Below are 144,179 nucleotides of genomic sequence, written 5' to 3' on the forward strand. Positions count from 1 at the left end.
TGGTGAGACTTGCTAAAATATACATGGGGCTTCCATTGGATTACCTAAGATGTCAGAGTTTACTAGCAGATTTTTTCCACATGGTGTGAACTTCCCCTACATATGCACTTAAAGGGCATCTATAATCAATCTGCTGGTGGGCCGACCGCTACCAGTTACTATGGCAGCAACTCTTGGGATGCTTCACTAGAGCATTGAAAACCAAACACATATCCACATTTATAGGCCTAATCCTGCTTCTGGGGCAACTAAGCTTAGAAATGTATTGCAAGGCACCTGCCGCTCCCCCGAGAGTGTGCTGGATCCAGGACCTGACTAAATGGATCACTACAGAAATTAACGTTATGACACATACACAGGCAAATGGGATGCCAACCACTGAGTAGGATACATTCCTACTGACACTCCAAGCCAAATCAGACAAACTACAACTGGTCTCCAACACAAGGAAATGTCATAGGAAAACAGAGATGGTCATATAGAATCCCATGTACTGGACCCAAATTCACCTTTGAGACCCGCTGGCGTTAGAGAGGGTTGCAACAGCAGCAACTGGCTCGATATGGGACCAACGATCCCCCAGCTGCTCACACACACATGCTGATATGTGAGAAGGGTATTACTAGGGAACAAGATAAAAGATGTTTATTACTGACTAGGAAAGACACACAGCAAATACACAAAATAACTTTACCATGAGATAAAGGTTATTGTTGAAAATTCACAAACACTATGGGCCTGAATTTGAGTTCAGTGGACGGTTAACACCGACCTCTGAACTTCAGATGGGGAGGTTGCCGCCATACTGGCTACCTCCCCACCGGGCCCAATAAGCTTAGTTTTCGCCTACTGGCCAATCAAGAAACAGCCTACAGCATGGTCTCTGGCTTGTAATCAAGCCAGCGGCAATGCTGTAGGCTGCTGGGTACACCAGCTCCTTTGTAATGTTCACTGTTTGCCCTGCACCCGTTCTCAGACAGCTTTTTAATGGCGGTGCTGCTACCATTAAATGGCTGGCGGAGAACAAGGTCATAATCCCCAGGGCAGCGCTGCCCTGGTGGATTAGGACCACCTCTTACTGCCAGGATCTCTGATCGTGGCAGAGCTGGCAGTCCCCCCACAGCCCAACCGCCAGGGTGGAAATATGGCACTCGGACCACCGCATTAGCAGCAGTCCGACCGCCATTCGCAAGTCTGGCAGTCTAGTGACTGCCAGACTAGTAATGAGGGACTATATGTACAGATACCTAATTTACACATGACATGAAAGTCCATTGTGTGTATAAAACCTGGAAATGCCAATATAACCTGTTAATACCATGACAAAATCCAATGAAGAGCAATTTAAAAAAAACAGCTAATAGATCTTTAGATACCATGAAAGGTTTTATATGATGCAAGTAATGAGTCCAGAAATGTCTGAATTTTGTAACATGTCCTGAGCTAAAAAAAGCATGACATCAAACCAAACACATATATATATATATATATATATATATATACACACACACACACACACAACACCTCTCTCTTGGGGACTATCTGAACAATATACAGAGAAATGTTTTCTACATTGTTCTTTGTAGAGAACAATTCAGGGCAGGCCAAATGAAAGAGGATTAAGAGTCTTTCTGGAAAGGCAACTTCAACTATGACAGCTGTCTTCCAGGTTAAGGGCCTGATTTAGATCTTGACGGTAACTGTCCTGCCGTCCAATTTTCAATGTAAAACCCATCCGCCTACTAGGCTGTCCGGCCCGCTTGAATTAGGTGTTGGCGGTCCCATAGCTGAAAACCCGCCCGAGTCCCACCGAGTCTGCCAGATCTTCCCAACTGCTTTGACAGCACCATAGGCGATAGTGGCTGATAGCGGGACTCTAGCCAGCCTTTTAGACAAGCAGATTTGAATCTAACTTACAACCAAGCCAACTGTGTTGGTGCTACCTCCACACCTGAGTTTGTGGACTGGAGAGGAAATTAGGTAAAAACCTACCTACCTCCCCCCCTCTTGTCAGACTCAAAGTTAGAAATTCCACATTGCCAGGCTACGTTGTCCGGTCACTGCACATGAACTCGGGCCACTGGGGTCATATACATGTAACAGTAATTTCTTAAAATGACTGTGACACTGATGTCAGTAACACAATTGTGATGGACATGGATGGGGACACACTGGTACAAGGCACATTTTGCACATACACAGATGTAATTTGGTGTTAGTATTCATTGACAAATTAATACTGGCACAACAATGACCTAACATTCACACTTGTCAACTATGTCCATGTGTGCACATGGCAAGGGTACCTGTAATGTTTGGCTTTTTGTTGTATATGTGAGTCAATATGTGTACGTTTGTGTGCAAAAGGATTGGCTGGTTGAGGTGGAGAGAGCTGGAGTTGGTGTTGTGGTTGTGTCAGACTGTGTGCCACTTGCATATGGGTCTGATGTTGTGTATGTTTGGTTGTGTTACTGTGTGTAACATTCAGGTGAGTGTCGTTGTGTGACGGTCGTTATCAAGTTGTGTGTAGTGGTACGTTTGTGTAGAGGAGTGTGTAGTTGTGTTGGTTGTCATGGTTGTGTCGTGTGGGTGTAGTGTCAGTGTGTGTATGTTATGTCATGGATGTATGTTTTCGGCACGTGGTGTGGTGGAATGACACTGGACAATAGTGTGTATGTGAAGTGTAGTGTGCAGTGTAGGGGGGACCTATATGGCTAAGGTACAGTGTGTGTGTGTGTGTGTGTGTGTGTGTGTGTGTGTGTGTGTGTGTGTATGAGCGAGAGAGAGAGAGAGAGAGAGAGAGAGAGAGAGAGAGAGAGAGAGAGAGAGAGAGAGAGAGAGAGAGACTGACTCTTACCTCTCTTACATAGCCACTGCCATTATACGATGTCCATTGGGTCCCGTAATGGCCTTCCTCCATCACCAATCTGCCACCAGTATATCATCTGCAGGACTGTAACACCTAAAAACAATTAGCGGGAACCCACCAGCCTGACGGCTTGGAAGAGCACTCTGTCATGACGGTGACCAGCTCAGTTGCAATACATCTAAATACGGAGGTCGTAACACTGTCTACTTGAAGTCATACTCTGGTCCGCTGCCATGGCAGATTGGAAGTAACAGCGTCAAGATTTAAATCAGGCGCTAAGAATTTATGTTACATGAGGGCGTAGCCTGAAATGGTAAGGGAATAAGCCAGTAAAAGACATATTTAAGGATTAATTTTAGGCATTATAAACTAAAGACACTGTGGAGGGATTGGGGCCTAAGAGGGCCAGGCATCTGCTTAGGCTTCCCAACCTTTCGTTTATGTCTTTTTGCAGTAAAAAAGGCTCCATTCTCCTAGCCTTCTGGTGAGAAGTAAAATGAGTCTACACGAAAGAAGGCTGGGATATGGGAGTATTTTTGATCAGTGATTGTAGGAGGCTGGACTGGCTTGTAGTGAGTACCAAGGGGTACTTGCACCTTGCACCAGGCCCAGTTATCCCTTATTAGTGCATAGGGTGTCTAGCAGCTTAGGCTGATAGATAATGGTAGCTTAGCAGAGCAGCTTAGGCTGAACTAGGAGACGTGTGAAGCTACTACAGTACCACTTAGTGTCATATGCACAATATCATAAGAAAACACAATACACAGTTATACTAAAAATAAAGGTACTTTATTTTTATGACAATATGCCAAAGTATCTTAGAGTGTACCCTCAGTGAGAGGATAGGAAATATACACAAGATATATATACACAATAGCAAAAATATGCAGTATAGTCTTAGAAAACAGTGCAAACAATGTATAGTTACAATAGGATGCAATGGGGAAACATAGGGATAGGGGCAACACAAACCATATACTCCAGAAGTGGAATGCGAACCACGAATGGACCCCAAACCTATGTGACCTTGTAGAGGGTCGCTGGGACTATTAGAAAATAGTGAGAGTTAGAAAAATAACCCTCCCCAAGACCCTGAAAAGTGAGTGCAAAGTGCACCAAAGTTCCCCTAAGGACAAAAGAGTCGTGTTAGAGGAATAATGCAGGAAATACACAAACCAGCAATGCAACAACTGTGGATTTCCAATCTAGGGTACCTGTGGAACAAGGGGACCAAGTCCAAAAGTCACAAGCAAGTCGGAGATGGGCAGATGCCCAGGAAATGCCAGCTGCGGGTGCAAAGAAGCTTCGACTGGACAGAAGAAGCTGAGGTTTCTGCAGGAACGAAAAGGGCTAGAGACTTCCCCTTTGGTGGACGGATCCCTCTCGCCTGGGAGAGTCGTGCAGAAGTGTTTTCCCACCGGAAGGACGCCAACAAGCCTTGCTACACGCAAATCGTGCGTTTGGCGTTTTTGGACGCTGCTGGGGCCCAGGAGGGAGCAGGAGGTCGCAAATTGGACCTGCAGAGAGAGGGGACGTCGAGCAAGACCAAGAGCCCTCACTGAAGCAGGTAGCACCCGGAGAAGTGCCAGAAACAGGCACTACGAGGATGCGTGAAATGGTGCTCGCCGAAGTTGCACAAAGGAGTCCCACGTCGCCGGAGACCAACTTAGAAAGTCGTGCAATGCAGGTTAGAGTGCCGTGGACCCAGGCTTGGCTGTGCACAAAGGATTTCCACCGGAAGTGCACAGGGGCCGGAGTAGCTGCAAAGTCGCGGTTCCCAGCAATGCAGCCCAGCGAGGAGAGGCAAGGACTTACCTCCACCAAACTTGGGCTGAAGAGTCACTGGACTGTGGGGGTCACTTGGACAGCGTCGCTGGATTCGAGGGACCTCGCTCGTCGTGCTGAGAGGAGACCCAAGGGACCAGTAATGCAGCTTTTTGGTGCCTGCGGTTGCAGGGGGAAGATTCCGTCGACCCACGGGAGATTTCTTCGGAGCTTCTGGTGCAGAGAGGAGGCAGACTACCCCCACAGCATGCACAAGCAGGAAAACAGTCGAGAAGGCGGCAGGATCAGCGTTACAGAGTTGCAGTAGTCGTCTTTGCTACTATGTTGCAGGTTTGCAGGCTTCCAGCGCGGTCAGCGGTCGATTCCTTATCAGAAGGTGAAGAGGGAGATGCAGAGGAACTCGGCTGAGCTCATGCATTCGTTATCTAAAGTTTCCCCAGAGACAGAGACCCTAAATAGCCAGAAAAGAGGGTTTGGCTACCTAGGAGAGAGGAAAGGCTACTAACACCTGAAGGAGCCTATCACAAGGAGTCTCTGACGTCACCTGGTGGCACTGGCCACTCAGAGCAGTCCAGTGTGCCAGCAGCACCTCTGTTTCCAAGATGGCAGAGGTCTGGAGCACACTGGAGGAGCTCTGGACACCTCCCAGGGGAGGTGCAGGTCAGGGGAGTGGTCACTCCCCTTTCCTTTGTCCAGTTTCGCGCCAGAGCAGGGGCTAACGGGTCCCTGAACCGGTGTAGACTGGCTTATGCAGAATTGGGCACATCTGTGCCCAACAAAGCATTTCCAGAGGCTGGGGGAGGCTACTCCTCCCCTGCCTTCACACCATTTTCCAAAGGGAGAGGGTGTCACACCCTCTCTCAGAGGAAGTTCTTTGTTCTGCCATCCTGGGCCAGGCCTGGCTGGACCCCAGGAGGGCAGCTGCCTGTCTGAGGGGTTGGCAGCAGCAGCAGCTGCAGTGAAACCCCAGGAAGGGTAGTCTGGCAGTACCAGGGTCTGTGCTACAGACCACTGGTATCATGGAATTGTACCAACAATGCCAGGATGGCATAGAGGGGGCAATTCCATGATCATAGACATGTTACATGGCCATATTCGGAGTTACCATGGTGAAGCTACATATAGGTAGTGACCTATATGTAGTGCACGCGTGTAATGGTGTCCCCGCACTCACAAAGTTCAGTGAATTGGCTCTGAACAATGTGGGGGCACCTTGGCTAGTGCCAGGGTGCCCTCACACTAAGTAACTTTGCACCTAACCTTTACCAGGTAAAGGTTAGACATATAGGTGACTTATAAGTTACTTAAGTGCAGTGTAAAATGGCTGTGAAATAACGTGGACGTTATTTCACTCAGGCTGCAGTGGCAGGCCTGTGTAAGAATTGTCAGAGCTCCCTATGGGTGGCAAAAGAAATGCTGCAGCCCATAGGGATCTCCTGGAACCCCAATACCCTGGGTACCTCAGTACCATATACTAGGGAATTATAAGGGTGTTCCAGTAAGCCAATGTAAATTGGAAAAAATGGTCACTAGCCTGTCAGTGACAATTTTGGAAAGAAATGAGAGAGCATAACCACTGAGGTTCTGATTAGCAGAGCCTCAGTGAGACAGTTAGTCACTACACAGGTAACACATTCAGGCACACTTATGAGCACTGGGGCCCTGGGTTACCAGGGTCCCAGTGACACATACAACTAAAACAACATATATACAGTGAAAAATGGGGGTAACATGCCAGGGAAGATGGTACTTTCCTACACAACCCCCCCCCCCAAACGAAGGACAATAAGACTAGCCATTACCTGATGAGTCTTCATTGTCTAAGTGGAAATATCTGGAGAGTCCATCTGCATTGGAGTGGCTACTCCCAGGTCTATGTTCCACTGTATAGTCCATTCCCTGTAGGGATATGGACGACCTCAACAATTTAGGATTTTCACCTTTCATTTGTTTTAGCCAAAGTAGAGGTTTGTGGTCTGTCTGAACAATGAAGTGAGTGCCAAACAGGTATGGCCTCAACTTCTTCAGAGCCCAGACCACAGCAAAGGCCTCCCTCTCAATGGCAGACCAACTCTTTTCTCTAGGGGTCAACCTTCTACTAATAAAAGCAACAGGTTGATCCTGGCCCTCAGAATTAAGTTGTGATAGGACTGCCCCTACTCCTAATTCAGATGCATCAGTTTGGACATAGAATTTTTTAGAGTAACAAGGGCTTTTCAGGACAGGTGCAGAGCACATGGCCTGCTTTAGCTCCTCAAAAGCTTTCTGACAGTTTGCTGTCCATAATACCTTTTTAGGCATTTTTTTGGAAGTGAGGTCATTAAGAGGGGCTGCAATGGAGCCATAGTTCTTAATGAACCTCCTGTAATACCCAGTGAGGCCTAGGAAGGCTCTCACCTGAGTCTGAGTGGTAGGGGGAACCCAATCAATAATTGTTTGGATTTTCCCCTGAAGTGGTGCAATCTGTTCCCCACCAACAAGGTGTCCCAGATAAACCACCTTACCCTGCCCTATCTGGCACTTTGAAGCCTTGATAGTGAGGCCTGCCTTTTGCAGGGCCTCCAAAACTTTCCATAGGTGGACCAGGTGATCATCCCAGCTGGAGCTAAAGACAGCTATATCGTCCAAATATGCTGCACTGAAAGCTTCCAGCCCTTGCAGGACTGTGTTCACCAACCTCTGAAAAGTGGCAGGTGCATTTTTCAAACCAAAAGGCATTACAGTAAACTGGTAATGTCCTCCAATGGTAGAAAATGCAGTCTTAGGTTTAGCATCTTCTGACAATTTGATCTGCCAATACCCTGCAGTCAAATCAAAAGTGCTTAGATACTTGGCAGATGCCAGTGTATCTATGAGCTCATCTGCCCTGGGTATAGGGTGAGCATCAGTTTTGGTTACCAAGTTGAGACCTCTATAGTCTACACAAAACCGCATTTCTTTCTTTCCATCTTTAGAATTGGGTTTTGGTACCAGTACCACAGGAGAAGCCCATGGACTGTCAGAGTGCTCAACCACTCCTAGTTCCAACATTTTCTGAACTTCTTGCTTTATGCAGTCCCTGACATGGTCAGGCTGCCTATAGATCTTACTTTTGACAGGTAAACTGTCTCCAGTATCTATAGTGTGCTCACACCAAGAAGTGGTGCCTGGCACAGTAGAGAAGAGTTCTGAAAATTGTCCTAGGAGATTTATGCAATTATCTTTCTGCTCAGCAGTAAGACAATCAGCCAAAACTACACCTTCCACAAGAGCATCTTGTTCTGTGGAAGAGAAGAGATCAGGTAGAGGATCACTGTCTTCTTCATGTCCCTCATCTGTTGCCATGAGCAGGGTGAGATCAGCCCTGTCATAGTAGGGTTTCAGGCGGTTGACATGGAGCACCCTAAGGGGACTCCTGGCAGTGCCTAAGTCAACCAAGTAGGTGACTTCACCCTTCTTTTCAACAATTGTGTGGGGTCCACTCCATTTATCTTGGAGTGCTCTTGGGGCCACAGGCTCCAAGACCCACACTTTCTGCCCTGGTTGGTACTGAACCAAAACAGCCTTCTGATCATGCCATTGCTTCTGGAGCTCTTGGCTGGCCTGAAGGTTTTTACTGGCCTTTTTCATGTACTCAGCCATCCTTGATCTGAGGCCAAGTACATAATCCACAATATCCTGCTTAGGAGCTTTTAAAGGTTGTTCCCAACCCTCCTTTACAAGTGTGAGTGGACCCCTAACAGGGTGTCCAAAAAGAAGTTCAAAGGGGCTAAAGCCCACTCCTTTCTGGGGTACCTCCCTGTAGGCAAAAAGGAGGCATGGTAGAAGGATATCCCATCTCCTGCGGAGTTTTTCAGGGAGTCCCATAATCATGCCTTTGAGAGTTTTATTAAATCTCTCCACCAGTCCATTTGTTTGTGGATGATAGGGTGTTGTGAACTTGTAAGTTACACCACACTCCTTCCACATGGCCTTTAAGTATGCAGACATGAAATTGCTTCCTCTGTCTGATACTACTTCCTTTGGGAAGCCCACCCTGGAAAATATTCCCAGGAGGGCCTTTGCCACTGCAGGAGCTGTAGTGGTCCTTAAAGGAATAGCTTCAGGATATCTTGTGGCATGGTCCACTACCACTAAGATAAACCTATTGCCTGAAGCAGTAGGAGGGTCAAGGGGGCCAACTATGTCAACCCCTACCCTTTCAAAGGGAACCCCAACCACAGGCAGTGGGATAAGGGGTGCCTTTGGAGTGCCACCTGTCTTGCCACTGGCTTGACAGGTTTCACAGGACTTACAAAATTCCTTTGTGTCCTCAGACATCCTAGGCCAATGAAACAATGGTACCAATCTGTCCCAAGTTTTCATTTGACCCAGGTGCCCAGCTAAGGGAATGTCATGTGCCAGTGTTAGGAGGAACTTTCTGTACTCCTGAGGAATCACTAATCTCCTGGCAGCTCCAGGTTTAGGATCCCTATGCTCAGTGTACAAGAGGTTGTCCTCCCAGTAAACTCTGTGAGAGTCACTGACATCCCCATTAGCCTGTTTGACAGCTTGCTGTCTGAGACCCTCTAATGTGGGACAGGTTTGCTGTGCCACACTCAGCTCCTCCCTGGCAGGCCCCCCTTCACCCAAAAGCTCAGCAGTGTCTGCTTCCAGCTCCTCTGGTGTAGGTTCTGCACAGGGAGGGAATTCTTCTTCCTCAGAATTAGAATCCACTGTAGAGGGAGGGATAGTAGGAAGTGGTTTGCTTCTACTAGCCCTAGCTTTAGGGAGCACTTGGTCCATTGTTCCAGGATCCAAGCTTCCCTGTCCTTTTTGCTTTTTGGCCTGAGCCCTTGTCAAAGCAAAAATATGCCCTGGGATGCCCAGCATTGCTGCATGGGCCTCCAACTCCACATCTGACCAAGCTGATGTCTCCAAATCATTCCCTAATAGACAGTCTACAGGTAAATCTGAAGCTACCACAACTTTCTTTGGACCAGTTACCCCCCCCCAGTTGAGATTTACAACAGCCATGGGGTGGCTTTGTGTTATGTTGTGAGCATCGGTTACTTGGTACTGGTGTCCAAGTATGTGCTGTTCAGGGTGCACCAGTTTCTCAATCACCATTGTGACACTGGCACCTGTGTCCCTGTAGGCCTGGACCTCAACACCATTTATTAGGGTTAGTTGCTTGTACTTCTCCAAGTTATGGGGGCAAGCAACCAAAGTGGCTAAATCAATAGCCCCTTCAGAGACTAAAGTAGCCTCTGTGGTCTCCCTAATCAGACCAACCCCAACTAAATTACCAAAAGTGAGCCCAGCTACTCCCTTGGATTGGCTATTAGTAGGTTTGCTCCCACCACCACTGCTATTAGTAGGGACACTAGGTGTAGTAGTAGGGGTTGTAGTGGTAGGAGCTGTGGTGCCCTTCTTTGGACAACTGGGATCTGTTGTCCAATGGCCTTTTATTTTACATAAATAGCACCATGGTTTCTTTTCCTTGTTCTGATTAAAGGAGGATTTGGACCCACCCCCCCCCACCAGAGTGTTTTTGTGGGCCTGATGAAGACTCATTTTTAGATTTGTCCCCACCCTTGTCAGAAGACTTACCATCCTTCTTTTTGTTGCCATCTTTGTCACCCCCTGTATGAACTTTTCTGTTCACTCTTGTTCTGACCCATTTGTCTGCCTTCTTTCCCAATTCTTGGGGAGAGGTCAGATCAGAGTCCACCAAGTACTGGTGCAACAAATCAGACACACAATTATTAAGAATATGCTCTCTCAGGATTAAGTTATACAGGCTGTCATAATCAGTAACTTTACTGCCATGTAACCACCCCTCCAAGGCCTTCACTGCCTGGTCAATGAAATCAACCCAGTCTTGTGAAGACTCCTTTTTGGTCTCTCTGAACTTTATCCTGTACTGTTCAGTGGTTAAGCCATAACCATCCAGGAGTGCATTCTTAAGAACTTGGAAATTATTGGCATCATTTTCTTTCACTGTAAGGAGCCTATCCCTACCTTTTCCACTAAATGATAGCCATAGGATAGCAGCCCACTGCTTTTGAGGGACATCCTGTACAGCACAGGCCCTCTCAAGTGCAGCAAACCACTTGTTAATGTCATCCCCCTCCTTATAAGGGGGAACTATCTTGTGCAGATTCCTGGAATCATGCTCTTTTGCAGGATGACTATGGGGAATACTGCTGCTGCCACCATGGGTATCTAAACCCAACTTCTGTCTTTCCCTCTCTATTTCTAAAGACTATCTATCCAAATCCAGCTGTTGCTTCTTGAGCTTCAGTCTGGTTTGTTCCACTCTCAATCTATTGAGCTCCCTTTCTAACAATCTGTCATCAGGGTGGGTGGGAGGGACATTTCTAGATACAGAGGTATGATGGGAATGAACAGAAGGAGACCTGTCCCTTACAGAGGGCACCCTAACAGCTTGGCTACCAGCATAATGTGAGAGCACACCATCAGTATGGTGTGATTCAACCTCTGTACCAACTATGCTAGACTGTCTAGTAATGGGCAGGCTGAGAAGTTTCTTTCCTGAACCTTTTCCTGGGGGAGTCCCTGGATCAGATTGAGAACCATTAGCTACTTTTTCTACAGATTGGGCACTTATGGCCTTATCCTGTACTCTAAGCATATTAATTAACAGTTCTAAGGAAGGATTCTTTCCTACACTCAAACCTCTCTCTATGCAGAGACTCCTTGCTCCTTTCCAGCTAAGGTGATCATATGCAAGTTTGGACAGTTCAACATTTTTGCCTGTGCCAGACATTTTTTAGAGAGAGTTAAAGTGATAGAAAAAAAAGAAAAAAAGTTTTTAGAACTTTTTGGAAAGACAGAAAAAACTTTTTAAACTTTTAAGAACTTTTTGAAAGTTTAGGAGTACTTTTCAGCACTTAGAAAAGAGTGAAAAGAGGAAATGCAAAACTTTTTGGCTATGTGTATATACACTGACCTTGTTTTGTATATTTTTCTCTTATGAAAAGTACAATGACAAGAGTGGTAAGTAGTCTCAAGCACTTATCCCACCACTGCACAACCAATGTAGGAGGCTGGACTGGCTTGTAGTGAGTACCAAGGGGTACTTGCACCTTGCACCAGGCCCAGTTATCCCTTATTAGTGTATAGGGTGTCTAGCAGCTTAGGCTGATAGATAATGGTAGCTTAGCAGAGCAGCTTAGGCTGAACTAGGAGACGTGTGAAGCTACTACAGTACCACTTAGTGTCATATGCACAATATCATAAAAAAACACAATACACAGTTATACTAAAAATAAAGGTACTTTATTTTTATGACAATATGCCAAAGTATCTTAGAGTGTACCCTCAGTGAGAGGATAGGAAATATACACAAGATATATATACACAATAGCAAAAATATGCAGTATAGTCTTAGAAAACAGTGCAAACAATGTATAGTTACAATAGGATGCAATGGGGAAACATAGGGATAGGGGCAACACAAACCATATACTCCAGAAGTGGAATGCGAACCACGAATGGACCCCAAACCTATGTGACCTTGTAGAGGGTCGCTGGGACTATTAGAAAATAGTGAGAGTTAGAAAAATAACCCTCCCCAAGACCCTGAAAAGTGAGTGCAAAGTGCACCAAAGTTCCCCTAAGGACAAAAGAGTCGTGTTAGAGGAATAATGCAGGAAATACACAAACCAGCAATGCAACAACTGTGGATTTCCAATCTAGGGTACCTGTGGAACAAGGGGACCAAGTCCAAAAGTCACAAGCAAGTCGGAGATGGGCAGATGCCCAGGAAATGCCAGCTGCGGATGCAAAGAAGCTTCGACTGGACAGAAGAAGCTGAGGTTTCTGCAGGAACGAAAAGGGCTAGAGACTTCCCCTTTGGTGGACGGATCCCTCTCGCCTGGGAGAGTCGTGCAGAAGTGTTTTCCCGCCGGAAGGACGCCAACAAGCCTTGCTACACGCAAATCGTGCGTTTGGCGTTTTTGGACGCTGCTGGGGCCCAGGAGGGACCAGGAGGTCGCAAATTGGACCTGCAGAGAGAGGGGACGTCGAGCAAGACAAAGAGCCCTCACTGAAGCAGGTAGCACCCGGAGAAGTGCCAGAAACAGGCACTACGAGGATGCGTGAAACGGTGCTCGCCGAAGTTGCACAAAGGAGTCCCACGTCGCCGGAGACCAACTTAGAAAGTCGTGCAATGCAGGTTAGAGTGCCGTGGACCCAGGCTTGGCTGTGCACAAAGGATTTCCACCGGAAGTGCACAGGGGCCGGAGTAGCTGCAAAGTCGCGGTTCCCAGCAATGCAGCCCAGCGAGGAGAGGCAAGGACTTACCTCCACCAAACTTGGGCTGAAGAGTCACTGGACTGTGGGGGTCACTTGGACAGCGTCGCTGGATTCGAGGGACCTCGCTCGTCGTGCTGAGAGGAGACCCAAGGGACCAGTAATGCAGCTTTTTGGTGCCTGCGGTTGCAGGGGGAAGATTCCGTCGACCCACGGGAGATTTCTTCGGAGCTTCTGGTGCAGAGAGGAGGCAGACTACCCCCACAGCATGCACAAGCAGGAAAACAGTCGAGAAGGCGGCAGGATCAGCGTTACAGAGTTGCAGTAGTCGTCTTTGCTACTATGTTGCAGGTTTGCAGGCTTCCAGCGCGGTCAGCGGTCGATTCCTTATCAGAAGGTGAAGAGGGAGATGCAGAGGAACTCGGCTGAGCTCATGCATTCGTTATCTAAAGTTTCCCCAGAGACAGAGACCCTAAATAGCCAGAAAAGAGGGTTTGGCTACCTAGGAGAGAGGAAAGGCTACTAACACCTGAAGGAGCCTATCACAAGGAGTCTCTGACGTCACCTGGTGGCACTGGCCACTCAGAGCAGTCCAGTGTGCTAGCAGCACCTCTGTTTCCAAGATGGCAGAGGTCTGGAGCACACTGGAGGAGCTCTGGACACCTCCCAGGGGAGGTGCAGGTCAGGGGAGTGGTCACTCCCCTTTCCTTTGTCCAGTTTCGCGCCAGAGCAGGGGCTAAGGGGTCCCTGAACCGGTGTAGACTGGCTTATGCAGAATTGGGCACATCTGTGCCCAACAAAGCATTTCCAGAGGCTGGGGGAGGCTACTCCTCCCCTGCCTTCACACCATTTTCCAAAGGGAGAGGGTGTCACACCCTCTCTCAGAGGAAGTTCTTTGTTCTGCCATCCTGGGCCAGGCCTGGCTGGACCCCAGGAGGGCAGCTGCCTGTCTGAGGGGTTGGCAGCAGCAGCAGCTGCAGTGAAACCCCAGGAAGGGTAGTCTGGCAGTACCAGGGTCTGTGCTACAGACCACTGGTATCATGGAATTGTACCAACAATGCCAGGATGGCATAGAGGGGGCAATTCCATGATCATAGACATGTTACATGGCCATATTCGGAGTTACCATGGTGAAGCTACATATAGGTAGTGACCTATATGTAGTGCACGCGTGTAATGGTGTCCCCGCACTCACAAAGTTCAGTGAATTGGCTCTGAACAATGTGGGGGCACCTTGGCTAGTGCCAGGGTGCCCTCACACTAAGTAACTTTGCACCTAACCTTTACCAGGTAAAGGTTAGACATATAGGTGACTTATAAGTTACTTAAGTGCAGTGTAAAATGGCTGTGAAATAACGTGGACGTTATTTCACTCAGGCTGCAGGGGCAGGCCTGTGTAAGAATTGTCAGAGCTCCCTATGGGTGGCAAAAGAAATGCTGCTGCCCATAGGGATCTCCTGGAACCCCAATACCCTGTGTACCTCAGTACCATATACTAGGGAATTAGAAGGGTGTTCCAGTAAGCCAATGTAAATTGGAAAAAATGGTCACTAGCCTGTCAGTGACAATTTTGGAAAGAAATGAGAGAGCATAACCACTGAGGTTCTGATTAGCAGAGCCTCAGTGAGACAGTTAGTCACTACACAGGTAACACATTCAGGCACACTTATGAGCACTGGGGACCTGGGTTACCAGGGTCCCAGTGACACATACAACTAAAACAACATATATACAGTGAAAAATGGGGGTAACATGCCAGGCAAGATGGTACTTTCCTACAGTGATCCTTTCAATAGAGGATCAAGTGATGACAACACTGAAAGTGCCACATGAGAACAAATTCACAAACATTTGTGTCTACAAATAATAATGTAAAAATTAACGAAACATGTATGTCCGAGGTTTTTTTCATGCATTACTGTAATGTCTTAGGGCAGGAAACGACTTGTGCATGATTTTATTTTCAAGTCCATGAGAAACAAGTTTATACAAATCAGTCAAGTAGAAATCTCAAATTATCCTACAGAGGATTTGCTGGCAAAAGGCTGCAGGGTCTAAATTATAGGACCGTGGATCTATTTTTTTTTTCAGCTTGATTTTTGTAAGAAACATTACAGTTTAATTACTACAAAATGTTTCATACAAGGATTTTCATAAAACAATTCCAATTTTATCATTTCATGTTTTTCATTTCAAAATTCTGGTAAAAGTAATACCTTCTGTTTACATAAATTCTTGTGTGATGACAATTGTTACATGCATAATAATACAGAGCATTTAAAGGAAGACAAACGCAAATCCTGTTGCAATGAAATTGTAATGTAATGGGGAAAAGGACCTTAATATCACGCTTGCTAAAGATGGGCAAGTTGGCCTACTTCAGCCTACAATATCAAATCTGACGAATAATGACTTGTGCTCACTGTCTAATAATAATAGATACAAAATTCTAAGAAAAATTTTAGGAGAAAACACAAGCATTTAACAGTGGGCATATAACATGACGAATATGTTTGAGCACAGATAATTACATGAAAGAAACTTGTGTCTATACGTAGCAAAGAGAAAGAACTCTGAAATGCAAACAGTAAGTAATTTATCGGACCCTCACAATTACGGATACACATCACAGTCAACTAAAAGCAAAACTGCCATGTTCAATATTTTCCTACTCAAAACAATCATCTTGAAATGCTACATGGACTAGGACATCAAATATTTTTTTTAACTCTGGTCGTCAGCTGTTCACCAGGTCACAAGTTGTGAAACACTGCCACATTTATTAATACATTTAAAATGAGCTTGTCAATTTTAAATAATAGATTTACACACATGCATCTACATAGACATGCATGAGCATGTATAATACTCAAAAAAAGGCACACACAGTGCACCTTTTCAGTCTTCGTTTTTGTAAAACGAACAGTGTAAGTGAACTGGCTTCCGTTGGTAAATGTATAACACCTGCTGGCTAAAGTAAAGATACAATGTAGGTTTTATTATGGCAGAAGCACAACAAACTAAACTGCAGTTGATCTGAATGGCTTCATGTAAAGAAATTAAAAGGTATAACTACAACCCTTCTGGATATTTGAAATTGACCATCATAATATCTGCTAATCGTTAATTATAAAGCTCCTTATCGACAAAATGACACTCAGTATAAATGTAAACTAAGAGTCAGTCTAAATTATTGCATTGAATGCAATGACTGCAAGTTTCTCTAAAACATGAGGAAGAGACAATATACTGTACGAAAAATACGCATTTCTGAGAAAAGCCATACAAGAAAGCTTATTCTAATATAAATGTATCCATACTTATTGAAAAAACACTACTATCAAAATATATCAACCTAATAAAATCCAAAATCCAATGACTGGCCAACATCTTCACATATTTCACCCTAATTGCGTATTCCCTTCCGAAAAAGATACAAGATACTTTACATAACTATTTTTAAAATAAAAAAGTGCATACAAAATGGTGCATCTACTCAATCTCTAGTAGAAAAATGCTTGAACGCTATTCAAAATTGGTATTACACTAGGAAAGTGAACACGAGATTGTGGTTAAACCTTGATTTCAGAAGGTTACTATTGCAGAGGTATCTAAAAGCTCAGTTCCTGCACCTCCAGCAACACTTTTACAGAAGAGAGTGTCTACCATGAAATGCATGTGAATTTCTTTTAATCTCTTCTTTCCTGATATTACTATTTGTACGCGCAAAAGCAGAACATTGCACAACTGTTCAGTGCAAAAGAATCTGTGTGCAATTAGGCCAAGCATCACTATGCTTTTAATAATAAAATACAAAGCAGAGGTATGTGCTAAAGCCCCGTAGATATCTTTCTTTAACGCACATTGCGAATGCACTCAACAAAATAAGTTTATGCTCAACGAATTCTAATTATTATATTCAGCACTCTTGCTAACTTAATATAGATGGCAGACGATCACACAATTCACTGACTATTGAAGCCAAGAGAGGCAAAGGTCACGTGAAACTCCCAACACAAAGCAGTAAATAAATGTTATCAGAATCATTCCTCAGTTTTCATATGCGTGCACAAACCAAGACACCGGATTACTGTGAGAATTATCTTTTCTTTAAACAAATGAGACGGTACCTTCAATTTCAAACCGACGAATAAAACCTATGCAATGTTTGTATGGATCACATAAAATAGATGCAGATCTGTTTAATGCGGGGAACCATTATCCCCCTCTACCCCCCCCCCACGAGCCAAGTCTGTTACAATTCTGTGCCATTCCAGCTGATACAACTGATTACCATACAGTCATGACATCACAACTGTTATTCGTGTTTGTGTATGATAGAGAAAGAATGTCTGGTTCTACACAGGATAAGCTACATGGATCCTACCAAACTGAATGCATTACCTCAGGTCCCACTAAAGTCAAAAGACTGATTCACAAGGTTGTCTGCAGAAAGAGCTTTAAGTACAAATGTGAAATCATGTCCCTGATTCACAAAAACCAGGAATTACAGGATTTCACCCACATAAATATATTTACTGGATAAGATTTTATGTGACAATACATATGTCTCAGAGGCACTGTAGGCATTCCAAGGCAGGAACACCAAAAAATCATGAGGTCAAGACCCAAGGATGTGCACTGTTGGGGCTATTCACAAATATCTGTGGTTAGTTTCCCACTCTGGAACCAGAGGGAGATCTACACTTCTTGAAGGTAGAGCAGTCCAACAAGCAGAACAAAAAAATCACCTCAGCAAAATAAACAGTGAAAATGTACTTTTGTATTACAAAATTGTTGGATTTACGTATGTGAAAAGGATTATAAACAATAGTACTCCTCAATTGAGCTTCATCCAAATACTCCATTATTTTGTGAATTCCAAGAAAGCTGCAAATCTAGGTGTAGTCATGTAGCAGAAAATGACTAACCTACATACCACTCAAATTATAAACCTGCCCTTAGTCTGCCTTCATATTCTCTATAATATCAACAGACTCCTTTGTAGATTTATGAACACTGACAATGAACAGTTTTCATTATTTTAACCTGTAGATAATGCAACTAAGTTTTGGTGACATGAAAATAAATCACCACGCTAAAAGCAGAGCTGTATGCATGCGTAATAAAAACAAACAGACTGCATTATTAGACCATAATACAGAGGATATACTCCATGGCGAACTTTGGTCAAAAATAAGTTCCGAATTTCCAACTGGTTGTAACTGTAATTCACTGGAATGAAGTTTCAAGAATTACATAAAAGGGATCACTGGAATTACACCACCCGCAACCATTACACATTATGACACCACTGTTGTTTGATCCTTAACAGTACCAAAAGATTTGTTAAACACAGACAGAAAAACCTGTGCACAAAGAAGTTTCTTTAAAAAAAAAAGAAAAAAGGCGAAGAAGACCTTTCGGTTTTGCAGGACTTTTGATGATACTTCTTTTAAGAAAACCTTTACATAAACGTCTGCAAGCAACATTAGCTTTTTATGAAATTAATAATAAACAGTGTAGATATTCCTAACACAAAACTGTGCTAAATAAATATTTTTAGGCTGCTTGATTAATTCCACAAATTCCTTAAAACGTGTTTTCTCACGTTAGATGATTGTTTGCTTATGATGAACAATTGTGTACGGTTCTGAAACCAGAATAACATTAGAAATAATATTAGAAGTTTTAGTCACAATCAATTTATTATCTACTTTCCAAAATTACTAAAAATGCAAATATGGGGTGTTTAGGCACTGTACTTTTGGAAGTTTTCTGTCCAAATGTTGGTTGCCGATAAAGAAAAATACACAATCTCTTTCAAAAGGGATGCAACAAATTTAGTTGTCAAATAAAAATACACTGCAGCTTTTAATGATTACTCAATATGGAATACCATGCCTGCATCTGTCAGTTATGTTGAGCACAGTAAATCTACGAAAAAGAACAATTTTGAGCACAGTAAATCTACAAAAAAAAACATAACTTTCTAAGTTAATCATTTTATGCTAATCGACAGCCAGTACACTTTTTCTTATGATAAATTAATTGTAAACCTGGTTCAGCAGTATAAAAGAATGCAAGCAAAGTGTTCACAGACATAATGGTTGTTATTTCCAAAAAGCATTGTGAAGAAATGTGAAGGGGATAGTAGTACATCCTGCTGTGCGTGAATGTTTTCCGAGTAAAATAGGTGCAAGTTAACTATTAAAAATAGACCGCTTTACCGCGCTTCACTGTAAAAATATTATGCAATATCTTAAGCATTTCTTAACATTTTAATGATGGCTAATGACTGAGCGGATAATGGCATGATTTGGTCGCTAAATTTAACTGATGTGCTATTTATTTCAAAAGTTACATGATGTACCTTTCAAAAATATTTAATAATAAATTACTTTACTGCTTACTATGTCTAGTAGCGTGCCTCACAACCATTATGTCCCCCATAACTAGGACATAATCTGGAAGTCAGGTTCACACGGGTACTCGTCAGCAGGCTGGCCGCTAAGTTGCATGTTGCAGCACAGGGGGTGGGGGTCGGCGGAAGGACTGGTGGAGGTTGTCAAATGACGATATGGGATTATGATGCACTTAACAGACGAACATTATTCTCAAATTAAAGCCAAGCTAATCATATTTAAAGTAAATACCAGGCAGTGAGGCCACGGTCAGCTTCTTGTCAAAGCTCGTCACAAGAACAAATTAATGGTTGACTGCCTTGATGTTTACAGTAGACCTTTATGCACTCTATAGACAGAGATTCTTATTTTTCTGTGATATAATATTCATTTCTCTTCATTAGTAAACATGTATTTCACAATTACAACATAGGTGATCATATAAATGGCCTTCGCTGTTGCCCTCTCTCACTATTTGTAAGTGTGAATATTTTAAAGTTATGAATAAATGATAGCAGTGCACTGCATTACTTTTTGCGGCACATCATTTTCAAAAGGTTACTTGTTCCAACATCTTATGAAAACACTCAATTTGATTGTCATTAAACACACTACTACAATGTAGTGGCCATGATTACATTAACGGGAACACAAGTTTGTGTGGCAGCTATATACAAATCCAACAGCACGTTTTCTTGCTTGAGGTAATACTTACCCAACATCTTTCACTAAAAAACGTTTTCTAGAATTAAATAACTAAGCTCACTATACATCAAATTGAGAAAAAATATTATACAGAAATACAAACCAATACCACTAAGTAAATACAGATATATCCATTGTGGTGTGGCTATGGGGAAGACAATTCCCACCAAAATGCTAAAATGTATTTGCTTAAGTACCACAGTATTAAAGTAATCACAATTAAAGATAATTATACGATATGTTTTGATATTATCAGTCTGTACAAAGAAATACAATATAGTGCTATAAGAACAAGCAACATTGTGTATGACACCCACAATGTATTGTCCATCCACACCACATAACAAAAATGTAAAAGTATGGATCAAATACTCCATATCCACGCCTCTAATAAATAGATGTCCACAGTTTCTCTTCTTGAAAAAACTCCTGGTTGCTCCAATTTACATACTCCAATCTTCCCTAAACTAGGTACACATTGAAATGTGTACTGAAATCATGACTGTACAACATAATTGCTTAGTTCCTTTTGTAGCTGACGTCCACTTCTTGGAAAGTAGATTAATTTAAGTGCATTATAAAGAGTTTGTGCATATTTAATTCAGAATTCATCCATATTTGATGAAACATTGGGGGTTGCTGGATTGGAATCTGGAGAAATAGCTGCAACTGTGACAATTCTTGGAGATCCAAGCACCTCAGTAACTGCTGGGTCCAGCTCTCCTGAGGTAACAATAGCGAGAGCTGTTCCACCACCTTTCTTGTTTTGATGTGTTTTTACATGTTTGGAGAGATGGTCACTTCTCATAAACCGCTTGGAACATTCTGGGCATTCAAATCTTTTTTCACCTATATAGGGTGAAACAAAAATATCTATTGATTTTGACATGTATATGCTTCATCAAGAAATAACACACATATCCATACATTTACATGATAATAGTTTGAAAATATGTTGTAATTGTTTTTGATATATTTTCAGATAACGAAATAACTATAAGTTGTTACTGAGTCCAACAATCATGGAAAAGCTATACAGAGGAGACATGAATGAGGAAAAAAATGTGATTCAAAACACTTTCAAATACACTGCAGAGTTAAGATAAAAAAGACAGATAAAGTGAGAGAAAATTAGGAGAATGAAGCAGGTGACTAAGCATACAATTCCATGAAGCTATAACAAACTTTGAAAATATTGTTTTTTTGTGGTGTAACTTCTCGGTCACTTTTTCCATAGATGTTGGTATGGTCATAATATTCGTCCAACTTTGTATGCACATTTTAGGGTGTAATACCAGTTTCTCATACTAATGCACTTGGAAAAGGTGAAATGCCGGTTTGTTGATAATGATTTGAGAGAGATTGTTGAGATCTGATTCGTAGGAGAAAGCAACATTTGTCTTTTACTTTTAACTCACACTTTTCAATTATGTAACACTGGAAATACATATTGGATGACCTGCATCACAACGACTACATTTCCAATAGAAGTTATCACAAAAATTGCAATTATAAAGCTAGTGTTGAGTAGAATCTTGGGAATCTTTTTTGAAGAACTAAAACAGTCAGAAAGTGGTTATTAATCTGGCGTTGGAGGGGATCCTTACCAACTTAAACACAGTGTTCTTTGAAAGTCTCCTTAACCCCTAAAGCTATGTCAATGTTAGTTATCAGTTTGTGGCTGGCAGCGATGGAGCAGAGTTAACATAAACCAAGAGGGATCCACCAGTCAATGTTTTTGCTTTGGGGCATCGTATCTCAAAACCTTGCAATGAGGCAAAATCAAAAGCCAAAGCTGGCAAAGATCTATTGATGTCAGTTACATGATTGTCAAACTCCTGCTAAAGTGGTTAGTTTTGATGCTAAAAGTTTAGAGTGAGACAAAGCTGGATTTCGTAGATTCCAAGGGAGCTTTGCTTGTGGGATAGATGTGCCAACCGCTCCAGTAAAAGGATTTACCTTTGGACTTTTCACTTCCTTGGTTCTCAAAGTCCACTGGAGGGGCAAAGTTGGAAGCTGTATCTGGACAAGTCTCCAAGAGGCCGAAAACCATTAACATCAGCTAACACTGAAGAAGTTTTCAGTGTGACAAAGTGGTCGAAGCAAGGCAAACTTGTTTTATTGCCCTCCGAAGGTGCAGTGTCCCTGGGGAAGCCTCAGCATCTTCTCCTGGTCCTGGTTCTCTCGAATTGGAGAAAAAACAACAAAATCCTACTCTTCTTCAAATGCTGAGACAGTTCCTCCTGTCATTCATGTAGTCATCAGGTTCGAAGGGCAGGCTTCTAGAGTCCAGTTCCATCTCACGTTAGGGCTCAAAGGGAGTCAAGACCTCAGTGGTCAGCTAAATGCTCTTGGAGTCAGGAGTTCAGTTTTTTTTGTGTCCCTGGAGCAGGCAAACAGGAGGCTGCCGCTTGACCCACAGGGAGCAGTCCAGTAACATGTTTTCCTACCAGATACAGGAATATTCTGAAGAAGCGGTGTTGTGTTGCCACTGTTATCCTGTGTGCTACCCAGTGAATGGAGAATACCTTTCAGCCAAACCATTTTCCACCTCCGCTTTCACCATTTCCTCACTAAGTTTACTGCAAGTTCTGAAACAAAACAAGATTTCTCCCATCAGCCCTCTACCTGGAGGACCTCTCGCCCTTCCCCAAGTAACACCCATATTTAAATGAGGTACCCTCTTCATTGTCAAACCCAAAACATATTCTTCCTCCGGCAACAGTTCCTGTGAGGAATTGTCACCTCCAAATAAAAAGAAGAGTTGTAAAGGCTGTCTTTTGTTCTGTAAACTGTTCCTGTTCCCCACTGAGATGGACAACGCCTGCAAACCGACCACTTATTTACAAAACTCTACCAAAAAACGTACTAGATGCCAGGGAATTTTAAAAAATAAAACATAGTAGGGTGGTGGCTATGAACCAGTATGGGCATGGTTATGCCCTCACCCAAACTGAAGGGGGTAACAGTCTTTTGGCTCCCCCCAACATACTAAAACATCGTATCCCAACAGCAAGCAAGAAGACATTTGATTATTTTGGGTTTTGATTTCACATTTGGGCCATGAGAGCTTGGCTAACACTCAAAATCGTCCCACGTGGAATGGTGAGGGTTGCACTTTTTAGACTCTGGGACGCTGCCATCTAGAAAAATCTACGAGACCTAGATAAATCTAAAAACGAAACATCTGGGTGAGTCCAGGGTGGTGCGCGTCACATGCACACCGCTGCATTTACTTACCCACAATGCCCTGCAAACATCCAACTTTGCTTGAACTCACACATTATCCCAACATTTTTGTGATGGAACTTTCTGGAATCTGCAGGAATCCACAAAATTCATACCAACCAGCATTGTCGCATCTATATTGATAGAAAATATGCCCCACTTGTCAGGCTAAAAAATATTTTTTTTCCAAACTGCCCTCCCCCCCAACAAATCAAGGTTGTTTTGTAATGAATAATTTTGATGTATCCACATAGTGTTATGGGGCATTTCCTGTCGCAGGCACTAGGCCTACCACACATGTGAGGTACCAATTTTATTGGGAGATGTGGGGAAATGCTGGTTAGAAGGACGTGTGTGGCTCCCCTCTGATTACAAAACTTTGCAGCACTGAAATGTGAAGAAAAAGTGTATTTTTTGCCACATTTTGAGATTTTGGGTAACAGAACCTGGTGAGAGCGCCACAAGTTACCCCATCCTGGGTTTCCATAGGTGTCTAGTTTTCAGAAATGTCCAGGTTTGCTAGGCTTTCCTAGGTGCCGGATGAGCTAGAGGCCAAAATCCACAGCTAAAGTCTTTCATAAGAAAAATTTGATGTGTCCATGTTGTGTTTTGGGGCATACCCTGTCACGGGCACTAGGCCTACCAACACAGAACAAGTATTACTGCCCCTTGTCTTTCTCTACAGTTTTCCTTCCAAATGTAAGACAGTGTGTAAAAAAAGAAGTCTATTTGAGAAATGTCCTGTAATTCACATGCTAGTATGGGGACCCGATAATTCATAGATGTGCAAATAACCAGTGCTTCTCAACACCTTATCTTGTGCCCATTTTGGAAATACAAAGGTTTACTTGATACCTATTTTTCAGTCTTGATATTTCACTAAATGAATTGCTGTATACTCAGTGTACAATGAAAACCCATTGCATGGTGCAGCTCATTTATTGGCTCTGGGAACCTAGGGATTTTGATGAACCTACAAGCCTTATATATCCCCAAAACCAGAAGAGTCCAGCAGAAGTAACGATATAGTGCTTTGAAAAAATTGCCATAGCTGGAAAAAGTTAGAATAAAAATGTGGACAGAAATTGCTCTTTTTTTACCTCAATTTCAATATTTTGTTTAGTTTAGCGGTTACTTTCTGTAGGAAAACCTTGAAGGAGCTACACAAATGACCCGGTGCTGAATTCAGAATTTTGTCTAATTTTCAGAAATGTTTAGCAGTCCGGGATCCAGCATTGGTTTTACACCCATTTCTGTCACTAATTGGAAGGAGGCTGAAAGCACAAAAAATATAAAAAATGGGCTATGCCCCAGTAAAATTCCAAAATTGTGTTGAAAAGTGTGGTTTTGTGATTCAAGCCTGCCTGTTCCTGAAAGGTAGGAAGATGGTAATTTCTGCACAACAAACCCTTTGTTGATTGCATTTTCAGGGGAAAAACCACATGCTTAATTCTGCAGCCCTTTTTTCCAATTTTTCTAAAAAAAAAAAAAAAAAAAAAAAAAAAAAAAAAAAAGTGAGCTATATTTTGGCTGATTTCTTGGTCTCCTCTAGGGAAGGCCACAGACTCTGGGTACCTTTAGAATCCCTAGGATGTTGGACAAAAAGGACACAAATTTGGCATGGATAGCTTATGTGGACAAAAAGTTATGGGGGCCTAAGCGCAAACTGCCCCAAATAGCCAAAAAAAGGCTAGGCACAGGAGGGGAAAAGGCCTTGCAGAGAAGGGGTTAAGCACCCAAATCTGAAAGCTTACAAGGAACACTTTAAGGGTGTTTTACCAAACATAAGAAAACGGGGTTTCCTATGCGGCAAAAGGCAGACTTTCTAGCCATGCAATTGCAGCCCAGCCATAGCACAAGGTACCCGAAGTCATACATTTTTGTCATCTATTTGGCTGGTTTAAATATGTACTGCAGCAGAAGTACATGATATTTAATTTCCATGCTACTGGTGCAATTTCTGTGCCAGCTTTCAATGGCCTTACTGGAGAATGAAATACACCAAGGGGGTGAAACCAATTTTACAGTATCATTTTATGCGGTGAGCATGCTCACTGTGGAACTGCATGCCAGTGTCTCAGCACACAAAGTCCTAATACCTGCAAAAACAAGGTCCAGAAAATGACTTTCAAAAATCTGGGGTCATCTTGCAGAAAATGCAACTGTGCTGCTTAAATGGTAACTAGTTACTCTAATTTAGAGGTAATCTGTATCACATGTTCATGCTAGAATAAACAGCTGATAATTATCCAAATAAAAGCCACAGTGGTTGATAGTGGACTGAAAATCTTTAATAACCAATATTGCGTTTTGTCAGCTACATCTTGTTTGAACGCATTTTATGCAAACGTTCATCAACAATGCTTTGTTTCCCAAATATAAAGTTCTTTGCTGTATTTATCAAACTAAACCAGATGTTGTTGCACCTAAGGCAGCCTATCACTCAGGACCTTGTCAGACTAGAAGTAGGCCCAAGATCTGATGGGCAAAACGTGCTTACTATTTTGATCATTGCTACAACAGGCTGTTCCTGAAACATTTCTTAGGTGTCTGAAAACATGGAAATTAGATAGAAACTTAGGCAGGAAACACGTATGTGTTCTCATCAATACTCTGTTTTCATGAAACACCGAATATGGTTCCTTGCAACAGAGGGCTTGGATCTTAAAAACCCTACAGGTGAAAGTTCTGGCTACTAGAAAAGCAGTTTCCAGTAAAGTATACTGAAGAGAAGTCTTATGAATAAGCACAAAAGGCGGACACATTATGTTAGATAAAAATATACTAAGTTCACAGGGAGGGGGAGATCTCCTTAAAAGGAGGCCAAACCTTCCTCAGACTTTATAAAATCTTTAACAACAGTGATTTGAAAAAAAATAGGTTTTTGACAGACTTTTCGTGTAAGCGATAATGGCTGTTAAATGTACCTATATAATAAAAGAAACAACAGCCCTGACTTTGCCAAATCAAGAAGGCATCTCCTCTTTTTGAAATAAGTTAGGATTCAAGTTCTTCTGTTGGCACCAGAAGTAAAAGGATATCTGACTTCTCTTAAGATCTTCATGCAATCTTCTAGAAGATCTCAATTACCACCCTGCGAAAGTTTAGAACTAGAGCTGTCAGGTTGAGTAATGGAAGGTTGGGGTTCAAGATGTGGCACCAGAATAGGAGATCTGGTCTGCTTGTGAGACTCTTGTGTGGTTGTTCGGATAGGGGTAGAAGGTCAGTGTACCACCACTGCCGTGGCCACTCTGGAGTGATCAGTATCATCCTCGCTTTGTCTTTCTTCAGGTTGATGATCACCGATAGAAACAGTGCGATCCGAAGAAATGTGCGAAATGCATTTGACCAGATGATCAAAAGTGAATTACCCTTCACTCTTGGTTGGTGAAACATGGGTGCATGATTTGGGCAATTATTGTTGTAGCATTTGTGGTTAAGTCATCATCTGGAAAGCTGCATTCACAAAAGATGTCAGAACTTTCTTTTTTAGCACCCAGTCATGTTTCTCATATATTGACCTGCTGAGAGTCTGTTTCTGCGTCTTGGATGCCCTGCAGGTGAAACGCTATCATGTGCAGGTCCAGCAAATTTAGCTGCTTCCAGATTGTTTGGGATTATAGAGACAGAGCTCTGGAACCTGTGACACCTTACTGGTTCATGCAATGCATTGTTGTATTGTCTGTTTGAACAAGCATGGATGAAGCTCTGAAATCATTAGAAAAGACATGTTTAGGTGCAGATGACTTATATGGCAAGGCTTATTTTTCTCTGACGACAGACACTGTACTTGCACAGGACAATGGTGTGAGATGGTTCTTGGGTTTGAAGGAGACACCCTTAGTGCATTTTGCAGACTGGCACCACCAAGGGTATCAGATGTTTATTTTTTTTTAATGTCCACACTTTAGACAAATAAAACACCGTCACTCATCAAAAAGAAACATTTTTGCTGATTAAGAGTCTATGAAGGCTCCCAGGTAATGGATAGACTGCGCTGTAGTTGCTGTCAACTTGGAGTGCTTAGCTCTTAAGTCATTAGAAACTTAAATTCCTGCAATGTTTAAATAGTTGTGACACTGGCCTTCTTGGGGTGATGCTGACTTTATGAGGGAGTCATCGAGGTAGGGATAGACAATTATTTTATTTTTTCCGAGATTGGCTGTTACCACCACAGTGCACTTAAAAAAACTGTGGCGCTGCCGTGAGTTTAAAAGCTACAAATTTGTATGAGTAACAGACATTTCCCACCAGAAATCTAAGAAATGTGCTATGTTTTTTGTGATGGGAATGTGACAGTAAGCATCTTGCATATGGCTCTCATCCAATCTCCTTGATGGAGCAGCAGTAAATCTGGTGCAGACTTCCACACAAAGCAAATATTTATTGTACTGAGATGCCATTTTTAATTTTTTCTTTCGAAATATAAGTTAATAGATGTAAACTTTCTTTCCTTTCTGGAATGGAGAGACTAGTTCTACTGCTTCACTGAGTTGAAAGGATGGAGTTTCTGAAAGTGTTGGGAAATATCAATGGATTAAAAAAGTAGATTGTGGGAATGCACTGCCGATTTAGGTACTCTTGCTGATCTAAAACAACAAGTCAATCTAGAATGATGAGATATAGAAAAATAATAAGTGATGGATGACGTAGATGGTGCTAGTGAGTCCTGCAACAAAGACTCCTAGAACGTGTTCTGGTAGTTCTGATTTTATCTCTTGAATAACTTGGATTTCTAACCTGTGCCAATGGAACATAAATATACTGATCAGATTCAGCTGGTGGAGGCAGTATAAATTGATGCACCATGTGTGGTGCAAGCGTGGTAGTAAGAGGAACTACCAGTTTTGCAGAAGCCGCAGCAGATGGAGGAGGCATTATTGAAACTCCATGGTCAGGTGATTCAGCCAAAGTGGAAGTGAAAAGTCATGGCTGGAGATACTTCCCCGATAGGATAATATGTCCCGGAATATTCACAGTAAGTTGACTGAAAACCCATTCTCACTCAACATTGATACAGTTTTTGATGTTGACTCCCTTGTCCTTGATGTTGAACTGCCTCATCTTGGTGGCAATCAAGTAGTGATAGACTATCTTCGACTTATGATCCTTGAATTTGATCAGGTGCCTCTTTTGTTATTCTGTGATCTTTCCCTGCATCTCCCCTGCAGGGGTCCTTAAAAACAGAAGGTAGAACATGTTGCTTAGTTTTTCCAGACACCTCAAGTCTGCGTTGGTCCTCCTAAAGGCTATGCGGTCTAATCTTCTCCATGCCCTTTAAAGTTCTCTTCAACATATTCTTACAAAATTGGCAGAAGACAGGTCGATGTGATTCACGAAGGCAGACAATACAGACTGCACAAGTTTCTATTTGGACTTTTGCTCCAACATGGGGGACACTTTTCAAAAACATTCCTCTTTATGAAAGAAAAAAATATTTATTTCTGTCAGAAAACAATGTGCAGGCAAAGGATACATTGTCCCCTTTGTTGAAAAAGGTTTGTGAAAAAGTTTTAAAGTCATTAGGTTATTTTAACGGCTTTAACTATTTTTTAAAATTATTTCTTTTTTAAGGTACAAAGCCTTAAAACTGGTCAATCTTTCATGGGGTCTTGGTCATCTAAAGCATTTGGTTTACAGATGATTGTTTTTAAAACAAGGACATATGTACTCGAGAGGTGCTTTGTAAATTCCTTTCTTGGCAGGGGCAAATTAGTACTCAAGACTAATACTGAAGATCCTCTGGAAGAGAGTTTTATTATCCACATTGATAGGTGCTAGAGATAGACAGAAAAGGCATAGATTCTTGTCCGAACTGGTCTACATGACTATCATGATCACAGCTCTTCTTGTTGAGGAGGGCAGATGGATGTCTATAAGTGCTCCATTATATACTGACCGGAACCATGGGACAAAAAGGTTAGCTAATTCATTGAGTCTTTCACTGACAAAATTAATTTTTTGCTTCCAGACTTCCAAACTAGCTTTGCCAAGGTATGAGGCAATAGTACTCCCTAGCCGTATCTGCTAGCCCTCAGATATTTACCTAAGAATAAAGATGTCTCGTCAAAGCAGGCCAGGATCTCTGAATTCAAATTCTTTCCGTCTTATTGTTAGAAATGTGGTCTCTAGTTGGCAGAAGTATACTTCTTTGTCCAAGTAGGGACCACAATCCTAGTCAGGGTAAGTCACATAATTCAAATTATCCTGTGCCCACCTTCTGGTAGCTTAGCACTGAGCAGTCAGGCTTAATTTAGATGGCAATGTGTGAAGTATTTGTACAATAAATCATGCAGTAACACAGTGAAAACACCACAAAAAGACAATACCGAATTAGAAAAATAGACAGCATTTGTCTGAATAAAATACTGTTGAAACAATGAAAATCCAATGTACACAAGCAAGTTATGAATTTTTAAAGATTAAGTCCACCTACAGCACCTAGAAAACACAGTAGCTCCAACTGGGGCTATCACGGCGTTGTTGATGGAGTCGTTCCTAACAATCCGACAGCACCGGTGCCGGTCACAGAGTAACACGGACCCCCAGGTACAGTACCTTTTGAAACAAAGAACAAGGACGTCTCATGGAGTTGGAAAGAGGCGTAGGTGGAGTCAGTGCGGCATCAGTCCCTTACAGCATCTGAGGAAAGATGCGTCGGTTCTGCGCTGCGTGGCAGGTGGAGGTGCAGCATCGTCTCCGTATGGATGCAGGGGGGAGATGATGCGGCATTGTCTGTGATGCCCCGATTCCTTGTGACCCGGTGGGGTCGCTGGTTCGTGTCCGTCAGGACCTGAGGTGTCGATTTTGCAGTGTCATGATGATCCTGAGTGATGTCAGCAGAGTTGTGGCGACGTCAGACTTGCGTTGGAGGCCGAAGTCTTTCGTGCAGCGAGGTCCACAGAGCAGGAGCACGCTGCAACGTCGCTGAAGTCGTTCCGAAGTCGCTGAAGTCAGTGTACTAGCAAAAAGCTAGCAGTGGTCTTTGTAGTCCCTGAGACCCACAACAGGAGGCAATCTCAATCCAAGCCCTTGGAGAGCACATTAGGGGGAAGACAGAGTCCTTCCTGCACAGTCAGAAGCAAGCAGCGCAGCAGTCCTTTGCAGCAAAGCAGTCCAGAGAGTCCTTTGGGCAGCCAGGCAGGTCTACTGACAGAGTTCAGGTGCAGGTCCAGAAGTGTCTGAGTTAGTGGGGTCAGAGACTCAGTTTATATACCCAAAAATGTCTCTGAAGTGGGGGAGACTTCAAAGAGTGGTTTTGAAGTGCACAAGGTCCCCTTTCAGTGCAGTCCTGTCTGCCAGGGTTCCAGTTGGAGGTTTGGCAGTCCATTGTGTGAGAGCAGGCCACTAGCCTTTGAAATGTAAGTGCCAGGCCCTTCACCCTTCCAGCCCAGGAAGACCCATTCAATATGCAAATGAGTGCAGGTGTTACTGAGTGTCCTGTGTTTGTGGTTGTGGATGTCTGGGTAAAATGCACAAGCGAGCTGTCAACCATAAATATTCTATATTTTTCTAAACCTGAGTGGAGTAGTTTTGTGGTGCTTATACTGTGTTATTGCATGGTTTATTGCACAAATACTTTACACATTGCCTTCTAAGTTAAGCCTGTCTGCTCAGTGCGAAACTACCATAGGGTGGGCACATGATAATTTGGATTATGTGTGATTTACCCTGACTATAGTGAGGGTCATTGCTTGGACAGGGGGTAATCTGACTGCCAAACAGAGACCCCATTTCTAATAGGCACATTATGGCCAACATGTCTAAGTCGAGTGTAGTAGTACAAGGCGATTGTTCATCTTTCAATAATTCCATTAGCCAATCTCCTCCACCATCCCAACACAACCTACATTACCAAGTCAATCTTGCCTGTACTCATGTCAGCAAAGGTCATGATGACCTCAATCAATCAATCTCTGTCTGGACCATTTAACCCCTTCCGTACAGAGGATGGCTTGTAGCAGTCCTCCGCCATGGCGGATGTGTGCTGAGGACAGCTCCAAGCTGTCCTTACATCCACCCACGTTCGGGACGCTGACCCTTCCCCCCACAGGTCCCCTGCAACATGTCCCCACAAGGGATGGCAGTGGAATGACGGCAGAGTGCATGCTGCACACCAACGTTATCAAAACACACCGGGGACATGCTTGAAGCCATTTGCTTCCACTGCGTCCAAGGAGGAAAGTACGTCCTCCCCAAGGGGGTCAGAAACCCACTAGACACTGAGGATTAATTTATGTACATGTTGGGGAGCAGCCCCTTGGGCAAGGGTCAATCCCCATTAACCAGAGCCATACTTTGGCCATTTTCTGCCCTCCAGCGATAGGTTGCCGATATATTTAGGCCTATCTGCCACGTGGGCAAGGTACTCTCCCCATTACTGGGGCAATATTTTGACCATTTTTTTCTCTCCTAGGGGAAGGATGGACATATTTTTAGGCCTATCTGCCCCAAGAAGGCGGGGGACCACTAGACACCAGGGAATACGTTTCTGTGTGCATGTGAACTGGAGATTAGCTGACATTCTGCGTGTGCAGGCATTTTGCTGGCGGTGTGTGTGGACTGCCGTTTGGGTGATGGTGTTTGAACTGGATATTTTGCTGGTGGTATATGTGTAGACAGGCACCCGCTGGCAATGAGTGTGGATGGCGTTTGGATGGTGGTGTGTGTGAAGTGGTGTTTGGCTAGGGTAAGGGTCACTTCAAGTCAAGTCAATTTCTTGTCTTTGCATTGTGCTTCCTTGGGGGCAGATCCAGCATTTGTAATGCTGATCTGCCCCCCAGGTCAGACTTCATAGTGTTTTATGTTAACTGCTTCATTTCTTTGTCATCATTTACATATGTGATAAAAATATTTTATTTAGCTTTTTTACTCTAGTGCAAAGCTTTTGATTATCTTTGTGGAGGCTCCTGCTTTCAGTTTCAGCACTGGTATATCTGGAGTTTGAGTAGTTGCATGTGTTTGGTAATAAAACTTTTTTTGTACTATTTACTTCAAATAAGTATCACTGCCCTGCATGAATGTGTTTTTTAATGATGTAATAACTGCAGCATATTTAGCTTCTGTTTTGTTGTGTGTCAAATGTTCTTTTAATTTGTGCAAGGTATGTATTGTGTTGCATGTGCAAGGTATGTATTGTGGTTCCTTATGTGTAATTTTCTTTTGTCTTTCCTTTTTAGTGCTTGCTGGGTCTGTGCATTGTAGGTGCAGGTGTTTCTCAGTCTTGCGGTCTCTGGCAAATAAATTGTTAGAAATTGGGTCTCTGGTTGGCAGTCAGTTTGCAGTCTGACCAAGCAGGGACCCTCAATTTAGTCAGGTACGGGAGTTACAATCCTAAGACAACCCCCTGCTCACCCCCTTGGTAGCTTAACACATGCAGTCATGCTTATCTCAAAAGCAATGTGTAAATTACTTGTACCAACACACACAGTAATACAGTGAAAAGGCTACAAAATGGACACCACACCAGTTTAGCAAAATGGGTAATATTTATCTAAATTAAACAAGACCAAAACAACAAAAATGCAACATACAAAAGTTAATTTTCAAAAGAATAAGAGTCTAAGGGCCAGATGTTGCAAAGGGTTTTTCCCATTCTGTGTTAATGGGAAAATGTGTTCGTACATATGGCCCTTACTCCCTAGAAAAACAATGGAAACAAAATTGTTGTTACACAAAATACCTGGTTTTCGTCAAAAATAAAGCTGCACAGGTTAGCATTCGTTGGAAAAGTCAGCAATTCCTTACTCGCAAGTGAGGATGTGCGTTGTTTCTTCTCCGGTCAGGTAGGTAAAGAGTCGCTTTACTCCCCGCAAGAGAGCGATGCTTTGATTTTCCAGACAGGGCACCTCGAAACGCGCAGGTTCAAAACGACTTTGATGCCCAACGATGTTGCGTGAGAAATCCGGCTGCACAGTGGTGGAAAACTGTGCTGTGTGGGGTTTGCATTGTTAGCAGCTGCAAGAGGGTGTTGCGTTATTTCTCCAGCCGTGATGCAGGTAATGCATTGACTTCCCAGCTGCGATGTAGGTGGTGTATCAATTTCAGCCGCGAAGCGTGCAGCATGTCATTTTTAAAGCTGCGTTGCAGGTGGTGCTTCAAACTTTTCCCTGCACGGCTTCCTGTACATGGATTTCAGTCCTTGTTTTACCAGCTTTACTTTTCAAGGGCCCAGGGACTGGACAGGGCACCACTTGGCAGGGTAGGAGTCTCAGCAGAGAGCCCAAGTGCTGGCAAAAGAGGTCTTTGATGGCCCTGAGACTTCAAAACAGGAGCCAAGCTCAGTTTAAGCCCTTGGAGATTCTTCACAAGCAGGAATATACCACAAAGTCCAGTCTTTGTCCTCTCTCAGGGAGAAGCAGCAACTGCAGGCCAACCTAGCAAAGCACAGTCACAGGCAAAGGGGCAGTACTCCTCCTCCAGCTCTTCAACTCTTCTCCTTGGCAGAGGTTGCTCTTGGTTCCAGAAGTAATCTAAAAATCTGGGGTTTTGAGTCCACTACTTTCTGCCTTTGAAGTAGGCAAAGTTCAAAGAAAAGTATCTGTTGTTCACAAGATCCTGCCTTGCCCAGGCCTGGCCCCAGACACACACCAGGGGGTTGGAGACTGCATGGTGTGAGGGCAGGTATAGCCCATTCAGGTGTGAGTGACCACTCCTCCCTCCACTGTAGCCCAGATGGCTCATCGGGATACGCAGGATACACTCCAACTCCCTTTGTGTCACTGTCTAGAGGAGATTCACAAACAGCCCAACTGTTGGTCTGACTCAGACAGGGAATACACAAGCAGGCAGAGTCACAGAATGGTTTAAGCAAGACAATGCCTACTTTCTAAAAGTGGCATTTTCAAACTGACAATTTAAAAACCAACTTTACCAAAAGATGTATTTTCAAATTGTGAGTTCAGAGACCCCAAACTCCAAATCTCTATCTGCTCTCAAAGGGAAACTACAGTTAAACGTTATTTAAAGGCAACACAATGTTAACCTATGAGAGAGATGGGCCTTGCAACAGTGAACCCCGAATTTTCAGTATTTCACTGTTAGAACATGTAAAATACATCAGTACATGTCCCACCTTTAACATACATTGTACTCTGCCCATGGGGCTACCTAGGGCCTAACGTAGGTATGCCTTACATGTATAAATAGGGAAGGTTTGGGCCTGGCAAGTGGGTGCACTTGCCAGGCTGAATTGGCAGTTTAAAACTGCACACACAGACACTGTAGTTGCAGGTCTGCGCCACGTTTACAGGGCTACTAATGTGGGTGGCACACACAACAAGTGCTGCAGGCCCACTAGAAGCATTTGATTTACAGGCCCTAGGCACCTCTAGTGCACTTCACGAGGGACTTACTAGTACATCAAATATGCCAATCACGGAAAAGCCAATCACACACACAATTTACACAGGGAGCACTTGCACTTTAGCACTGGTCAGTAGTGGTAAAGTGCCCTGATTTCCTGAAACAGTTAAAACAGAGTCCAGTATACAGTCAAAACATGGGAAGCCGAAGCAAAACAAAACAGGGGAGACCACGCCAAGGATGCCGAGTATAAAGCTCTTATGTGCTTTGTATTAATTTACTTTTCCTTCCTGCTGACTATATGCCAATAGTTTTACTTTCTGTTTGATAAAGCCACACTTTGTTTATTACTTATTTTACAGTGTTGGTTACTGTTGACTTATTTGTTGTGTTACTTTTGTTACTAAGGAGTATGACTAGCTGCAGGATTACCACTCAGAAGGTTGTTGGTTGGCTTTTTTAATCTTCCTCTGACCATGAATCTGAGAATGACTCTACATCTGAGGCAGAGGAGGAAGTCCAAGATTCAGACAGTGAATTTTCTGTCCGTATAGAATCATCCGATGATGAAGCCACTCTCACTGTGGAGGAAGTGCCTATTTTATGGTTCAACTTTGTTTTATTGAAAATTTCAGGAAAGTACAGTTAGACCCACTTACAGCCAGTGTGGAGCAATGAGAGAGGCAAATGCAAGTTCAAGGAGTCAAAAAAAAGTAACCCCTCAACTGCCACCCCTCTCCCTCGATCCCCCCTTCCCGGGGTACTAAACATGCATGTAGTCCTAGGAAAACCACCTAGGTACCATATATGCCTGGTGCAAGATTTGGGGTGTGTCAGAATTTTACGAAGATGTGTCTGTGAGTCGGAGTAATCTTAAGTATTTACGGCATGTGAGTTCTCTGAATTTCTTCAACAACAGAGCGATGAATAGTTTCCACAGTTCCCTATATGAGGTGCCCTTACCCGTAAGCACCAGGGTCAGCTTGTCCATCCCTAGGACATGACATAGTTGATGGAGCCAGGCCAGGTGCAAAGGTATTGTATCAGTCGCTCTGTGTTGAGAATTGTTTACGTGCAGCCCCTATGCTATGCCTATTCTCCCAGCCCTTGCATGATTTAAATGGGTAAGTGAGAGAGTTTGGGAGGCCTAAAATCGTATAAGCTGGAAGAGAAGGTAGTGTCGTACTCAGGCTCTTGTTTATGTTAGATAGGACTTGTCCAACTAGGGCAGTCCCAAAGTATTTGGAGCAAAGTCCCAGGCATGCCAGAGATGCCAGCAATTTGGGTTGCATGTGGGGTTGCCCTTATGAAGGCGCAGGGGTATGAGGTACCACTGTCGTATGATTTTAGTAGCTGTCTCAGTGCTGGCCATGTTGCCTGTAGTGTGTCTGGCTCTGTAGTGTTTTTCGGTCCACTTCTTTGGGGAAAGAACTTCTTTAGAGGTCCCAGTGCATTTGGCCAGAGCTTTGCCAAGGGGGGAGGTGTTCAAGAGTAAACAATACAGTTCTGTAATCAAACTTCTGTCATTAGTTTCAGCCACTAGCTATTTCTCAAGTGATGTCAGGGGTCCGAATGCCCTGGAGCGTATGGAGTGGTTAGTGAGCCAGTGTCGGATCTGCAGGTATCGCAAACGTTCTGCCTCCGGGAGCATGTGAGACTGTCTCAGTTGCCTGAAAAGGGATAGGACTTGCCTTGTCGAAGAGCTGGGCAATCGAGCGGCAAGCTGCATCGTGCCACAGTCGGCATGCTGCGTGGTCAAGGCCAAGGCTGAAGTCCGTGTTGCCCATAATAGGTGTCAAGGGGGAAGGGAACGTCGTAAAGTCCTTGCAAGTAACAATGGAGTCTCATACCTTCATCGTCGATCTCGTGATCGGGGAGGAAAAGAGGTCCCAGGCACGCTGCGGTCATCTCAGAAAAGGGACCCTTCAAAGCAGCGTGCCCATGATAGCATGATCCATGAAGAGACAGTGTTTCTCTGACTCCCCATGGGATCTCTCGGCCAGCTGCTTGATAGTAGCTACTAAGTTGTGGGATTCAAAACCCTCCTTCAGTTGGTGGGCGGAAGCTCCAGTCTTTGCTCAAGCAGGGACGGGCGTTGGCCCACATAAAATGAAGAAGGACTTGCTGCAAAGAGTGGAGCATCCCATTGGGGAGGCTAAACTGGGAGGGTCTGAAACAAAAAAAACAACAAAAAAAAAAAGAATTTGCTGAAGAGCCATCATTTTACTAGCTGCTGCTCTGCCCAGCCACTAGAGGCGGTCCAGTCGCCATTGAGCCAGGTCCTTCGTGACATGTTGTTGAAGTGACCTGTAACAGATGGACGCGGTATTCGCAACCGACGGGGTGAGCTAGATTCCTAAGTATGTAATGGACTCTTTTGTCCATTGTATAGGGGTTCGACGGGAGAGCTCTCCTTCCATGTGGGATGGGACCATAAGGATGAGTGCCTGGAATTTATGTATGTTTATACGAAATCCTGCTGCTACCCCAAATGAGTCCACTTCCCTCAGGAATGAGGGTAAGGCACCTAGAGGGTTGTCCAAGGCTACTATAACATAGTCTGCATATAGGCTGATAATATACTTCCCCCCTCCCAAGCAGACCCCTCTGATAGCATGGTCATTGTGCATCCTTTGTGCAAAGGTCCTCATGTAGAGCGCAAAAGGTAAAGGTAGTAAAGGGCAGCCTTGTCTCGTTCCTCAGCTGATGGGGAATGGGACGGATGTTTGTCTGTTAATTTGGACTGTCGCCCTTGGCTGGCTGTAACTGCTCAGGATCCAAGAGCGGAAGCGCTCCTCAAATCCAAAATGCTCCAGTGTCGTCACGAGATATGGCCAGTGAATGCGACCAAACACCTTTTTGGTGTATATAGATAACAGCATGATATGCCACTTGGAGTGGTGACCTTTAGCAATAAGTTGGAGAAGTCTCTTAGTGTTATCACTGCATTGCCGATGGCGGACGAAACCTGCCTGGTAAGGGGCCACTAAGCCCTGCATGTGTGGGTTCAAAAAGGCTGCCAGTTTACTAGTGAAGACCTTAGCATCCATGTTAGGAAGGGTGATAGGTCTATAGGAGCCACACTGCTTGTAGTCTTTCCCTGGTTTAGGAATGACAATAATAGAGGCTTTCGCCATTAAGGACAGCATTGAAGCAGGTTCCGTAAATGAGTTGAAGAGTCTAGTTAAAATCATGGGCAATATCCTGCAGGTCTTATAAAATAGGACTGGGAACCCATCTGGGCCTGGGATCTATAACCTCGTCAATACACATGGGTGTATCAAGCTCGCTCACCTGATCTCCAGTGAGTCAGGTTGTATGTGTACCCCCGAAGGAAGCGCCCTGAATCTTCAGGAGAAAGAGGTTGGGCAGCGTACAAGTCAGCGTAGAATTGTCTAAACCTGTCTGCAATGTGGTCATCCATGACAATCTCCACTCTGTCCTCCCCCTCCAGGGACTGTACCCTCACAACCTGTCTCTGGGCTTGCAATCTGCTAGCCAAGAGCCTGCTGCATTTGTTGCTTCCTATATAAACCAAATGTTTAAATCGCAGCAACGAGTATTCAGCCCTATCCATGTCTAGACATGTAAGCTGCTTCCTAGCGGCTTCTAACTGCTCCATAACTGCGGGGCACCAGGGCAATGATAGATGCGCTGTAGTTCTCTCACTTGCCCTGTCATTTCTTTATCTAGTCTATATGTGCTTTTTTGTCTGCTGACGTGATTGCAATGAATTTACCCCTGATCACAGCTTTCATAGTGTCCCACAACAAGACCATGGGAGTGTCCGTTGTGTCGTTGGTGTTTAGGTAATTGCGTTAGGCAGTTACGATCTGCTGGATCATTTCAGGTTTATGCAGGCATGTTGTGCTCAGCCGCCAGGGATGAAATGTGGGTCTTGTCAGGGGGGGAGAGCTATGTCTACTGACTCTGCAGCGTCATCCAAAAGAGACAACGGCTCAATCTCCATTTATTTAGTTAGTTAGTTAGATCTTGTACCTCCTTAGTCCCCAAAATATGATACAAGGCATGCATAGGTCCCTCCACAAGTCCCTCAGTCCAAGCTCATGCAGCCATTGTCTATACTCTGTGGTCAGTTCTCCCGAACCTCCCTGACCTTGAGCTGAGCAGTCTGAGGAGTTACCGAAGACTATATTAAGGTCTCCCCCCCAATATTACCAGTCTTTCCTTTGTACTCATCACTTCTGTAACAGATATCCGGACGAAGAATTCCTGATTGCCATTAGGGGCATTAAAAGTGCCGAGCAGGAAGGTAGAGTCTCGAACTTGTACTTGGTAGGCAAGCAGATGGCCTCCAATATCTGTTACCTTTGTGCCCACTCTCCCTTTAACCGAATGAGATAGGAGTACAGATAACCCCGCTGTTCTGGAAGCCATGGAAGAGAAGTATTGTTGTGGGAAACCTCTAGATACAAGTTGATGCTAATTGCTTGACATCAAGTGTGTCTCCTGAAGAAGACACACATCAGCCCCCGACTAATCTAAGTATGAAAATACTGCTCAGCTCTTAACTGGGTTATTCAATCCCTTGACGTTTTGGGAAAGAATTTACAGCATATCAGTAGATGTACCCATGTCTCAACCTGAGGATGTAAAGCTCTGCGTCCTGTGGAGTCCAGTTGTTGCTACTATTTGCCCCATTATGCTGAGATGTGCGAGATGGGATCTCCCCAAGGGGATGTAGCTCTTCAATATGTGAGTACCCCATGTAACTACCCAACAAAACAACAATAAACTGGTGTCTTTGGCAGGTCTTGAGCTCGTGGTAGAACTGCAGGTGTTCCAGTGGTGGCAAGGGGCTCGATTTCCTAGGTCAAGACCGTTCGGCAATCCAAGGCGCCCTTCGATCCAGTCCTTCCTCAACCCCCTAAGCTCTATTACACGTCAATCTATGATTTCAGTAGCAATCCAGTGTCCATGGACAATGTCTCTAGGACTGCTCATCTTTCTTGTGTTATAGTACCTGGGTCGGGCCGCAGATCTTAAGAAGCACTGGGGTTGCTCTGCTCTTTTTGTAGGTCTCCGAGTCCTTGGGCTGGATAGGGCTGTCCTTTTTTAGTCCTTCTCATTACCCAGGAGTTTACAGGCCACTGTGAGGTATTGGAGCTGGTCGAGGGTCTCCTCCCAATGGAAAATGAGGCGTAACAGATGTCCCCATAAGTAGGAGATGCCATGCTCCCAGAGACAGGAGGTCACGAGACGGAAGACTATGTACAGAGCTGACAGAGCCTGATAAAGGCTCAGGGTATGTCCTCTTAACTTTAGGGGATGCTGTTTTCTTGCTTTCCGTATGACGTGCTCCTTCAAGGGAGTAGTTTGTGGACTAATATGTCTGCTGGGCAGGCATTCTCAAGTCGCTGTCTTCATATGGGTCTACTAGTCCATTAGTGGATACTGCTACATTACCTACAATCATGAGTTATCAGTATTTGCTTCTTGCGTCAGATGCTGCATTTTGTTGGTAATATTTCAGCATTGCCAGGGGATCACCATGATTATGACTGTCTCTTCAGGATTCAGCCTCTCCTTAATCACTTTGTAGATTGCTTTTCAGAGATCTATGTTCCAGGGACAGAAATAGCTGTGTAGAAGTCTTTCGTCCTGTTCAAGGGCGGTTTGGTTTTCAGGCAGTAAATAATGAACAAGAGGGCATTTATGGAATAAAGATGTATATGCTGTATGAGAGTAGAACTGGATAGGTCTATAATTTCAGGGTGTACACTGGTAGGGATTGTTCTTTTTAACCCACCCCCACCTGGCTGTCCATCCACTTTTGAAAACTGTGTGGGAACTTGGTAGAGGACCTTTTAACAAAGGTCACCATTTATACTTAGATAACTTCTAGACTGGTGTGCGATTGTTCAGGGAATGGTTCAAAGTGGACCTTGTTGCTTGTGGCACAATCCACCCTAACTAAAGGTTTCTTAAAAATTGTGTATGTGTAAAGCTTCAAAGGGGATAGTGCACTGCCTTGCGTACTGATGAACCTCTAGCTGTGGCATTTTCAGATAAGAGAGATGTCCACATGTTGACAACCATCCATAATGAAAGTACTTCACCTGTGACTGTTTGGGGTCAAGTTGTTGAAGTGTGCAAACCTGTGTGCATTTTAGACTACAATAAGCACATGGGTGGTTTTGACAGAATAGATCAGAGGTTACAACCTTATGCTGCTGTTCGTAAGTCATACATTTAGTATAAGAAATTTGCTGTCCATTAGCTTCATTTAGCAACCTTCACTGCTATGGTGGTATTCAAGGATTGTTCTCCAGATTCCAAGATGACTTTTGTTCAGTTCAGCAGTCTGTGATAGGCAGGCAGCCTTGTTGTAGTGGAGCAGGCAAGTGTTCCTAGAGTTGCAGTGGTAGAAGATGTGGATAGATTGAAAGACTGCCACTGTCTCAATAACATTCCTTTAACTCCCCGCAAATAAAAAAAAACAAAAAAAAAACAACTTTCCCTGTAGATGTAGAATCTGTTTCTGGAGAGACGTGCGGAAGGAGAGTCGTGTGTCCCGAGTGTCCTTCTAATCCTGGACTATATGTGCCTGCAAGAATCCAATTGCACCACACACAACTGAAGCATTGTGAGCTGTGAGCATATAAGTGAAGTGATTGGTCTGTATCTTTTTTTTTTTTCAGTTCCACGGTTGGCAGTATTTTGACGTATTTAGTTAGACCTATTGTGTTTGTAGTCAGTTTTTCATCTCTTTCAAACTTTTTTTTTGTTGGTAAAATAAATGAATTGAAATGTGTGGGTGTGAGCTGGCATTTGACTGGCGGAGTGTGTGTAGTGATTTGCTGCTGGCCATTACACACATTGCCAGCCAAATGGCAGTCCACACACTCTGTCCGCTGCCAGGTGGTATGATTGTGTGTCAGTCCTGTGGGAGTATGAAAGTGATGGGTCCTTGAACAGAGCTGTATGTTGATGTGAGTGTTGTAATGTGCTGGGTCCGTGGCTGGCGGTGTTAGAGGTTTTGTGTATGTTATGCATGAAAGGTATGCGAATGGCCTGAAAGTGGTTGGTGCCTTGTCGTGGCTTTACAGGTCATGAGCTGGTTCAGATATTTTTTACTTTACCAGAGTATTTCATTATTTGTGAAATCTCTTGTTGATAAAATGTAAGTTTTGAACCTTTCACTCACCCTGTGCCAAATCCAACCAGTATGTGTGTGTACTTGATGAATAGATGGTTGTGCAGTAATATTTCCCTTTTTCTCTGCCAGGGTGTACGCTGTCTCTAGGGACAATCTTTCAAATATATTTGCAAACTAGACACCAGGGGGACTCCAGGGTGGCTCCTTTGGATCCCTCAAAGTGCTGGAATATGCTGGAAGCCCCAAACTTCCTTCCATCTAGCATTCCTCTAAGTTTTCTGATACAAACTGTACCTCACCTGTGTGGGTGGACTTAGTGCATGCAAAAGTGTGGGTCCAAGATTAAATGTGGCAACATCAACAAAACAGATAGCTGCAGTTTTGGGATTGGGTTCAGTGGCTGCCCAAGGAACACCTACCAAACCTAGGCATTTCTGAAAACATGACACCCAATGGGTTACAGGGTGGTGTTCCTCTTGTGGATTCCATACAATGTTTTAAGTAACAATGCCCTGCAAACCTCAAAACCTGAATAAAATCACACATTTACCTTGCATTCTGTGACATATTATCCCAGAATCAGAAGGAATCTATAAAGTTTGTACCACCCAGCATTTTCCAATGTGTCCCAATAAAAATGCTGCACCACTTGTGTGGTTAGGCCTAGTGCCCGCAACAGGAACAAATCAAACTAACATCAGTGGGAGCCCTTGAAAAGGGACCCTCCCTGACCTTGGTTAGATTTGTTCTGTTGTGGGCATGAGGCCCAGCCACACAAGTGAGGTACCTTTTTATCGTAAAACAGGAATGCTGGGTGAAAGGAACTTTGTAGCTCCTTCAAATTCCAGAACTTTCCATCACAGAAATGCGAGGAAAAGGTGTTTTTAAGTCAAGGTTTTTAGGTTTGCAGGAGGTTCCGAGTAACATTTTCTGGTGAAAGCCACGGAGGTCACCCCTCCCTAGATTCCCCTAGGTATCCAGGTTTCACAAATGTACAGGTTAACTAGGTTTCCCCAGGACCCACAGCCAGGCACATTGCAACAAAAAAAAAAGTGTCAGATTTCAGTGGAAAAATGTGATCTGTCCAAGTTGCGTTTTGAGCCTGTTCATGTCGTGGGTACCAGGCATACTCACACAAGTGAGGTACCACTTTTATCAGAACACTTAGGGGAATGCTGGGTGGAACTTTGTGGCTCCCCACAGATTCCAGATCTTTCGATCACAGAAATGTGAGAAAAATGTGTTATTTTTTAACAAAAGTTTGAGGTCTGCAAGGGATTCGGAGAAAGACAACCTAGTTAGAGTCATACACTGCACCCCATCCTGGATTCCCCTAAGTGTCTGGGTTTCAATAATGTACAGGTTTGCTAGGTTTACGTAGGTGCCGGCTAAGCTAGGACCCGAAATCCGCAGCGGAGAACAATGAAAAAAAGGGGTACATTTTCAGTGGAAAAAATGTGATGTGTCCATGCTGCATTTTGGGCCCTTTCTTATCGCGGGCAGTATGGCTACCCACACAAGTGTGGCACTATTTTTATCAGGAGACTAAGTGGAACAATGAATAGCAGAACAAGTGTTATTACCAACTGTATTTCCCTGCATTTGTGCCTTCCAAATGTAAGATAGTGTGTAAGAAAGAAGACATTTTGAGAAATGACCTCTTATTCATATGCTAGTATGGGTACCCACAAATTCACCAATGTGCTAATAACCAATGTTTCTAAACTCCATATCTTGTGCCCTTTTTGTAAATACATCGGCTACCTATTGTTCACGGTTTATATTTTACCATATGAATTGGTCTATATCCAATACATAATTAAAAACGATTGCAAGGTGTAGCTCAGTATTTAGCTCTGGGTACCTCGAGTGTTTGGAAAACCCACAAACCCTATATAGCCCCGCATTCAGAAGGGTCTAGCAGATGTAATGGTGCATGCTTTTGTAAATCAGCCATCGTAATGAGAAGTTACAAATGAAAACATTGTCACAAATGGCCGTTTTTCCCTACTAATTTTCAAAATTTGTTTATTTCAACATTTAGGGGGTCATTACGAGTTTGGCAGGCCTTCCCGCAGGCCCCATTAAAAGTTACCTGCTGGGTTAGCGGCAGAAATGGTAATTGAGCCTGTTGCAATGTTCCGGTGCATAGGGTGCAACAGCACCAGTCAAGCTTTCACTGTCTGCAATGCCAAGTGCATGGGAAGTGCAAGGGGTCCCATGTGGCCCCCCACCACCCAGTCTCTGCCAGCTTTTACATAGCGGTGCAACCGCCATGTAAAAGCTGGCGGAGAGGGGGGTCGTAATTCCCAGGGCGGCACTTCATGCAGCACTGCCCTGGCTGATTAGGACTGCCAGCAATGTCAGTTCCTCCAGTGGAGAGAAACTCGCAGTGCTGGCGGTCCGATAATGGCCCAACCACCACGGTCAGAATGTGGCAGTCTGACTGCAGCCAAAGCAGTCGCACCACCACTTTGGCAACTGTCAGACTGCCAGCACAGCTCTGGTGGCCTGAAGACTGCCAGTCTCTTTGGGAAAACTTTGAACGATCTGCACAAATTACCCTTTGCTGAATTCAGAATTTTGTGTAGCTTCAGGAATGTATAGCTTTCTGGGATCCAACATGGGTTTCACACCGGTTTCCGCCACAAACTGGAAGGAGGATGAAAGTACAAAAACATATGAAAAATGGCTATCTTAAAGTAAAATGCCAAATCTGAATAAAAAAAAACCTTGGTTTTCTGAATCAAGTCTGCCTGTTCCTGAAACCTGGGAAGATGGTGATTTTAGCACCACAAACCTTTTGTTGATGTTGTTTGTAGGTAAAAATCAGACACTTTCTTCTGCAGTAGTTTTTCCAAAAAACAAAACATAGCTATATTTTGGCTAATTTCTCAGTCTCCGCCAGGGAAATCCACAAACCCTGGGTACATTTAGAATCCACAGGATGCTGGTAAAAAGAAGGCAAATTTTGAGTGAATAGCTTATGTGGTGAAAAAGCTATGGAGGCCTAAGCGCAAGCTACCCCAAATAGACAATAAAAAAGACTTAGCACTGGGTGGAGGGGAAAGCCTTGCAGAAAAAGGATTAAGCTGGTTCAGCACTGGCTTCTGCTCTGCTGACACTATGTCAACTCATGGTTTGTTGTGCTGCTTCGCAGACGGCACTCTTCTCCATCTGTAGAGTTGCAAAACACAACCCAAGGCCACTGTATGTTCCTCTGTTATTTGTGCTTTTTATGGTTGAGGATCCTCTATCCAGAGGATCTGACATGTCTCTTTCAAGGTTTTCAGCTGTTAAAAGGTGCCTTACCACATGAAAATTATTCCAAAGCGGAGGGGGGGCATCTGTAATTAATATCTTTGCTTTTGAGGAACCTAGAGCCTAGAGATTGGGAGGGAAGTCACATTGCTTCTAGAGGTATGCTCAATAGATCTGGATACAATGCCAGCCTGTGCCCTTCAAATTCAATCTGGCCTATGCTACTGGCTGCCTCCAACGGTACTGATGAAGGCAAGTCAGGATATATGGAGTCTGGTTACTTTACTTAAACCTAGAGTTCAAGTGGTGTGTGATCTCATTTAATATTTCTTTCATCCAGGATAGGGAGTATCTGTTTGAAAAGTCTTTTAATAGAGCCTTCAATGTCATTCCCCTTTTGCGAGTCTCATGACCCACTTAATGCAGATATTTACCCTCAGGACGCAGTGTCATTGTCTTCCACATGCGCCTGAAGGTCTTCTATATGGTCTTTCAATATAAGGAACGCCTGTCCCGATGCTCCATCTCCTCCTTGATTGCTTTGCTCATTTCATCCAGTGCCAAGACTCTGTCCTCAAACTAATTTCAAATGTGTTTGAGAGACAGAATGTCGGCTTTTACCTTCTACCAAAGGGCTGAGAACTCCTCCCTGACACTCTTGAATAGTTTGTCCATGAATGAGCAGGGGATTGGAGGCTCTTCTTGTGCTGATGCCAGGTTTGTAGAGGTTTCTCCGTTTGGAGCTAATTGTGCTAGTAAATTGTGTTAATGAGATTTAGACAGTATATCCTTGATGCAGGTTTCTTTCTTCCCCGTCTGTCACTATTTTCCTTGATGGGTCTCCTTGCAATGTACTTGTGATACTGGTTGGGTTGTCACTCTAGGGATGACTGTGCCCCTTGAAGGTTTGTGTCATATTGTCTTGCCAAGCCTCCAGCTTTAGATCTGAGTTCCTGGCCAAGAGGCTCACACACTCATCGCTGCACTGTTATATGCAGAGAGCTGTAGGGTTCGTGTTGCTCCAGTGCTCCTGGTGACAAGAGGAATACAGGTCCCTCTCCACACTATTACGAGCAGGATTACCACTTTCCATTTTATGGCTGAGGGGCCCTTCAGTCCTCCAGGTCTCGCCATTTGCAAAGCTGCCCTCTGCCACACCCCTTGCTTTGTGGCAGTCCAGGATACACTCAGCCCCGCTTTCCCCATAGGGCCCATGCATACCTTTCGGCCGAATGAGTTATAGAATGCTGGTATTGTCATGTTGGACCCCACGTGGTGCCCTTCAGGCTCGGGTATGCATGGCCGAGTTATGTTAGCTGTCTCTCCTCAAGTATCCAGGAAGGCAACCCTTGTGGTGCTTCGCTACCAACGGTTTTGTTTTCCAATCCCAACAGGCCTTGGGGTACATCAAAGTGCAGTCAACTGCAGGCTTTGGAGTTGTGGTGGGACCCCATGCAAACTATGTGCGGGTCAGTCACATGCATTTATTTTCCGACATTCCCCACGCGGTTTAAACTCTGTACATTTCCTTGCATAATGTAGATATTTTTTAGGAAAAATAAACTGAACAGTACTAGCTCGAAAGAGACGAGGAGTAGCTCTGGATCCGCATCTGTTTGCATGGAAAGCAGACAACGGGTGAATAAATCGCGCCCAGTGCGTAACTTCTAGAGCAGAACGACCAGTTGGAGCCACATGGAGCCTCCTGCCACAGTGCAGGGGTACTGCTTAAGATTTTCAGAATCTAGTCTTATGCCTGAGGAATTAGTCAAAAGGTGAGGAACCTGTGGCTCTGCAAAAACAAATGTAGAAGACTTGTGTGACGTCTGTCATTTAGGATTATGAAAGCACACAAAACTATAGAGCCTGGAAGAGGAAATACTTATAACTGTTAATGAGGGAACTGTCTTTATGAGATGGCACTTGTTTAGTATAAATGACTGACCTCAGGACTAAACTCGCTGTGATCTTTGTCTCTAAAAATCCCATTAAATACTGAATGATAAACAATTGTAATGATCGACTGGACGCTGATCTGTACCCTCAAATTTTAAAACAGATGGAAAGCTATCTCAAGACCTTTCAGTACATTCTGATTTGAGTCAGCCTTGGGAAACCAGTTACCCAGTTAAGGACCAACAGTAAGAACTCTAGAGCTAAGGCTGCTACCTCCTCCATTAATTTGGAGAATGACAGGGGGGCTGTTAATAGACTGAAAAGAAGGATGTTGTATTGTAGTTTTCCCCAATTTTGAATCTTAGAAATCTTTTGTGCCTTTCACAATCATGGATATCAAGTGCATCCAAACCTGCTACCTCAAGCCAAGAGAACGTTGTTTGCCCCATCCAGACCACATTTTTCTCATGAGAAAGGGGCTACTATGACCTTCCTGAGTAATATATTTGTCGCTGACATTTGCAAGTCGGCTACATGGTCCACTCCACACACGTTTAGTAAACACTACTATGTGGATGTCCTAGCTCGCCACCAAGCTAGATTTTGACAGACAGTCCTAAAGAGTTTGTTTAAAGCATCTGCACCATCCACTGGCTGACCACAGTTTAAAGGAGTATTGCTTTACTGTCTGTGCAGAGCATGTGTATCTACAGCCACTCATGCTACCAGCGAACAATAATACCCCGTAAACATCTGCCCTTAGCATACACCACTGTAGATTCAAATGCACCCATGTCCCGCAAGTCAGTAATTGCTACAGATTTCTTCCCTTTCATTATACACTTTCACACATTGATATCAAGATGTCCTACATACTACCCCTTCAGTTAGCTCACCTGTTGTGCAAAAAAATAACCTAATAATAGAGCAGATTCCCATGGGCATTACAAACTAAGGGTGCAGTCACTGTACCTTATGACTCAAAAGACTACGATTAAAACAAGTTGAAAATGTCCAATCCCAACAATGGATGGAAGGAACGTGTGTATTTACAACCACATGTGCTACAAACATACATTTTCTTGAACTCTTAAAGAGGCAGTGTACATACAACCTTTTATTATCCAGTGAAAGTCCCTAAGATTTTACTTTCTGTTTTTCAATTTCCTAAGATGTTTAGATAGTTGTGTTTTGAATGAAATGTATGTCAGGACTAATTTGTCTTGGTATCATTAATCTTTAAAATAAAAAAAATAAAATACATTTTTTTGTCTCCTTTAGGCAGATTTCTATGCCCAGGCCATATTGTTTGAGGTCAATGACAACAAGGTTTTAGGTTTATTTTGGCCTTGTGACAAGTATGCCCAACCCTCCGCTGCACAAATGCTTGGGCTGCCAATTTGCAGTACCACATTATGGAGCAGGGAAAGGAACTGAATGCAGTTGAGGTAATATTTGTATCCATATGTTAATGCTGTTCAAAGTTGTATTCATGGTTCATTGATACAAAGCCTTTATTATTAGGGTGAGCGCTCTAAATAAATTATGTAATCTCAGACTGCACTACTGAGTGGTTCCAGTAAACAAATATGCACCCACATTTGCAAAGTTTAACAATATGAGGCTACATATAATGCACCCAGAATGCTTTCTGACTAGATGCAAATACATGCAGAAGTGTGAAACAAAATTGATGATTCTTTGCTTTCAAAATAAAATATTCACAAAAAAATGCAGCTAGGAAAAAAACGTTTTGCTAAACTGCTGTGAAATGTTAGGAACCATTTCTTTGAAGCATCATTTAGTAAAATGTATTGATTCATGCTAAAATTTCAAAAAAATATTCATAATGCAAAGTCAGTATAACAAGTTTCAACAAAATTAATGGAAAGATAAATATATAAGCGAGCATTGGCATAACTGATAGGTCCGTCATTGGTAGTCAGTATTTTAGTTTTAGCAATGAGGTCTTGTTTTCACATGGCTTTGTAAACTTTTATTGGTGAGGGAGCTGCTGGGCACTCACCATTGTAATAAACATTAGCAAAAAGCAAAAATATTTTTTGGTTTCAAAAAGCATACATTGCCAAAGTAGTTCCTGGCACTGAAGAAAACTACTTTGTGTGCTGATACTCATTGCGAAAAAGCAGATAGCATACTTCACAGTGAAGCCAGCCGACAGATGGACAGAGAGAACATTTTAATAAAAACAAAAGGTCTTGGTTAACGCTAGACCTAATTAGGGGCTCAATTCTTAAAGAAAGTCACTAAAGGCCACCCTTGATACACGTCTTTGCATTTGTGCAGATTTATATATTTCACAAACTAACAAGAATTTATAGAAGTAGACCAGGAGATCATACTCCTAGAAAATATTTGTAAACTGTATTTTAGCACAAGCAAATATGCATGTGGCGATTTGCTCGAGCAAAAATCTGTTGAATGTTCAGTTTCCTTTTAACCACTTTTTTCCCCAACCCTGGAAGAAGTTTTACTTCTGGCCCTTGTCAGGAGTAAATTTCCAACCTTTATCAGTATGGGAAATGATTAGACAAGAGCTGGTAAAAACCCTTAAGGCATGCACGTTAGCAGCTTTGCAGAGACTCAGATGGGCATTCCAACCCTGAAAGTAATGCTTACCGCTACCTCCAGACCAAGTACGTAGATCGGCAGAGAAGGTGGCAAAACAAGGAAATTGTTAGTATTGAAGCCTCACTTTAATATTAGCCCTGGCATAAGCAGAGACGCTATTATAAGAGCTCTTATATAATGAGACTGCTGCCACAATTTGTCGCAGGCACTGGCGCCAAAGGGACAAGTAAAAATTTTTTTTTTTACAGGAGAAGTTGATTCATGAAGCAACCTGTCCCATCAACAAGTAGATATTTTATTCAACTCCACACCCACTGGACATGCTTTATTGTTTATAGATACAAGAGAGAATTCCATGATAGCCAAGAAGTGTGACAGCATCCGTACTATCCTGCAGCTAGGTGATTACTACTTCATCATACAGTGGTGGCAAATTTCTGCAAATGTCTCCCCTGGCATTTAGTAGTAGGATAGTAGAAAATATTGGCTCTGTTAATGCTGGTTTGCTTTGTGCAATATTATTTTAATAATCCCAATGAGAAAACAAAATTAACACTTATCCTTTACCACATAATTTACACAGTGGATCGAATGCCTACATTACTGAAAAAACAGTAACTCATTTTGTCTGTGTTCCAATTTGAATATTCCACATGGTAGAATATGTACCTATAGTACTGCAACAAAGAAAGTCAAGGACATTAGGTTTCTCTCTGTTACACGTGTTATACATGTGGTCTCAGTTATTAATGACAGTTTAGGGCCTCCTTCCGTACAACGATACAAAGAATATGTACAGCTACTTAACAGGCATCTCACCATGGAGGAATGTAGCCATGAGGTCAGTAGATAAGAGACTAAGGGGGTTATTCCAACTTTGGAGGAGGTGTTAATCCGTCCCAAAAGTGACGGAAAAGTGACGGATTTACCACCAGCCGTATTACGAGTCCATTATATCCTATGGAACTCGTAATACGGCTGGTGGTATATCCGTCACTTTACCGTCACTTTTGGGACGGATTAACACTCCTCCAAAGTTAGAATAACCCCCTAAATGTGGTTCTCTTTGCCCTCTATCAGTAATTCTTAAAATCAAGATCTCAAGATAGCAAATTTATGTAAACTGTAAGCTCAAAAGCAATACACTTAAATTAAGACTCAGGCATGCCCACCTGTGTGAGTTCTTCTATGTCTCTGAAGTTCATCACTCCGTGTAAATCTTTTGCCACAATAAATCCAGTTGCAAACAAACGGCCTTTCTCCTGTGTGCCAACGTAGGTGTGCTCGTAAATGAGATGTCTTGCCATAAACCTTCCCACAGCCCTCAATGTGGCATATGTGTTGCTTCTTTTTTCCTGGTTCATTAGTGCTTCTAACAAAATGAAAAGTTTAAACCTAGGTTAGCCTTAATTCATTTTAAGTTCATAATAAAACAATATGATAAACAATGATAATAACCATTTCTAAAGCAATGCATTCAGATCCAAATCAAATACATGAAATGCTTAAACAATTGTTTAGGCAAAATAAAGATAGAGAGACATAAAAGTCGACAAATGAGTAGATGTGTACCTTCCTTCACCTTCCCGGCAGTTCGGACATGAGCATGCAACTCTTCTTAGCCTTTTGCCAGGTGTTACTTCCTGGTCTGAAGATTGCTGGGACTGCTGCAATTGCACTTGGGCGATCTGGTCCGGACTAAGAGCACTAATTGTGGCATTACTAATACCCCCAACTGAAACAGTCACTGGAGTTAAGGTGGCTTGCTGTAGTTTCAATCCTCCTTCCTGTCCCTGCTGTTGACCTGTAAAATATTAATTACCAAAACTGATACAATAGAATGTCGAACTTATTACAAAATCTATGAAACGTTAGTCACTTGGTGTTATTCCAATTTGTGCAAGGTCTCCATTCTCTGTCTAGAACATGACCTGAACTTTAGATGTTTAAAAAAATATGACACCAGTACATTCAGTGTCTTACTAAGCATCCCTGGCCTAGCCTTCACCATTCCTTGCATGCCACGATTAATAGTTCTGAATTTCAAACAGTTCTCAAAGGGACTGTGAAGGACACTCGTGATCTGTGCATGGTAGGGTAGTGTTAGTTAAGGAGAACTGCTAACATATTATTTAATTTTAAAACATTTTTAATTACAACTGAAGTACTTGTACATACTCTAAATTTGGATCTCTTTTTTAAAAAAACACAACTTACTAGAAGATGCAGACAGAATAAGGACAGTTTAGGTCAATAATCATTTCAAAGTATTTCTCAGACTGTGTGATCCCAAGCACCTACTGTCAGCCTTGCCTTCAAATAGAAATAGGATAGCAATTTCTTTGATACCCAGGAAGGATGGATGTATTTCTGGATGTTCACAGAAGAAGCCTCTTTTCTGCTCTAGATGGCTATATCACCTTTCTGGGTAGTATCCCTTTTTAAGTCATAACCATAAGAGAGATGTGTGATGCTATCCAACGCTAAAGAAAACAGGTTATATAAATCTCTAGTGACTATCACATTACTCTCACACAGCTCAAACAACGTGGGCAATAAAGAAAGTCCATGTTAGTTATCTTTGGCCAAAGAGTAAAGTCAGTCAAACGACAAACTCACAATTCTGTCCAGAACAAAGCTTTGAATCTAAGCAAGGAATGGGAAAACTTATTTCCAAGCCTATTGTAGAGGTATGGAGAAACGGGGTGCATTAAATGGTGGTAAAGCCACCTCACCATGTAATACACTTGCCAACCCATTTAGGACCCTTAGGTGTCATCTGTTGAACCATTAGCTAAATCATGGGTAGCTGTGGCACTGATCAGCAAGGCTTACACAGAGGAACAAGTGTTAAGACTTTAAATAGCACCAAAACAACTGAAGAAATCGACAACACTCAAGAAGTCCGACACCAATTCATAAAAACAGACTGTATTTTTATAACAATTTGGACACTAGAATGAAAAAGTTCCACAGGAGGGTTCAGGGCATTTAGATTTTACAAGTAAAAATAAATCAATGCAATTTCACTCAAGTGCAAACAAGTCCTGGCAAATTCAACGAATTGGACACTTAGAAACTGTTTAAAAGAAAACTTAGGTAAGAGTCAATGTGGTCGGTCATAAGCACTTGGCACAACCAACTCTGGCGCAGAGCTAGTCAGGGGGACCAGCAAGGTCCACAGGCACAGTTACTTTTACAGGAGAAGTAGTTCTTCAACAGTTCCAGGCACTTTATCCACGTTGCAATGGATTCCTGTGGAGTGGTTCTGGGCCAAAGGATGAAGGATGCTGGAGATGCTATAAGGATGCTGGGGATGTGACACAGATAATGGGAGCCTTCCCGCAAGGATTCGTGGGTCCATGAAGTTGGTGAGGGGTCCTGGCTGCAGGGTGGACATACCATGAAGCCTTATCTGGTCTGGCCAAAGTCCAGTGGAAAATGGATTAAGAGTCGCTCGTTGACACGATCAGAGGTCAACCCTTCCTGGGTCAATAACTTTCCTTCTGAGGGTCCTAGCAAATCTCTGACAGCTGTCCTGGGCTCAAACAGTTGCAATTCTGTGTATCAGGTCTCGTCCTCGGTGGTGTACAGCAGAGGTGATAGCGGCCCTAGGTCTTTGGGCTACCAACTTGCCTTAGCAGGCTTTTTCAGCTGGTGTGTCTCTGTGAACAGGAGGCAGTCAGCTGGCCTGTGGCGTTCTCTTGACTTCACCAGGCTCTGGAGATGGTGTCTCCTTGAGCAGGACACAAAAGGCAAAGTGACTCTCGGCACTATCCACCAGGTTCAGTCCTCGTCGGTACAGCCTCACTCTGATGGTCCCTCGGTGCAGCAGGGCAGTCCTTCATCTGCCCCTGTCGAGATCCGAGGTCTTGGTGCCAAGGGTGCCCCACTTATGCTTGGAAAGTGGCTTCAGGGCAGGATGCCGTTGGTCGCCAATGGGCTACTCCCACCTGGTAACCACTTCCTGTGGGCCATCTTAGGATGCACCATACTGCCCACTTTGAAGATGGCAAGACCCCTTTCTTAGTGTTCATACCTCCCTAGCCCACTCCTGGGGTGTGGCTACCTCAGGACTACACGTCCCTGGGGAAACTGGTTTGGCAACTCGTTTCTCCTCTCTTCTCACTGTTCCAGCCTGTCTACCTCAACAATGGGCAGCCCTCCCCTCTGGTGTCCCACATCTGCTCTTTAAAAGCAGCTTCACCTTTGAAGCCTGTCTTTTTGAGCTAACACCTAAGTGGCCTCCAGCAGGTGGGAGGTGATACCTCACTAGACTGCAATGCCTCTTTGTACTCCTTCTTGGGAGTTGTTGGCACGTCCTTCCAGGAGGGCACAAAGCTGTCTTGTGGAGCAGGCTCCATGTGTGCCTGGGAGATTTAAAGGCAACAGAGTGGCAGCTTTGCTAAAGCTGCACACAGCAACAAATTACATTAATTTTGACTTGAGATACAAGTCAAGCTTAATGTAACGAGTTGTTTGACTCCTTAGCATGCCTACTTTGGTTGCACTGTTCAGGAGCACAGCTGAGGGGTCAGCATATAACCCTGTACTCTCCAATTGGGCGACCAAATGTATTCAAGGTAAAACAATGTCTTTCAATGGCAAAGTAGGGCTAGCAGTGCAGGAATGCTATACCGGTCTGCAGTGGTGGACTGCGAGATTAGTTCTGCTTCGGGGACCTCCAGGGTGGCAAAACCAGTGCTATAAGCCCTGGAGTACACCCCTAAACGTACATGTCCTGGGTACCAGGGTATTACTTACTAGGTATCTAAAGCTAGGTAAGCCATCTCCAGTTGGGTATAGCCAATGTGACATACACTTTAGGGCCATGGCACTGGCTCTAAGGCCTGTTTAGAAGGCCTAGTGCACTCTCAGAGTTGAAAAACCAGCAGCATCAGTCGAAAAACTTGGGGATGACCATACATAAAGGACCATTTTCTTACAAGGTTGCGTAGTCAGTGGCTTCTTGGCATTGGGATGTGTGAGAACCGCAGTTTACTATTGGTGTTCCAGGGCTGCAAAACAAATGTATTTGAAGAGGATAACCAAGTTACTGTTTTTAGGTAACTGATTATCTAAGGGTCACAAAGACAACCTGTTAAGGAATACTCGAGGTGTAGGAAGACTTTAAAATTCATATTTAGTATGATGAGGTAAATATCACTCAAAAATATAAAAGTCTAATCACTGCTTATCGTTAGAAAATACATAATATTTAACAGGTAAGTAAATAACTCAGTTTTGAAAAAATACAATTAGAAAAAAAAAAGGTGCTAGCATATTCTGGGGTTAAGATATAATATAAATGTTATAGAAGTTCCTTAACACTAGCTATTAGGGGCCTGATATCTTGTCTTCTTTTTTACAAGTGCATTTTGTCATACGGCACATGTAATAAGGCAGACAGGATATCAGTCAGACTGTAATGGAGTAAGCCGTCTGGTAAATGCTAAATCAGGCCCTAAAGTTCTTCAGTTAACACTGGCTACAGGGCAAGGCTTGCTTTGGGGCACCTCTAAGAAATGTATTGACAAGCTTTTGCCTTTAGTTCTCAGCAGGAGCAAATCTATCACTAAAGGGTCTAAAAGAAGAGATGCAAAAGCAAAAAGCAATTACTTAACCCAAAAAAGTAAATCCCAAAACAAAACACCAAAATAACCTTGGACCCCAAAAAGCAAGGCGTCTCTGGTACTTATGATCACTTGATTCAAAGTCAATGGGTCCAGATAGGCTCACTCTCCAAAGGTCTTAAACTACATTTTAATTTGTAGTCCTAACTTTGGAAAGGACCAGAGGTTGTCTACTTCCAATGCGCCTGGCGCCACTCAACAATCAAAGAATTTAACTCATCAAGGAATATGGTGAGCAGAGTCCTTTTTGAACTCATACCCCACACTGCTCATGTGGCCCTTTAATGCCCAGAGTGTCCAGAGAAAGGGGCACCAACTAAGAACTTTCCCTGACACGCAGATGTACTGTTTAAACAAGTGATTTATTTACTGCCAATAATGGTGCAGGCATTTAAAGATGTACACACTGTCAACAGCAAGAGAACACTACCAATAATTTGCGCAAGAATATTGTGAGAGTGACACAAATGATGGAACTTTACTAACTTTGATTATTACTGTGAGACTTGTGGCGCCTGCACCATGATTAATTATGTATTCAGCAGTAATTGCAAATACATATCCCATCATTTCTTGTGTGCCTATAAAATGGGCTGGAAAACAGTAATGTGCTAACAGATTGATACCACCTGAGGAAGGCAGAATGTTGAAATGTGTGGTGGTACCCGGCTCTGCAGCCTGCCTTTGAGATTAAAATCTGCGTATCTTGTTTCCAGTAGTGCAGCGTTTCTTTGGCTTTTGTGAAAAAAATAAAAATAAAATAATAATAATAATATTAATATATCTCGGTTAAGGGGTAGGCTTAACCACAGAACAAGTAGCACCCACAGAACTAGGAGCAAAAATGGAAGTGATAGTTCCAACCAGGACTAAATCAGACATGGGGCCAGCTGTACAAAGCTATTTAGTGGTCGCAAACGGACACATTTGCCTTTTGCGTCTGCTAAATTGCCCTGTACCATGTACCAATCCTATTTTGCGACTCAGTAACCTATTACTGACTCGCAAAATAGGGTTTGCGGCTCGCTATCAGGAAGGGGCTTGCCAAGAGCGTCCCTTCCTAATAGCAAGTCGCAGGGGGATATAGGATTGTTTTGCAACCGGGAATGCGGTCACAAACCATTTGCAGTTACAACCAATTTCAAAGTGTGGTAACCCATTCGGAAACGGAAAGGGGTTCCCAAGGGATCCCTTCCCCTTTGTTAATGGGGGATGCAACATTTTTTCAGAGCAGGCAGTGGTACCACGGACCACTGCCTACTCTGAAAAAAAAGAAACTGAAACTGTTCATGTACTTTTTCTAATGCATTCCATTTTCCTTTAAGGAAAATGGGCTGCATTTAAAAACAAAATGCTTTATTTAAAAAGCAGACACATACCTGGTGGTCTGCTGACCCCAGCAGGCCATAATTCCTGTGAGTGCTGACCATTCCCAAAAGGGCTGCAAATTGCAGCCTGCCTCTTGAATATTAATGAGGCAGGTCCCTTAAGACCATTTACAAATTGTAAACAATATGTGAGACACTGTTGTACATCCGCTTTTGCGAGTCGTTAAAAATCGCAATTTGCTGCAGCTTCATGACCTAGATGATGCCATCTGAGTCAGCTGCACTGCACCCCCTGAATGAGCTCAGTCCACCTAGGATGATTCAGCCCAGCTGATGACTTTGAAGCAAGGTAGACTCTGTCTCTTCACACGTCATGACAGCAAGGATTCTCTGTTAATTCCCAAACTTAAGTTGAGTTTGCAAAGAGGGTAGCACAGATTCTTCCTCTGGTCCAATATCTTCTCACCTACACTGGGGCCTAGGTCTCCAAGAAATCCTGAGGACAAAGACCAAACCTTATTTTGTCAGAAAAGACCATTACATACACTACTCTGATGGGCAAAGCAAGAGACTAGAGCTAGCCATCGAGTTTTCATCACCTAAATGTTTGCATACTCCTCCAGTCCTTCCAGTGCTGCTAGCCAGTGTTTTCAGGCTTATAAGACCATAAGCCCCCATTCGGAAAGCCCAGGTTTGCTGTTCTAGGTGTTGCATGCATTGATTAAACCACAGGAAACAAGAGAAGGGTGAATTCCAGCCAAGACAGGAACAATTGCTCCAGGTAAAGGGAATGAGCTGCAGACTTCCTCAACCCACACATACACATAACTCTGGGTAGGAAGGACAATTACAGTGTAAATGCAGGCTGGGCTGAAATCACTAGGTTGACATAAAAGTGACCATCATTTTGTGCAGCACATAGACACGATATACCTGTTTCATGTATGCCCTAGACATGATGAACGTAAAAGAATCCAGAGCTCCTTCTTCAGATACATGCTTAATTTTGTGTCCCTGTGACATCAGATTCCAACCTTCAATGGTAAAAAAAAAATACAAAAATGACATAGCACCTTTAGTAGGCTTACATTATTGTCAAACTCAGTGGGTCTACAATCCCAAGTATGTGAGTAACAAATACTTATGGCAGGCTGGCACAGCTTTACCAAACCGTGCAGAGAACTTTCATCTCAACACGCAGCAAGCCATCAATGTATTCCTTAAGGTTCTTTGTAACTGCAGGACAGTTGCTTCTTTTGAATGGCCTAATAGCCTTATTAATAAGCAGGCAATGCTAACCAATTTAATGCAGTGGACGAACCATTCACAGACACCACCATACCTCTGTAGTGTGGTGGATATGAATGGTTCATCCAATGCAAGGTGCAAGAGCCAGAAACATTTTCTTTGTAAAAAAAACATAATGGCAGGACGGAAGGAAAGCACTTCTCTCACATCCAGAGATTTATTATTTATTTTTTAACAGTATGATGTGCAGCCCCTGACATCACAATAACAATGTGAAACTAGTCGGCACCATTAGCACATACTCGTTTCACTTTGATTACTGCTTGGGAGACATATTTCAGTTCGCCTAACACTGATCTAAGTCTATAAATAAATAAATAAGACCTTGTGGGAAAGCCCACTCAAACGCCTAATCATGCCCACCCTCATAGTGGACCCAGCAGGCACTCCTTGCCCCTTCTTTATAGGAGGGGAAGATTGAATAAGTTTACCCCCAATTTGCCCACCTCCTGTGTGGGCCAGGAAGCCCACTAGACAACTGAGGGGAGCATGGGTAGGGTGACCCGCCCAAGCTTTGCTCCTTACCTCCACACCACTTAAGGGCCCTGAAGTCTATCTCTCCCCAGGGAGGCAGAAAGTCCACTAGACCCCCGGTATTGTTATTTTTTTAAGTATAGGGTGGAGGCGGACTGCCCAGGCATCAGCAAGCTAGTACACCCAAACTGGGCCATGCGTCCATCCCAAAAATGCTATCAGCCTTTCTACCCTCCTCACCAATATCCACCACCTCCATGACAAAAATTGTTTGATTTACTGTGAATCTGCACCCAGGGGAGCAGAAAGCCCACTGTGTCTATGGACAGTTAAAAAACGTTGTAGAAGCCAGTCCATCCGGACATCAGGTTATACTCACAATCCTTAAACTTCTGCACACGTTGGACTAGAGCACTCCTATCACAGAGAGCAAGAGGACATTTGGATTCCTTTGTGAAAAGTTTTGAAATGTATACTGACAAAGAAGAAAAAGCTCAATTTTCTATACTTTGCCACAGGGAATGGCTATACAGCCATTTGAACTCTGGATCAGCTGGCAATGAGGGAACCCTACGAACACTGGCCATATCTGATACCTAGGGCCGTGTGGCTTGTATGGAACCCAGAATGTTTACTTATTTAGAATGCTATCTAAATGTCAAACTTTGGATAAAATCACACATTATTCTCACATTTTTGTGAAGGAAAGTTCCAGAATCTGCAGTGATCCACAAACTTCCTACCACCTAATAATTTCTCACTACTCCCAATAAAAATGGTATCCCCCCCTAATGTGTCGGAGCCGACTACGTAAGAGACAAATGGACGACACCGAGGACCACGTGAATAACACAATGACATCATATGGTCACCGTTTTCATCTGTTCCTGTTGCCAGTGATAGGCCCACCCACCATAGTGGGGTTCCATTTTAACTGGGAGAAGAGTGAGGACATAGATTAGTATAACATGCGAATTTCTCTCCATTTTGGCTTCCAATTTTAATTCAGTTTGCAAGAAGAAAAAACATTTTACATAGTGCCATGGTAATCACGTGATAGTATGAGGAAGCTAAATTAGAGTTGTGCATATAACCACTATACCTAAACTCAGTATCTAGGGCATGTTTAAAAAATACATAGGATTCCTTCATATTCCTTTTTCATTCATTACATTTTACTTTATAAATAGAGGCATATTTGATACAGAATGAACTATTATAAACTGCACCTCAGTTGCTGGCTCTGATATCCCTTGCTTTTGGATAACAAGTATGCACTATATATTTCTGCAACCAGAAGCATCTGATGGGCATTCAGGTATATTACTTTTGTAAATTGGACATCAGGACAAAAAAATAAAAAATCACAGATGAAAATGCTTTGACTTGTTGCTATTTTTTCCTACTTAGTTTTATTATTTTTCGATTGAATGATTAATTTCTGTAGGAAAACCATGAGCGATCTACATTAATGACCCCCTTGATCAATTTAGGAATTTTGTCTACCTTTCAGCTTTCAGGGTCCAGTCCCGAGTTTCAAAGCTGATTTGATTGCACACCTGCACATAGGTAAAAACCATAAAACATGAGCAATCAGCTACCACTTAAAAAAATTGAAAAACTGTGGGAATTAAAGAAAAAGAATTCTTAACAACTTTGCTTGCAGCTGAAACCTAGAAAGATGATGATCTTAGCAGAGCACATTGATACCAATTTTAGGAAAACAAAAACAAACCAGGGGAAACCACAAAACCTGGTTTCCCTTAAAATCCCTAACAAATCAGAAACAAGCACTGGCTTTGCCAATGTGTTTAAGCCATGTTTATCAACAGCGTGGCTGCTGTTCAGCATAGCTAAAAGTTAGTGACATAGAGGAAAGTGCCGTGTAGTGTCAGAATAGGATAGCAAAGAGTGGAGTAGAGTGCTGTAGAGTGAAGCGGCAGAGATTGTCGTGTATTGGAATGGTATAGTGTTGAGTCGCTTAGAGTGGCATACACTGGAGTTACAGAGTACAGTGGACTAGTACAGAGTGTATTGGCGTAGAGTGTTGCAGAGTATAGTGGCTTAGAGTGCAATGGCATTGAATTCAGCAACGTACAATGCGGCATCATAGAATGCAGTGGTGTAGATCACAGAGGTGCATATCAAAGTGCAGTGGTGCAGAGTGAAGTGGTGCAGATTACAGTGGTGTAGAGTGCAGTGGCGTAGTGACAGAGTGGTGCAGAGTGGAGTCACAGTTGAGTGATGCAGAGAGCAGTGGTGTAGAGTCGAGTAGTATAGAGTGCAGAGTTCAGTTGAGTGGCACAGAGTGGTGCAGAAAAAATAGCATAGAGTGGTGCAGAGTGGAGTATAGTGCCATGGAGCGCAGTGGAATAGTGTTGAGGCACAGAGAGAAGTAATGCAGAGTAAAGTTGGGTAATGTTCAGAAGCAGAAAGCGCAGTGTTGCAGAGTATAGTGTAGTGGTGGAGAGCGCAGTGACAGTGCAGTTGTGGAGTGGAATAGAGTGGCATAGCGTACCGAGATGCAGAGAAGAGTGCAGTGGCAAACAGTGCAGTGACGGTGTAGTGGCATAGAGTGCAGTTGTTAAAAGTAGAGTGGCGTAGAGTGCAGTGGCAGAGTCGAGTGGAGCTGAGTAGAGAGCAGTGGCATAGAGTAGATCATTTCAGAATGGCGTAGAATGGTGCAGGGTGGAGTGCAGTTGCGTACAGTGGCACAGAGTGTAACGTGTAGAGTAAATCAGTGTTGAGTGCACTGGCATTGAGTGCAGAGGTGCAGAGTAGATTAGAGTGACATACAGTGGATTGGCATAGAGTGCATGCACATAGAGTTGTGTTACAGAGTACAGTGCATTGGTGTAGAGTGTACTGGCATAGAGTGCAGTGGCAAGGAGTACAGTGGCGTAAAGTGGGGTTGTGCATAGAAGACTGGTGTGGCCTAGACTGGAGTGGTGTAGAGTGCAGTGGTGTAGAGTGACGAAGAGTGCACTGGCACAGAGTAGAGTGGTACAGGGTACAGTAGAGAGGCGTAATGTGAAGTGGCGTACATTGCAGTGCCGCAGAGTGGAGTGGTTCAGAGTGCAGTGGTGTGGTGTAAAGTGAAGTGGTGCAGAGTAGAGTGCAAAGGTATTGAGAGGTGCAGAGTAGAGTGGAGTATTCATGGTGTGGTAGCAAACTGCCATAACAGACAACATATTTTCAGCTGAAATGACCATTACATTTGTAGACATACAGTGTAACTGACAAAACTAATGCAATACAGTGAATAGATAAAAATGTGTGGATATTGCATCACCTAGTTTAGTGATTCGTTTTGATCATATTAAAGTATTTCTTTCCAACATACTTCAGAAATAACAACAAAATTTGCTTAATTTCTGCGTTCATAATTCTGATATATTCTGAAATACTCTACAGTTCATTTAAACATTGCCGTGTGCTAGCAAAAACTCTTTCCTACCCCCAATATCCAGCGAGATTGTCACATGAATCCTCTCACTTTAAAGTCAGAGAAAGAAAAGTACACAAGCATCCTTGGAAGACAGTGCCTGACATTTGACCTCGGTCTTTCAATGCACAGCAAATGTGACAAGAACAAGATTTTAAAGGCCTGTTAATAGAAAGCGAGTTTGTGGAAGGGTAAAAAAAGGCAATGTTTAGGCAACAGGTGGGACAAACTGGACCTGGAGAGCCTAAAGCAAATAAAACCTGCAAATGGGAAGCCAGAAAGTGTAAGTTACAAACCACAAAGCCAATGGCAATCAATGAGCAGAAGGCATTCCTAGGTAAAAAATTTTAACAGTTCCCAAAGATATTTTTAGCAAACCAGACAGCTGGTAGGCTGCAACACAAAAGATAAAGAAACTTGGCCTGGACACCTTTTGTGGAAAACAATTATGAAAGCTAAGCTTGAAGAGCCCCAAACGTCAAAAAAGGGTCTCAGCACATGAATGGCTGTCTCAGCAGCCAAAAAGTTATCCACTTGCTATAGTGCTGTGAGCTAGATTTTGAATTTGTATACCTTTGAAGCCCTGGCATTACAAAAAGGCAAGGTCATGTGACAGACTAGTGATGGATTGATTAGTTATATAAATGTATTCCATTGTACTAGTCACTCTAGCAGAGCAAGGGAAAAGGCGAAGTTCAGCAAAGGGCACCTGGGACATGGGTATGATTGGTTGTTATCTCTGGGCCATAAAAAAAAAAAAAAAAAGCAACCTGCTGAATACCAAGCCTTTTTTAAAATTCAAACATAAGAGGCATTCACTAACTTTTCGGACTCCACTAGCAAAAGTGTATATCTCAAAATGTTCTAGGTTCTCTATGCTCATGTCTAAATTTTTCTACATTTTTCTCTTCATTGTCCATAGTTCCCTACTTTCTTATCTTCAGGCTTTACATTTTTCCACATTGTGGGAGAGTAACTGTTCTTGTATGCCATCCCACTTCTACTGTATCCCATCCCCATTTTCTTCACATTTCTTGTTTCTTTGTTTAAGACAACAGTAGAATTGGAAAACAAACAGGCACAGCTATATTCGGAAGGTACCTCTTCCCCTTTTATTTTTTGTGTTTTGCTTACTTCTTATGACTTTTGGAAGTTTGAACCTTTATTTTTTATTTTAACAACAAAACGTTGTTTTTTGGACATTTTGAATTAAATAATGTGCTCTTCTTGAAACATGTTTTGCCCACACCACTTACCACAACAAATGCAATGTAGCTCCATGAATAGGATAAAAGACCAAAAACTTATCAGCTGGAAGAAATGTGGGGTGTAACAATCTAAGAGCCTATACACTCCCCCTCAAACAAGATACCCAACAAAATAAAAGAAAGTTTGCCACTTGCATGACCGAAGTCCCTCCCTGAATGAAAGACAACTGTCTGAAACTGAACATGACAATACAGAAGTAGTGATCTTCGGGAAGAACACCTCGCCACAGGACTTCAGCTGGGGCTGGCCGAACTCTGACCCACACACAAGCTGGGAACCTAAGCATGATCATTAACAGCCAAATGGACATGACATCACAAATCATCACAAATCAACCCCATCAGTGAATTCTGCTTCCACACCCTGAAGATGCTGAGGAAGATCTTCAAATAGCTCCCAAGCAAGACCAGAAAAATCATCACCAGCAAGTTGGACAACAGGAACACCCTCTATGCCGGGATCATCAAGCAACACACCAGAAGACTACAAACCATCTAGAACTAAGGAGTCAGACTCATCCTCAACCTCCTTCCAGAACTCGCATCACACCACACCTCAGGGAGCTCTCCTGGCTCCTATTATACAAATGCTATCAAATTAAACTCCACACACACCCATTCAAGGCACTACAAAACTTAGGCCCCACTTACATGAACAACTGCATCTTCTTCCAACAATCACCTAGATATCTCTGCTCTGCTAGACTCCAATTAGCACATATCCCACACATACACAGAACCAGATCAGGACAGGCATTCTCTACCATCGCTCCAAAAGCGTGTAGACCTCCCAATCCACATCAGAGAATCTTCCTCTTTTTCAGAATTCTACCAGAAGCTGACGGCCTGTTTTTTCAACTAACCAATCCAATCAGGGCTATGCACATACACTACCTCAGTGTCAAGATATCCCCATGGGTGATAGTGCAATTTGTAGTGATTTAATTTACTTGGGACCACACTAAGGCCAGACATATCTGATTCTAAGAGATTTCTGGGGAACATTGCACTTGGGTGACCATCCTTTATATACTGAGGCAAAGTTAAAGGGGATTGGGTATCACTGGATGAGGCGTGCTTTTGTGTATTACCAAGTGTTTAGTTGTTTTTTTGTTGCTTATGGCATATGGTGTAAACGGGCAAGCCATATTGTTTTAAGTATTTTTCACTGTTTTCCTGCATCTTATGAAATAGAAAATTCAATAAAAAGAATGGCAAAAAATAAACAACTCATCAGCCTAAATTACCCTCTGAACAGCTACTATTTTACTATCTTGAAAGCGCATCAAGAAAACAGCATGGTAAATAAACTGCCAAGGTCTCCATCCCCTGACTACTAATAAAATCTGTAAAGAGAGGCCATGGAGGGGCACCCCTAAACCATTGGTCGTTGAGTCATCAGCCATCGGTTGATCATAACAGTCACTTATCGAATATGGAGTTCTGCCAATGAAGTAACAAGAAAAATCCCACAGGGACAAGCCTCCTGTTTTGCCAGCATTACTGTACCATTTAGAGTCAGCCAGCTGCCCCCTGTCCCTGAGGGACAGTACACACGAACTCTCCAGGCTCCCCAGCTGCACCCTTCCCTAAGAGAGGCCTCACTTGTGGGTAATGCTGATCCAGTGCGTGGCTCACAGACTTCTCCGCCACTGTGCACAGCTCCATATTCTTCCATCCTCAAGAACCCACATCTGCTGTCTGCACTCGTTCCCTCTGTGCATTGCTGATGCTGCTTGTCATGGCTGTACACTAAATTGACTCACTCTTCCCTAAGGATAAAGCCATTACTGGCACAGAGATAGAAGAAACAAAACCAAAGATTTGAACTGAGCCTGGGTCGAAGAATAGCAAATGCAAGTAAAAGACTATTATTCATGGGGTTTTCAGGTGTGGCTAAGGTCATCTTCAGTAGATTCCGAGAGCTCATGTGATCTATATAAAAAGAGACACAGATTGTTGGGCCATTCATCAGCCACTGTACAAGCAACTGTCTGACCATGACTACGCTACCATGAGTGACATTCACTACCTCCTGATTTCTCCCACGTTATTTGAAGTGTCATTTATAGAAATCGATTAATTGTATCTCTCATTCATAATTATTTAAGTTTAACCACTGCGCAATTAATGTCATCGGTGCAGCAGGAAGACGGTTCTACATAGAAAGACATTTCCTCTATTGCCTCTTTTGCTCACATTACAGTGATTATTTAGGGCCTGATTTATAACTTGTCAGAACAGTTTCGGCAGATGGATTATCAGTCATCATTGTGACAGAGTAACTCGTCCTCCAAGATCTAAAATCCGGCCCTTAGTTTCCATGCGGCAAGCAGGAGTTTACCCTTTGTAGTTTATGACAAAGGGTGAGACCCTAAAACACAGTCAACCATTTGCAATGTCTTCCATCACAATTAATTGAAAGCAACCTTAGCATGAGATCATATGAAATATTTTAGAACAAAGGCAGCACATAACATTTTCCAAGTAGTAATGTATATTACACACTATAATTCATTTATGAAAGGTGTATTACCCTTCCCGGGTTATTTATTGTAATAATTTACCAAGCAAATAATATGAAAAATGAAATATAATATATTCATAGCAACAGAAACTTTATTTTCTGTATTTGTGGATTATGGCAAATCACGTAACCGAAGGCTCAGCTCAAAAGGATATTTCCCTTGTACTCTGGTATTTTCCATTTTTGTTTAGGCCTGATCTCAGATCATAGCACCTGTGTGAACTTCCACCAAGGTATATCCCACCTAAACGAGACAGATGAACAATCTATAATTAGGTGATGCAGACCCAGGAGGAGATGTCTCCGGGGGATTGCACCAGTGGAAAAAGTTAACTGATGAGTTGAAGAGGTCTAAATCTATGCATGTGAGATACAGTTATTGTATTTTCTGTCTCACCTAAGCAATGTTTTTACTGCTGTAAAACTGCATATTTGGTTATGAGGTTTAGATGACGGGGCTGTTTGACTCATCCAGTCAAGTCCATTGTCCCCCAGCAACTGAGTCTTTGGCTTCCAGAACGTCCACCCTCATTTTCTTTTAAACAGCCTACTCTGAATCAATACCCTCTTCTAAAGCTTACATGGACAGTTTTCTCAAGATTAAAATTTACTACAGGATAAACAGACCCAGCATCTTCACTCACTCTAACCTCCTTTTCACTTATTTAACCTCTCCCATCAGGACATCCAGCCATAACATTCAGTCACAGGATATAGAGTTTAAGATTAACTTCCAGAGGAAATGTCTCCATTTGAGTGTTTTGTACTCTTCAGCCAGAACGCCAATGCTTACTCTGGGATCCCTCTAACCCACCCACGCTCATTCTACTCTAGTGATTCCAGGCCAATTACTCATCACTTCATGGAACCCCAATAGTTAGTTACCTCTTAGTTACCCTTCCCCACCCAGCTGGACTCTAGACATTGTCCACACTGCATACCAATTTCAACCTAATATGCTAGTGGCTGTCTCGAAGCTCTGGTTTCCTGGGAGTAGTACACATGTTGTCACTTTAGGCCAGACCCCCCCACCCCCCACAGACTCCCAAGAAGCAGGTGATTTTTGGAAGCATCGACTTCCTGACAGTTGTGCTCGCCTCGCTTTGTGGCTGGTGGATGGCATGACCTCATGCAAGGATATCCTGGGGGAATGTGACCGTTCAATGGTAGAAACTTCAAAGGGGCATTCCCTGTTGCAGGCAGATGCAACTCACAACAAGGCCTTCCCCTGCCAATATTAAAGTAGCCAGAGTGGTATCAATCAAAATCTAGAGGGGGGAGAGGGGGAAGGTGGGGAGAGTGCGAACACCCATTTCAGAACTGTTTTACATAATGAGTTTCTCATTTTAGACACCTCTCATGGATGTGTCCTAAGCTCTGGTCAGGAGATGAAACGTTCTGTGATGTTGGATTTTGGCAGAATAGTGTTCTGGGGATTGTTTAGAGCCAAGTCCTCAGGATGTGATGACAAAGTGGGTAGGGTAGTCCTTATGAACGTTTTCCCTATTGATCAGGCACCAGTCAAAAATGCAGATCTGCTGGATATTTTCTTCAGAACATTTCTGGATCTGTGGACGACAGAAGAAGGTCTCCACATGCTGTTAAACCTGTGGCGAGAAACCCCAACGGCTGGACCACTTCTCAACTTGTAGCAAGACCTAAGAGTGAACTCCAAGGGCTAGCTTGCTAGTCCTCTGTTCAGCTTCAGGAGCACAAAAGCTGTAAGATGTCTATATCTCTTTTGAATGCAGCTTACCAGTTTGAACTGGAATTGTTCTAGCTCCTGCTGCTGGCTTCTGACAAACTGAGTGGTAACCCACAAGCGGTGCCCAGAAGGTGCTGGACCCTTAGTGTTAGAATGGACTGTTTTATCCTTTCAAAGTGTAAAATTGGTGTTAGAAATGGGGTCTCTAGTTGGAAGTGGTTTGTACCCCGTCCAGGTAGGGACTCTCACTTTAGTCAGGGTAAGGGAGTCACACAGACAAGATAACCCCTTCTTACCCCCTTGATAGCTTGGCATGAGCAGTCAGGCGTATCTCAGAGGCAATGTGTAAAGTATTTGTACGTACACACACACATACGCACACGCACATATAGTAACACAGTGAAAACACCACAAAAGTATTCCACACCAGTTTAGAAGATTTGGAAATATTTATCTGAGTAGAACAAGACCAAAACGACAAAAATCCAACATACACAAGCAAAGATATGAATTTTCAAAGGGTAAATCTTAGAAATAGCTTAGCTCCAACTGAGGATATCATGGTGCTTTGACAGAGTCATTCCCAACAGTCAGACGCCACTCACGAGGGAGGGAGGGCCGGTCACAGAGTTGCATGGCCCCTAGGTAGAGTACCTTGGTAAACTACGAGGAAACAAAGACTTTGCATGGAGTCGAGGAGGTGAAGCATCACTGGTGCGGCACTGGATGCTTGCTGCTTCCGGGTAGGTGAGGCGTTGGTTCATTATGGTTGCAGGGGAGGTGTTGTGTCGTCGGGAGTGAATTGTTGGTTCCTTACAACCTGGCGAGGTCAATAAACCCAGCAGGTCAAGATGCAAGGTGTGGACTTCAGGTGTTTGCGATCACACCCTGGAGCCACAGGTGCTGCAGCGGAGTTTGAGTCAGGTGTCATGGATGTCGGTGACAAGGTACTCTGGACTCACGCTGTGGTGGGATTTTGAAGGAGCTGCAGCAATGTTGGGCCTGTGCTGCAGATCACGGTTACTCCACCCAGCAAGCCAAGGACTAAATGACATTGATGAAATATGGTCTCTGATTTAATGGAAAGATCATTGGTCCGGGCCATGTTACATGCATAATTCTACAATCACAATGGTTTCACTTGTTTGTGATTTTCGCTTAACAATGTTTCTTTGTTACGGATTTATTTATATTGAGTATAACACATAACTGCAATCTCTGCGCCTTCCACACATGCCGTATTTGTGTCCATGAAAAGGATGGGCTGACAGGTATTCTAGCATTGTTTTGCGTCCCCTCCTGGGATTCACGACTTGCCAGGGTTATATTCATGTACAATTTAGCATTTTCCCAGGACGTAGTATACTGGTCACCCCCCACAATAACAGAGTACCCTTTGATAACCCCTGTAGGAGGGAGGCTCACTACTTCGCCATACAATTTGCTACAGCGTGTTCATGACTCTTTTACTTTAGTTGTCCCTTGTCAACCCAGGCTTACCTGTAGTATGCAAGGTGAGGTGAGGGCTCAATCCTTTGTGTTATCACAGTCGCGCACACCGAGGAGAGCTGCCGGATCTTACATCGATACATAGGCGCAGTTACACACACACAATGTTGGAGTTTCTCTAGCCTCTCCAAAATGGCCACCCTTTGGGGCCCCTTTTCTGTTTTCTTTGCCGCGCTCCTGCGGTTACGCGTGCTATATTTAAAACCAGCGCGCACCCCCGGCCGAAGGCTTGTTCCGCCAGATGGCAACTTTGATGTTACACACGCCGATAGATCCCGGCTTAAATTCCTGCGTCCCCACTGGGTGGCAGCTACTTGCGGACTCAGCCGCATACACCAGACAGGACTGCGCCTCCTTTCCTACCAAACAGTAAGTCTTATATCACTTTAATTCATGACTTACATAGCCTGTTCTTTAACTTTGAAGGATGTTCGCCCCTGTTTAAGCTGTAACCATAGTGTGCTTTCACCTAGAATACGGATCCGGCGAGGCGCACTCCATCAAGCATTTGGGCAGATTTACTCTCACATGAACGTATTCATTGCCCTTCCATTCCCGTCATACAAGACGCTCTTACCATGTATAAACGTCCGGTAGTGATATCCTACACTCTGTCTTCCTTACACTCGCGCCACACCTTTAGTATATAGCGTGTGCCACGTGTGGCATTCTGTGTGCTGGGATATAAAGGTGCCAACATTCCACACAGCTTCTTTAGCGCACTGTCTATGCGTTAGAGTTTTTAACATGTACAGTTGTTGTCATAGTTTTAGCTTCACTTTTCTTTTTCAATTGCTGTAGAGACAGTGTTGTCCCATGTTAGTCCTGATGAGGCCCTGACTGGAGAGGCCAAAACGCATTGACACCTTTTATACCTCGTCGAGATTGGGTTCAATAAGGGTATTCAACCCCACAGATCATTTGGCCTACACCAATAGGAACCCTATGAAGAAATAGATAAAGTTCCTTGAGTGTTTGTTACACAAACCTTCCATCATCGCATTCAAGTGGATTACTACTACCAAGAGTTCAAGTAACCACCATCCCTTTTTCAAGAGATTAAGCTGGGGACAACACCTAGACGCCAAATCATCTGCAGCCTAATTAGCTATAATTTTGGGTGTGCTCTCAAACAGTTCATGGCTCGTGATGTGTATTATGTATGTAATGTTTGTGATATATGTTGCCAGAATTTAGACATTTCTGTCATTGAAATAATCTCATAACTCATAATTGCCTGAGATAATTTGTAATTAATACATTTTTGGTAAATTATTCTACCACGGAGAATGCGTTGATTACTCTTTCTTCTGTAATTTCGATTACTGATCCCTACCTTAGACCAACCCTGTTTTGTATCAGGGCTCCGGTGCAGGCAGCTGCGCAGAGTCGGCCAGCAACGCCAGTTTTGACATCACTCTGGAGTTCATGTGCTTGATTTCTTCTTGGTTGCACCAGAACTCACTTCCAGGAGCCCAGGAACTGAATTTGGCACCACTTGGTGAGTCAGGACTCTCAACAAGAGAGCCCAGGTGCTGGTAGATGAAGTCGTTGATGTCGCTGAGACGTTTTAACATGAGGCAAGCTCAGTCTAAGCCCTTGGACAACCTTTGGGCACAGGCTATAGAAAGCAAAGTCCAGTACTTTCACTCCTGTGACAAAAGCAGCAAGCAGCAGGCCAGCACAGAAAGGCAACATGCAGAGTGGCAGTCCCTTCTACACCATTCAGCTCTTCTTCTTGGCAGAATGTCCTCAGTCCAGAAGAATTCTATGTGGTGTCAGAGGTCCAGTACTTATACCAATTGTAGTGCCCAAGACCCTGCCTTTCCTGCCAGACACACTCCAGGGGGTTGGAGACTGCTTTGGGTAAGGACAGACACATCCCTATTCAGGTGCAAGTGTCAGCTCCTCCCACCACTCTAGCTCAGGAAGACCCATAAGGATATGAAGGGCACACCTCTGCTTCCTTTATGTGACTGTCCAGATTGAATTCACAAACAGCCCAACTGTCATCCTGACGCAGATATGTATTCCACAAAAAAAGAATGGCTAAGCAAGAAAATGCCCACTTTCTAAAAGTGGCATTCTCAAACTTCTAATTTAAAAACCATCTTCACCAGAATATGTATTTTTAAATTGTGAATCAGAGATCCCAAACCCCATATCTCCATTTGCTCCCAATTGGAAATGACGCTTAAAAGATATGTCAAGGCAATATCCATGTTACCCTATGGGAGAAATAGGCCTTGCAATAGTGAAAAACGAACTTAGCAGTATTTCACTATCGGGACATGTAAAACGCACCAGTACCTGCCCTAATATTTAAACACACTGTGCCCTGCCCATGGGACTGCCTTGGGCCTACCTTAGAGGTGGCTTACATGCAGCAAAAGGGAAGGTTTGAGCCAGGCAAGTGGGTGCACTTGCTAAGTCGAAATGGCAGTTTAAAACTGCACACACAGACACTGCAGTGGCAGGTGTGAGGCATGCTTACAGGGCTACTCATTTGGGTGGCACAATCAGTGCTGCAGGCCCATTAGCAGCATTTGATTTACAGGCCTTGGAAACATCATAGTGCACTTTAATAGGGCCCTACTAGTAAATCACATATGTCATGTATGGATAAACCAATCACCAGTACAATTTAGACACAAGCGCTTGCACTTTAGCACTGGTCAGGAGTGGTAAAGTGTCTAGAGTCCTAAGGCCAGCAAAAACAAAATGTAACACACAGTCAAAAGTATGAGGTCCGAGGCAAAACTTTTGGGGATAACCCTGCAAAAAAGGCCATTCCCAATAACTTTTTTCGAGCAGCGGAAATCAGGCACACGTCATATATCCAATATCTCCAGTAAATACGTTTTATGCCATTGATACTCCTTAGCAATTAAACCTGCAGCCTGGCCAACACGTGTTTCGTCCGGGACAATCTCCCCATGACTTTTTCAAGGGTTGTCAAGGCTTGTGCAAGAGCTTCCTTGTTCAGAAAAAGGTATTCACTCCTATTCTCATAAGAGTAGTCTGTGTTAGTGTTCCTAATTGAAATATCCCTTGCTAAAGGTTCCCAGTACAAGTGATCGATATATAAAGAAAGCGTTCAACCAAATCTTTTGATTGTTTGGTTTGCAAGTACGCCAGAAGACGCCAAAATTGTTCATAATGGTGGTAACGCGTATTCCCAACAACTGTACATTCAGAAACTTTTCAGAGCGTCTTGCATAAAAAACTGGAGGCTAACAATGGACTACAGATGTCGACATCGAACTACTGGTCGGAATCAACTTTCTGGTTTACCCTGCTGAAAGGATGCTGGCTTCCAGAAAAGTTTCTACGTTTGTTCATAGAAAACTTCAGAGACCCAAGTCAAGCACCATCCAAAATATGACAACACCTTCCTGGGCCCAGACTATGCTTGCTCTGAGTTTTCCCACCACTGAGAGCGTCAAACTTTCTGCTCCGGTCTGTGCTCCCACCGAGGTTCTGCACTTCAACCAGCCACTATCAATGGACCCTTTTTCACATCCAAGTAGCACCCTGAGCTTCCGCTGACCTTAGTTGACAAAGACTTTTCTCTAGAAAAACAATGAAGTCAGAAGGTAAACTTTGCACAGGGAGGAACTTGGTCCCTGTATCCCACCGGCACTCCGTCACGACTGGCCCAAACTTTTGACTGTGACCCAGTCTAGCATGACCAGTAACCCGTGGTTGGCATTTTTTGCTTTTTGGGGTTAGAAACTTTGAAAAATCACATCTCCAGCTACATTACATACTTTTTTGTTGTTTTGGTGTCTACTTGTCCTTTAACATTTTGTCTATTTTTATAAACTGGAGTGGTATTTTTATTAGGTTGTGTTTCCTACTTTGCAACTGGTTTGGTAGTGATAAATGCATTACAACTTGTTCCTAAGTTAAACCTGCCTTTTTGTGGTTGTGGCAGCTACCAATGGTTAAGGTCAGGTTTAATTACTGAGACCTAACTGGACCTAGTAAGGAGTAGTACCAACATTACTTAAAGAGGAAAAAGGACTATCATCGGCTTAAACTAATAATCAAATTTCTCATAATTGGCATTTCTTCAATGACCTCACTACCCCTCCCCGTCCGACTTTCCTAATCTGTTTGCTCCTTCCACCCTTGCCTAATCCCTCTACAACCCAATCAGCCTGCCCACCTCTGCTACCTTGCCTTTCACTAGATCCTACATTTTGTGTGGACTTTCTCTCCAGATTAACTACTGGTCCCTCCCTATTCTGCCCATCTATTTCTACAGTCTATATTTTATATCCTACTTACTCCCACACTGCTGCAACTTTTATTCCCTAACCATTCTGCAAACATCTACTCCCACCTTGTCTACTCCCTACAAATTCTCCCTTAACGTCCGCCTTATATCCAACTGCTATTACACTCTTATGATCCTTAGTTACTCCCACCTAGCCTAAAACTCCTTCTCCTATCCTCTTTTCGCCAACCTTCTCTAAACCACCAGCACACTTTCTTGCATATCACATCTATAACCTTGTTACAGGTGATCCAGATCATGTCAACTCCTTTCTCACCCATCTCAGTGCACCAAATACCCCTCTTTACATAAACAATTATATAAAGGTGTTTCACCCATCTCAGTGCACCAAATACCCCTCCTTACATAAACAATTATATAAAGGTGCTTTTAGCTGCCTCTGCCACTCTTCCCTTCCTCTGGCTACCCTGTCCTCGATTTCTCCCCTTCACTCTTTACTCTTGTGATCATGGATACAATACTCGTTCCACACCTTTAATTAATTTCTTCTGTATAAGAAATTGGGTTATAGGTTGAAGGAGTAAGTACTCACCTTAAATAATAATCACAATCCTTGTCATGGTGAATAACTGAAGTCACTAAATAAACCTAGCTGAAGAACCTGCTATCTATTGCACAGAGCAGACAGGCTCTGACAGTAAATGTGTAAAGCATTTATAGAGTTCAGAAACAGTATAAAGTAAAAGTGCAAAACAATAAAAGTCTGCACACAAATTAGAAAAATAGAGTAACATTTAATAAACAAATGGCATAAAAGCATCTAGGTGCAAACTGGCATTGACCATGATGAAACGTGGGTTAGATGCTCTAACCAGGTGTGTCCTGGTCAAAGATTTTACCTTGTTTATTCCTTTAAGTTCCAATCCATCATAGGAATACACTTCTCAAGTAAGGCAAACCCTAACCACTTTGGACATTTTCAAGATGGCAGAAGTCTAACGTGGCCTCACACATTTAACACTAAAATGTATTTTTAGGCAGCCCATGTACCCCCAATAAACAGACATTTGGCGGAACAAAGCTGAGTTTTCGGCAACCAGACAGTGATACACACAAATTGTTTTGGCATTCTGTTTCCCTCCGTTTAAGTGTGCCCCAGATAATATATGTAAACCCAGCAGAACTGTCAAACAGGCTGTAGCACCGTAATGTAAAAAATAGGCAGACTGTTACAGGGGCCTGGAATGGCAGGGGGAGACAAAAGAAAGGCCCTGTCCAAGCATCAGCTAACATTTGCCTGTGACACGGGAAGCTTCTTGGAAGTGCACGCCAAGTGTCATAGAAAATACCCCAGCCGACCAGTCAAGCAGGTCTTGACACTCCAGCAGTATCGGACACTGTGATATGAAAAACAGCCCTGCTGTGATAGGGGCTGGACTGGCTGGGGGTACGAAAGAAGGATATAGGACTGGGTGTTAGCTACATCTGCTGTCATTGGGTAGGCCTCCTTAAAGTCAATCAAGTCCGTGTGCCCAGCCCAAAGCTCACTCAGTCAAGACCATAACAACACCTCCCACACCCAAGGCCTTTTGTCCGTATCCTGGGAGCAAATTTGCACCTAATTCACCCCTACTGAAATGCTACAGACTGGCTGCCAGACATAAGAAAACAAAAGTGCAGATTTAGCCTGTAAGTACTTCAGGCAAAGCAAAGGTAGCTTATTAAAAGTAATATTTCTAAAATATTTATTACAAATACGACCTCACTAGTGAATTGGGTGTGTAATAAATATTTTAAAAAGTCCAAACATTCAATTCATAGTGGTTTCCTAAGTGTAGATAACATTTATTAAGTGTAATACTGTATTCCAATGCTTTCCTGTGTAACAGCCAACCCTGCTAAAGTATTTTTGGGGCTTTTTCACTATAAGGGCATATTTACCATTTAACATTTACATGTCCTACTTTTAAATACCATCCACCCTGCCTTTTGGGCAATAAGGCCTACTTATAGATGACTCATTATTATTTAAAATTAAGGTTTAGGCCTGTCAAAATGGGTAGGCCTGAAGACATACTTTACAGTGCCACTGCAGTGGATGGCACAGTGAATTTTGCAGTTGATTTACAGCATTCAATATTCAGGCCCTGGGTACACTGGATACCATATACTGAGAGGTTATAACTAAATTAAATGTGCCAATCAGGAGTATACCAACTTTACCCTTTGAAAGGGGGAGATCAAGCAACTTACCATTAGTTAGCACACATAGTTCTATAGCCAGCAGAAACAAGGTTCAGCAAACAAAATCTGGAGTGAGCCTGCAGAAATGGCAAATTTGTAACAGTGTGCCATTTCTCAATAACCAGTGCCCTATTACATTATCTCTAGATATCCCAAACCATGTGAAGAGCATTTTCTACCTGCTGGAGCTAACGTTTAAGCCTTCCACAACAACCTAATCTCCCGCTTCTCATCTCCTGCATACTCCTCATCACAATCCCTTACCACTAACTTCATGCCTCCACAACTTCCCTGTGCCATCGCCTCAGCAAGACAGAGCCAATTAATATCTACAACATGATTTCTGACTCAGAGCTGAAGTCTGGGTAGTAGAAAAAATATCACTGATTCTCCATGAAGCCTTCACATTTGGACATGGAATGCTCATCATAGAACACACTTTAATTACAGAGGAGGATTAGCAGTTATTGTCAAGAACATGTCATAGACCTTAAGCTGTCAAGATCATGAAATGTGAAACACGTTCTTTCCCCTGCTCACCTTCACCTACATTCTCTTGTTCATTTCTGTGTATTTTGCAGAGCATTACAAATTGCTTTCCTACATGCCATATTGGACACCACAGTATACAGAATACAAATATCTGATTTAACTACAGAAACTTGACTGACGCAGATCCCCCACGATAAAACTAAAACCATTAACAATCTCAATTTGTCTCTGAAACAATACTCCCAAGTGGACACATCTTGGGTGTAAACTTAGTTCCACCATACAAGCTAAACTAAAAGGAAACCTTCCTCAAATCTGAAAAAAACAGAACCTCGCCTCCTCTTCGGTTAATCTCCACGCCAGATGAACTACTATAGCATGAGGCAAATAGGACTAACTACATACAGTGGAAAATATCAATCTTTGGATACCTGGTTCTTATTTTTAGCACCATCTCTCCCCCCAACCACAGTAAAAGTGGAATAGCTGTAACACTTGCTGAACGGTTCGACAAAGTATTACCCCTGAAAATGTTCGCATGCCCTACACACAGAAAGAGAACCACATGCCTCATTGAAAAGATTAAAAAAAAAAAAAAACTCAAGACAGAATATTATGCTTTACAATGTCTGTGGAAGAAATCAAATAAACAAAATGACAAAAAAAAACTCTGTCACCAGCAGAACAGAATCTATATGTCATCCATCAAGAATGTAAATATTCCACTACACCCACCAGACCTCCAAAGCCAAATGCCCCTCTTCAAGAAACTACTTTGGGTTTTTTCAGAATTCGGCAACCCAGAGTGTAGAGCTACTAAAATTACACAGTTGCACGCCTTGCGCTACACCACTGCAACTATATAACATCTCAAACACAACCAACCTGTAACAGGACTTCAGAAACAAGAGGCTCAATAGTCAATGTACAGCTTATATTAACAAATGAAATGGCAGAAGTAGACAAGTATCTCCGGTCACCTTTAAACAGCACTTTGAGCCCTAAATCAAGCAACTGTAAGGCAAGAGGGCCAGAGGGCTTCCCATCCGATCATTCCCAGGAACATATTTTCAAGGCCATCTTACTCTCCCACACCTGCTTCATCCACATATTTACCGTAGCTCACATGATTCAGACATCTTCCCCTCCTCACTTAAGACATGTTATTTCATACCACTCAACAAGAAGGAGACCGCTATCTGAGCTTTATCCACCAAGTTACTGACCAATCTGAAAAGGACATTGGTTAGAATAACAGGGAGTTGCCTTCAGTCAGATACTCAGCTTCAAGGAAGGAATTATATAACATTTATTATTAGGTCAGATAGTAAAATCAATCAACAAAATACCACCTATAGAAATCGATGTAGCTTCATACAGACTAACTGATCGAACAATTGATTAGAACTCTAAAAACACCTATCAGCTATGTCACAGATTTAAAAACTACTGCATAGTACACAGTAGATTACATTAACATTTTAGACGTTGAGAGTTATGTTGTATGCAAACACTACATGCATTATACGTCCTTGGCTGAGGGAATTACTCCATTAGAAACGTGACGGATATCCCGTCCACTGTATTATAGGTTCCATAGGATATAATGAAACTTGTAATACAGCGGGCGGGATATCCTTCATGTTTGTGATGGAGTAATCCCCTCTGCCACGTTCATAATAAGGCCCTTACTGTCAGAGGATAGCCAGTGCAATGTATAATTAACTGACGGTAAAACACAATACCTAGACTTCAAGTACAGACATCTTCAAAATCGTGGCTAAGTATTATCCAAATATTCCTCAAACTTCAATGCGTTTTTTTGTTTTTTTAATTGTTTAGCAAAAATACTTATGGTAAAGAGTCTAAAGGAGAAGACAATTTCCTTTTTTGAAATAATTCCCAGAACCTGGCATTAGCTCTGGGGGCTAAGACTGGAGTAATAGATTTTGGATTATACCTATTATTTCTCAGACCACGATATAAAAAGGACATTGTTGTAATGCCCTTACCTTTCCCAGTTTTCTTTCCCTCCCTGTTCCATCATTCATTGGAATATTCCTCCTGGAGTTGATTTAGAATGTTGGCAGTCCTGTCAGTGAGTCCTGCGAGGTGAGACAGGAAACACTCTTTAGATGAGTAAAGCAACTTAGCTCACCCTTTCCATGACTTCTTCAGACGTCTTGAAATAATTTAGCAAAGGAAAGTTCCATATACAAAGCCAATGTACTATAGATCTTAATTTTCTAACCTCTGTAACAGGTTTCTGCACAAGGTCTAATCTTAAAGGCGATAAAGGAGCATTTTGACTCGGTTTCAATAGGGACCTTATAAATGTATTCTCGTCAATCCCTAATTCTGCAGCATCACAATATCATCACAACTCCACACCATACAGTAGCATTAATGGCTTCAACTTTATAGATTTCCACTGCAGAGGAAATTGGGTAAAAGGATGTGCACTTGGCAAACCTGGGTCTGATAAGAAGGGAACTCTTTGTAATTTGTGGCACCCATGAGTTAGAACTGATTAGCCTGATTCCCAGATAATCAAGTTATTTTACTCTCTCTAGGAAATTCTGTCCCCACCTTATCTCCCCCTGAAGTTCCTGTGCCAGCTGAAGGTCATAAACATAGTCATCAGGGAACTGATTTTCAACACAAGTATATCACAAAACAGGGAAACCAATGTAGCAAGATTTGTAAACCTTTTGAAATAAGGAGGCTATCATCAGCAAAATGTAATGTTAGTACCTTCTGCCAGGTAGAGTCAGTGAATCATTTTCACAACTGGCCAGAAAAGAGATACACTATTAATGAAAAGGGGGAATAGACTGGAGGCCTAAGCACAGCCCTGAGGGGGGTCCTCTATTATTAACACTGTTTTTTTCTTTCAATCCACACTTTGGGCCCCACCTAACCTGAGCATAACTATTCTCATGGAGATGTATTATCATTTTAACAGGTCAGAGGGAATTCCCACGTCAGCAAGGACTTTCCACAATCTCACTCTTTAGACTAAGGCAAAGGCGGCTATGAGACTGACAAAGGCACATAAAGTTAACCCAAACCTGTATCCACCACTCTCCACTTGGTCACAAGAAATCAAAAGACAGTGTCCACAGGTCCAGTTCTCTCCCTGAAACTTGCTTGGTAATGATTTAGCACATCATTTTCTCTGACCCAGTCATTTAATTTGTTAAAAACGTGTTTAGAGAAGACCTTTTGAAATTAATCCAGGAGACTGATCAGACAGTAATCACTGGGGATGTTTATGCAGCCCTTTTAAAAAAATGGGTAAAATATCTGTGCCCTTACATGAGGAAGAAATTGGGACACCTGCAGCTTTCTCAGTATCTAATAATGAGAACGAATAATGTATCCACTAGCACTTGCATAATTAGAACTACTTTGTTTAAAAGCGAGGTCTAGGGAGAGAGAGAGGGCAATAGAGGTAAAACAATTTAAAATGATTCACCCAATCACTAGGTTGAACACATACTTCTGGTCTCATGGTGATATTGGGAATGCCTTGACTCACTATATGCCAGAAGGTTTTACCCTCATTGGACTTAGCCGGTTCCAAAAGTCAAGGCTCGAAAAATCATAAAACTTTTACTAGACCTGAAGGTTGAGTAAACTGAATAATTTACTCGACCTGTCATGCACTTGGCCTGAAAAACGGGTCTCAAATTATGTGATCCTAGGCAAATATTTTAGTTTACAGAGTCACCTTTTTTCTTAATTGTCACATATTGGTGGACCTTCAAATATAGGAGCTCAGCATTCCAGCTGTTAAAAAAACGATTTTGCTTGATTAAATAGACTAAATGTTTGTTTCATGTATAAAAACTCAAGCCCACATATAGGGGGCACATGATCTAGGACTTGCCTCTTAGTTTCTTAACACCATTGCCATCAGGGCAGGAGTGTTTTTCAGTTTGTTTAAACACTCAGTTTTAATAACTATATTACTAAAGCATGATGTGGAAGCATTCTGCCATTTACAGACAGTCAATTTCCGAGAAATGTCCAAAACCCTCCTGTAGTGATATGTGTGTTTTGACCACTGACTTCGTGTTTCACAACTTTGCACCTGGCTTAGCTCTCCACGTCACATTAGTGGTCACCAATTACAGACTCCATTTTGTATTCAGCTTAGCCTTAGCTTCACTGCCACGTTAAAATCTGCAAGTAGTTTTCCACGTTGTACACTGTGCTCTGTCTTGTTTTTGTGTTTTTTCCTCACCAAGGGTATAGGCTGATAAGAATGTACTCAGACGGCAGGGAACGGATTTTGGATTATCACCTTGGGATAGTGGCCACATCCCGACGTGTTATTTTCAAAGCTAGCCAAAAGCAATCAGTGTTTTTTGAATAACTAAACTTCTGCAGGGAGAGGGAAGTCTGGAATTTTCCTCTCGTTTGTTTAAAGTATAAGAGGCCGAGACCAGATGGACCGGGGACAGAGCAGATCTCAGGCGCATCCAGGACACTGGAGTGTGTCATCCTTCCCGTGAGGATAACTGATATCTCTCTCCTCTATTGATTCTGGGATGTGGCGTTTTGATGCGGATAGGAGATAGATGAAGGAGTTTTGCCCTTGCCTCTTGGTGATGCATACTTTTTAATTCATTATTTGCTTTGCATTATAATATAGATACATATATTTGCTGTGTATATTGCAGTGGAGAATCATTTGTATATTATTGCTGTGACCATTTTTAAGTGTGTGCTTTCAACATGCTAATCTCCTTTTAGGAACCTTGCATAGTGAAATAATAAATGTCTTCTTTGTACTAAGAAGCACATTCCAGAGATTTTTTGTCAGTGAATGAGTGTTTCAGCTCAGTCATTAGTGAAGCAAAACACCTTCCACCACACTAACTTGCATCTTTAGTGAAAAAACTATTGTGTATTAACAATAACGTGTGAAATGGGTTTTAAAAAAAACATACTTATCCTTTGCACATCACCAAGTAAAGTGTTCCAATTTGTTTTCATCCTATTAAAATATTTTTTTGTCACACAGAAGTACAAATAATGGGCTTTCACAACTTCTGAAATATATTTTAAAATGTTTATACACTTGACTTAGTTATTTGAATGTAGTTATGTTAGGAAAAACCTGACACCCTACAGCCTTTCCTTCCACACTCTTTGTACAGCAGGTCAGACAGTTCACCTTTCAAAATCCAGGAACTCTGCAGTCAGAAAGAAAATTCATTGTAAGAAGACAAACTGACTTTTGACCTCTGTCTTTGAACACAAAGCAAATATCACAAAATAAGAATAAGATTTAAAGGTGTCTTTATCGCTCCTTCACTTTCTGACGGAACAGAACACTTGTTCTTTGTTAACTCGCCGAAGGGTCCAGTAGGTCCTAAAAATAGCTTGACCGGATAAAATAAGACTCGCCATAGCAAGTGGGTGAGTAGATTTTTCAAATTTGTTTCCTAAAATATGATTAGTAGAGACTTGGACCGCCTGCCTGACTAAGAGCGAACAAACAACACTAGCAGTATCAATGTCAATGTTAAGGTTTGGTAATCAGCCATTCTCCAAGAGCATGAAAAAAAGTGATTAGAAGTGGGACAGGAAAAAAGAACTGGAGTTGCAAGTAAATGAGAAGGGTAACGCTGTGGTTTTATATTTAGATGCCTGTAAAAAAAAAACTCAGAGCAAAAGCTTCACAAAGCCTAAGAATTTAGGAGCAAGACAGAACAGGTGCAAATGGGCTTTCGGCGTATGGGCATTCCTGAAATTCACAATTACTCAATCAGCACAATAGCTTTTTGTCAATGGACCAATCCACCCAACCATTCATACCTGTAAGGAAATGCCTCTTTTTATATGATCATCCACAGGTTTTGGATTGATCCTGGTAGTTTTTCGACTCAGAGTGTGATGAGGCATGCTACCAAGACCTCAGTGCCTGTGCACTTACCCTTAAACTGGTATTCACAATTGGCTCTTACCCTGTTGACTAAGTTAACCCCTTCGCTGCCAGGCCTTTTCCCCATCAGATGCCAGTCCTTTTTTTGGCTATTTGGGGTAGTTGACGCTTAGGCCCTCATAACTTTTTGTCCATATAAACTACCCACGCCACATTTGCATCGTTTTTTTCCAACATCCTAGGGATTCTAGAGGTACCCAGGGTTTGTGGGTTACCCTGGAGGGGACCAAGAAATTAGCCAAAATACAGCAAAAAAATCATTTTTTTTAAATAGGAAAAAAGGGCAGCAGAAGGAGGCTTTTGGTTTTTTTTCCCTGAAAATGCCATCAACAAAGAGTTTGCAGTGCTAAAATAACCATCTTCCCAGCTTTCAGAAACAGGCAAACTTGAATCAGAAAACCACATTTTTCAACACAATTTTGGCATTTTACTGGGACATACCCCATTTTTACTATTTTTTGTGCTTTCAGTGACAGAAATGGGTGTGAAACCAATGCTGGATACCGGGCAGCTAAACATTTCTGAAAAGTAGACAAAATTCAGAATTCAGCAAGGGGTCAATAGTGTAGATCCTACAAGGTTTCCCTACAGAAAATAAAAGCTGAAATAAAAACAAAATTGAGGTTAAAAAAAATAAAAAAATATATAAAACAGCCATTTTCCTCCACATTTTACTCTGTAACTTTTTCCTGCAATGTCGGATTTTCAATAGCAATATACTGTTACGTCTACTGGACTCTTCTGGTTACAGGGATACTTAGGGCTTGTAGGTTCATCAAGAACCCTAGGTACCCTGAGCCAATAAAAGAGCTGCATCTTGCAATGGGTTTTCATTGTATACCGGGTATACAGCAATTCAATTTGTGAAATATAAACAGTGAACAATAGGTATCAAGGAAAACTTTGTATTTCCAAAATGGGCACAAGATAAGGTGTTGAGAAGCAGTGGTTGTCTGCACATCTCTGCATTCCAGGGTCCCCATAGTAGCATGTGAATTACAGGGCATTTCTCAAATAGACTTCTTTTTTACACGCTGTCTTACATGTGGAAGGAAAAAACTACAGAAAGACAAGGGGCAATAACACTTGTTCTTCTATTCTGTTTCCCCAAGTATTCCGCATTTTTACATTGAAATCTGACGTGTTTTTTTAAAGAACCCAGCTGAGGATTTTGGCCTCTAGCTCAGTCGGGATCTAGGGAAACGTACCAAACCTGTGCATTTTTTAAAACTAGCCACCTAGGGGAACCCAGGATGGGGTAACCTGTGGCACTCTCACCAGGTTCTGTCACCCAGAATTCTTTGCAAACCTCAAAATTTGGCCCAAACAAATTTACATTTCGGTGATAGAAAGTTCTGAAATCTAAGAGGGGCCACTAATTTCCTTGCACCCACAATTCTCCCCAGTATCCCGATAAAAATGGTACCTCACTTGTGTAGGTAGGCCTAGTGCCCGCAACAGGAAATGCCGCAAAACACAATGTGGACACATCGCATTTTTCCTTTGCAAAGTGCCTAGCTGTGGATTTTGACCTAGCACACCTGGACATTTCTGAAAACTAGACACCCAGGGGAACCCAGGATGAGGTAACTTGTGGTGCTCTCACCAGGTTCTGTTACCAAGAATCCTTTGCATACCTCAAAATTTGGCCAAACAAAACCACTTTTTTCCTCATGTTTCGGTGCTGCCAAGTTCTAGAATCTGAAGGGAGCCACAAACTTCCTTCTACCCAGCATTACCCAACATTTCCTGATAAAAATGGTACCTCACTTGTGTGGGTAGGCCTAGTGCGGCGACAGGAAATGCCCCAGAACTCTATGTACCTATTTTTACGGGGGGCACCTGCATTTTGGTCCTGGGCTTAACAGCCATATAGGGAAACCTACCAAACCCAAACATTTGTGAAAACTAGACACCCGAGGGAGTCCAGGGAGGTGTGACTTACGTGGATTCCCCAGTGTTTTCTTACCCAGAATCCTCAGTAAACCTCAAATTTAGCTTTAAAAAAATCAATCACATTTTCCCCACATTTCTGTGTGGGATCACCACACCGGCACAAATTACCTACCACCCAGCTTTCTCCTCAGTCTCCCTGTAAAAATGATACCTCACTTGTGTAGGTGAGCCAAGTGCCTGTGACAGGGAAGAGCCAAAATCATGTCCAAAATGAGGAGGAACCAACGCGGGTCCAAAATGGCAATGTGAGAGAAAAAAAAACGGTTTTAGGCTGACAAGGGGGAAGACTTTTTATCATTATAGATGCGACAATGCTGGGTGGTAGGAATTTTGTGGATTCCTGCAGACTCCGGAAGGTTCCATCACAAAATATGGCAAAAATGTGTGATTTCTAGCAAAGTTGGAGGTTTGCAGGACATTGTGGGTAAGAAAATGGTGCAGGGTGCATGTGAAGCATACCGCCCTGGACTCACCCAGATGTTTAGTTTTCAGATGTGTCTAGGTCTTGTAGTTTTTTCTACATGGCAAAATCCCAAAGTCCAAAAAGTGTAGCCCTCACCATGCCAAGTGGGACGACAAGCTCTCACGGGACAAAAATAAAACCAAAATCCAAATTAATCAAATGTCCTCTTGCTTGCCGTGGGATAAGATGTTTTAGTGTGTGGGGGAAAGATGTGAAAAGACTGTCACCCCCTTCAGTTGGAGTGGGGCATAACCATGCCCATACTGGTTGGTAGCCACCACCCCACTATTTATTTTTTTATTCATGGCTTCTAGTGGGCTTTCTGACCCCTCATCCCCACCACCACAGGAGGTGTTGGATCGGGGTCTAAATGCCCCCATCTGCCCACAAGTGGGCAGAAAAAAATTGTCCCCATTTATTTGGGGGTGGAGGTATGGGCATACCCCCACCCTTTTTTTGAAGAAAAAAAAAATCTTCCCTGGTCTGTGGTGACCTTTCTGCCCCCTCTCCCCCCCCCCCCCCACCTTGGGAGCAGATGGGCATTACAAAAATAGGCTCTGCCTCCAAGGGGGACAACAGTAATGTGCCCCTGTGGGGAGCACCCCCTTGCCCAAGGAGCTGCCCTCCCACCCCCAAACAAAACACTCAGTAATAGAAATAGGCCGATCTACCCCGGGGGGGGGGGGGAGAAATTGCTTGAAATACATTTGCCCCCCAGGGGAGCAACCCTTTCCTAAGGGGTCGCTCCTGTTGCGTGAAAATGATGTAAAAAAAATAATCCCTGGAGTCCAGTGGTTTCTCCCCCCCTTGGCCTACAAAAATAGGCCAATCTGCCCCCAAGGGGGGCAGAAATGGCCTAAAATAAAATTTGCCCCCCAGTGGAGCGCCCCTTGCATGAAACTGACAAAAACAAAAATCCCTGGTGTCCAATGCTTTCTACCCCCGTTGGGGGCAGATTGGCCTAAACAAAATCACAGTAGGCCGATCTGCCCCCAGGCCAGACCCTCCCAGAAATTTGCAGCACCCAGGGTGTGACTCCAGAAAACCGAGACTCACAACATGCCATTTGCAGGCTGGAAGAGCAGTTTAGACTGCAAGCCCGACTTTGTCATTTAAAGTAATGGCAAAGCCAGACTTCCCCCAGGTGTATGTGTAAGTCACCCCATCTCAGTCTTATTGAGTCCTAAAGCAGGGTACAACATATCCCACGGGCAGAACACGTAGTTTTACATGTTCTGATAGTAAAAATGTGAAACCGTTGTTTTTACTGTGAAAAGCCTGATTACCCAATTGGTGAGTACACAGTATACGCTGACACCTCAGCTGTGCTAACTCTGTAACTGTGAAACCAAAGTGGGGCATCCAAGGTATCAAGCAACTTATTACAATAAGCCCAACTTACTTCTCAGGTCGCAATTAATGTAACAAGTTGCAGTGTATAACTTAAGCAAAGTTGCCACTTCGTTGCCTTTAGTCCCCTATGCCCATACTAGCTGCACACAAGGTCCTGCTGCAAGGACAGCTTTCTGACCACTTGGGAGACATGCTAATGACTTCCAGGAATGGATACAGTAGGGGTTTGTTCTGGAAGGAGGAGTAACTTCTCTCCTGCAGGAAGTCACACTGGTTTTTGGCCTAAAAGGATATCTTCAAAGGAGACGAGACCTTTGAGGGACAAGCAGGTAACAACCAGGATAGGGGCTGCTCCACTGTTCAGACAGACAGCTGGCACTTGGGACAGGACAGGGGGATACCAGTTGCCAGGCCGGTTTTCAGGGACATGTAACCCTCTTGGTAGCCACACCTCTAAGTTGGACTAGAAAGCGCCACATGCTGGGAGAGGTGGGAACCTGTCAACCCACTGGCTACACACCACATCCTACCCCGACTGCATTTTCTAACCATAAATGGGGCATTCATGTCACAGTGAACTCAGATCTCATCTGGACTGACAGAGGGACCGGGGAAGGACTGCCCTGCTGCACAATGGAGCCGGCAAAGAGAAACTGCACTGCATCTGATCCATCTATTGACTAGCAAATGAGAGGGACTATGCCTGTCATGCCCTCCTGAAGGTGAAGTTGTCTCCAGAGCCCAGCTAAATCAAGGAGACTCCCAGGGCCAGCTGACTAGCCTTCTTTTTGCAGAACTAGGACACAACAGCTGAAGAAGCCTCTCAGGGCAAGTTGGTAGCTCAAAAGCCTCCTATCCACCACCAACGTGCAACACCAGGGCCCAAACACAAAGTTGCACCTGAGTTCACTGAACCCAGGAGTGTTGCTGGCGTGCAGCCAGGAACTCCAGATAATGAGTTACTGACCTAGGAATGATTGTCCTGTGACCCCAATACTGAGCAACCGGTAGAGACACGATTTCTGCCCGCACCGAGAGAACTTCGAGGGATGTCGACCCTGTGACCAGAATCACCTCACCCACTTCGTGGACTGAGACGCTGTCGCAATAAGATCACCATCGACCACATCACAACCACAGCATCTTCAGCATCCTTCATCACTTGCATCAGTGAAAGAAGAGCCCTGACGAGGGTAAAAGTGACTGGAACGGACTGAAGACTGCTTCAACTGCTGAGGTAAATCTTTCTGAGAATCTTGACACCCCCGCCCCCTGCCAAAAAACAAGACTGGCTCACCCTCACCACTGGAGCTGTTCACCTCGAGTGACCCAAGTGACCACATTACAACTAGCCCAAACTTCTCAGTGAAAAAGTTTCTAATGTCAAATTTGCCAATGCTTGTTTGCAGTTGAGTGAAATGCTCTCATGTACTATACCTTGCAAATTTTGTATCTCTAGAACCCTCAGGTGGATGTTTTTCATTGTGGTGTCTAAAAATACATAAAATACAGTCTATTTTTATAAATTGGCATTGGGTTTCTTTGATGTCTTCTCAATTTCTTCTTCAATTATTTTTGTGCTGTTTATATGCTTTACACTTGTTCCTTTGTGCAAGCCTTTTTGCTAAAAGCCGCAGCTACCAGGGGTTGAGCTAAAGGTTTGCCAATGAAATCCTAAGGGGCCTAAAGAGGCTAGTAAGTGTATTACAGTAAGGTCACAAAGCGGCACCATGTAAACATGCCATTTCCCCCACACTACAAAAAGAATGTAATTTAAAAAAATGAGTTTTAGACCTTACATACCTATGTGACCAATAGGTGTCCTTAGTTGCAAGGTGCACTGGTGATTCTAGTGCATGCGAAGCAAGGTGTGAGACATGTGCCTGAATAATTACATACGGACACGCAGTGGGAGCCGGATGGATCGCACAAGACGACCCCATGGTATATACCCTGCAGAATTGTAGATACTGTGGGTGCCTGACATCAGAGGAAGTGGATATTTTGAAAGGATCTTGGGGTGGCGGCAGTGCCATAAGGGCAGAATATAGAGAAGTTCAGATGCAGCTTGTCTAGATGTACAAATTGGAAATCTTTAGTTCAGCCTTTGGCCCTGAAATAACAGAATTTTGTTAGGGGTGGTCGGGAAAGGGAGGGACAACCTCTACATAATCATCAAAAGAAATTTAAAAGAAGATGCTAATAAAACTGGATATCAGTTCTCAGCATCCAATTTAGTTTTTATGATGTAACATAAATAAAGTGCTTTTTGCAACTTAGTTAAAAAGGCAATAATTCGTGCATGTAACACTTCACTTTTAAATATTAAATACTCTGTTTTAATGAGTTTGCAAATATGGACCTGCATTTAAGAAACATGATTTTCTACCAACATATTAGGTAGACGGCACAACCCGGGCGTAGACACGTTTTCCACACATACATAAATGAGTTTCGTTAACTATAACAACTAATTATTTTCCTAAAATATGAACGACGTAAGTAATACCCCAAAAGTCACACTGAAGGCATCTTTTGTGGCAATTACTTTGAAGTTTAAAACACAACAGTTAAAAACGCATGCGTATTAAAGAGCTGTACATCAACTATACTCTCTATAGTAACGAAGCACGAATGGCATAACTATCTTACCTCCAACACTGGTGATTGTAAGTGGGAGGCCTTGTACTTGAACACCTGCTGCACCCAGGCTGGCAACACTCACTGTCTGGATGTTAGGCACTGAAGTGAACTGAGCAGTGTTGAGAGTGATGGGTGTACCAGTAACAGTCACAGGCGCAATCTGGGCAAGAGATGTACTGCCACTTGAAGACACTGGGGCCAGAGTCAGTTGCTGGGGCAACCCAGAGTTCTGAACTTGCAAATTTGAAAGGCTCTGCAGATTTTGAAGCTGCACAGTTTGCCAGCTGATCTGTCCTGACGGTGTCAACGTTGGAGCCCTAATGAGAACCTGAGTAGGGCTTAATGTTTGAAACTGAACATTATGTAGAGGCTGTTGTTGAAGAGCCTGCAGAGTCTGCCCTGTGTGTAGTTGGAAAGTCTGTTGTGGAATACCCTGGATAATCTGCTGTTGAGGCTGCTGGATCTGTATTTGTTGCAAAACCGGCTGGCCTAAAATCTGTACCTGTTGAAGTGAACTTGATTGATCTTGAGAATTCTGTAACCCATTTGCCTGAAGCTGACTAGTACTTTGAACTTCTGAATCTGCAACTGGTGTCTGCGAATCGTCTGTAGCATTTTCTGTTGTAGCTGGTGTGCTTGCATATTGGCCTGTTTCCACAGAGTTCGATAAAGTGTCACTACTTGTTAGAGATGTAGAAACCGTGGTTGTGCAGGCAGAAGAAGGAGATTCAGGCATAGTACTGACAGAAGTGGTGATGGGTGTCGACACCAGCTGATTCCCATTGGAAAGTCCTCCGTCTGTGGCCTGGACAATTTGACCTGTTGCTCCTCCCGCGGCCATGCTGTTTATGACAGGCAGTGCAAGTGTCACGCCCCCAATGTTTATTGGCAAGGTTGTTACTACTTGGGTCTGAGCGCCAGAGATAGTTTGCAATTGCAGTGGTATAGACACACCTGGCCTAATTTGTACAGGCAACGTCTGATTACCAAGGTTTTGACCAAGGATATTCCCAGAAGCTGTCCTGTTAGCGGTTGTAAAAATAGCTTGATTATTCCCGGCAGGTATTAATTGTATTTGCCCCTGTAAATCTTGAAGCGATGTAGCATTTGCAGAAGCAAACTGGATCTGTTGTCCTTCCATTGACTGGATTTGTGGTATCACTTGGTACTGTACACTCCCATTCGGATTCTGCACCTGGATAACTTGAAACTGCCCAGGGGCAGACACAGAACTGCCCAGTTTAGTTTTGGTGGGCGATGAGTTACCATTATTGCTGCTCGTAGGGCCTGTTGTGCTTGTAGCAATAGCCATGGCTTGAGCTATGTTGTTTTCTTTAGAATTAGGAGCAGCAGCCACAATCTGCCAAGTATTTCCACCAAGTTGAGTAGTGACCAATTCTAACTGCTGTGGTTGACTTTGAAGCTGTACTAGAGCTTGGCTTGGGTCTATGATAATTTGTTGAGGTCCAGCTGCTTGATTTTCGCCTGTTGTCCCTATTTTACTGCATGTGGCTGCGAGCAAGGCCAGTGGAGACGGCTGGGAGTCCTACTCAAAGACAGAAGGGGGAAAATGGGCGGGTTTAGACTTAGCCTGTAGGTGTGACCATATTTTCTGACAGCTCAATTTAGGAAGTAAACCCAAACAAACATTCACCTTCTCCCATACACATTAACTCGTCAAAAATAACTGGAGTACATTAGTCTGGAGAAACGTTTGGACGAAATGATTATCATAGGTCTCCAGATAACATCACGTTTTACGTAACAGAATTCATGTTTCACAACCACACAGCACCGCTGACATTTCTATAGAGAAGCTACAGTAGCCGAGAAACAGTTCTGGAGGCAGGATCTGTAACCACTCCTCCAAGTACAGTTACAAAATTACATAATGCTTCTGGCAATGGCCCCCATGTGTATAATAAAGCCGTGAGCAGAGAGAATGGGCCTAGCTGACGTTCAAATCAAAAGTAAAGCGCAGTGGGTGTTTTGTGTTTTTTTTTGGGGGGGGGGGTGGGTGGAAAGGGGAGGCGTGGGGGAGCAGTCATGGGGCGTTACCTGCGAGCCTGATGTTTTGTTTTTTTTATTACAATCTGCATCAGTTGACTTCCCTCCTTCTGTGGCCATAGTTTCTTTCTTTAAATCTGAAAAACAAGGTAGCTCGTAAATATTCCATTGTACTTAGGCCAAGAGGGTGTGTGCTCTCGATGCAATAGTCCTGTGCCAATTGTTTTTTTGTTTTTTTAAAATCTCTGAACCGTAAAGAAATTAAAATGCCAAAGCACATGCACAAAGTACAGTACTATTTGAAGCCCGCCCCGGTGTAAAGTAACAGCCTAGAGGTGGTGCCCACAACCTGAGACAGCAACAACATCACATGAAATAATGCACACTGCTTAGAGAATAGAGGTTTTATGTATGAGGGGCAGGTACTGTACATACCGCTCATCCTGCAGCATTAATACTAGGCGGTGTTTCATGGCACTTCGGAGGTGACAGATGGAGGTAGCAGAGCCTGGGAGGAGGGTGCAATGGGAAGAAGGCCGGGCGCTGGGGCTCGGAGGCTGGGAGAGCTGATGGAGGGAGGGGCGGCCTCCTCCGCCTCCTCTTGTCCTTTCCCTGGAATGGCGGCCGCTGGGGCACTGCCCCCTCCCTCGAGCCCCTCTGCCTCTCCCCCTCCTGGGCGGCGGGTCCGGCTCGCCCTCCTCCCCTGGTTAAGACAGGACGGCCCGGCCGGGGAGGGCGGAAGTAGGGCGGCGACAGGGCGTCGCCAGCGGACACAATGTCTCTCCCTCTTCACCCACCACCACCACCCACCGAGCGCCGGGGATCGCCCCCTTTTCCCTGTCAGCTTCCTCCTCCTCGGGCCGCGGCCGCACCCCGCTCCTCCTTCCTGCCTTCCCCCTACTGCCCAGGACCCACCTCCCAAGGAGCAGCCCCGCCATTGCTTACCGGGCGGCAGTGGGTGGACCGACGGCAGAAGCGCAGGACCAGGCGTTGCCAAGGAAGCCCGTGCCCCCGCTACCCTTCCTCTCGCTTCCTCTTCTCTCTCCGTATTTTATTTTTGTATCAAAAATGTATTTCATTTCCTGCCGGCAGCCCCCGCCCCTCCTTTCTGCACACTGAACTAGGCGGACGAGGCGGTGACGCAGTTACAGCACTCCACCCCCCGCCCGCACCCACTCCCGGGTCTTCATTGCAAGACAGGAGGGGCAGGTGCTGCACTACCGCCTACGTCCCGCCGTCGAGGTGCTGCGGAACTCCCTAGCATTTGTATCCCCTAACAGAATGTGTAAAAAGTATAAGAGATAACCGATAAAAACTATCATTTTATTATACACATTTAATTAGGAAAGTCTGCGTCCTTCGTCTCCTCTCAGTCTTGATTGGCTAGATGCGCTGACAGCCCCCTGTGCATGCCGGGGAACGTAGTCCTGATACTATCGCGACTTGACAGCTGTGGCCAGCAGGCAGGCCAGAGGGAGTGGCAAAGGGAGTTCTACAGCTATGAGGGCAGGGCGTGGGAGTTTTCTTGATCCTCGCAGCACCTATTCATAGAATATATATATGTCTGGCTGACCTGCTTGTTTATTTTTGCAAGTTAATCCGGTCTGTTGTATGTATCTCATAAACCGTGTTATCAAATTCAAAAAAGTGTTATCTTTAGTGCTCCACAGGAGAAAACCCTGTTAAGCTGAGGAGACGAAATGGCATACCGAAATTCCAATTAGGTGCAAGATAATAGCAATCACGCCAAGTCTCACAATGGCAACATGTAAACTGCTTTATTTGTACTTGGTACCTCATTTGGAGAAGGGTGTTAATTCGGGAACCGGCATAGGTGGCTACGTAGTTGACAGTTATGTTGTGTGCAGCCCTTTGGAGGTTTTTGGTGAATTTATGTGTGACGTTTTAGTGTGTGTTATTTTGAGTGGCAATTTATAATGTGTTAAACAAACCAAGTATTTTCATGTTGTGAGAGAAATGCCAGAAATATCCAATTCCACTTAGAGTTCCAATGTCCTTGGGTTGTTAGCAATTTAACCTCATCATCTCATGCAACCGGTCAACCTTTTGTTTAAAAAATGTCGCTGAAATTGAGCATTTAAGACTGTTATCACGTTAAGGTTGATACATCAGTAACTTGATTACTGTACCTAATTGTAGGAGGCTGGCCTGGTTTGTAGTGGGTACCTTGGGTACTTACACCTTCTACCAAGGCCAGTTATCCCTTATTAGTGAAATGTGGTAGTGTTCTAGCAGCTTAGTGTGATAGAGGTATCTATAGCAGAACAGTTTAGGCTGAACTAGGAGACATGCAAAGCTCATGCAATACCACTTATAGTTACAAAGTACTTATGCACAAGTTAAGACGATACTCAGTGTTACCAAAAATAAAGGTATTCATTTGGGTGACACAGTACCAAAAATATCTTAGAGACAATACTCCTTCTGGAGGTAAGTATTATACACAATATGTACACTAGACACCAAAATTAGACAAGTAACTAGTCATAGGATAGTGCAAACAATAGGAAATGCTATAGAATGCAATGGGAGAAAATAGGTCCGGGGCAACACAAACTATACACTAAGAAAGTGGAATGCAAATCACAAATCCCCCCTAGACAAGCGTAGTGTGTGCAGAATCGCTGGGAGAGTAAGAATACAATAAAGTTAAATAAATTACTCCACCCCACAGCCCAGAAAAGCAGGAGTAAAGTACTGCAAGTTTCCTTAGGACACACTACACCTCGTGATTGGGATTTTGCAGTAACCAACCAAGTCTGCAAACAACAACTGCTGGATTCCTGGACATGAAGACCTACAAAAGAAGGGGACCAAGCCCAGAAGTCGAAAGAAGTTCCAGGAAGGACAGGAGCCCCTGCCAACCCAGAAGAGGGTGCAAAAGAAGAGTCCCAGGTTAGTCGAAGTCTGCAGGAATGAACCCTAGGAAGATGCCAGCTGGTTCCTGCGTGATGCAAAAGATGCCCCACGACGTGAAGATGGATGCAGACGTGATTTCGTGTTGGAAGTCACCAACAAGCCTTGGTTATGACAAAAAAGCGTTTTGCGTCAAAATGACACTGGCTGGACCCAGGAGGGACCTGAGGGCCTCAACTCTATGGGAGGAGAAAGAGGGGGCTCTCAGCACTTTAGGGAGCCCTCAGGATGCTAGACAGCACCCATGGGAGTCCCAGGACACGGGGACAAAGGAGGTGCAAAACGCGGTTGGTGCAGCACAACAAAGGAAGGTCCCATGCCGCCGGAGAACAACTCAGCGAGTTGAGCGTCGCAGGATGGAGTGATGGGGACGTGGGTCAGGCTGTACATGAAGGAATTTTTGCAAATAGTGCACAGAGGCCTCAGGGGGTGAAGAAGACACAGTACACAGGGGTACAGCAGCTCTCAGGGAAGGCAAGGTCTTACCTCCTCCAAATTGCTTCAGCAAGACCTCAGGACAGTCTATGTCGATGGAGTCCACCCTCTGTGTCCTTAGGAGCACGCTCATCGCTGTGAGAGGAGTCCAAGTGTAGCGGTCGTCATCTTGGAAGGTGCTTGCATGAGCAGGGGAGTGACTCCGTCACCCCACGGGAGATTTCTTAGGTCACTTCTCGTGCATGGTGAAGACAGGGAGTCCACAGAGTTTGCACACCATAGAAACTGTTGCAGTTGCTGGCTGGAGCTGAAGTTGCAGAGGAAAAGTATCCCTTGTGGATACTTTGTTGCTGTTACAGCGGTTCCTGGAGCAGGCTGCGGTTGATCCGAGGTCAGAGGATGAAGTAGTAGTTCCAGAGGATTCCTGAAGGAAACTTGCAAGCAGAATCTAAAGAGAACCCACAGGAGAGACCCTAAATAACCCAGAGGAGGGGTCTCTGACATCACCTGCTGGCACTAGCCACTGAGAGCCCTCCAGAGAGCCCCCACACCTTGCAAGAACTCTCGGCACCACCCCTAGGGTAGTGATGGACAGGGGAGTGTTCACTCCCCTTTCCTTTGTCCAGTTTCGCACCAGAGCAGGGGACAAGGGGTCCTTGAACCGGTGTAGACTGGCTTATGCAAGGAGGGCACCATCTGTGCCCTTCAAAGCATTTCCAGAGGCTGGGGAGGCTACCCCTCCCCAGCCTGTAACACCTATTTCCAAAGGGAGAGGGTATAACACCCTGCTCTCAGAGGAAATGCTTTGTTCTGCCTTCCTGGGACTGAGCTGCTCAGACCCCAGGAGGGCAGAACCCTGTCTGGGAGGTGGCAGCAGCTGTAGCTGCAGTGCAAGCCTCAGAGAGCTGGTTTGGCAGTACTGGGGGTCCATGGTGGAGCCCCCAGGATGCATGAAATTGGCTCCCCAATACCAGATCTGGAATCGGGGGACAATTCCATGATCTTAGACATGTTTAATGGCCATATTCTGAGTTACCATTATGATGCTACAAATAAGTATTGACCTATATGTAGTGCACACATGTAATGGCGTCCCGCACTCACAAAGTCCTGGGAAATGGCCCTGAACTTTGCTAGTGCAAGGGTGCCCTCACAGTTATGGCCAGATGTATCAAAGGTTTTTACCCATTCTGTGTCTATGGGAAAAAGTGTTCATACATATTGCCCTTAGTAACTTTGCACCTAACCTTCAGCAAGTGAAGGTTAGACATATAGGTGACTTATATGTTACTTAAGTGCAGTGAAAAATGGCTGTGAAATAACACATGCATTATTTCACGCAGGCTGCAATAGCAGGCCTGTGCATGGGTTTGTCTGAGCTCCCTATGGGTGGCAAAAGAAATGCTGCAGCCCATATGGATCTCCTGGAACCCCAATGCCCTGGGTACCTAGATACCATATACTAGGGACTTATAAGGGGGGGGTCCAGTGTGCCAATTGAAATTGGTAAATAAGTCACTAGCCTACAGTGACAAATTTAAAAGCAGAGAGAGCATAAACACTGAGGTTCTGGTTAGCAGAGCTTCAGTGACACAGTCAAGTACTACCGACAACACATACATTAGGCCACAAACTATGAACACTGGGGTCCTGGCTAGCAGGATCCCAGTGAGACAGGTAAAACACACAGACATATAGGTTTTTATCTATGAGCACTGGGGTCCTGGCTAGCAGGATCCCAGTGACACAGTAAAAACACACTGACACACACTCACAAACAGGCCAAAAGTGGGGGGTAACCATGCTAGAAAGAGGCTACTTTCTCACACTTCATGTCACAGTGATCATCTGTACTTGACAGTTTATGAATTATGTTAAAGTATTGCTGTCGCGTTTATTCCTTCTCAGGAATCAATGCTTTACGAGGTCATTTAATGTTTTGACCCAGCATAAAGGTGTGGAGAAAAAGTAATTAAATTTCACAGTAATCAACTCAACTTCACAGTGTGACCATTGTAGCCACACAAGGAAAACTACAGTGTGAAATAAGGTTAGGGGGGTTTATTACAAGCTGTGACTCAAAGTCTTGTAGACAATCCTCAAAACAAAATTATAAAGATACAAAATCACCAAGGGCTGCACAAGGCGTCGGAAAAGATTCAAACAAACTAACATTAAAAGAACTAAACATTCAACTAATACAATGCAGAACATCTGAAGAATAACCTGATGTACAGAAAACAAGCGTTACTCAGTTCTAATGAGCATTAAGACAATTTAAATCATTTAAGTATAGATAGTTTGTGCAAGGGAAACCCTACAGATTATCCACTCAACGATTAACATGTGCTGGGTTAAATACATGTGGACAAAAGAACAAAAAGGGTAAAAAGAATTTGGAAAAAGGAAATCTGGGGCAACAAATAACTAAATGTAGCAAAAGAGTAGGTAAAAAGGGAAGGTGTCAGCATCTCAAAAGCTTGGTCAAGAGTCTTCTTCTTTGGGTCAAGGGAAAAAATCTTTGTCTCAGTATGGTATTTCAAAGAGCAAAGGCAGAGAGGATTATACCTCTCAGAGTCCAAGGGGTTCTGAATGCAGCGAAGAATGGGGAAAAGAGGAGTTTGATTCTAGTGCAGTTGTTGAACAGTATATTAAAGTTCATAGAGAAAGATTATTCATCCATCTATCATTCCACATTATGTTGAAGATGTAACATCCAGTGGGAAACAATCATGTGATTCATACTGCAACATCGCTGAAGAGTCCCATTAACAACAGGTAGCAAACATTCCTATCTGGTCCCATCCATGCAAATTGTAACACTCTTATATGTTGCAGTCCACAGTCCTGAATGCTCTGTACTCAAGGACGCCTTCCCAGGCTCACTAGTATAGAACAATAGATATATATTACAGAGCTAGCTTTCTTATGAGAACAAACTCTGGAAGAAAGGTTCGCGTTAACAGAATGACTAAACATTTTCTGCACAGTAACGAATACAGAGCCTAACAGGCCTCACTTAGGTTAACGCAAATGGATTAAAACAACACATTAAATAATTCAAATGAAACACATTTTAACACTCAAATTATAAGTTCAACATTAATAAATATCTATTAGCGTTCATGTGACAGTAACTTTTAAAGAAATAATTCTGTTAATACATTTCTGTTAATATGGTGCAGAACTACATTTCTCTGCATATGCATACAAGTTTGAAACATTTCCGAAATGCAATTTATAGTTTTAATGCAGACTATTCGTTTTCATTCTAAAACATAACATCATGACTAATTAATACTTCAAATAGGACATTTAAATGCTGTATCACATTGGTTTCATCAGTTGACCTACAGTGAATACATGCTAATATGACATAGTGCATCACTTTACAACTAAACTATTAGTACTGTGATTAATACAGTGCATAAACTGTCACATATTGATGATCACTGTGACATGAGGGATAAAACTAATATTTCTATTACATCAGTCCCCACTCTGATGGCGAATCAAGCCATCACAAATACCACAATTCTCATTTTCAATGAGGCATGTCAAAATATCAGGGGTCGTTCCAGGCAAGGCTCTCTGGACTCCTCTACCCACTTGATGCCACTATAGTATATGCTTCTCCTAGTTTCCATATCTATTGTCTCCTGTCTACGTTTTGCTGTCATTCTTTTCAGCTTCTTGAACAATCTGTAAAGACCAACTGCAACTAGGGCACACAAGGCTAGGGGTCTCAAAATGGTTCCAACAATTCCTCTCCCTAGAGTTCCAAACCATTTGGCAATTGCAGAAAAAAAATAACCTATTGCTTTCCAGGGACCTGTTGCTGTTAACTCCTTAAGGTCCTGCTTCAAATTTGTTGTAATTGAAATGTAATTCCTCAATTCCCTATTATTATTAGGTATATACATGCTGCACTGTTGGGCATGCAACATTTGGCAAACTTTATCCTCCTCTGCGAGAAGAATATCTAACCCAAGCCGACTTTGTAAAACCATTGATCTTACAGGAGCCATTACTGTGCCCATTAACAAGAAGGCATCTGCTTTATCTGTAGATAACTTTATCTACTTTTACTGACAATGTCCTTATCTTGAGATCGTTCAAGATCATACCTTCTGATAGTAGCACTAGCACCTCTCGTAATTCAGGTGTTTGATTTCTCATTCGAAACTGGGTCATTAAAATGGTCCACGTGATAAATCTTTTGAAACACTACTCCCAGGTAACATGTTCCATACCAGCCTTTTGGTACCTTGTGATATGCATTTTTTCCACCAATGAAATAGACACCTGGTATGGCAGGATCTTGTCCAGCTAGCATAAATGTCTAAACACTTTTAAACAAAAACACATGTCTACATTCACTAGTCTCTACAAAAAGAATACCAGTCTTTGATTTGGATTTATATACACATAATTTCCCTAAATGTTGCCAAATTAAAGCCAGCGATCCTTGATTTTAAGATAATGAACCTTTCATTTCTTTTCCCAAACTTTGTAGAAATGTTCCCTTTTCTACTTTAGCCTTCATAGCCCTTCTCCTTTATTTGACCTGTCCAATGAACTCTTTCTCTACTGGGGTAAGAATACAGTTCAGATTATTTCTATGGGCATAAACTGTACCAAATATCAGTTTGGGCTCAAAGAGCCCTCCCACTGTGTCAATGCTTTTCTCTTTTGCAACGTTGCTCAAATGATTCATGTTTGGGGCAATTGAAAACACAAGATCATAGTTGAAATAATAATATTGATATCTTGATATATTAAATGCTGATACAAAATTGTTAACAAAAGGCTACAGGAGATTCCATAGGTTAAGGGAAGACTATGATAGGTGATACTGTCTGGGCACTTGTAGATTTAACCTTCTTTACTTCCTTTGTTGCTATTAGACTCAATCCAGTGAGCAACAATATGATCAAAATAACTGTCACAACTACTAAGCCCACACATATACATTTAGACTTACTACCTCTACTTCTGTTCATCTCCATGAGTTCTCTAATTTCAGACCACAAATTCAAATTCACAAATTAAAAGAAGGCAAAAAGGCAAATGTTGCTTAAAATATCAACTGTCTCTTTCAGTCCCTTTTTATTTGGAGCATAGGAAATATAAAAAAATAGTCTCTTTCTCTAAAAATTCAAATTATGTGCAAAAATGTGCTTGATCTTCTAGAACAGTGGTTCCCAACCTTTTGACTTCCGTGGACCCCCATTTTATCAATACTGGAGCCCGGGGACCCCCACTGAATCATTATTGGAACACGGGGACCCCCAAGGAGTCATTATTGATAGCTGGGACCTAATATTATTACATTTTTTAAGCAGCCGCGGAGCCCCTGAGGAGGCTTCGCGGACCCCCAGGGGTCCCCGGCCCACAGGTTGGGAACCACTGTTCTAGAAAGCTCATCAAGTGTTTTTACTTGCAAATGTTCAAAAGGCTTCTAATAAAGATCAAATGTTTCTAATAAATTTGCAGCTCATAATCGCTAATAATCACATCCAAAAAGTAATGTTCTTTGTTCATCTAACTTCAGTTCCAATGCAATCACAAACTCAAGAATATTGAACTGAATTGTTAAAACAAAAGGTTGCAAATTCCTTCTCACAATTATTGGCGGTGAAATATGCCCTTTCAAGTGCTTAGTATTTTTGGCTTGGTAGTCTTTTTCTCTTTGATCTTCTATTTACTCATCTATCAGCATCACTCTCACATTGACTTGACTCTTCAGTCCCCTCAGCAATTGTGGGAGGCACTTTACAGCTGGCACGTTTCTTTCAGTTGGCCAACTGTCCCCTGGTACAGCTGTTTTATCTACAGCAACTTGACCTTCATCAGCACCCAAGCTCACATAAGTCAGCTGATACTGTCTCAACCCTTCTGTACCAACCAGTCATGTTGACTCACTCAGACCCTACTTGTGGTGTGGCATCCACTTATCCAGCCCCAACAGCTTGACTAACCTTGCACTCGCTTTAATCGACCTGTCTGGAACAGGTGCTGTATCATCTGTGGGATCTGGAACCTTGCGAGTGTAGTTAGCGTGCACCAAGCTAGGGAGACCAGCGCACTTCACAGCTGTGGTAGTGATCGCAGCTACCTGATAGGGACCTATCCAACACGGTTAAAAATAGGATTTCCTGACATGCTTTTTCACCATGACCCAGTTGCCTGGACATAGGCCATGGCAAAGCTCCTGCTACGGCTGTACTGTAGCTTCTCCAAATTGATGAGAGAAAGAAAAAACCATGTTAGGAAGTCCTTTGCAATAATCCAGCACTGAGTCATCTGTAATGTTCACATTTACAGGCACAGTTGGCAAGCTCATGGCCCTCCCATGATAATTTCATGCAGGGACAAACCATATTTCATGTGTTTGTAAAGTGCAATAAATGCCCGTGGGCATCTTGGCGCTAACCCTGACAAAAGGAGAAAGGAGGAGCAGTTAGAATGCTATTAAAGAGCCAGGTTTTAAGCAATTTCCTAAATGTTAAAATTGTGGTACAAATTTCCAGCCTCAAGGGGAGTACATTCCATAACTTTGTGGTCTTTAGAAAAAAATGTCTGCTTTCCCATGACGCTCATTTGAACCTTGGGACAAACAGGCACTTAGAGGTTGCAGATCTCAAATTATGAGCAGGTGCATACCAGCTAAGTTTATCCTGGAAGTATTTGTGAGCAGTATTATGTAGGGCCTTAAAGGTGATACAAAGGGCTTTAAATTCAATTCTTTTTTCCACAGGTAACCAGTGGGGATTTTTAATGGCCTGTGACACAGATTGATATTTTGGAATCTTTTCCAGGAGCCTGGTAGCTGCATTTTGTGTTGTTTGTAACTTTGAAAGTAGCTTTTTTCTTATCCCTGGATACAAGGCATTGCCGAAATCCAATTTAGTCAACACCAAAGCAATAACTACTGTCTGTTGGAGTTCCACCAGAATGAACTGGCAGACTTTCCTGATTAACCTTAGAGTAAAAAAAGTGGAAGACACCAACATATTGACCTGATCTTCAGACGACAATTGATTATCAAAGATCATCCCAGTTTTTTTTGCTTTCTGCACTGGTAAAGGAAGCAAACCTAGATCCTGGGGCCCACCATTTTATATTCCAAAATAATTTATCCTGTCCATACAAAAGTATCTCAGTTTTGCTAGAATTAAGTTTTAACTAGTCTTTCTGTCGGGCATACTGTGCGTACTCATTAAAACATGAGGCAATGTATCTGGCTATTTCAAGTGGTGGATGCACATCCTTTCGCCAGTCTTGACTTCAAAGTGCCATTGACTTGCTCCACCAATCCAGAAGCCTCAGGTCTGTAGCTGCAATGTAATATTTGCTTAACTTTCAGTGCTGGACATAATAATTTCAGGACCTCATTGTTAAAGTGTCCCCTTGGTCTGACTCTGGAGAATTCAGGAAGCCGAACTTCAGAATCAATTCCCTAAGTAACAGCTTCACTACTGTGAGACTACCATTTCCCTTGTCGTGTAAGCTTCAACCCAATGAGAGAAAATGCACACAATGACCAAAATATATTTCAGTTCATTTCATACAGGTAACTCTAAAAAGTCCAACTATATCCTATTGAATAGCCCTCCAGATCTGCCTATGTAAGTGAGTGTAACTACTGTGTGCTTTCCTAAATTCATCTGATGGCATGTAACACACCTGTGACACGTGGCTTCTGCTATTACTCTGAATCTGGGGTTAAACCATGTCAGTCCAAAAGATCCGATCATTGTGTCTCAACCTACATGTGCTTGTCCATGATAGTGTCTAACCATGGATTATAGCCTCCAACATCCACCTATCTGCTTGGTAACACAGCTCTTCCATCACTTGAAACCCAAATATGATCCTCATTTCTCTTGATACATCCTGCTGTACCCTGACTCTGCTGTTCCTCTCCTGTCACTTCTTCCTGCAATCTTATATCTTCCTCCCTGGTATCAACAGCAGTCAATAGGAAATGTTGACTTGTCTCATCATCCGATTCATTGCTCCATTCTCCATTAAAGGAGGTGCAGCTTAGTGTGCAAAACCTGACCACTTCATCTGCATTTGTATTTCCCAAAGTTACATAGTCAGTAGACTTTTGTGAGCAGCACATTTTACTGCAGCAATTTTTGCAGGCAACTGTATTCCATTTACCGAATTATACAATTTGTCACCATTTTGGATTGGTAATCTAGAGGAGGTCAAGAAGCCTCCCTGGTTCCACAACTGTCAAAAGTCAAGAACAACACCAATACCATACTGACTATCAGTGAACATTGTCACTTTCAGCTGTTCAGAAACACACATGCTCTAGTAAGAGCAACCAATTCTGCTACTTGGGTAGAAAAGACTACTTGAAACTAGGAAGCTTCAATAACAGCTCAGAGTATGCAAACTGCATAACCAGCTCTCAAAGTACCATCTTTGTCTCTTAAACAGGAGCCATCAACAAACATGACGTAATAATTTTCATTTAGGGGAATATCTTGAATGTCGGTCTTAGCTTGGTGTATAATTCAGTGACATTGAGACAGTCATGCTCAATCTCATCAATACATTCAATAGCATTTTCACCAGCGGTAGGTAGTAAACTCACTGGATTCAGCACAGAGCATCTCCTCGAATTGACATTAGGCATGACGAGGATGACCTGTTCATAACGGGTCAAACACGCACTGGTGAGATACTGTGTATTGGTTTAGGTTAACAATATCTCCATGGAGTGGGGTACAAAATCATTAAGAGGGTGACAGATAACAATGCCTTCACACTATTCGATGCTGATGTTCAAGGCTGCAACTACCTTCAAACAACCAGGCAGCGCAGGTGCCACAGGATCAGCCATGGCATAAAAATAAGCCACAGATTTGTTTGCACCTGTGTGCAACTGAGTCAAAACTAAGAGACCTCATCCCTTCTTCATACAGCAATGCAAATAATTTTTTTTATTATAATCAGGCATTCCCATAGCGGGGGCCCTACAGAGATTTTCTCTCAGCTCTGTCAAAGCATGTACAAAGTTGTCATCTAATGGCACTGGAACAGACACATCTTTGTGTGCCAGCCTCTGCAAAGGCTTGGCCAAAAGGGAAAAGTTTGGATTCCACTGGCAGCAGTAGCTGATCATTGCCAGGAACATTCATACTTCTTTCTGAGTGGTAGGGGGATTCCTTTTTTAAAACTGCTGATATTCTTTCTTGCGTCACCTTCTGTACACCTTCCTCAATATAGTGACCTAGGTACAGGACCTCTTTCTCGCGATACTGCAATTGTGCCGGGGAAACTTTGGGGGTGATTCTGATTCTGGCGGGCGGCGGAGGCCGCCCGCCAGAATTCCGCCCTCCATTATACCGCTCCGCGGTCAGAAGACCGCGGAGGGTATTATGAGTTTTTCCCTGGGCTGGCGGGCGGTCTCCAAAAGACCGCCCGCCAGCCCAGGGAAAAACTCCCTTCCCACGAGGATGCCGGCTCGTAATCGAGCCGGCGGAGTGGGAAGGTGCGACGGGTGCAGTGGCACCCGTCGCGTATTTCAGTGTCTGCAAGGCAGACACTGAAATACTTTGCGGGGCCCTCTTACGGGGGCCCCTGCCGTGCCCATGCCATTGCCATTGGCATGGGCACGGCAGGGGCCCCCAGGGGCCCCGCGACCCCCCCTACCGCCATCCTGTTCATGGCGGCTTTCCCGCCATGAACAGGATGGCGGTAGGGGGGGTCAGAATCCCCTCGGCGGCGCAGCGAGCTGCGCCGCCTTGGAGGATTCTTAGGGGCAGCGGAAAACCGGCGGGAGACCGCCGGTTTTCCTGCACTGACCGCGGCCAAAGCGCCGCGGTCAGAATGCCCTGCGGGGCACCGCCGGCCTGTCGGCGGTGCTCCCGCCGACCCTGGCCCCGGCGGTCTAAGACCGCCGGGGTCAGAATCACCCCCTTTATGTCCGTTTTCTCCTAAATGATTAAAGAGAGCAAATGTGTTTGTCCTCCAGGCTTTTCAAGTGTTGGATGCCAAAAGCAGGTAATACATTTACTGAACTAAGATTGAATGATAGGGCATTTTAAGTGACTCCAGATTCGTTTTCAAGATCTGTTTAAAAATGTACAGTCTCTCAGTATACCCCTGTGGAACTCTCCACCATGCCAAAACATGACTGCCAAATCAAAATGCAATGAGAAACTGGCTCGCCTCATGCAATGGTATGGGAAAAAAATGCTTGGCAAAGGTCATTCATGGTGAACCATTCTGCTTCACATGGATTTTGAAATAAAATCACTGCTAGATTCGGTACCATGGGACAACAATCTCATTACCCTTTCTAAGGTCCTGGACTATGCAGTATTTTTCACTGGGCTTTTGCAGTCCTAAAGTGGGAGAGTTACATGGACTCCCCATTATCTACTTCAGAATCTCTTGCTCAATCAGACAATTTATTATGATAGTAATTCCTGCAATTGACTTGGTGTCATGTTATTGGATTTTTGGATACACTGCATTTGGCTTCACTGTTATTTTTACAGGCTCCACTCCTTTAATGAGTTCTATCTCTTTTCCTGAAAAATCCCAAACTTCAGGTGTCACTGCATCTCTCGGATCTTCGGTCAAATCATTACATGTCAGCATTGGGTAGTATGTGACACTCGGGTACTGTTTAACAATTTTACAAGGCACATCCTCCTCATTTGTCTGTATTCTGATTCTTCGGGGTGTGCAGCTAATAGAACAATTTAACTTACACAGTAGGTGGCGTCAAACTAAACCTACTTGACTCGAATTGCAGACCACAAATTGGTGCTCATCTTCAAATGAACCTATTTATACATGGACAGATTCTGTTACAGGATTGGTCAGTTGTTTATTTTTCGACTCCTACAACCTGATTTCTTTTTCGTGATGGGACAAATTCGGTACTTCTGCTGTTCTGCAGGTGGAGCGTGTAGCCCACGTGTCAACTAGAAATGACACATGGTGATCCATTACATCTGCATTTTCATAGGTGCCAAATGGATCTACTTCTAAGAATGCACTAACATTCAATCCTCATCATCTGAACTATCAGCCTGAAGAATTTCTGAAAATTCCTCATTACTCAGACCCATTAGGGTAAACTGCAAGGTTAACTGATTCACATCTGCATTTGCAATTTCATTTAAGTTCTGTTGCCAAACAACCTCTTGTCGTTGAGTCATTGGGCCTGCAGTATTTACATATGCTGTCCTTGGGTCACATTTCCATTCTGCACTGGAGGTCTTTGAACTCTCTGAATTTAAACCTGATTATTACCTTGTGCTTGAGCAGCTCCATTATTCTGTTTTTGATTATTCACATTATTAAGGGTGCATTCTCTTCTCCAGTGGCCAAAATTTTCAGACGCATGACACCGATTATTTTTCTTCAAGGTCTGGACGTCAGCAACACCAGTCTGATCTACCTGAACACCACGTCTTGTACCTCTAAGTTGGAAAACATTTATCACTTGCTTTTGTATTCCATGCACACCACTCGTGTTCACCATCACCTGCAGGCTCTGACTAGGTTTCTGTGCAGCTTTCAATTGCATAACCACAACCTTCTCTTTTAATTTCTTCTGCTTCAATTCCAGTTCGTCACTCCAGTACTTTGCATAACGCAGGATTTCATCAATTGGTTTGTTCTGCCAACAAATCAGATGCTGCTGAATCATTTCACTTATTTCTGGTTTTAGTCCTTGGAGAAATCTAAACACAAAATGACCTGTATCTTTATCTTCTATTGTCCCCATACCACTGAAATGTTTGAAAGCCTGCAACAATCTCTCTTAATATGCATGAATTGACTCCTTTAATTGCTGTGTCATCCTGTAAATCCTCGTTCAAACAATGTGTTTAAGGGACCCCTTGTTTTTCATAAAGCCAATCATCTTGCAATACTTTTTCATCACCTCTTCAGTTGTGCACCCATTATTGGGTCTCATGGAGGTTCCATATCAGGCCAATCAACGGAAACCTTACGCTCTGTCCACAAATCACTTGGAACCATAATGTCAAACAATGTATTTAAATCTTCCCACAGGCATTTCGGGAGTTTCACAAATCTTTCTGTTTGTACCATTCCACTGGTTTCTCTCGCAACCTTTGGAAATCATTTGTGAATGACAAAATGTCACTTTTACTCCATGGTACATGAACATAACCTCCACCTGGTATCTCTCTAATAGGCAGCATTTTTACATTTGCCTCAGCTTGATTTGCTCCTGTCGGAGGCACATCTGTTTTTGTTTTTTTCTGATCTCTTTCTTTTACCCATCTACCTACCCACTTATCAATAGCTCCCCATTCCTTAAGGTACATGATCGGTTCCTTAATTGATTGCATGTTAGCTATGTCTTTTATGTTGAACTCCAATCTGTAACTTCTTTTTAAGGCCCTTGATTTCGCCAAATCCACATCATATTTCTCAGTTACTTCGGCTAATCTTTCATGAGCCTGTGTAGGAGGCCAGCCTCTATGTAGTATGCAAAACTAGGCACGCTGTGCAGGGGGTCGAGGGAACCACACGTTGGTTTACAGAGATGAAAACTAGACCACCTAATGCTGTAATCTTTATGGTAGCTTGGTCGAGCAGTTCGGCAAATCTTGGAGAAGTGCAAAGCATTTGTTGTACTCACAGTATCAATATATGGGACCCCACACTCAAAGAATAACTCCAGACTAATTTACAAAAATACTTCAGATTTTATTAGTTTTTATGACCAAGATCATACAGATCAGGTAAGTACTTTTCAAGTTATGAATTTTAAATTTTTTAATAAAGTTAGTCTTTTTGGGCATAATTACGTATCGTAGAAATCAATGGCGAAATATTTGCAAAACTCACAGAAATCAGGCAATGCGTTTACCAGTGTCTCCTTTTGGAGGTACGTCGAAGTAGTCGTTGGGTATCCTGGACCAGCTGGAGAAGTTTGGGTGACTCTCGGTGCCGCGGGAGCAGCTGCAGAAAGTTGATAGAGCTGGTGCCAGGCCACTGTGGGGGACGACTTGGAAAAGCACTGCACAGGCAGACTTAAAGGTAAGTCTAGTGGGTCCCCTCAGATGTTGAAGTCGCAAGGGGTGGGGGATCCATAGGTCACAGCTAGATCTTCGGTGCAGGGCACTGGGCAGCTGGGTGCAGGGCCAATCGGTGAGCCAGGAGCTGTGAGCAAAGGTGCAGTTGGAAGCAGGAGGTAGGTCACTTTTAGGGTTGCTTGCAGGTCAGCATTGGCACTCTGGTGGGAGGTCTGGGTGGCTCCATAGGTGACTGGACTGGGGATTCCTCCTGGTCCTTTATCAGTATGGAATGAACTGTCCTTCTGGGTGTCCGACGTGAGGTGACGAGTACCTAAGGCTATTGCACGGTCAGGCCACTGAAGGATGCAGTGCCCCCAAACTTGGCACATGTAGGTTTTGTCCTCACCGTCCAAAGGACAATGTTTGCTCTGGCTGCGGCGTCCGGTGCCTTGGTCAGCAGCCAGTCAGTGAGGTGGCCTTCACTGGGTCTTTGGTTCCTTGGTCCCTCAACTGGGGTTGCAAAGTGATGCCTTCACTCTGAATGGAGATCTTTGGCCACTTTGGAAGAGTGGAGGTCTTCTGGTGGTTAGTAGAGTCCCTCTGACGTCCAAGCAACCCCTCAGCTGCGACTTTCGAGCCCTGAGTGCAGCAGGCAGGGTTTGATGCCTTTTCCTGCTGCAGCAGGGCTTCAGTTCTCAAAACTTTGTCTTCTTTGTTGCTGGTCTTCTTTTGTCCTTCGAATTTGATTTCTTGGTGTAGTTGTGTCCATTAAATACTGTATTTAGTGGGTGTTGGGGGTACCTGATAGTGACCAATGGGTCATCTACCTTAGGGTGGCTACACCCACTAAGTGACCAGTTCCTGTGGGCAGATTCCACTTTGCTACACCTGATTGGCTATTTTCCTTCCATGCCAGATGGAAGAGAATGAAATGCAGGGGTCACTACACATGTAACACCTTAGGGGTGGTGCAAGCCAGGACCAACCACTCCTCCTACCCTTTGTCTGTTTTTTTCCACCGTTGCTTCCACCAAAAGTGGGGATTTGCAACAGGGGCGGCCATCTGCTGCTATCAGCAGGCCTGGGGGTCGAATTTCAAGGGCAGTAAGCCCTTAGAAGCTCACCAGCAGGGCAGTGCACATTCATGAGGGAGGGGGTGTTAGCATCTCCACTCAGAAAGAGCTTTGTTCTGAATCCCAGAGAGCAAGATCTTTCACTCCAGGGATTCAGAATCTTCTCTGGTGGTAGCAGGCTGGTTGTGACCGCCCAGCAACCATGTGAGGGTAGTTAGCTTTTGCAAGGGGCACCTCTGAAGTGACCCCTGGGTACATTTTGGGATACATCCAATACTGGTACCAGTTTGGATTTATCATTCTGAGTTGTTTGATATCAAGCAACATAGGGTTCAGGGCAGCCATCATGTAGCTGTGAAACACATACTGACCAGTGCCCAGCACCTTCGTTAAAATCACTGCCTTGTTCACTTACTATGTCCCAGGTTTGGCAAGGACACAGTAGGGTCATGTTGCTCATGCATCTATGCCCATTCATACCATATAGTGCACCCTGAGTTAGGGCTCAAAGGCCTGCCAGAGGGGTGACTTACCTCTAGTGCATGCAATGTATAGTGGACAGGGCACAAAGGCTGTGTGCTATGTCAAATTTGTCTTTCAGGATTGCATCGGAACACTCAGCCTGCAATGGCAGTGATGGGTGCTTCTGAATGCGTGGCCTAGAGGGTCGCAACATCTGTGCTACTGCCCTCAGGGTCCTACCCTTAGTACCCCATGCCCTGGGTACCTAAGTACCATTTACTAGGGACTTATAGTGGCGGCTAAAAGTGCTGCCAATTGGGCCAGTACACCACAACAGTTTTAGGGGAAGAGATCTGGCCCAGGGAACCTGGTTAGCTGGGGCCCTGGCCACTAACAACTCTGAAGCTACATCTCAGACCAGGAAAAAAGTGGGGGCTAACCATGACAAAAAGAGGCCTTTTCTCACAAGCTGTCCTGCATGTTAAGTGAAGTCTTTGCACAAGAACGGGAGTTCATCTTTGGTATAAGTTTCCAATTGGGCTTTGTCTAACATTCCTAATATCATTTAATTTAATTCTAATTTCAGTCTGGACACATTTAACAACCTATCTCTTTCTGGTGTGTCTTCTGTTCTTACATTGCAGTTTGTGATACCTATCACACCTTCAGGACTCATATTGCTTAACCAGTCATTTAATTGTTGTGCAGTGAAACCTCTCAGACTTACAGGATTATTCTGCATCACTTGTGTTCCCAACAGACCTGCAACTGATTGAGTCAGGGTATTTGCAATAAACATGTTCTCTGGTGTGTTAATTCGTCCTTGTGGGGGTAGTGCAGTTTGCATTTTGATTCTGGTCTGGGCACAAAGGAAGGCTATTATCTCTGAGGAAACCTTGCATCAGGGGTGTTGGAAATGGCCCTTTTTGCAGGGTTATCCCCAAACATTTTCCCTCCTTCCTTTCCTTTTTTTCTGATTTGTTTTTGCTGGTTTATTGTCTCTGCGCACTTTACCACTGCAGATCAGTGCTAAAGTGCAAGTGCTCCCTCTATAAATTGTAATGGTGATTGGTTTATCAATGATTGGCATATTTGTTTTACTAATAAGTCCCTAGTATAGTGCACTATTTGTCCCCAGGGCCTGCAAATCATATGCTACTAGTTGGCCTGCAACACTCATTGTGCCTCCCACATGAGTAGTTTACTGACACATTTCCTCCTTTCTTCGCAGGAATCGATGCTTGACGAGGTTAGTGAATGTCTGGACCCAGGATAAGGTGTGGAGAAAAAGTAATTACATTTCACAGCAATCAATTAAACTTCACTGGGTGCCCATTGTAGCTACACAAGGAAAACTCCAGTCTGAAATAAAGTTCAGGGGTTTTATTACAAGCTTAGACTCAAAGTCATGGAGACAATCCGCAAAATACAATTCTAAAGATACAAAATCACCAAGGGTTGCCCAAGGCGTCAGAAAAGATTCGAACTAACTAACATTAGGAGAACTAAACATTCAACTAATGCAATGCAGAATATCAGAAGAATAACCTGATGTACAGAAAACAAGCGTTGTTCAGTTCTAGTAAGCATTAATACAACTTAAATCATTTAGGTTTAGAAAGCTTGGGCAATGGAAACCCTACAAGTTAGCCAACCAAGGATGCTGGGATGAAACCATATGGAAAAAAAACAAAAAGGGTAAAAAGGGTAAAAAGAATTTGGAAAAAGGAAATCTGGGGCAACAAATCCCTAACCAAAGTGGGCAAAAAGTAAGTAAAAAGGAAAGGCGCCAGCATCTCAGAAGCTCGGTTAAGAATCTTCTTCTTTGGGTCAAGGGAAGAAATCTTAAGTTTCAGTAAGGCATTTCAAAGGGCAAGGGCAGAGAGTTTTATAACTCTCAGACTCCAAGGGTTTCAGCTTACAGCGCAGAATGGGAAAAACAGATTCTGATTCTAGTCCAGTTGGGGAACAGTATATTAAAGTTCATAGAGAAAGATGATTCGTCCATTCATCACTCCACATGGTGTTGAAGATGTAACATCTAGTAGGAAACAATCATGCAATTCATAGTGCAACATTGCTGAAGATTCTCATTACCAACAAGTTGCAAACATTCCCATCTGGTCACATTCATGCGAATTGTAACTCTCATATGTTGCCAGTTCACAGTCCTGAATGTACTGTACTCAAGTAAAACTTCCCAGGTTCACTATTGTAGAACAGTAGACATCTATTACCAAGCTAACTTTCTCATAAGAACGAAATCAGAATGACCAAACATTTTCTGCACAGTCACAAAGACAGGGCCTAACAGGCCTCAATTAAGCTAATGCAAATGGATTAAAACAGCACATTACAGTATGCAAATAAAACACATTTTAACACTCAAATTATATGTTCGACCTTAATAATCTTCTATTAGTGTTAATGTGATAATACCTCTTAAATAAAATAACCTAGCTAATACATTTCTGTTAATATGGTGCAGAACTACATTTCTCTACCTTTGCATACGAGTTTGAAACATTTCCCATATGAAATTTAATATCGTTTTAATGCAGGCTATTAGTTTTCATTCTAAAATGTAACATGATGACAAATTATTTTTTTTAATCTGAAATTTAAACGCTATACTACATGGGATTTATCAGTTGACGCAGAGTGAATGAACTCTACTATGGCTTCTTAGTGCCTCACTTTACAACTAAACTATGAGTACTTTGATTAATACAATGCATAAACTGTCACTTATAGATGATGATTGTGACATGAGGGATAATACAAAAATGTCTGCTACATCATTACTAATAGTTCTAATGTAAAGTGGTGCACTGAAAGTCATATTAACATGCATTCACTCTAGGTCAACAGTAGAAACCCATGTGGTATAGCATTTAAATGTCATGTTTAAAGAGTTAATTTGTCATTGTGTAAAGTTATGATGTAACCTAACAGTCTGCATTAAAACATTATTAGATTTTATGTGGAAAATGTTTTAAAGGGGAAACGTCCTAAACAACGCATCCTTAATGACCCAGATGTTTCCAATCTAAGCATACCCACGCTTGCCTGAGCAACACATAGCTTTTTCTGTGCCTTAAGCTTGCATGTACTGAACTACACATATGCATGGTTAAGGCACAGAATAAGCCCTGCGGTGCAGTGAGGTGAGTGGGGCGGGGGCAGGGGTGGATTAAGGGATTGGGATGGATGGGGCGGGAATATTTTTTATTTTAAGGGGCGGGGTGGGGAGTTTGGGTATTTGTTTTAGGGGATTAGGGTGGGGGTCAGGGTATTTTTTATTATGGGGCAGGGTGGGGGGGTTTAGGTAATTTATTTTTATTTAGGTCTTAGAGTGGGGGCAGGGTAGTTTATTTTTAAAAGGGTGGGGGAAGGCTTAAGGAAGGGTGGGAGGAGGGAAGAGGAGGAAGGATCAGGAGAGGATGCCGTGAGGTAAGTAGGTTTGGGGCAGGGTTGGTGGGTAGTTTTTACCAGTGGATTTAGGGCTTAGGGTGGGTGGGGGTTTGGGGTATTTGTTTTTTTTTAGGGCTCAGGGTCGGGGTAATTTGGTTTTATGGGGGAGGGGTAGGGGGTTGGGCTAGTTTTTTTGTGTGCTTAGGGTGGGTGGGGGACAGGCTTGTTTACTTATGGGGAAGGTTTTAGGGCTCACTGCAGGTTGGGGTGTCGGGGTAGTTTAGTTTTTAGGGGTGGGGGTCAGGGTAGTTTTTTTATAGGGCTCAAAGCGGGTTGGGGTACGTTACTTTTTAGGGGTGGGGTAGAGGGAGTTTTTTTTTAGGGCTCAGGGCAGGTGGGGTTTGTTGAAGGAGTTACGTTTTTAGGTGCAGGGGTCAGGGTAGTTTGTTTGGGGAGTTCAGAGCTGGTGGGGGTAGGGGTACTTTATTATATCGGGCGGGGTTAGGATAGTATTTTCTTTGTAGAGTTCAGGGTGGGTGGGGGGTCGAGGTAGGTGAGGTATTAGGAGTGGGGTAGTTTTGGGCTTCAGGGCGGGCAGGGAGTTATATGGCAGAACCACACATGCCGTTTCGTATGAGTTTCGACACATGCCTTTACTAGGCATACTTTTACAACAAAATGTTTTGGAAAGGCATGCGTGGAAACGATGCGGTTGTGGTTTCGACCACATTGTTAAGCATGTGAGGTTCCGGCATGCATGGTTCCATCATACAACCTTTATAAAGATAACATGCATAGGGGTTGGCTTTTGAATTCATATCTCACCATGCATCCTCTTCAGAATCCACCTGCAGGCTCCTATCCTCCACCGGTGGGGCCCCCTCTGCCCCTGGGAGCCGCACAACCCCTCTGCCCAGCCTTACCCAAATCAGGCGCCACTGCTTGGGAGACCTCCAGTGTGTGAGATGGAATTACAGTCCAGCCAGAAGAAGCCAAAGTGGCACCGTTCCCTGAGCCGTGGAACTCACTGGGGCAGGAGGGGATTCAGTCTTGCTGCCCTTATCAATATTGTGCACTAGAGGAGACACAAGTGAAATAGCATCAGCCAAGAATTCTACCTTCCTAGTCCTTCTTTTAGATATTCTTCTCACTTTTCTTTTTGCCTTCTTGGAATATTTTACTTGACTTCTTTGGGGCTGATTGTTTTTTGAGATTTCTTCTTTTCTACATTCTGAGGGAACTCCTTTCCTAAAAGCTGAGAATTCTCCTTTTCTGGCAGATGACCAGGATCTTCAATCAGAATTGCTGACTTACTTCTGCTGCGTGTATTAAAAATAGGAAAAAGTTCCCTTCCTTCCCTTGAGGCCTTGGGGAAACCCACGAGCCCTGGGCAACTGTTTACTGCCTCCGTCACTAGTGGACAGGCCTCAGAAAAAAATCACATTCATATAAGAGACCCTAGAATCACCTGCCTGGGTACACTTTTCTGCTGTGGCTTTTTCATAACATTGGACTTAGACAGATCCCCACTTGGAGAAACTGGCATAATCTTCAATATCACTAATAGTCTAACACGTGATCGAAGCAGTCAGTATTCTTTTCTAGTAGGGACAAGATGGATCCCAAAATGCATTCAAGACTTTGCAGTGATCTATAGAAACATACATATTCTTGGGAAATATATACTGTTTGATGCAGCATGAGGTTCAAAGAGGCAGAACATTTTTCCTGATCTGAAATAGACAAACTCTGTGTACTTGAAAACAGAGCCATATCTTGTTTCTCCTGCTTTAATACTTCAGATGGTGATTCCTTCCTCCTGTTTGGAGCTGGAGACTCCAGTTTACATGGCGAAATCTCAGCTAAGGTATAGTCCAGACATAGTAAGGGCTTCGCTGGGAAGTGTCTGTCATATCTACTAACATAGAATCTTTCTCTTGTGACACTCTGAAAAAAAACCTGGTATTTTGCTCCCTCCTTTTAGAATAACCAAATGGGTGGCTCTATTCCTCACCAGATTAGCCTTAGGCCCTCATTCTGACCTTGGCGGGCGGCGGAGGCCGCCCGCCAAAGTCCCGCCGTCAGGTTACCGTTCCGCGGTCGAAAGACCGCGGCGGTAATTCTGACTTTCCCGCTGGGCTGGCGGGCGGTCGCCTTCAGACCGCCAGCCAGCCCAGCGGGAAAGAGGCTTCTACGATGAAGCCGGCTCGGAATCGAGCCGGCGGAGTGGAAGCTGTGCGACGGGTGCAGTTGCACCCGTCGCGTATTTCACTGTCTGCGCAGCAGACAGTGAAATACATGTAGGGGCCCTCTTACGGGGGCCCCTGCAATGCCCATGCCAGTGGCATGGGCACTGCAGGGGCCCCCAGGGGCCCCGCGACCCCCCCTACCGCCATCCGGATCTCGGCGGTCCGACCGCCGGGATCTGGATGGCGGTAGGGGGGGTCGGAATCCCCGCGGCGGTGCAGCAAGCTGCGCCGCCGCGGAGGATTCAATGGGGCCGCGGTACACTGGCGGGACCCCGCCAGTGGTGCCGGTCCGACCGCGGCTTTACCGCCGCGGTCGGAATCCCCATTGGAGCACCGCCGGCCTGTCGGCGGTGCTCCCGCGGTCCTCCGCCCTGGCGGTCAAAGACCGCCAGGGTCAGAATGACCACCTAAGTCTTTTGGCACAATTGGGTGCCAAATGTGCAGCCTGGCCTAAATTATTTTGCCATCATCTCTACACCCACTCAAGAAGACTGCTGTCACAGCAAAACATTTGAATCCCTGGAGGATATACTCACAGGCTTCGCAGGCCCCCCTGGAATGGCCCAGGTACTCAAACCCCAATATGTCACTCTCACATAGAAATAACACAATGATATAATATTCTCACACTATGATGTATAAAGAATCCACCGCTCCAGATTCACCAAGACCATTAGCTTAAAGACTTCTTCAATGTTCCATACCAGTAAACAACATGGGATACTTCCGTCACGTTGACTGCAAAAATGACTTGGCTAAATTGTTAAAAAACAGCCTGTCAGTCTAGTTCAGTTACTTAGTTATTAAGATTAAGACGTAGAAAAAAAATCAAGGATGAACAGGTCACACTGGAACCATCCATGCCGCACCTTGGCTTCTGTGAAGACCGGGGCACACACTCAGCAGAGGCTGACTACAGTCACCGCGCTCACCACTACATTGCTATAATTCCCCTACTAACCACTGCTGTATCTGCACCTTTCACCTCCACTCCACTAGACCGAATTTCCAAACGGCAGGTGCGGACGAAATGCAAGGGCTACTGCAGAGCAACAAGGGCATTTGTCTTCCTCTTCTATGTCGAGGCTCCTTAGACTACAAGGAAGGATCCAGGGGTGCTTTCAGCCTATAAAACGCCATTGAAGCACCTTTAGCATGTACTACTGTGAAATGGGGCACCCGATCCCTGAGTGCCGCCTGGCTCCCAGTGAAATCTTGTACTTCTAAATCTAGGGGGCCATGAGCACACACTTTTAGAGGGTCCTGGTGGTCCTGACAATCCCAAAAGCCCATCAGGTCCATGAAGAGAGAATATAGTGCTTATGATGCTTGATGAAAATGTTAAAAGACTTTGGCCCTCATTACAACATTGGCGGTAAATGCATCTTACCGCCGTGCAGAAGACCACCAACACACCGCCACGGAATTCCGCAACAGCTAATATGACCCACAGAATTCAGACACCCACACAAGTCCCCCACACCAAAGGTCAGTGATAAACGGGCGAAAACAAAAACCTCCAGCGCCACGCCAACAGAAATACGTCCACACTATCACGACACACGAATCCACGCGGCGGTCTTTCAACCGCGGTATTCAATTGCCGGTACACACCGATGCGCTCAAAATACACACACATTTACAAAACACAGCCACATTGGACAAATCGAAATACACACACCTGATACACATACACACACCACTCCCACACACCCAATACAATATAAAACACACACCCACATCACCCACAAACCCCTACGACCACAAGTACCGAGAGAAGGCCAGAGAGAGACACTTCAAACAACTACCAAGCATCCACAGGCACACAATACCATCACCCACATTACTTCCACGCACATCAAACAACACACCACTAAATAGCACCCTACTTATAACTACACACACCACCCCACACATCACCCATACCATCCCATGGCAGGGCTCAGGGTCATGGTGGAGGAAATCGTCCGGGTAGAGCCACAGCTATTCGGATCACAGGTGCAGTACACCTCCATTGCTAGGAAGATGGAGCTATGGTGAAGAATAGTGGACAGGGTCAACGCAGTGTGACAGCACCCAAGGAATAGGGATGACATGAGGAAGAGGTGGAATGACCTACGGGGGAAGGTGTGTTCTGTGGTCTCAAGACACCACCTTGCGGTTCAGCGGACTGGCGGTGGACCCCCACCTCCTCCCCCACAACTAACAACATGGGAGGAGCAGGTCTTGGCGATTCTGCATCCTGAGGGCCTCGCAGGAGTAGATGGAGGAATGGACTCTGGTAAGTCAAAGCTTTACTATTACATCCCCCACCCTACCTGCATGCCATCACATACCCCCACCCTCGCCCTCACCCCCATCACTCCTACTCCTCACAAATGTCCCACTATCACAACCCACCCATCCCAATACCAAGCCCTGCATACAACAACAAAGCATGGACACCCATCACCAAAGCATGGCCACTGCAAATACCCATACACCCCCCTAAACCACCATCATACAAGGTCCCACACAGGAATGCAAGCACTGGGGTACACGGACACCCACCTATTGCACACCATGGCACACACAGATGTAATAAACATCCTTTTATACCCCTGCAGGAACCCTACCCAACGTCACCGGACAGGGAGAGGCCCACAGTGATGACAGCAGCTCTGTGCAACTGGATCTAGATGACCAACCCGGTGCATCGGGGACCTCTGGACATTCGGTTCCCCTCACACAGTCACAGGCCACTAGAGACCTTCCCCCCTCTGGAAACACCAGCACAGCACCCACCCAGCGGGCCCATACCTCTGCCCCAGGATACGTCAAGCAGCAGTTTGTCCACCACTACAGGGAACCCAGGATAACCCACCACCCCAACAACAACAGGGACCTGGGGCAGTGGTAGTGGGCACACGGTCCAGGGGACGGAGGCCCAGGAACACAGGGGAACTGGGAGGGCTGCTGTGCGACAGGGGGAGGACAGGCCAAGGGAACTCACTCTCCATGAGGCCCTCTCCTCCATCATGGGAGCCTACCACCACTCCCTGGAGACGATGGCAACGGTACTGGCCAAGTTTCAGGAGACCCAGCGCCTGCAGGAGGAACAGTATTTAGACTTCAGGGAGGAACTCAGAGCCATCAATTCCACCCTGGGCACCATCGTAGAGGTGCTGAAGGAAGTACTCAGCACCAGGGGGGACACTGTGGCACAACAAGGGGCCCCTGACACTAGCATGGACGATGAACTGCCCACCACCTCCGCTGGCGTTAGTGGACAGGAGGCACTGCCACAGGACCACCACACCAGCAACCCGCCCCCTGCAGAGAGAGAAACACCCTGCAAACGGTCCCTGAGATCCAGGACAAAGACGAAGAATGATGCCAAGACCCCCGCCAAGAAATGAGACCACCCTGATTGTCATCCTTCTGTCCCACCTTGTCACCCTGTCCATCTTCCAACTTCCCCAGCTCGACTTCCTATGCCCATTTGGGCAATGCACCTGTGAGACTAATAGATTGGACTCTGCCATGGACATTCCTCCACCATCACCCCTCACCATTTTACAACCCCCTCTAATATTGAGCACTTAACTAAACACCCTTGAAGCACAAAACAATCTGGAGTCAGTCTGTGATTTCGAAATAGTGTATTAGCAATTACAGTGGCAAAATGCTCTTTCAATTTTAATGTCAACATACGTATGTCACACAACTCTAGTTCATGAGGAAACAAAGCAGATGTCACACTGTGGGACACACATCTGTGAAATCGTAAAGGAAAGTGACAACTCAGTGACCATACACTGGGTGAAAACGACAGACAGTAGAGAGGTAGTAGTGTTAAAGTACATGTAGTAGGCAGGTTTGTATTTTTACCTGTGTCTCAGTGGAAATATTGCAGGATCACCGAGTTCCTGTTGTCCATGTCCTCTTCTTCTGCTTCCTCGTCTTCACTGTCCACAGGCTCCGCAGCTGCAACAACACCGCCATCTGGACCATCCTCCTGCAGAAAAGGCACCTGTTGTCGCAAAGCTAAGCTGTGAAGCATACAGCAGGCCACGATGATCTAGCACACCTTCTTTGGTGAGTAGAATAGGGATCAACCTGTCATATGGATGTCCTGAACCTGGCCTTCAGGAGGCCGAAGGTCCGCTCGATTATCCGCCGAGTTCGCCCGTGGGCCTCATTGTAGCGTTCCTCTGCCCTTGTCCTGGGATTCCTCACTGGGGTCAGTGGCCACGACAGGTTGGGATAACCAGAGTCACCTGCAAATGGCGAGGGACAACTGTTAGACACACACTAACCTGTAGGGATATCCCCAGACAACCATTCACACTGACTTGCTTCCAGGTGATCACCTAATAGCCACACATGGTGCCTATGGAGTTGACCCTTCACATAAGGGATGCTGCTATTCCGCAGGATGTAGGTGCCATGCACTGAGCCAGGGGACTTGGCATTCACATGGGAGATGTACTGGTCTGCCAAACACACCATCTGCACATTCATGGAATGATAACTCTTCCGGTTTCTGTACACCTGTTCACTCCATTGGGGGGGTACCAAAGCCACATGGGTCCCATCAATGGCACCTATGATGTTGGGGATATGTCCCAGGGCATAGAAGTCTCCTTTCACTGTAGGCAAATCCTCCACCTGAGGGTAAACGATGTAGCTCCGCATGTGTTTCAGCAGGGCAGACAACACTCTGGACAACACGTTGGAAAACATAGGCTGGGACATCCCTGATGCTATGGCCACTGTTGTTTGAAATGACCCACTTGCAAGGAAATGGAGTACTGACAGCACCTGCACTTGAGGGGGGATTCCTGTGGGGTGGCAGATAGCTGACATCAGGTCTGGCTCCAGCAGGGCACACAGTTCCTGGATTGTGGCACGGTCAGGCCTGTAGGTGATGATCACATGTCTTTCCTCCAATGTCGACAGGTCCACCAGCTGTCTGTACACCGGAGGATCCCGCCATCTCCTCACATGTCCCAGCGGACGGTGCCTATGAAGGACAACAGCGAGCACAGAGTCAAACAACTCAGAGGTACGTACCCCCAGCTTACACAGAACACAAATCATAATCCGAAAATTGGCCTGTATGTGTGTTGAGGCAAGGCCTAGGTATGTGTGACGCAGTTAAAAATTAAGCCATGTGGGCCCCTGAAATGGCGGCTGCCTGACCTGTAAATTGGGACAATGGGATGTGAGGTACACCGTTGCGGTAGGCGGTCGAAGACCGCGGCGCAATGCTGCATTGGTTAACATTGGACCCTATGGGTCTCAGGAGCCAATGACGAAGTACGCCGGCAGTGACAGTACGCACCGCCGCAGACGCGACAGCCATTTTCTATCTGTTCAATCACTCGATACCTGATCTTCGACAGGAGAGGACCTACACTGCAAGTGCTTCTGTGACCTCGTTCTGGAAGAGACAATGGCTTGTGCGTCTGGGGAATGGGCCCCTGCCTTCACATCAGAGGAATTGGAGAAACTTGTGGATGGGGTCCTCCCCCAGTACACGCTACTCTACGGTCCTCCAGTTAAACAGGTAAATACACTGGCAGCATGCTGTATGGGCTATGCCTGTGTGGAGTGGGGTGGATGAAAGATGGGGGGGGGATTGAGGCGTGAATGAAACGACGGTGAGTGCATGTGCATCATGGCAAGGGTAGGGATGGGGGCCAATGACTGTGACGGTGCATTTGGTAATAACTTTTCTTTTCCCTCTCTACAATTCCTGTAAGTCAGCACCAAACAGAAAAAATATATTTGGCGTGCCATCGCCAAGGACGTCCGGACCCTGGGGGTCTACCACAGACGGAGCACCCAGTGCTGTAAGAGATGGGAGGACATTCACCGCTGGAGCAAGAAGACGGCGGAGGCCCAGCTGGGGATGGCCTCCCAACGTGAAAGGGGTGCCCATTGCACCATGACCCCCCTGATGTTCAGGATCCTGGCGGTGGCATTCCCGGAGTTGGATGGGTGCTTGGGGGCATCACAGCAGCCACGAGGGGGTGAGTACACTCTCATTCTGCTGATTTTGCGTGCAGTGGAGGGGTCTGGGTGGGGGAGGTGGGCTGTGGGTTTCCCTAGGCCAGGGCCAGATTAGTAGGCAAGGTCCCCTTGTTCTGGCAGACCCTGTGGCACCCCACCCCACCTGTGTACAGTGCCAAGTACACCTAGTCAGGCTCCTGTGTCATCCATGTGTGCAGATGTCGTCCATAGCCTTGTAGGCCATGTCCTAGGGATTGAACAGTGGAGCCCAAGTGCGCTGCGTAGTGCAGAGGGCTTCTGTGTCTGTTGTGTCCGCCAACTGTAGCGGTAATGCATGCACTCAACATGTCTTTCTTCTGTCGCCCCACCCCCTTTTGTGGTCTCCCTGTTCTTGTGTGTATTAGCATCATCAGGCGGAGGAGTAGTGGCACCGGAGCAGGAGGGAGCTGCATCCCACATGGCCCTGGAGGGTGAGACAACGGACTCGGAGTTCACCAGTGAGACGGAGGGCGAGGGGAGCTCCACGGCGGGGACAGGAGCTGACACCAGTGACACGGACTCATCCTCTGATGGAAGCTCCCTTGTGGTGGCGGCAACATCTGTGCCCCTGCATCTACAGGTACAGCCACCACCAGCCCTACCAGCACCGCCCTCCCAGCAGCCCCTCAGCCTTTGCCCCGTGCCCACTCACCCAGGAGGGTGGGCATCACCTTCGCCCCAGGCACCTCAGCCCCTGCGCCAGTCACCCCTGATGCCCTCAGTGAGGAGGCCAGTGACCTCCTCAGGTCCCTCACTGTTGGGCAGTCTACCATTTTGAATGCCATCCAGGGTGTAGAAAGGCAGTTGCAACAAACAAATGCATTCCTGGAGGGCATTCATTCTGGTCAGGCGGCCCTTCAGCGAGCTTTTCAGACTCTGGCCTCAGCACTGATGGCAGCCATTGTCCCTGTGTCTAGCCTCCCCCCTCCAACTTCCTCCACCCAGACCCAATCCCCTCTACCTCAGCCTATCCCAAGCACACCTTCAGACCAGCATGCACACACGTCAACACACAAGGGAAGCTCAGGCAAACATAACACCACACAGCCCACAGGCACTCACGCAAGCATCACACACATGCAGACACACCAACATCCACTGCCTCCACTGTGTCCACCTCCTCCTCATCTCCCTCCCAGTCTCGTCTACACTCACACCTGCATGCACTACATCTACAGCCACTACTGCCATCACCAGCACACACACCACCACACCCCGCTCACGTGCAGTCACCACCCCCACTGCCATTCACAATTCCCCTGTGTCCTCTCGCAGTGTGTCTGTGACGCCACCTCCCAAGATACACAAACGCAGACACACACCCACCCAACAGCCATCCACCTCACGACAGCCTCCAGCTCATGCACCTTCACCCAAAGTCACCAAACGAACACCTCCTACAACCACAACCTCTTCCTCCACTCCCAAACCCGTCCCAGTGTTTCCCAAAAACTTTTCCTGTCCAACCTTGACCTCTTTCCCACACCTCCCCCACCCCGTCCGTCTCCTAGGGCCTGACTCTCCAGGTCCCAACCTAGCACCTCAGCCACAACATCTCCGGGACCAGTGGTGCCTGTAGTCACCGGAATATGGAGTGCACCGGCCACCAGGGCAGCCAGTGTGGCACAGAGCCATAGCACAGACAGTCCCCCACCTGTGAAGCATCAAAAGTTGGCCAGTGCCCGGCGGGAGAGGAGGAAGACTCCAGCCACCAAATCCCTTCCCAAGGGTACAGGTGGGAGTGTGGAGTCAGCTGCAACACCTTCCAAGGTGGAGAAGGGCCACAAGAAAGTCAGCAGGTCTGGGAAGAGCAGCACGGCAGAGAAGACCGCCATCATCCCTACTGCCCAGGAGTCCACAGCCATCATCCCCGCTGCCCAGGAGGCCACCACCAGCACCTGCCCTGCTGCCCAAGAGGCCACCGCCACCAGCCCCGCTGCCCAGGAGGCCACCGCCATCATCCCCGCTTCCCAGGAGGCCACCGCCATCATCACCGCTGCCCAGGAGGCCACCGCCAGCACCTGCCCTGTTGCCCAAGAGGCCACCGCCACCAGCCCCGCTGGGCCAGACCGGACCGCCAGCACCAGCCCCGCTGGGCCAGACAGGACCGCCATCTCCGCTGGGCCAGAGAGGACCACCAGCCCCACTGGGCCAGACAGGACCGCCAGCACCAGCCCCGCTGGGCCAGACAGGACCGCCAGCACCAGCCCCGATGGCCCATACAGGACCGCCAGCACCAGCCCCGATGGCCCATACAGGACCGCCAGCACCAGCCCCGCTGGGCCATGAAGGACCGCCAGCAGCTGAGTCACTGCAGAGTACCCCGCCGCAACAAGCACCGCTGAACAGGGCACTGCCGCCACAAGCACCGCTGAACAGGGAACCGCCGCCACAAGCACAGCTGAACAGGGCACCGCTGCTACAAGCACCGCTGAACAGGGCACCGCCGCTACAAGCACAGCTGAACTGGGCACTGCCGCCACAAGCACCGCTGAATAGGGCACCGCCGCCACATGCACCGCTGGCCCATGAGCGCCAAGGGCACTGACGCTACTGAGTTCGTCACGAGCAGCATGAAGCACTCTGGGCACCAAGCCCCCTCCAGAACCAGTGGAGAGGTACATCCACTACCTCAGTCCTTGGCAGGATGAAGCACTCTGGGCACCAAGCCCCCTCCAGAACCAGTGGAGACTGTCATCCACTTGAGAGACTGTGGCTTTGCACTCCCCAGGATTGAACAGTGGGCAAACCACCCACTGTAGAGACTTGAGAGACTGTGGCTTTGCACTCCCCAGGATGAAGCAGTGGGCAACCCACCCACTGTAGAGACCTGAGAGACTGTGGCTTTGCACTCACCAGGATGAAGCAGTGGGCAAACCACCCACTGTAGAGACTTGAGAGACTGTGGCTTTGCACTCCCCAGGATTGAACAGTGGGCAAACCACCCACTGTAGAGACTTGAGAGACTGTGGCTTTGCACTCCCCAGGATTGAACAGTGGGCAAACCACCCACTGTAGAGACTTGAGAGACTGTGGCTCTGCACTCCCCAGGGTGAAGCAGTGGGCAAACCACCCACTGTAGAGAATTGATAGACTATGGCTTTGCACTCCCCAGGATTGGACAGTGGGCATGTGGCCCCCTCGTGGATTTGGCGTTGTGTACTCAACTGGCTGAGGTGCCCCGCCTTTCCCTCCCCCTGAGGTGCCTGTTTTATTGCTATCTGATGCCCCTGCAGTGTTCTCTCCGTCATGGTCGGGGATCTTGTGTGGGCCTCACCCATACCGTGTGGGCCCAGTGTTCCACAGACTTCAATGGAGCACTACCTGGACTACTATTCTTGGTGTATATTTTGTTAATAGTGTATATATGTATTTTTTTGCGTACTGAATTTTAATATATTACAGTGGTTACACTAATTTTCTTTGGTCTTTGCATTCTTCCAGGGGGGTTTTGGGGTGTAATTATAATGTATCATGATGTATTAGTGTGTGTGTTGTCATGGGTGAGGGTGGGGGTGGGGGTGTTGCGTGTTGCATGTGTGTGTCCCTGTTTTTTCCCTCCCCTGTGTCGTAGGTGCAGTACTCACCGTGGTCTTCGCCGCCGGCGTTCGTGCTCCTGGTAGAGGAGCAAGAAGATAAGGGCTGGGAGGATCTGCAGCTCTAGTTCCTTGGCGTCCTGGTTCCTCGTAGGGTGTGTAGAGGTGAGCGTTTTCCCTTCGAGGTCCTGTTTCTGCCATGTTTTTGTCCGCAGTGAATCCGCCCCGGAAAATGTGGCTGATTGGTAGGTTGTGATACTGTGGGCGGTACTTTGTCCTCCGCCTCTCTGTTGGTGGTGACTGCCAAGCTGTTTGTTTGTACCGCCGTAGCGGTCGGAGTGTTAAAGTGGCTGTCTTTGTTGGCGGTTTCCGCCACGGTCGTAATTCCAAATATTTTACGGCCGGCCTGTTGGCTGTCTTACCGCCGCTTTAACACCGTCTGCCAGGGTTATAATGACCACATTTATGGCTTTTAAAGCCCCTTATTAAAACCTTAAAACTGAAGGCCAGGTGTTTGCTCGAGTTCTTCTTGGGGGAAGAGGGTGGCCCTGCCGCAGGAGCAAGCTTCACCAACCTACTGCTGCCTGCCTCCTCTACCTTGGCCAGATCCACCGCTCTAAGCCAACTCCCCCTCCTACCTCTAGCTTCAACCCCCTGCTCACCACACCGTACAGCCACCAGGACACTTCCACACACTTCCGGCCGCCTAATTTGACCACGTCCCAAAGGTCTCCTCCTCCTGGGCTGCCCTGGAAGGTGTAGGGTGCGGCAAGGTGTGGCAGGGCAAGCAGAATCACCCGGGGGATTTGAGGGAGCACTCCAAATGCTCTGAACACCGAGCTCTGCTCTCGAGCCCTGCTTGGCCTCAGGCAACATGCAGAGTCAAAGCTTAAAACATATCCAGTCTTTCAGAGTTAATTCTCATGAGAAAGCAAGCTTGGTAATAGATGTTTTCTTGTCTTACACATACAGAGCTTGAGAACCTGGCCTTGAATTCAGTTCACTCGGAACTGTGGATTGGCAGCATATGAAAATGTATCAAATTCTCATGGATGAGACCAGATGGAATATTTTCGACCTGTTGGTAATGGGAACTCTCTGAAATGTTGCAGCCTATGCCACATGATCGATTTCTTTTGGATGTTACATAATCTGCATCGTATGGAGAGATGGATGGACGAATCAGCTTGCCTTATGAACTTTAATATACTGTTCCCCAGATGGATTAGTGACGTTCACCCTTGCTGCACTCTGCACACCTTCCTAGCAGCAGATTGCAAAGCAGAGCCCCACTTCAGAAGTTCTCTGCCTCCTACCCTTTAGGAGCTGAACCCCTTGGACTTTGAGAAGTATATTCTTTTCTACCTTTTGCCCCTTGACCCAGCTTCGGACATGCTGATGCCTTCCCTTTTTACCTACGTTTTGTCAACTTTAGGAGCCTATTGTGGTTTTGTATCTTTAGAGTCTTTTTCTGAGAGTCATTTATGTTACTCTGAGCATTTATTAGTAATAAAGCCCTTTGAACTTTGTTTCAGCTTGGAGTCTCATTTGTGTGGCTAAATTAATCATACTGTAAATTGTAAATTAGCAGGCTGTCCTCAGTAGTTTATCATTTTAGAACTAAGTAAATGTGATACACATTCAGTTGTTAAAGCTTGGGGTCCACTAGAATTTATAGGAATAAACCACACACTTTCATTCATGCATCTTTGCAGAGCCTCACACGCTAGGGCTCTATACGTCTCCAGCTGTGTCCAGGCCACACTGAGAAAACACCCTACCTAGACTTTTCACAGCTCACTGCACGAAATACATTTCATCACTGCATAATAGCTGACTGCTACTTCTCCCTCGTTAGAGAAAATACTCACTAAAAGTGGATTACAGGAAGTCCCACCTCATCACCCACCCTATCACCCAATTCTAGGCTCCATCTGCATTTCAACCATTCCACTGACCAAGTGCACCAAATCTACTTTTCTCAATCCAAGACGACACACCTTTAGGAGCCACACTCCTGGATACCATCCATTGTGCCAACAGCAACTCTGCTAAACACCCCATCAGCATTTTTCCTGTCTCATTAACATCACCATTAATAGGGCTGAAGCTCTTTCTACTTCAGCTTAATTGATATATCTAATCACTCATATTTTCAGCTTCTCAGCACCAAGATTAAAACACCTGCTACTGATGTCTCCAGGCCAATAGTTTTTTACTTCACCTTGAGTGATCATGTGCTTATAAGCCTAACCCAAAGGACTTTAAATTGTACAGAATGGACCACCCCATAAACTGCTTTCCAGAAGAAGAACCAACCTCAACAACCTGGTAACAATTACCTGCTCCCACGAAAATCCACGTATTCTAACAAACACCTACTGTATTTCTGGCACCTTACTCAAATTAAGATCTACAAAGTTTCACCATCCACAAATTGCTGGTCTGATAGAACAACCACATATCTTTGATACATGAAAGAAACATGGCTAAATGATTTCTCCCAAAACATCATAGGCTCCCTGCTTCTCTCAAGATAATCAATTGTAAGGCAAAATAAAGGGAGGAGGAGCAATAAACTTTGGAGAATCTCTTCCCTGCTAAAAAATCAGATACTACCCCCTACCCATCAAAAGCATGAAAAGGGCAGTAAATGCAAATCCTTCTTTAATTTTCTTCCTCCATATAATCTATGGACCATCACAACCTTCCAATAACTTTGTTGAACACTTCACAGAATATGTCACCCTCAAACAGATGCTATCTGTACACAACATCTACACGGAAGACATGATTGAAGAAACCCAAAATCGTACCTCTACTTAAAACAACATAATATTATGAGTCTGCACAACCTCATTCAAAGATCTGCAATACCAACTCACAACAAAGGAAAAATACTAGACCTCTTCTTCACATTCATTGAAGCTGCACTTGTCTTTCCACTGCTGAAGTAGACTTAACAAATCATTTCACACTACAGTTCAGTTTCACAATGACAAACCTTATAAAGAAGAAGCAACAACCCAAATCAAAACACAGGTCAGGAACTGTAAATTAATCACTGCTGAGTCCTTGAAAGAATTTCTACTGAGTATGACCAACACAATTAGTACGGATGACCACATAAATACAATCTGCACCTCACACACAAAAATTATTGATGAATACGCCCACTATATAGCTCCACGAAAATTAAATGGTCAGAAACACATCCTAGCACACTGTGGTTCAATGAAGTCATATATAAGAGCAAAAAAGAAATAAAATGCTTTAGCGAATATGGCAAACAAAAAAAGATAGATCTAAGTCTAAACTGAAGAGAGTCAACAGACTCAAAACAGAAACTCAAAAACTCTTTTTCTCCAGAGTAAAATCTCCCCCTCAATCACAGAACATCTTGCAAACCTTATTTTGTATCATCAAACAAAACACAAAAACACAAGAAGAAAGTCCTGTTCTCCCCACAACAAAATATAACTTCTTCCTTTCATTTTTCTTAAACAAAATTGCCAAGCTATAAGCAGGCCTCACCAATAAATCTTCTTCACAACCTATGTTCACCCCCAAAACAACCCAGGAGAGTCATTCCAGAAACTCAACATTGAAGATCTCTCCAAAATAATAAAAGAAATGTGACTCACCCCATACTTCAGAGACTTAGGGCCTGATTTAGATGTCGGCAAAAGGGAATATTCCATCACAAATGTGATCGATATTCCGTCTGCCGTACTATGATCCCATGATATCCTATGGGGATTATAATATGGTGGATGGGATATCCGTCACATTTGTGATGGAGTATTCTACCCGTCAACATCTAAATTGGGCTCTTAATACCATCAAGACAAGCAGAGATAACTTTAGCATTCTCACTCTAATTTGGCTTACAATAATCAACACATCTCTATCTCAAGGTCTGTTCTTTAACAATTTGAAACTGGGTCAGGTACCGCCATGCTCAAGAAACCAAATGGTGACCTCGAAATGTACAGAACTGTCAGCTCCCCTGGTCAGAAAAATCCTTGAAAAATGTGTTGCTCTCCAACTAAACAAAAACATAAGCAACAATGACTTACATTCTAGTATCCAAACCAGCTTTAGGAAAGGCTACTGCATGGAAACTGCCACAGTGAAAATACACAACAACTTGTACTGCATCCTCGACAAAGGGGTAGTCTGCCTTCTGATCGTCCTAGACTTAAAAACTGCCTTCAACATGGAAGACCACAATCTCCTTCTCAAGACCCTGGATCTGAGAATTGATCTGATAGAGAAAGTACTAAGCTCATACAATTTGGTAATTACACTTTAGTAATGGAAATAATGACCTGCTGCATTCTGTAAGGCACCACCCTCTCCCCAATTTTATTCAATCTGTTTGTGAGACCACTCAAGCTGCTTCTATCTAACACTGGTATAAAACTATACTAGTTCTCTAACTACTCACACATTTGTTTGAAACTTAGTACAAGAGTTACGCACCCTACTGAAAGGCCCAGGAATAATTCAAGAATTAATAAACTCATACTGTCTAAAACTAAATCCTAATCTTTAATTTCCTCTCAAATTGTTCCTACTCTACTCACTGAAATATCTTTATTGGGGTTCATCTGAGCTCAAAGCAACATGGAAAAATGTCTTGGTTTTGTGGCGGTCTCCACACTGTCTTTGTCAGCACAATTGAACAAAATGGTACAATCTGTCACCTTCCTATACCACCATCAGAAGAAAATCAAGCATCTCTTCTATTACTAGCTAAGATTAGCAGCCCATGCCTTATCATCTGACTAATTATTGGAGGCAATGCCATACTACCAGGAATTCCCCCATCAACATTGGCTCCACTCAAAGCCATCTTCCATTCCATTGTGAGACTCATCTCAGAAAAAGCCAGAATATTGAACCATAAGTCCCAGGTTTCCAGGGACTTCCGTTGGCAATCTCTCAAAACAGAATTCAGGTTGAAATTAGGCTGCATCATCTTAAACGTTTGCACTACAATATACCTGCATACTTAGCCAACATTCTCATGCTGTCTTGAAGAATAAGACTATCTAGAACAAGACCTCCTTAACTTTAGAAATAAGAAATACCTAAATTCAAATCTGCTTTAGCACTGAAGCAGTCCTTTCTGGAGTGACACCCAGCTTTTGGCTCCAAGCGAAGTGCCTGGTGTTGTGCCTACAGAGCTGTCCATATCTGCTGCGGCGATAAAGTTGGCAGAAGGTCATTCTGCAAATCGAACCCAACAAGGATGACCCTCTGTACACCGGAGGATGCTGCCATCTCCTCACATGTCCCAGTGGACGGTGCCTATGAAGGACAACAGCGAGCACAGAGTCAAACAACTCAGAGGTACGTACCCACAGCTTACACAGAACACAAATCATAATCCGAAAATTGGCCTGTATGTGTGTTGAGGCTAGGCCTAGGTATGTGTGATGCAGTTAAAAATTAAGCCATGTGGGCCCCTGAAATGGCGGCTTCCTGACCTGTAAAGTGGGACAATGGGATGTGAGGTAACTGCGCTGGCGTTGTACACCGTCGCGGTAGGCGGTCGAAGACCGCGGCGCAATGCTGCATTGGTTAACATTGGACCCTATGGGTCCCAGGAGCCAATGACGATGTATACTGGCGGTGACGGTATGCACCGCCGCGGACGTGACGCCATTTTCTATCTGTTCAATCACTCGATACCTGATCTTTGACAGGAGAGGACCTACACTGCAAGTGTTGCTGTGACCTCGGTCTAGAAGAGACAATGGTTTGTGCGTCTGGGGAAAGGGCCCCTGCCTTCACATCGGAGGAGTTGGAGAAATTTGTGGATGGGGGTCCTACCCCAGTACACGCTACTCTACGGTCCTCCAGACAAACAGGTAAATACACTGGGAGCATGCTGTATGGGCTATGCCTGTGTGGAGTGGGGTGGATGAAAGATGGGGGGGGGATTGAGGCGTGCATGAAACGACGGTGAGTGCATGTGCATCATGGCAAGGGTAGGGATGGGGGCCAATGACTGTGACGGTGCATTTGGTAATAACTTTTCTTTTTCCCCTGTACAATTCCTGTAGGTCAGTGCCCACCAGAAAAAATATATTTGGCGTGCCATCGCCAAGGACGTCCGGACCCTGGGGGTCTATCACAGACGTAGCACCCACTGCCGTAAGAGATGGGAGGACATTCGCCGCTGGAGCAAGAAGACGGCAGAGGCCCAGCTGGGGATGGCCTCCCAACGTGGGAGGGGTGCCCGTCGCACCATGACCCCCCTGATGTTCAGGATCCTGGCGGTGGCGTACCCGGAGTTGAATGGGTGCTTGGGGGCATCACAGCTGCCACAAGGGGGTGAGTACACTCTAATTTTGCTGATTTTGCGCTCAGTGGAGGTGTCTGGGTGTGGGAGGTGGGCTGTGGGTTTCCCTAGGCCAAGGCGAGTTTAGTAGGCAAGGTCCCCTTGTTCTGGCAGACCCTGTGGCACCCCACCCCACCTGTGTACAGTGCCAAGTACATCTAGTCAGGCTCCTGTGTCATCCATAGCCTTGTAGGCCATGTCCCAGGGATTGAACAGTGGAGCCCAAGTGCACGGCGTAGTGCAGGGGGCTTCTGTGTCTGTCGTGTCCGCCAATGGTAGCGGTAATGCATCCACTCAACATGTCTTTCTTCTGTCGTTCAACCCCCCTTTTTGTGGTCTCCCTGTTCTTGGGTGCATTAGCATCATCAGGTGGAGGAGCAGGAGGGAGCTGCATCCCACATGGCCCTGGAGGGTGAGACAACGGACTCGGAGTTCACCAGTGGGATGGAGGGTGAGGGGTGCTCCACGGCGGGGACAGGAGCTGACACCAGTGACACGGACTCGTCCTCTGTTGGGAGCTCCCTTGTGGTGGCGGCAACATCTGTGCCCCCCGCATCTACAGGTACAGCCACCACCCCCCCTACCAGCACCGCCCTCCTAGCAGCCCCTCAGCCTTTGCCCTGTGCACGCTCACCCAGGAGGGTGGGCATCACCTTCGCCCCAGGCACCTCAGCCCCTGCCCCAGTCACCCCTGCTGCCCTCAGTGAGGAGGCCATTGACCTCCTCAGGTCCCTCACTATTGGGCAGTCTACCATTTTGAATGGCATCCAGGGTGTAGAAAGGCAGTTGCAACAAACAAATGCATTCCTGGAGGGCATTCATTCTGGTCAGGCGGCCCTTCAGCGAGCTTTTCAGACTCTGGCCTCAGCACTGATGACAGCCATTGTCCCTGTGTCTAGCCTCCCCCCTCCAACTTCCTCCACCCAGACCCAATCCCCTCTACCTCAGCCTATCCCAAGCACACCTTCAGACCAGCATGCACACACGTCAACACACAAGGGAAGCTCAGGCAAACATAACACCACACAGCCCACAGGCACTCACGCAAGCATCACACACATACAGACACACCAACATCCACTGCCTCCACTGTGTCCACCTCCTCCTCGTCTCCCTCCTCCCTCCCAGTCTCGTCTACACTCACACCTGCATGCACTACATCTACAGCCACTACTGCCATCACCAGCACACACACCACCACACCCCGCTCACGTGCAGTCACCACCCCCACTGCCATTCACACGTCCCCTGTGTCCTCTCCCAGTGTGTCTGTGACGCCACCTCCCAAGATACACAAACGCAGGCACACACCCACCCAACAGCCATCCACCTCACAACAGCCTCCAGTGCATGCACCTTCACCCAAAGTCACCAAACGAACACCTCCTACAACCACAACCTCTTCCTCCACTCCTAAACCCCCTCCAGCTACCCATCCCAGTGTTTCCCAAAAACTTTTCCTGTCCAACCTTGACCTATTTCCCACACCTCCCCCACCCCGTCCATCTCGTAGGGCCCGACTCTCCAGGTCCCAACCTAGCACCGCAGCCACAACATCTCCGGGACCAGTGGTGCCTGTAGTCACCGGAATATGGAGTGCACCGGCCACCAGGGCAGCCAGTGTAGCACGGAGCCACAGCACGGACAGTCCCCTACCTGTGAAGCATCAAAAGTTGGCCAGCGCCCGGCGGGAGAGGGGGAAGACTCCAGCCACCAAATCCCTTCCCAGGGGCACAGGTGGGAGTGTGGAGTCAGCTGCAACACCTTCCAAGGTGGGGAAGGGCCACAAGAAAGTCAGCAAGTCTGGGAAGAGCAGCACGGCGGAGAAGACCGCCATCATCCCCGCTGCCCAGGAGGCCACCGCCATCATCCCCGCTGCCCAGGAGGCCACCTCCAGCACCTGCTGCCCAAAAGGCCACTGCCACCAGCCCCGCTGCCCAGGAGGCCACCGCCATCATCCCCGCTTCCCAGGAGGCCACCGCCATCATCACCGCTGCCCAGGAGGCCACCGCCAGCACCTGCCCTGCTGCCCAAGAGGCCACCGCCACCAGCCCTGCTGCCCAGGACAGGACTGCCAGCACCAGCCCCGCTGGGCCAGACAGGACCGCCAGCTCCGCTGGGCCAGACAGGATCACCAGCACCAGCCCCGCTGGCCCAGACAGGACCGCCAGCACCAGCCCCGCTGGGCCAGAGAGGACCGCCAGCACCAGCCCCGCTGAGCAGGACAGGACTGCCAGCACCAACCCGCTGGCCCAGAGAGGATCGCCAGCACCAGCCCCGCTGGCCCAGACAGGACCGCTAGCACCAGCCGTGCTGGGCCAGAGAGGACCGCCAGCACCAGCCCTGCTGGGCCAGAGAGGACCGCCAGCACCAGCCCTGTTGGCCCAGACAGGACCGCCAGCACCAGCCCCGCTGGGCCATGAAGGACCGCCAGCAGCTGAGTCACTGCAAAGGACCCCGCCGCAACAAGGACCACTGAAAAGGGCACCATCGCCACAAGCACCGCTGAACAGGGCACCGCTGCCACAAGCACCGCTGAACAGGGCACCGCCGCCACAAGCACCGCTGAACAGGGCACTGCCGCCACATGCACCGCTGGCCCATGAGCGCCCATGGCACTGACGCTACTGAGTCCGTCACGAGCAGGATGAAGTACTCTGGGCACCAAGCCCCCTCCAGAACCAGTGGAGAGATCTATCCACTTCCTCAGTCCTTGTCAAGATGACGCACTCTGGGCACCAAGCCCTCTCCAGAACCAGTGGAGAGATCCATCCACTACCTCAGTCCTTGGCAGGATGAAGCACTCTGGGCACGAGGCCCCCTCCAGAACCAGTGGAAAGATCCTTTCCACTACCTCAGTCCTTGTCAGGATGAAGCACTCTGGGCACCAACCCCCCTCCAGAACCAGGGGAGAGATACATCCACTACCTCAGTCCTTGGCAGGATGAAGCACTCTGGGCACAAGGCCCCCTCCACAACCAGTGGAGAGATACATCCACTACCTCAGTCCTTGGCAGGATGAAGCACTCTGGGCAACAAGCCCCCTGCAGAACCAGTGGAGTACCACATCCACTTCCTCAGTCCTTAGCAGGATGAAGCATTCTGGGCACAAGGCCCCCCAGAACCAGTGGAGAGATACATCCACTACCTCAGTCCTTGGCAGGATGAAGCACTCTGGGCACAAGGCCCCCTCCAGAACCAGTGGAGAGATACATCCACTACCTCAGTCCTTGGCAGGATGAAGCACTCTGGGAACAAGGTCCCCTCCAGAACCAGTGGAGAGAGACATCCACTACCTCAGTCCTTGGCAGGATGAAGCACTCTGGGCACCAAGCCCCCTCAGAACCAGTGGAGACTGTCATCCACTTGAGAGACTGTGGCTTTACACTCCCCGGGATTGAACAGTGGGCAAACCACCCACTGTAGAGACTTGAGAGACTGTGGCTTTGCACTCCCCAGGATGAAGCAGTGGGCAACCCACCCACTGTAGAGACTTGAGAGACTGTGGCTTTGCACTCCCCAGGATGAAGCAGTGGGCAACCCACCCACTGTAGAGACTTGAGAGACTGTGGCTTTGCACTCCCCAGGATTGAACAGTGGGCAAACCACCCACTGTAGAGACTTGAGAGACTGGGGCTTTGCACTCCCCGGCATGTGGTCCCCTCGTGGATTTGGTGTTGTGCACTCAACCGGCTGAGGTGCCCCCCCCCCCCTTTCCGTCCCCCTGCGGTGCCTGTTTTATTGTTATCTGATGCCCCTGCAGTGTTCTGTCCATCATGGTCGGGGATCTTGTGTGGGCCTCACCCATACCGTGTGGGCCCAGTGTTCCACTGACTTCAATGGAGCACTACCTGGACTACTATTCTTGGTGTATATTTTGTTAATAGTGTATATATGTATATTTTAGCGTACTGCATTTTAATATATTACAATGGTTACACTCATTTTCTTTGGTCTTTTCATTCTTCTGGGGGGGTTGGAGGGTTTAACTATAATGTTTCATGATTTATTAGTGTGTGTTTTGTCGTGGGTGAGGGTGGGGGTGGGGGTGTTGCGTGTTGTGTGTGTGTGTCCCTGTTTTTTCCCTCCTCCTCCCCTGTGTCGTAGGTGCAGTACTCACCGTGGTCTTCGCCGCCGGCATTCATGCTCCTGGTAGAGGAGCAAGAAGATAAGGACTGGCAGGATCTGCAGCTCTGGTTCCATGGCGTCCTGGTTCCTCGTGGGGTGTGTAGAGGTGAGCGTTTTCCCTTCGAGGTCCTGTTTCCGCCGTGTTTTTGTCCGCGGTGAATCCGCCCCGGAAAATGTGGCGAATTGGTAGGTTGTGATACTGTGGGCGGTACTTTGTCCTCCGTCTTTCTGTTGGCGGTGACCGCCAAGCTGTTTGTTTGTACCGCCGTGGCTGTCGGAGTGTTAAAGTGGCTGTCTTTGTTGGCGGTTTCCGCCACGGTCGTAATTCCAAATTTTTTACCGCCGGCCTGTTGGCGGTCTTACCGCCGCTTTAACACTGTCTGCCAGGGTTGCAATGACCACCTTTATGGCTTTTAAAGCCACTTATTAAAACCTTAAAACTGAAGGCCAGGTGTTTGCTTGAGTTCTGCTTGGGGGAAGGGGTGGCCCTGCCACAGGAGCAAGCTTCACCGACCTACTGCTGTCTGCTTCCTCTACCTTGGCCAGATCCACCGCTCTAAGCCAACTCCCCCTTCTACCTCTAGCTTCAGCCCCCTGCTCACCACACCCTGCAGCCACTAGTACGCTTCCACACCACTGACAGTTCCCTCTTCCTGCCCCTTCCGGCTGCCTAATTTGACCACGTCCCAAAGGTCTCCTCCTCCTGGGCTGCCCTGGTAGGTGTAGGGTGCTGCAAGGTGTGGCAGGGCAAGCAGAATCACCAGAGGGGTTTGAGGGAGCACTCCAAATGCTGCAAACACCGAGCTCTGCTCTCGAGCCCTGCTTGGTCTCAGGCAACATGCAGAGTCAAAGCGTAAAACATATCCAATCTTTCAGACTTAATTCTCATGAGAAAGCAAGCTTGGTAATAGATGTTTTCTTGTCTTACGCATAGAGAGCTTGAGAACCTGGCCTTGAATTCAATTCACTCGGAACTGTGGATTGGCAGCATATGAAAATGTATCAAATTCCCATGGATGAGACCAGATGGAATATTTTCTACCTGTTGGTAATGGGAACTCTCTGAAATGTTGCAGCCTATGCCACATGATTGATTTCTTTTGGATGTTACATAATCTGCATCGTATGGAGTGATGGATGGACGAATCAGCTTGCCTTTTGAACTTTAATATACTGTTCCCCAGATGGATTAGTGGCGTTCATCCTTGCTGCACTCTGCACACCTTCCTAGCAGCAGATTGCAAAGCAGAGCCCCACTTCAGAAGTTCCCTGCCTCCTACCCTTTAGGAGCTAAACCCCTTGGACTTTGAGAAGTATATTCTTTTCTACCTTTAGCCCCTTGACCCAGCTTCGGACATGCTGACGCCTTCCCTTTTTACCTACTTTTTGTCAACTTTAGGAGCCTATTGTGGTTTTGTATCTTTAGAGTCTTTTTCTGAGAGTCATTTATGTTACTCTGAGCATTTATTAGTAATAAAGGCCTTTGAACTTTGTTTCAGCTTGGAGTCTCATTTGTGTGGCTAAATGAATCATACTGTAAATTGTAAATTGTAATTGATTTGTTGACGTGTTATGCCAGGTGTCTATGCAACCTTACATGCTGGGTGAAAAGATCCCTAGACCTTGTCTTAGCATATATCCTGCAAAGGAGAATATGTGATACTGAGTTAGCAGGCTGTTCTCAGTAGTTTATCGTTTTAGAACTAAGTAAATGTGATACACATTCAGTTGTTAACCTCTTCTGTGCCTTGGACGAGATGATCTCGTCCAAGGCTACAGTTCCCCTGTGCCTTGGACGAGATCGTGCACCCCCCCTACCCCCCCAAGTCGGGGATGGAAGGGGAAGACCTTCCCCTTCCACCCCCGACCCCCCCCACCCTCCCCCTGTGACGTCAGCGCGCGCGCTGATTAGTCACAGGGGCCTCCCTCGTCGCGCTGGAAGCAGAGCAGAGCATTTCTCTTTCAATCACTTGGGAGTCCCTTTGAAGTCTCTTCGAGGGTTTCAAAAGCCGGATTGCTTGCAATCCGGCTTTTGAAACCCCACTAGACACCAGGGATTTTTTTTTTTAAACTAATTTTCACAAAAGGGAGCGACCCCTTGGGCAAGGGTCGCTCCCATGGGGGGCATTTTTTCAGGAAGGCCTTTTCTGCCCCCAGGGGGGGCAGAAACCTCTAGGCACCAGGGACCATTTTTTTATGTTTCATTTTTTTTTTTTTAGGTGGGGAGCGACCCCTTAGGCAAGGGTCGCTCCCCTTGGGGGGAAATTATATTTAGGCCATTTCTGCCCCCCTTGGGGGCAGATTGGCCTATTTTGATGAGGCCAACCTGCCCCCAAGGGGGGCAGAAACCACTAGACATCAGGGCGCTTTTTCTTTGCGTGAATTTCACGCAAGGGGAGAGACCCCTTTTTTTTTTTTTTTCTTTTTTTAGGGATGGGGAGCGACCCATCAGGCAAGGGTCGCTCCCCTTGGGGGGAAATTATATTTAGGCCATTTCTGCCCCCCTTGGGGGCAGATTGGCCTATTTTGATGAGGCCAACCTGCCCCCAAGGGGGGCAGAAACCACTAGACATCAGGGAGCTTTTTCTTTGCGTGAATTTCACGCAAGGGGAGAGACACCTTTTTTTTTTTTTTTTTGTTTCTTTTTTTAGGGATGGGGAGCGACCCATCAGGCAAGGGTCGCTCCCCTGGGGGGCAAATAGTATTTAGGCCATTTCTGCCCCCCTTGGGGGCAGATTGGCTGATTTTAGGTCAATCTGCCCCCAAGGGGGCAGAAACCACTAGGCACCGGGGCAAAATATTTTTTGTGTTTTTTTTTTTGGTTTGTTTGTTTTTTTAGAGATGGGGAGAAACCCATCAGGCAAGGGTCGCTCCCCAGGGGGGGCAAATTGTATTTAGACCATTTCTGCCCCCCTGGGGGCAGATTGGCAGAGTTTAGGTCAATCTGCCCCCAAGGGGACAGAAACCACTAGGCACCGGGGATTTGTTTTTTGGCGCCAATGTCACGCAGAGGGAGAGACCCCGTAGGCAACGGTCGCTCCCGTGGGGGGGGGGGGGTTGGGGGTCAAATTTATTTTAGGCCATTTCTGCCCCCCCCCTGGGGGCAGAAACCTATATGCGCCAGGGGATTTTTTTTTTTTTTTTTTCTTTGTTTGTTTTTTTAGAGATGGGGAGCGACCCATGAGGCAAGAGTCGCTCCCCTGGGGGACAAATTGTATTTAGGCCATTTCTGCCCCCCTTGGGGGCAGATTGGCTGATTTTAGGTCAATCTGCCCCCAAGGGGGCAGAAACCACTAGGCACCGGGGATTTGTTTTTTGGCGCCAATGTCACGCAGGGGGAGCGACTCCGTAGGCAAGGGTCGCTCCTGGGGGGGGTGGGGGTTGGGGGGCAAATTTATTTTAGGCCATTTCTGCCCCCGGGGGGGGCAGAAACCTCTAGGCGCCAGGGGATTTTTTTTTTTTTTCTTTGTTTGTTTTTTTAGAGATGGGGAGCGACCCATCAGGCAAGAGTCGCTCCCCTGGGGGACAAATTGTATTTAGGCCATTTCTGCCCCCCTTGGGGGCAGATTGGCTGATTTTAGGTCAATCTGCCCCCAAGGGGGCAGAAACCACTAGGCACCGGGGATTTGTTTTGTGGCGCCAATGTCACACAGGGGGAGCGACCCCGTAGGCAAGGGTCGCTCCTGGGGGGGGTGGGGGTTGGGGGGGGAGAAATTTATTTTAGGCCATTTCTGCCCCCGGGGGGGGGGGCAGAAACCTCTAGGCGCCAGGGCAAATTTATTTTTGTGTTTTTTTGTTTGTTTTTTGTTTTTTTAGAGATGGGGAGCGACCCATCAGGCAAGGGTCGCTCCCCAGGGGGGGGCAAATTGTATTTAGGCCCTTTCCACCCCCCTTGGGGGCAGATTGGCCGATTTTAGGTCAATCTGCCCCCAAGGGGGCAGAAACCGCTAGGCACCGGGGATTTGTTTTTTGGCGCCAATGTCACGCAGGGGGAGCGACCCCGTAGGCAAGGGTCGCTCCCGGGTGGGGGTGGAGGTTGGGGGGAGAGAAATTTATTTTAGGCCATTTCTGCCCAGGGGGGGCAAATTGTATTTAGGCCCTTCCCACCCCCCTTGGGGGCAGATTGGCCGATTTTAGGTCAATCTGCCCCCAAGGGGGCAGAAACCGCTAGGCACCGGGGATTTGTTTTTTGGCGCCAATGTCACGCAGGGGGAGCGACTCCGTAGGCAAGGGTCGCTCCTGGGGGGGGTGGGGGTTGGGGGACAAATTTATTTTAGGCCATTTCTGCCCCCGGGGGGGGCAGATCGGCCTATTATTAGGGCGATTTGCCCCCGGGGGGGGCAGAAACCTCTAGGCGCCAGGGCAAATTTTGTTTTGTGTTTTTTTTTTTTGTTTGTTTGTTTTTTTAGAGATGGGGAGTGACCCATCAGGCAAGGGTCGCTCCCCAGGAGGGCAAATTGTATTTAGACCATTTCTGCCCCCCTGGGGGCAGATTGGCAGAGTTTAGGTCAATCTGCCCCCAAGGGGGCAGAAAACACTAGGCACCGGGGATTTGTTTTTAGGCGCCAATGTCACGCAGGGGGAGCGACCCCATAGGCAAGGGTCGCTCCCGGCGGGGGAGGGTGGGGGTTGGGGGCGGCAAATTTATTTTAGGGCATTTCTGCCCCCCCCCTGGGGCCGGCTGAGCTATAGGCCAAACACCACAGGTAGGCACCTTGCAAAAAACACCTCTGTTTTCTGTGAAACAATATGTTGTGTCCACGTTGTGTTTTGGGCCATTTCCTTTTGTGGGCGCTAGGCCTACCCACAGAAGTGAGGTACCATTTTTATCGAGAGACTTAGGGGAACGCTGGGTGGAAGGAAATTTGTGGCTCCTCTCAGATTCCAGAACTTTCTGTCACCGAAATGAGAGGAAAAAGTGTTTTTTGGGCCAAATTTTGATGTTTGCAAAGGATTCTGGGTAACATAACCTGGTCAGAGCCCCGCAAGTCACCCCATCTTGGATTCCCCTGGGTTTCTAGTTTTCAAAAATGCACTGGTTTGCTAGGTTTCCTCAGGTGCCGGCTGAGCTACAGGCCAAAATCCACAGGTAGGCACTGCTTTTTATAAAAAAATGTGATGTGTCCACGGTGTGTTTTGGGCCCTTTCCTTTCGTGGGCGCTAGTCCTACCCACACAAGTGAGGTATCATTTTTATCGGGAGACTTGGGGGAACGCTGGGTGGAAGGAAATTTGTGGCTCCTCTCAGATTCCAGAACTTTCTGCCACAGAAATGTGAGTAACATGTGTATTTTTAGCCAAATTTTGAGGTTTGCAAAGGATTCTGGGTAACAGAACCTGGTCCGAGCCCCGCAAGTCACCCCATCTTGCATTCCCCTAGGTCTCTAGTTTTCAGAAATGGACAGGTTTGGTAGGTTTCCCTAGGTGCCGGCTGAGCTAGAGGCCAAAATCTACAGGTAGGCACTTTGCAAAAAACACCTCTGTTTTCTTCCAAAAATTTGGATGTGTCCACGTTGCGCTTTGGGGCGTTTCCTGTCGCGGGCGCTAGGCCTACCCACACAAGTGAGGTATCATTTTTATCGGGAGACTTGGGTGAACGCTGGGTGGAAGGAAATTGGTGGCTCCTCTCAGATAACAGAACTTTCTGCCACAGAAATGTGAGTAACATGTGTATTTTTAGCCAAATTTTGAGGTTTGCAAAGGATTCTGGGTAACAGAACCTGGTCCGAGCCCCGCAAGTCACCCCATCTTGGATTCCCCTAGGTCTCTAGTTTTCAGAAATGCACAGGTTTGGTAGGTTTCCCTAGGTGCCGGCTGAGCTAGAGGCCAAAATCTACAGGTAGGCACTTCGGAAAAAACACCTCTGTTTTCTTCAAAAATTTGGATGTGTCCACGTTGCGCTTTGGGGCGTTTCCTGTCGCAGGTGCTAGGCCTACCCACACAAGTGAGGTATCATTTTTATCGGGAGACTTGGGGGAACGCTGGGTGGAAGGAAATTGGTGGCTCCTCTCAGATTCCAGAACTTTCTGCAACAGAAATGTGAGTAACATGTGTATTTTTAGCCAAATTTTGAGGTTTGCAAAGGATTCTGGGTAACAGAACCTGGTCCGAGCACCGCAAGTCACCCCATCTTGGATTCCCCTAGGTCTTTAGTTTTCAGAAATGCACAGGTTTGGTAGGTTTCCCTAGGTGCCGGCTGAGCTAGAGGCCAAAATCTACAGGTAGGCACTTCGCAAAAAACACCTCTGTTTTCTTCCAAAAATTTGGATGTGTCCACGTTGCGCTTTGGGGCGTTTCCTGTCGCGGGCGCTAGGCCTACCCACACAAGTGAGGTATCATTTTTATCGGGAGACTTGGGGGAAAGCTGGGTGGAAGGAATTTTGTGGCTCCTCTCAGATTCCAGAACTTTCTGCCACAGAAATGTGAGGAACATGTGTTTTTTAAGCCAAATTTTGAGGTTTGCAAAGGATTCTGGGTAACAGAACCTGGTCCGAGCCCCGCAAGTCACCCCATCTTGGATTCCCCTAGGTCTCTAGTTTTCAGAAATGCACAGGTTTGGTAGGTTTCCCTAGGTGGCGGCTGAGCTACAGGCCAAAATCTACAGGTAGTCACTTCGCAAAAAACACCTCTGTTTTCTTCCAAAAATTTGGATGTGTCCACGTTGCGCTTTGGGGCGTTTCCTGTCGCGGGCGCTTTGCCTACCCACACAAGTGAGGTATCATTTTTATCGGGAGACTTGGGGGAACGCTGGGTGGAAGGAAATTTGTGGCTCCTCTCAGATTCCAGAACTTTCTGCCACAGAAATGTGAGGAACATGTGTTTTTTTAGCCAAATTTTGAGGTTTGCAAACGATTCTGGGTAACAGAACCTGGTCCGAGCCCCGCAAGTCACCCCATCTTGGATTCCCCTAGGTCTCTAGTTTTCAGAAATGCACAGGTTTGGTAGGTTCCCCTAGGTGCCGGCTGAGCTAGAGGCCAAAATCTACAGGTAGGCACTTTGCAAAAAACACCTCTGTTTTCTTCCAAAAATTTGGATGTGTCCACGTTGCGCTTTGGGGCGTTTCCTGTCGCGGGCGCTAGGCCTACCCACACAAGTGAGGTATCATTTTTATCGGGCGACTTAGGGGAACGCTGGGTGGAAGGAAATTTGTGGCCACTCTCAGATTCCAGAACTTTCTGCCACAGAAATGTGAGGAACATGTGTTTTTTTAGCCACATTTTGAGGTTTGCAAAGGATTCTGGGTAACAGAACCTGGTCCGAGCCTCGCAAGTCACCCCTCCTTGGATTCCCCTAGGTCTCTAGTTTTCAGAAATGCACAGGTTTGGTAGGTTTCCCTAGGTGCCGGCTGAGCTAGAGGCCAAAATCTACAGGTAGGCACTTCGCAAAAAACACCTCTGTTTTCTTCCAAAAATTTGGATGTGTCCACGTTGCGCTTTGGGGTGTTTCCTGTCGCGGGCACTAGGCCTACCCACACAAGTGAGGTATCATTTTTATCGGGAGACTTGGGGGAACGCTGGGTGGAAGGAAATTTGTGGCTCCTCTCAGATTCCAGAACTTTCTGCCAAAGAAATGTTAGGAACATGTGTTTTTTTAGCCAAATTTTGAGGTTTGCAAAGGATTCTGGGTAACAGAACCTGGTCCGAGCCCTGCAAGTCACCCCTCCTTGGATTCCCCTAGGTCTCTAGTTTTCAGAAATGCACAGGTTTGGTAGGTTTCCCTAGGTGCCGGCTGAGCTAGAGGCCAAAATCTACAGGTAGGCACTTCACAAAAAACACCTCTGTTTTCTTCAAAAAATTTGGATGTGTCCACGTTGCGCTTTGGGGCGTTTCCTGTCGCGGGCGCTAGGCCTACCCACACAAGTGAGGTATCTTTTTTATCGGGAGACTTGGGGGAACATAGATTAGCAAAACAAGTGTTATTGCCCCTTGTCTTTCTCTACATTTTTTCCTTCCAAATATAGGAGAGTGTGTAAAAAAGACATCTATTTGAGAAATGCCCTGTAATTCACATGCTAGTTTGGTCACCCCGGAATTCATATATGTGCAAATAACCACTGCGCCTCAACACCTTATCTTGTGCCCTTTTTGGAAATACAAGGGTTTTCTTGATAGCAATTTTTTACTCTTTATATTTCAGCAAATGAATTGCTGTATACCCGGTATAGAATGAAAACGCACGTCAGGGTGCAGCTCATTTATTGGCTCTGGGTTCCTTGGGTTCTTGATGAACCTACAAGCCCTATATATCCCCGCAACCAGAGGAGTCCAGCAGACGTAACGGTATATTGCTTTAGATAATCTGACATTGCAGGGAAAAGTTACAGAGTAAAACGTAGAGAAACATTTATGTTTTTTTCACCTCAATTTCAATATTTTTCTTTTTCAGTTGTTATTTTCTGTAGAAAACCCTTGTAGGATCTACACAAATGACCCCTTGCTGAATTCAGAATTTTGTCTACTTTTCAGAAATGTTTAGGTTTCTGGGATCCAGCATTGGTTTCATGCCCATTTCTGTCACTGACTGGAAGGAGGCTGAAAGCACAAAAAACTGCAAAAATGGGATATGTCCCAGTAAAATGTCAAAATTGTGTTGAAAAATTGGGTTTTCTGATTCAAGTCTGCCTGTTCCTGAAAGCTGGGAAGCTGCTGAGTTTAGCACCGCAAACCCTTTGTTGATGCCATTTTCAGGGGAAAAACCACAAGCCTTCTTCTGCAGCCACTTTTTCCAATTTGTTTGAAAAAAACGAAATTTTCACTGTATTTTGGCCAATTTCTTGGCCTCCTTCAAGGGAACCCACAAAGTCTGGGTACCTATAGAATCCCTAGGATGTTGGAAAAAAAGGACGCAAATTTGGCTTGGTTAGCTTATGTGGACAAAAAGTTATGAGGGCCTAAGCACGAACTGCCCCAAATAGGCAAAAAAAGGCCTGGCACAGGAGGGGGAAAAGGCCTGGCAGCGAAGGGGTTAAAGCTTGGGGTCCTCTTAGAATTTATAGGAATAAACCACACACTTTAATTCATGCACCTTTGCAGAGCCTCACACGCTAGGGCTCTATACGTCTCTAACTGTGTCCAGGCCACACTGAGAAAACACCGCACCTAGACTTTTCACAGCTCACTGCACGTAATACATTTCATCACTGCATAATAGCTGACTGCTACTTCTCCCTCGTTAGAGACCATACTCACTAAAAGTGGATTACAGGAAGTCCCACCTCATCACCCACCCTATCACCCAATTCTAGGCTCCATCTGCATTTCAACCATTCCACTGACTGAGTGCACCAAATCTACTTTTCTCAATCCAAGACGGCACCCCTTTAGGAGCCACACTCCTGGATACCATCCATTGTGCCAACAGCAACCCTGCTAAACACCCCAACAGCATTTTTCCTGTTGCTTTAACATCACCATTATTAGGGCTGAAGCTCTTTCTACTTCAGCTTAATTGATATATCTAATCACTCATATTTTCAGCTTCTCAGCACCAAGATTAAAATGCCTGCTACTGATCTCTCCTAGCCAATAGTTTTTTACTTCACCTTGAGTGATCATGTGCTTATAACCCTAACCCAAAGAACTTTAAATTGTACAGAATGGACCACCCCATAAACTGCTTTCCAGAAGAAGAACCAACCTCAACAACCTGGTAACAATTACCTGCTCCCACGAAAATTCACCTATTCTAGCAAACACCTACTGTATTTCTGGCACCTTACTCAATTCAATTCAATTCAAAGGAGCTTTATTGCGGCTACAAGAGCCAAAAAAGCAAAAGCAGTAATAAATACAAATAAATACACATAATGATAATTACAAGTAAATATAATGATAAAAGGGAGTAAAAGATAAGAGAAAATGGAAAAAAGTGGAATAAAAATGGAATAAAATGGAATAAAAATGGAATAAAATGTGCTGCACAGGACGATGGCACCTTACTCAAATTCAGATCTACAAAGTTTCACCATCCACATATTGCTGGTCTGATAGAACACATACATATCTTTGATACATGAAAGAAACATGGCTAAATGACTTCTCCCAAAACATCATAGTCTCCCTGCTTCTCCCAAGATAATAAATGGTAAGGCAAAATCAAGAGAGGAGGAGCAATAAACTTTGGAGAATCTCTCCCCTGCTAAAAAATCAGATACTACCTCCTACCCATCAAAAGCATGAAAAGGGCAGTAAATGCAAATCCTTCTTTAATTGTCTTCCTCCATATAACCTATGGACTATCACAACCTTCCAAAAACTTTGTTAAACACTTCCCAGAATATGTCACCCTCAAACAGATGCTATCTGTACACAACATCTACATGGACGACATAATTGAAGAAACCCAAAATCGTACCTCTACTTAAAACGACATAATATTATGAGTCTGCACAACCTCATTCAAAGATCCGCAATACCAACTCACAACAAAGGAAAAATACTAGACCTCTTCTTCACATTCATTGAAGCTGCACTTGTCTTTCCACTGGTGAAGTAGACTTAACGAATCATTTCACAGTACAGTTCAGTTTCACAATGAAAAACCTTACAAATAAGAAGCAGCAGCCCAAATCA

The 144,179-nt window shown here is 45.0% G+C and overlaps 1 protein-coding gene across 3 annotated transcripts; it reads right to left on the minus strand.

The window, feature by feature from the left end:
- Positions 1-14,834: 14,834 nt before the first annotated feature.
- On the minus strand, positions 14,835-91,086 carry SP4 (Sp4 transcription factor). 3 transcript variants are annotated; one of them, XM_069211471.1, is made up of 6 exons: positions 90,902-91,086; positions 90,008-90,093; positions 87,959-89,495; positions 50,975-51,206; positions 50,575-50,774; positions 14,835-20,850 (listed from the first exon to the last, which is right to left on the minus strand). In XM_069211471.1, the coding sequence occupies exons 2-6, from the start codon at positions 90,074-90,076 to the stop codon at positions 20,603-20,605; spliced, it is 2,286 nt and encodes a 761-aa protein (XP_069067572.1). In that variant the 5' UTR covers positions 90,077-90,093; positions 90,902-91,086; the 3' UTR covers positions 14,835-20,602. The 3 variants fall into 3 exon arrangements, with proteins under 3 accessions (XP_069067572.1, XP_069067571.1, XP_069067573.1); XM_069211470.1 differs by lacking the exon at positions 90,902-91,086 and adding an exon at positions 90,392-90,760; XM_069211472.1 differs by lacking the exons at positions 50,975-51,206; positions 90,902-91,086 and adding an exon at positions 90,392-90,764 and having other exon boundaries at positions 20,672-20,850.
- Between the last annotated feature and the right edge of the window lie 53,093 nt (positions 91,087-144,179).

This window comes from Pleurodeles waltl, chromosome 10, assembly GCF_031143425.1.
Source record: "Pleurodeles waltl isolate 20211129_DDA chromosome 10, aPleWal1.hap1.20221129, whole genome shotgun sequence".
Lineage (NCBI taxonomy): Eukaryota > Metazoa > Chordata > Amphibia > Caudata > Salamandridae > Pleurodeles > Pleurodeles waltl.

Excerpts from the sequence above, each read along its gene's own strand:
- SP4 (XM_069211470.1), bottom strand. Across the intron at positions 50,775-50,974 it reads TGCCGGGAAGGTGAAGGAAG|AAGCACTAATGAACCAGGAA; the intron begins GTACACATCTAC and ends TCATTTTGTTAG. Across the intron at positions 20,851-50,574 it reads ACATAGAAGAACTCACACAG|GTGAAAAAAGATTTGAATGC; the intron begins GTGGGCATGCCT and ends CACCCTATATAG.